This window comes from Rhinoderma darwinii, chromosome 1 (genome assembly GCF_050947455.1).
Source record: "Rhinoderma darwinii isolate aRhiDar2 chromosome 1, aRhiDar2.hap1, whole genome shotgun sequence".
NCBI classification, from domain to species: Eukaryota; Metazoa; Chordata; class Amphibia; order Anura; family Rhinodermatidae; genus Rhinoderma; species Rhinoderma darwinii.
Genome location: NC_134687.1, coordinates 548,298,116 through 548,438,076, shown reverse-complemented (window position 1 = coordinate 548,438,076; position 139,961 = coordinate 548,298,116). Strand labels below are relative to the sequence as shown.

The 139,961-nt window shown below is 43.7% G+C and overlaps 2 protein-coding genes across 2 annotated transcripts; one reads left to right on the top strand and one right to left on the bottom strand.

Annotated features, from left to right (window-relative positions):
• Nucleotides 1–18,986: 18,986 nt before the first annotated feature.
• RPS23 (ribosomal protein S23) lies at nt 18,987–32,358 on the bottom strand. Its single transcript, XM_075854859.1, has 4 exons — nt 32,251–32,358; nt 30,714–30,873; nt 22,711–22,831; nt 18,987–19,176 (listed from the first exon to the last, which is right to left on the bottom strand). The coding sequence occupies exons 1-4, from the start codon at nt 32,252–32,254 to the stop codon at nt 19,030–19,032; spliced, it is 432 nt and encodes a 143-aa protein (XP_075710974.1). The 5' UTR covers nt 32,255–32,358; the 3' UTR covers nt 18,987–19,029.
• A 12,802-nt stretch (nt 32,359–45,160) lies between these two features.
• On the top strand, nt 45,161–116,815 carry LOC142745423 (V-type proton ATPase subunit S1-like protein). Its single transcript, XM_075854858.1, has 7 exons — nt 45,161–45,380; nt 63,353–63,399; nt 63,883–63,944; nt 66,457–66,698; nt 76,450–76,500; nt 82,904–83,147; nt 116,180–116,815. The coding sequence occupies exons 1-7, from the start codon at nt 45,289–45,291 to the stop codon at nt 116,504–116,506; spliced, it is 1,065 nt and encodes a 354-aa protein (XP_075710973.1). The 5' UTR covers nt 45,161–45,288; the 3' UTR covers nt 116,507–116,815.
• The last annotated feature ends 23,146 nt before the right edge of the window (nt 116,816–139,961 follow it).

Sequence of the window (139,961 nt, the reverse complement as noted above, 5' to 3'; positions counted from 1 at the left end):
ATTGGCCAGGTCTTCAGCACTGAGATCTGTGATTGGCGTCTGCACTTTAGGACTAAGGAGGGAGTGAAAAGTATCAAAGATGCGTTTTGGATTGTTAGATAGTGTGGAGATGAGAGAAGTGAAGTAGACTTGTTTGGCGCGGTGAAGGGCAGAGTTGTAAGTTTTGAGCATATATTTGTAATGGAGGAAATCTGCATCCAAATGCGATTTTCTCCACAGTCGTTCGGCACATCTCAAGCACCGCTGAAGAAAGCGGGATTGAGGCGTGTGCCAGGGTTGTCGTCGTCTTTGTCGGGTGGTACGGAGTGTAGGGGGGGCTGCTTCATCCAATGCATTTTTGAGAGTGTTATTGTAAAGTTTGGCAGCCAGATTGGGACAGGAGAGGGAAGAGATAGGGGACAATGAGGACTGTAGAATGTCTATGAGTTTCACAGTGTTAATGGCATGTAGATTTCTGTATGTCTGATACGTAGGGATGACCTGAGGAGGCAGAGAATATTTGATAGTAAAGGAGAGAAGATTGTGGTCAGAAAGCGGGAGAGGAGAGTTAATAAAGTCAGAAACTGAGCAGAGCCGGAAGAAGACCAGGTCAAGTGAATGCCCGTCTTCATGTGTAGGAGAGTTAGTAAGTTGTGACAGACCGAGGGACGAGGTTAAAGATAGAAACTGGGAGGCAGATGAGGAGATTGGGTTATCAATGGGGATGTTGAAGTCACCCATGATGAGAGTGGGTGTTTCAGAGGATAGAAATTGTGGAAGCCAGGCAGCAAAATGATCCAGGAATTGGCGGGGTGAGCCCGGGGGGCGGTAGACAACTGCCACTCGGAGGGAAAAAGGGTGAAAGAGTCTGAGGGTGTGGACTTCAAAAGAGGGAAATGTGAGTGAGGGGACCGGGGGAATGACCTGGAAAGTGCAGTGTGGGGAAAGAAGTATACCTACTCCTCCACCCTGCCTGTTCTCAGGTCTAGGGGCATGAGAGAACTGGAGACCAGTCTTAGCATTGGGTAGTTTTTTGAGGGGCACAAAGTGGCACATCTTACTGAAGCGGTCTACTACAACCCACACCACCGACTTGCCTTGAGATGGAGGCAAATCGGTGATAAAATCCATGGTGATATGGGTCCAAGGTCTCTGGGGAATGGGCAAAGAACGTGGTAAGCCCGCTGGTTGGGACCTGAGAGTCTTGGACCTAGCACAAACCTCACAAGCGGCGATGTAGGCCTTAACGTCTTTAGGCAACCCAGGCCACCAATAGTTTCTGGCAATGAGGTGCTTGGTACCCAGGATGCCTGGATGACCAGATAGTGCGGAGTCATGATTTTCCCTAAGTACCCTTAGCCGGAATTGCAGGGGAACAAACAGCTTGATCTCAGGAAGGTTCCCGGGAGCTGAACCTTGATCAGTAGCAATTTCAGAGACTAAATCAGAATCAATAGAGGAAATGATTATACCTGGAGGCAAAATACAAGCAGGATCTTCCTCCGAAGGAGGGCTGGCCATGAAGCATCAGCCTTAATATTTTTAGACCCAGCCCTATAGGTAACCAAAAAATGTAATCTGGTAAAAAATAACGCCCATCGAGCTTGTCTCGGGTTTAGCCTCCGGGCCGATTCTAGGAAAACCAGATTCTTGTGGTCGGTAAGGACTGTTACCTGGTGCCTAGCCCCCTCCAGGAAGTGGCGCCACTTTTCAAATGCCCATTTAATGGCTAAGAGTTTGCGGTTGCCAATATCATAGTTACTCTCAGTAGGCGAAAACTTCCTGGAGAATAGGCACAGGGACGGAGATGGGTGAGGGAACTGGTACCCTGGGACAAGACAGCCCCCACTCCCACCTCGGACGCGTCAACCTCCACGATAAATGGCTCATTTGGTTGGGCTGAACCAACACCGGGGCCGAGATAAAGCACTTCTTAAGGGCCTCAAAAGCCTGAACAGCCTCAGGAGGTCAGTGGAGGAGATCAGCACCCTAGCGAGTGAGGTCCGTAAGAGGCTTAGTGATGACCGAGAAGTTAGCAATAAATCTCCTGTAATAATTAGCGAACCCCAAGAAGCACTGTAAAGCCTTCAGGGAGGCAGGTTGGACCCATTCCGCCACAGCCTGGACCTTGGCGGGGTCCATGCGGAATTCATGAGGAGTGAGGATTTGACCCAAAAATTGTATCTCCTGCACCCCAAACACACATTTTTCGGTCTTCGCAAACAGTTTGTTTTCCCGAAGGACCTGGAGCACCTTCCTGACATGCTCAATGTGGGAGGACCAGTCCTTGGAAAACACAAGTATGTCATCAAGGTACACTACAAGAAATACCCCCAGGTAATCTCTTAAAATCTCATTTATGAAATTCTGGAAGACCGCGGGAGTATTACACAACCCAAAGGGCATGACGAGGTATTCGAAATGACCCTCGGGCGTGTTAAACGCAGTCTTCCACTCATCCCCCTCTTTGATGCGGATAAGGTTATACGCCCCCCGTAGATCAAACTTAGAGAACCATTGGGCCCCCTGAACCTGATTAAAGAGATCAGGAATCAAAGGAAGGGGATACTGGTTCCTTACAGTGACCTAATTCAAGTTACGGTAGTCAATGCATGGCCTAAGACCACCATCCTTCTTCCCTACGAAGAAGAAGCCAGCACCTACCGGAGAAGTAGAGGGGCGAATGTAACCCTTGGCCAGGCATTCCTGGATATACTCTCTCATGGCTTCACGTTCGGGACAAGAGAGATTAAATATCCTACCCTTAGGGAGCTTAGCTCCTGGTACCAAATCGATAGCGCAATCGTATTCTCTATGAGGAGGTAACACTTCGGAGGCCTCCTTAGAGAAAACATCAGCGAAGTCCTGAACAAACTCAGGTAGCGTGTTCACCTCCTCACGGGGAGAAATAGAATTAACAGAAAAACATGACGTCAAGCATTCATTACCCCATTTGGTAAACTCCCCAGTATTCCAGTCAAACGTGGGATTAGGCAACTGCAACCAGGGAAGGCCTAAAACCAAATCGGACGATAATCCCTGCATCAACAGTACAGAGTACTGCTCCAAATGCATGGAGCCAACAAGGAGTTCAAAAACAGGGGTATGCTGTGTAAAATAACCATTAGCAAGAGGAGTGGAGTCGATACCCACTACCGGGACAGGTTTAGGCAAATCAATCAAAGGCATAGCTAGAGACATAGCAAATTCCACAGACATGATATTAGCAGACGACCCTGAATCCACGAAGGCACTGCCGGTAGCAGACCTACCTCCAAAAGAGACCTGAAAGGGAAGCAAGATTTTATTACGTTTCATATTTACGGGGAAATACCTGTGCGTCCAGGTGACCTCCCCGATGATCACTTAGGCGCGGAAGTTTTCCGGCTGCTTATTCTTACGCCTAGGACAGGTGTTCACTTGATGCTTGTCATCCCCACAATAGAAGCAGAGACCATTCTTCCTGCGGAACTCTCTACGTTGTCGGGGAGACACGGAGGCCCCGAGTTGCATAGGTACCTCCGAGTCTTCCGTGGAAGAGCGAAGCAACGGAACCTCGGGAGGCATCATGGGGGAGTCAGAGGAGAAAACACATAAACGTTCACGTTGTCATTCCCTGAGACGTCAGAAGAGGGATAGCTAACTAGCAGGTCTTTCAGGGCGTTCGACAGACCCAACCTTAACTGGCACCTTAAGGCAGGGTCATTCCACCGAGAATCTACGCACCACTTCCTAAAGTCAGAACAATACTCCTCAACAGGTCTCTTACCCTGACGTAAGGTCACCAGCTGACTCTCGGCAAAGGCAGTCCTGTCAGTCTCGTCATAAATGAGTCCGAGAGCAGAAAATAAAAGATCAACGGAGGAAAGTTCAGGGGCGTCAGGAACCAAGGAGAAGGCCCATTCTTGGGGCCCTTCCTGGAGCCGGGACATAATTATACCCACCCGCTGGCTCTCAGAACCTGAGGAGTGGGGCTTTAAACGAAATTAGAGCCTACAACTCTCCCGAAAGGAGAGAAAAGTCTTCCGGTCCCCTGAGAACCGGTCAGGCAACTTGAGGTGGGGTTCAAGAGGTGAGGTGAGGGGCACTACCATGGTAGCATCAGGCTGGTTGACCCTCTGAGCCAGGGCCTGGACCTGTAGGGAGAGACCCTGTATTTGCTGAACCAGGGTCTCAAGGGGGTCCATAGTGGTGTGAGGGACCAGGGTAGAGTAGGTATATGGGCTTGTGATTATGTAATGACAGGGATAGGGATACAGACAAGTGAGCCCTAATCTACCCGCCACTCAGTCCCTGCCTACTTGCAACGACCCGCCCTATGCGACGGGGTACAACTGGGCGACGGTCCCTACACTCAGTAAGTGCACGACAGACAACCAGACAAGGAAACACAGAACAAAGGGAAACGGGGCAGTTGCCCACGGCAACACCGTGAGCAACAAGAGTAGTAAACGAGCCGAGTCAAACCAGGAGAGTACGAGGTGCCAAACGCAGAGCAGGAGAGTAGTGAACAAGCCGAGTTAAACCAGGAGTGTACGAGGTACCAAACGCAGAGCAGAAGAGTAGTCAGTAAGCCATGGTCAATACGAAGCAGGGACAAGTAGTACAAGAAGCTGCAGCAGGGCCAGGAAACCAACAGAGAAGAATCACAAGCAAGGAGGAACAGGAAAGGCAGGTATAAATAGACAGAGGGCGGGAGCTAGCTCCGTCTGGCCAGGCTGTGATAGGCTCTCCCACTCCTAAGCCTGCCATCCTGAGTGGTGGAAGATGGAGTCAGTCTCACAGACATAGAAGCAGGTGCAGACTGATTACCTATGGGCGTGGATACAGAAGCTGTGCCTGGCAGATCCTTAACACTATCTCTCTCTGGTAAAATTAACCTAGCCTAAAAATTCTAGACTGTTCATGTCTTTGACAGTGGGCAAACTTACAAAATCAGCAAGGGATCAAATACTTATTTCCTTCACTGTAGTTAGCATTTAGACCCCACAGGTCTTTTTCAGAATTTATTACAATTAAGCCGTGAAAATCAATATCAACATTGTTCTCACTAAAATGTTGAATTTTTGAATTTTCACAAAGAATAAATGAGGAAAAAGCCGCCCAACAGTTGTAAAGCAATTTCTCCAGAGTACGGCAATGCTCCACATGTGGTCATAAATGCTTTTTTATTAGAAATTAATGAACCATTTCTGGACTGATCCATTTTTTGCTTTTTTATTTTAGTTTTTCACACCCTGCATTCCAAGAGCCATAACGTTTTTATTTTTCCGTCAATGGAGCGGTGTGAGGGCTCATTTCTTGCGGGACCTACTGTAGTTTTTATTGGTACTATTTTTTGTCACGTACAACTTTTGGAGCACTTTCTATTAACACTTTTTTTAGAGCTGAGGTGACCAAAAAACAGCAATTTTGTCGTTTCAATTTCTTTATTAGTTACAGTGTTCACCGTGAGTTGAATAATGGTTTATTGTAATAGTTCAGACTTTTACGGAAGCAGTGATACCAATTTTCTGTATTTTTTTTTTTTTACATTGCTTTAGTAAAAGAATTGGAAAAAGGGTTTTCTTTTGGACTTTAAATATTTATTTCATTTTTTTGACGAATAACTTTATTAACTTTTTTTTTTTTTTACACATTTTATTATTCCCCCTAGGGGACTTGAACCAGCGATCATTAGATCACTGGTACAATACACTGCAATACTAATGTATTGCAGTATATTGTCATTTTTACAAGCTCCTGTAACAGCGCGATCGCTGTTCCTGGCCGTTAGTCCTGGGTGTCAGCTGTAATACACAGCTGACACCCGCAACGTATGGCACGAGCGCAGCGCATGAGCCCACTCCATACATCCCCCCGCACACCACGACATTTTATTAAGTCGTGGTGCACGAAGGGGTTAATGTTCAACGGGTGGTGCAGAGTGAAAATTTAAATTTTCCACTGATATGCCATTTGAGTGGACAATATGTTGTGCCCAGTTTGTGTAATTGAAGACAAATACCTCATAAAATATTAATCGGGTTCTCCTGGGTATGGCGATGCCAGGTCTGTGGGTCTAAACGGCTGTTTGGGCACGCCGCTACAGGGCTCAGAAGGTATTTTGCTTTTGGAGCGCAGATTTTGCTTGGTAAGGGTATGTTCACACACACTAATTACGGACGTAATTCGGGCGTTTTTGCCCCGAATTACGTCCCAAAAATGCGGCTTGAAAGCGTTGACAAACATCTGCCCATTGAAAGCAATGGGCTGACGTTTGTCTGTTCACACGAGGCGTATATTTACGCGCCGCTGTCAAATGACGGCGCGTAAATAGACGCCTGCGGCAAAGAAGTGACCTGTCACTTCTTGGGGCGTAATTGGAGCCGTTATTCATTGACTCCAAAAGCAGCGCCAATTACGTCCGTAATGGACGCGGCGTTCAAGCGCCTGCACATGCCGTTACGGCTGAAATTACGGGGATGTTTTCTCCTGAAAACATCCCCGTAATTTCAGCCGTTACGGACGCTGTCGTGTGAACATATCCTAATAGTTCTGTTTGGCATTTTGCTGGTATTTCAGTTTATAATATGGGGCATATGTAATCTGTGCGGAGTACATCAGGGCATACTAAGAGGGTATAATAATGGGGTAAATAAATAATAATCCGCAGATATATGCCCGGTGTCGCACTGATAAATGGTGCCCGATCTTATCCGCTTTTGGAACACTCTGCATATTTTACATCGCTATATTCTGAGAGGCAGAACTTTTTTAGTTTTTCTCCACCGTAGCTGTGTGAGGGCTTATTTGTTGCGGGACAATCTGTAGTTTTCATTGGTACCATTTTGGGGTACATGTGTTCTTTTTTTATCACTTTTTATTTGATTATTTGGCAAGCAAGGTGACCAAAAACCAGCAAGTCTGACAATGGTTTTTATTCTTTTTTTTTATGGCGTTCACCGTGCGCTATAAATGACAGTTTTACTTTATTTTGCGGGTCGGTACGTTTACGGCGATACCATACGTATATATTTTTTTTTACGTTTTGCAGCGTTTGCGCAATAAAAAATTTTGTGTCACCATATTCTGAGAGCCATAACTTTTTTATTTCTCAGTCAGAAAAGCGGTGTAAGGTCTTGTTTTTTGCGGGACGGGTTGTAGTTTTTATTGGTACTATTTTGGCGTACATGCGATTTTTTGATCACTTTTTATTGTATTTTTTGGGAGGGGTGGTGACCAAAAAAGTGATTCTGCCATTGTTTTTTTTTGCGGTGTTCACCGTGCGGGAAAAATAATATTATAGTTTTATAGTTGGGGTTGTTACGAACGCGGTGATACCAAATATGTGTACTTTTAACGTGTTCATTTTTTTCCTAAAATAAAAGACTTATTATAGGGAAAAAAAGCTTTTTTTTGTTTGTCACTTCTAACTTTTATTTTTAAACTTTTATAAAACATTTTTATTATCTTTTTTTTACTTGTCCCACTAGGGGACTACGAGACTTGCAGCTCTGATCACTGCTGGAACACATTACACTACCTACATAGTGTAATGTATTTTAACTGTCATTGTGACATGACAGTCACTTTGACAGGAAGCCTACGAGGACTGGCCTTCGGCTGGTCCTCATATGCTTCTGTACATGGCAGCCCAGAAGCCATTGTCTAGCGTCCGGTTGCCATGGGTACCATCGCCAGCCCCCGTGATTTCACGTAGTGGCTGCTGATCTCCGCTAAACTCCTTAAATGCGGCGATTGCAATCAACTGCCGCATCGAAGGGGTTAACTGCCGAAATCAGCAGCGATGGGCCACTGATCGGCAAGAGGGAATGCAGGGCAGACACCCTGCACAGTTAACCGCCGCTGCGGTGTAGCGCCGCACGGCGGTTAAGTGTCAAAGTACAGACGTAACTGCAAATCAATGGTGATGGAAACGGAAACCTCTGGTTTCCGTCGGTGTCAGCTCAGGGTCCCGTTCCGACGAAAACCTCCGACAGAACATCAGAACGGGACCCCAACGCAGATATGAACAAAGCCTAAGGCTGTTCAAAAAAAAATAGCAGTGCCACCATTTTTCTTTAAACATAATGTATAAACTAAAAAAAAAATCAGATTTCACTTTACTGAACTAATAACCATTGTTTCTGAGAGCTGCTTGACATCTGTGCTGCATGGAGTCGACAATTTCTGGCACCTCTGAACAGGTATTCCAGTCCAGGAAGATTGGACGACATTCCACAGTTCTGCAGTTTTTGGGTTTTGCCTCATAAACTGCATTTTTGATGTCACCCCACAAGTTCTCTATGAGATTGAGGTCAGGGGATTGGGCAGGCCACTGCATTACCTTAATCCTGTATGTCTGTAACCAAGATATTGTTCGCTTGCTGGGGTGTTTTGGGGCATTGTCGTGTACAAACACTCATTGCAAGGGCATTTCTTCATCAGCATAGGGCAACATGATCTCAAGTATTTTGATATATTCAAACTGCTCCATGATCCCTTGTATGTGATAAATAGGTCCAACACCATCGTATGAGAAACATCCCCATATCACGATTTTTGCAGCACCATGCTTTACTGTCTTCACAGTGAACGGCGGCTTGAATTCAGTGCTCAGGGGTCGACGGACATACCCTCTGTGGCCACTAGAGCCAAAAAAACAACCCACAATTTTGCTTTCATCAGTCTACAAAATGTTGCACTATTTCTCTTTGGGCCAGTCAATGTGTTCCTTGGTAAATTTTAACCTATTCAGGACATTCCACGACGAGACTTTGTGGGGTGGGGGGGGGGGTGGGGGTTCTTACTGGTAACTTGGCATCACTTAATCGTCTTCTGATTGTAGCAGTACTCACCAGTAACTTCAGATCCACTTTGATCTTTCTGGAAGGGATCATTGGCTGAGCCTTTGCCATATTCTTCGATCCATTAGAACAGTAGTTCCCCGCTTCCTTCTACGTCTTTCAGGTTTTAGTTGCCAATTCAAGGCATTTGAGATAATTGTAACTGATCAGCCAATAATTTTCTGCACTTCTTTATGTTTTTCCCTCTCCAATAAACTTTATAATCAAAGTATGTTTTTGATCAGAACAATGTCTGGACGACCCATTTCCCCCAGTAGTTTAGAAGGAAATGCACTATAACCAACATGTGCAACATTTGCCACCCTCCTACCTTAAATGATGGAGACCCGTTACACCCCAGAACAAATGACTTCACTAATTTAACTCCTCACTATTATTTTGAACAAGCCTCTTTCAATGAATGATTCAATTACTCAGCACAAGCGGCATGCATGTCCTAATTGTTGGCTGTTTTTCTACTACACTGAGGGTATGTTCACACACAAACTCAAATGTCTGACAATACAGAGCCGTTTTCAATGGAAAACAGCTCCTGATTTTCAGAAGTTTAAGCCACTCGCGATCTTCGCTGCATTTTTTACAGCCGTTTTTGGGGCTGTTTTCTATGGAGTATGATAAATGGCTCCAAAAAACATCCCAAGAAGTGACCTGCACTTTTCTACGCCCGTTTTTCTAAAACGGCCGCGTAAAAAAAAAAAATCGGCACGTCAGAACAGAATGCCGTCTTTGCAGATGTTTGGAGGCATTCTGCTTTCGATTTTTCAGCCCGAAAATAGGCCGTGTGACCATACCCTTAGAAGTATATTATTTGCCATGTAGAAATGTCACTTCTACCAAAACCATTGATTTTTCAGGTTAATGATGGCCTGCTACTTTTTATTTTTTTTAACACTACTTTATAATGTAGAAGAATATAGGGCAGCCTCCCTGTCTGTATACTTATGGTTTCTCAGCATATTTAGGAGAATATAGAGTGATAATCAGTGTCCCCCTGCATGCAGAAATGGTATGGTCTTTAGCTGGCCATGTGATGCTGTGCTGAAGCATCCTGGGATAGCCAGCAAAGCAGAGAGGAAGAAAAAGCTAAGGCCTCATGCACACAACTGTAGCCATGTGCATGGCCGTGACTATTGGGCCACCCGTGGGTCGTGCACATAGCCACGTGCATTAATTTCTGAGCCTGGGCCACAAAACACTGCCGTAATAAGACTTGTCCGTTCTTTTTGTGGTCCTGGTGCATGGGCCCATTGAAATGAATGGGGCCGCAATTCACCCTCAGATTTGCGGGTGAATTGCAAGCGGCAAAAACACCTTCATGTGCATGGGGCCTTAGGGAAATCTAAGAATCAAGATGGAGGTTTTTTTTTTTAAAGCAGACAAGGCAGCAGTTCAGTAAGTAGGAGTATACATAAAAGAGTGTTGTATAGTCAGGTGGGAAATACAGACATGAAAACCTGTAAGGGTATGTGCACACGTAGTGACCAAAAACGTCTGAAAATACAGAGCTGTTTTCAAGGGAAAATAGCCCCTGCTTTTCAGACGTATTTTGAGCAACTCGCATTTTTCGCTGCGTTTCTTACGTCCGTTTTTGGAGCTGTTTTCATTGGAGTCTATGAGAAAACAGCTCCAAAAACGTCCAAAGAAGAGTCCTGCACTTCTTTTTACGAGGCGTAATTTTACGTGTCGTAATTGCCGTACGACGCGTAAAATTACGCGTCGTGGGAACAATACAGCGTTATACCCATAGAAAGTAATGGGCAGATGTTTGACAACGTATTTGAGACGTATTTTCAGACGTAAAACGAGGCAAAAAACGCCTCATATACGTCTGAAAATAGGTTGTGTGAACCCAGCCTTACCATTGGAGGTCTTCAAGAAACTGCTGTCGTATCACCCGAATTACCTTTACATTTCTTCCAGCTGAGGACTTTGCTCTGAGACCTACACCTATCTCCAGAATGGAGGTAACCCAACCCAACCTGTTGAAGAGGCCATCGCATCAAGGTCGAGAAACAATGGCGGTGGCCTGCACATGCTTGGACCAACATTTACGGCATATCCATAAAGGTCTTAGATGGGAATACCCTGGGACCTAGCAACACAAGTTGCTCCAATAATCTATGTCTCACAAGCAACCCAGATCCTTGAAAGGGAAGGACGACTGGTTGGAAATCTTAGCTAGTAGAGCATCTACCCTAGGAGCTCTATCCTAATTCCAAGTCCTCCTCAAAGGGTTATTTTCTTTTTAGAACTGCTGTTTCAGGAGGTCTCCATTCTCATTTTAGACTACTTAATAATTTTATGAACTGGGAACACCCTATAGCAGGGGTCTCAAGCATGCAGCCCGCATGCAGCCCCTGGGGCTGTCATCTGCGGCCCGCGGGACACAGAGCCGCTAGTATCGGCTCTGCCCCGAGACTCTGGAATTCCCTGACATCGCTGTCCACATATGAAAAGCGATGTCTGGGGCTTCCCCAGAGCCGGAGTCCCGGGCAGAGCGCTAGTACAGGCTCTGCTCCGGGACTCTGTGGAATTCCCTGACATCGCTGTCAACATATGGACAGTGTGTCAGGGTCTTCCCCAGAGTGGAGTCCCGGGCAGAGCGCTAGTATCGGCTCTGCTCCGGGACGTTGCGAAATTCCCTGACATCGCTGCCCATATACGGACAGTGTGTCAGGGTCTTCCCCAGAGTGGAGTCCCGGGCAGAGCGCTAGTACAAGCTCTGCTCTGGGACTCTGTGGAATTCCCTGACATCGCTGCCCATATATGGACAGTGTGTCACGGTCTTCCCCAGAGCGGAGTCCCGGGCAGAGCGCTAGTATTGGCTCTTCTCCGAAGCCTCTGACATCGCTGTCCATACATCGACAATGATGTCAGGGGCTTCCCCAGAGCAGGAGTCCCAGTCTACAGGGGGCACTGCTGTGGCAGCATCTACAGGGGGCACTGCTGTGGCGGCATCTACAGGGGGCACTGCTGTGGCGGAATCTACAGGGGGCACTGCTGTGGCGGCATCTACAGGGGGCACTGCTGTGGCGGCATCTACAGGGGGCACTGCTGTGGCAGCATCTACACGGGGCACTGCTGTGGCAGCATCTACAAAGGGCACTGCTGTGGCAGCATCTACACAGGGCACTGCTGTGGCAGCATCTACACAGGGCTCTGCGGCAGCATCCACCGAGGGCACTGTGGCACTATCTAAAAAGGGGCTGCCCAATCTTGACATGTTTGATAACTGAGCCGCCGGACTGCATTTAGCGACACTTAAAGGTAATGTGTCGCTAGAAAAAAAATTTATTTTTTTATTTTTTTAAGTTAAACAGTTAGTGTATAGGTGATTAAACATTGTTCTAATTTTTTCACGAGTCAGGAAATATTATAAATTAGATTCTAATTTATAATATTTCCCAGCGCTGGTCACTAGATGGAGCAATTCCCAAAATTGCAGCATTGGCATGTGGTAAAGCAACCCCATTGCTTTATGCTGCAAAATTTGAGAAAACTCACTCGCTCTAGTGAGCTCTCAGAATCCCCCCTCCTTTATCCTGGCTAGTGCCGGGAGAAACGAGGGGATTGAACGGTCAAACCTCCTACACTGTGTGTCGCCATTTTTTGAGCTAACACAGTGTAGTAGGTTTACATACAGTAGTAAACACACAGTAAAACACGTACATACACAGACCTAACTTACCTGCTCCTGCCGCTCCCTCCGGTCCGTCCGCTCCGTCTGCTACCTCCGCTCCAAGTGCACAAGTCCAGAAGCCACGACCGGAAGTAGTAATCTTACTGTCCGGCCGCGACTTCCGGTCCACAAGAAAATGGCGCCGGACGTCGCACAGTTCTATTTGGATTGTGTGGGAGCGGCGCATGCGCCGTTCCCACACAGACGGCGTACAGCATAGTGGATGGAACGGGCCCCGTTCGCATTCACTATGGGACTGTATGTGCCGTATTCCATGTCTGTATGTGTCGTTAATCGACACATACAGAGATGGAAAAAAAAATGGCAGCCCCCAATTGACAAGAAAAAGTGAAAAAATAAAAAAAAGTAAAAACACACACAAATAAAAAAATGTTTAATAGAACACTAAAAGCAAATTGGTCTAAAATTTATTTTTTTCATGACACTGGTCCTTTAAACTGGAAAGCTGGATTGTTGAAATAAGCACGTGGAGAAATCTCTCAAATTTTAAACCTAGCGGTATTATTATAGTAGTGTAGTATTATTATTATAGTAATATAGTGTTATTATTATAGTAATATAGTGTTATAGTAGTTCAAATAACTAATTGATTAACAATAATTTTGTAAATTATTTGAAAGTAATGCGGCCCGACCACTTCACATTTTTTCTATATGCGGCCCACTTATCCGGCCGAGTTTGAGACCCCTGCCCTATAGCATCTAGAACTCAGAGCCTTGAACATCTGATCAGATGCAGTTCCCTCTTTATCATCATCTAAGTTCATTGTGGCTCTAACTGCACTTCGAGCTCTTAACTTCTGCTTTGACAGTTTGTTTAACCGGTTAAGGACTAGGCTGTTTTAGGGTATGTTCACACGGCCTATTTACGGACGTAAATCGGGCGTTTTTGCCCCGAATTACGCCCGAAAATAGCGCCTCAATAGCGCTGACAAACATCTGCCCATTGAAAGCAATGGGCAGACGTTTGTCTGTTCACACGAGGCGTATATTTACGCGCCGCTGTCAAAAGACGGCGCGTAAATAGACGCCCGCGTCAAAGAAGTGACCTGTCACTTCTTTGGCCGTAATTAGAGCCGTTATTCATTGACTCCAATGAATAGCAGCGCTAATTACGGCCGTAATGGACGCGGCGTTCAAGCGCCTGCACATGCCGGTACGGCTGAAATTACGGGGATGTTTTCAGGCTGAAACATCCCCGTAATTTCAGCCGTAACGGACGCCCTCGTGTGAACATACCCTTACAGCTAAATGACCAGAGCAAATTTCAAAATTTTTCTATGCGCTTCTTTAGATGACTATAACTCTGCAGGTGAATAAAGTTCATCTTTGAATTTTACACTCTTTTTAAAGGACAGATAGGGCTTTGTTTTAGTGGCATTTGTCAGTATATATCATTTTTATTTTTTTCTCTAAAGTGGGCAAAATTGGAAAAAAATGCAAGACTTTAGCAATTGAGTCAGTTTAGGCTAGCATTTTTCACACACAGTATGGACCACGGACAAAATTAATCTCCTTTCACATTCTTCCACTTCTCCCGTGCATGGGGATACCAAATATGTGTGCCTTATTCACTGTGCGGGCATGTGCCAGGGCTTGGCATAAAAGGAGGCTTTTTGGCCTTTTCGGTCCAGGAATTTTGCATTTGATTTTATAGTCGCATACTGTTTTCTGGGGGGCCTAATGCTGCTGAAACATTAGAAACACCCCATAAATGACTTCATTCACACAAGTAGACCCCACAAGGTTTTCTTCAAGGGGTTTATCATATTTTTAGACAGTCCAGTTTTCTTCTGAAAGTTTCTTGAATAAGATGGATCAAAATAAAATTAGCAATTTTTTTAGCAATTGCGTCAGTTTATACCAGCATTTTTCACACATAGTATAGACCACGGCCAAAATTAATCTCCTTTCACATTCTGCCACTTCTCCCGTGAATGGGGATACCAAATATGTGTGCCTTATTATCACATAGAGATGTAGGAGGGCAGACGATAAGCTTTTTCTATTTCACAAATCGAGTTTCTATAACACTTCCAAAATATCTGCTCTTGAAGCAGAAATCCCAAAATATTCATCTAGGGGTATAATGGGAATTTATTTTTTGGGATTTCTAAAATAAGAAATTGCAGGTTTATGCAAATGGACTCTCCAGCAGATGAACTTTAGAAAATATGCAAACATGACATCCACCCCCCACCCATTCCCTCCCTCACCCTTGGAGTAAAATCAGGGGAAAAATAAAAACGTTATGTAGGGCAAATATATTTTCAACGAATTAACTAAAATCTAATAATTCAGAACAGTGTGGTATTTTTTAAAACATGGCTCAATGCACAGGCCTGGTTGTGAGGGACATGAAGGACAGAAATATCAGGAATCTTTGCGGTGCCCGTCTTTTCTGCAGACGCGGCACTTTTTCTGGGGGTTGCTTCTGGTTGGTGTTGGGGGAATCAGACTGATGAAGTGTCTTTCAGTCAGTCGCGTGACATCCTCAGACTGGGGGCATTCTCGGGTGTCCTGAACATCAAATATGAGGCCTTCAATAATTTTTTCCTGGAAATCCAGATATGTGTCTCTGCCTCTGTTTTTTTTGTAGAGCACAAATGAGTTGTGGATTGCCACCTGTAACAGATAAATGGCCACTTTTTTGTACCAGGTTTTAGTTTTGCGTTTTACTAAATAGGGCTGTAAAACCTGGTCGCTTAAATCCACCCCCCCCCCCATGTACTTGTTATATTCGGACACGCTCACTGGTTTGTGCTTGTCCGATGTTGCCCCTCTTTCCCTCACTGCCACTGTTCCTGCGGTATGAATCGTGCTTAGCACATACACGTCTTTGCGATCCCTGAACTTGACCGCCAGCAATTCCTCAGATGCATAAGCACAGGAGTCCCCCTTTACCATGCGCTTCCCCACTAATTGCTGTGGAAAACCAATTCGGTTTCTGCGCATGGTACCACATGCCCCAGTCCTTGCAGCATGCAAATGCCTAAACAGGGGCACACTCGAATAAAAATTATCACAGTACAGGTGGTACCCCTTGTGAAGCAGAGGCTGCATTATCTCCCACACAATCTTACTGCTGGTGGAAAGATCAGGGGGGCATCCAGGAACATTTATTGTGCGGTCCCGCCCTTCATAAATCCTGAAGGCGGTGGTATATCCTGACCCGCTTTCACACAATTTGTAAAGCTTAACGCCATATCTTGCCCTTTTGGAAGGTAGATATTGGCGAAAGCTAAGTCTGCCATGAAAGTTGAGGAGGGATTCGTCCACACTTACATTCTGCTCAGGGGTGTAGAGTTGCAGAAATAAATTCAGGGAATTTATTAGCGGTCTTATTTTGAACAACCGATCCCGATGCTTTGTCGTTGAAGTGGAGGCACCGCATTACTGCAGAATATACTGGGGTGGCTTGTGCGGGTCTTGTTGACCAGTAAGACCTAATGGAGGGCTTTTTGACAGTACCCATATTTAGGGTGAGCCCCCAAATTTTTTTTAATTCCTGCAAATTGGTGGGCGTCCAATCTCTGGCATGGGTGGATGAAGGTTTTTGCCTTATATATTGAGTGCCATATAAATTTGTTTCATGGACAATTTGATTTAGGATGTCGTCCGTTATAAATAAATGGAAGTAATCCATTTGGACAAAATTTGTATTGTCCACGGTTATGCCAGGAGTGGCAGTAAATCCGTAGATTCTAGGCCCAAAAGATGGGGCAGGTGCCCATACAAGAGCCTGGACTGGAGGGACCAGGCTGTCCCGTGCTACTTGGCCCTGCGCTTTCATGTTCTGCAGTTTCAACTACATCAGGGACAACGTCCCCTGAAGATGAACCTGAAGTGACGCTATCATCATCACTGCCTAAAACAGGTTCCATCTCGGACGCCATCTCTGATGCGGTCTCCGACTCAGACCACAGCATGGCGTATGCCTCCTCGGCGCTAAACAACTTCCTCGCCATAACACTACGAATTTTTTTTTATAAAACACACAAACTAACTGGTACATATATCTACACTACTGCTAACAAAAAAAGAAACCGCTATATATATATATATATATATATATATATATATATAATTATATACTCCCTACCTGCCTATTCTGATAGAATAAAAGAAAAAAAGGTAGATATCTATATATACAATCTATCCATCCATCTATACAGAGAATGTTTTACAGTGTAAGGGTATGTTCACACGGCGGGGGTCCGTAACGGCTGAAATTACGGGGATGTTTCAGCCTGAAAACATCCCCGTAATTTCAGCCGTACCGGCATGTGCAGGCGCTTGAACGCCGCGTCAATTACGGCCGTAATTAGCGCTGCTATTCATTGGAGTCAATGAATAGCGGCTCCAATTACGGCCAAAGAAGTGACAGGTCACTTCTTCTACGCGGGCGTCTATTTACGCGCCGCCATTTGACAGCGGCGCGTAAATATACGCCTCGTGTGAACAGACAAACGTCTGCCCATTGCTTTCAATGGGCAGATGTTTGTCAGCGCTATTGAGGCGCTATTTTCAGACGTAATTCGGGGCAAAAACGCCCGAATTACATCCGTAAATAGGCCGTGTGAACATACCCTAACACTTTTTTTTCACAGTAATCTTCTGGCAGCAATTCTCTCAAGTCTTCTCACACTGAAACAATGTTTGAGGAGAAGAGGCAGGAGATTTACTGCCAGAAAAGTAAAAATAAAACAAATGTGGTCGCTGTGTTTTCACAGCGACCACATGTTCAGGGACCATCAGATTGGTCCCTGATACTCTGCCCAGTGCCCAGAGCTGTTGGTAACAGCGTGGGCACAGGGCGGTGTGCACGCGATCGCGTGCACACTGTTTTATACGCAGAAATGCATGTGATCGCTGTGATTGGTTGTCACAGCAATCACATGTTCAGGGGCCAAAAGATTGGCCCCTGACATTCTGCCCAGTGCCCATGGCTGTTAGCAACAGCCAGGGCACAGAGCTGTGTGCACGCAATCGCGCGTGCAGTCTCTGAAGTGCAGCCGTAATTAGTCTATACGGCGGACTTCAGAGACCCTGACCGCATATATACAGCCAGTGGTCGGGAACCTGTTAAAGGGTGCCAGTTAGGTACTTTATGTCTGCCAAAACCAACAGCACCAGGTATGGGACTTAAAGAGGCTCTGTCACCAGATTTTGCAACCCCTATCTCGTATTGCAGCAGATCGGCGCTGCAATGTAGATAAGAGTAACGTTTTTTTTTTTTAAACGAGCATTTTTGGCCAAGTTATGACCATTTTTATATTTATGCAAATGAGGCTTTCTAACGTACAACTGGGCATGTTTAAAGTAAAAGTCCAACTGGGCGTGTATTATGTGCGTACATCTGGGCGTTTTCACTTCTTTTACTAGCTGGACGTTGTGAATGGGAGTGTATGATGCTGACGAATCAGCATCATCCACTTCTCTTCACAACGCCCAGCTTCTGGCAGTGCAGACACAGCGTGTTCTTGAGAGATCACGCTGTGACGTCACTCACTCACCAGGTCCTGCATCGTGTCGGACGAGCGATGACACATCGGCACCAGATGCTACATTTGATTCTGCAGCAGCATCGGCGTTTGCAGGTAAGTCGATGTAGCTACTTACCTGCAAACGCTGATGCTGCTGCAGAATCAACTGTAGCCTCTGGTGCCGATGTGTCCTCGCTCATCCGACACGATGCAGGACCTGGGGCAGGAAGTGACGTCACAGTGTGATCTCTCGAGAACACGCTGTGTGTCTGTGCACTGCCAGTAGCTGGGTGTTAACGAAGAGAAGTGGATGATGCTGATTCGTCAGCATCATACACTCCCATTCACAACGCCCAGCTAGTAAAAGAAGTAAAAACGCCCAGATGTACGCACATAATACACGCCCAGTTGTACTTTAGAAAGCCTCATTTGCATAAATATAAAAATGGTCATAACTTGGCCAAAAATGCTCGTTTTTAAAAAAAACAAAAACATTACTCTTATCTACATTGCAGCCCGATCTGCTGCAATACGAGATAGGGGTTGCAAAATCTGGTGACAGAGCCTCTTTAAACTCATGTTCAAACATCTGTGGTCACAGATAGACTTGGCATTTCAGAGAAAAACTTTGTTCGCATATGCAAATTGGGTTGGATAACGGTAATACACATGTAGCGTTTGATAGTATAGTGGAAAGCCTAGTGGTCACTCAATGTCCATTGATGAGCATCTGTCCAATGTATCTAGTGAACATGCTGCTCTGTTTAATGTACAGGGTATCTATATACAGATAACGCTGAGTATTTATACTGTTGCAGCTGACACGCCGCCAATCAGTATACAAGTATGCAGTGGAACCATACATGGTTTCAAAATCACATATGGGCAAAGTAAAACAAGTGCCATAGATAAACAGATCTAATGACCGCAAATAATCAGACACAATTACAATAAACTAGTGAATACACAAGACTGTGTGAAAGTTGTTTATTGAACAAGGGGATAGCGGAGCATGTCTATGATCTTGGTCTCTCCTTTTTGCCTTTGTACAAGGCCAACAGAGATACATTGGCTACTTTGACAACCTTGAACCGGACACCGGGAATGTCACCAACGGCATGACCAGCCCGACCAAATCCAGCAACCAAAACTTCATCGTTTTCCTAAGACATAGAAAGGGGAATTGTTAGCATCAGAGGTTCCATTGGGGGATTGTGAAAACAACAACCACTTTGTATAGGGTCAGAGATAGTGTCCCAGCATGCAAACAACAGGTCAGACTTCACCACACTGATACCCCGAAGTTTGATGGACTCACAACTTGCTGCATAATCATTTGGTGTACCCCCGTAAGGTCTGCTGTATACTATAGGATGCTGACGAAAATACAGGTGTTCACCTTTTACATTTTTTGACCTTTGAACATGATAACCAAGTGAACATCCTTTAACCCCTTAATGACCAGCCTATTTTAAACCTTAATGACCAAGCCATTATTTACGTTTTTCCATTGTTGCATTCCAAGAGCTATAACCCTTTTATTTTTGCGTCGCCATAGCTGTATAAGGTCTTGTTTTTTGCAGGACAAGTTGTATTTTTTAATAGCACCATTTTGAGGTACATATTTATTGATTAACTTTTATTAAAAAATTTGGGGTGGGGGGGGGGGGGGGGGAATAGAAAAAAACCCTGAAATTTGCCACTTTTTCGCGTCTTAAATCTATGCCGTTTACCGTGTCATATAAATAACAATAACTTTATTCAGCGGGTTCTTACGATTGCAACGATACCAAATTTGTATCATTTTTGTATGTTTTACTACTTTTACACAGTAAAAACGTTGTTTTTTTTCAAAATTATTTGTTTGTGTCTCCATATTTCAAGAGCCATAACTTGTTCCGCCGATGCAGTTGTATGAGGACTTTTTTTGCGGGAAGACTTGTCGTTTAAATTGGTACCATTTTGGAGTAGATGCGACTTTTTGATCACTCATTTTTTTAAAGTCAGGATTCACAGAAAACAGCAATTTTTCCATAGTTTTTTATTAAATTTTTTACGGCGTTCACCGTGTGGGTTAAATAATGTAATAGATTTATAGTCTGGGTCGTTACGGACGCGGCAATACCAAATATGCGCGACTTTTACTTTATTTTGTTAATAGTAAAGCAGTTTGTAAGGGGAAAAAGTGGGGTTCTCATTTTTTTTTTTAAATTAACTTTCTCAAACTTTTTTTTTTACTAGTCCCACTAGGGGACTTTAATATGCGATTATCCGATTGCTATTATAATACACTGCAATACTCCGGCATGATCTAGCAGGCATTCGCTCCAGGCAGACCTGGGGGCCTTTATTAGGCCCCCGGCTGCCATTAGAGACAGACACTCTGCGATCTTATTGTGCACCGCATCTGAGGGGTTAAACGGGTGAGATCGATACTAATATCGATCTCACCCAGCAGAGCAGGGATGACCCCAGCCCTCAGCTACCTCTGGCAGCTGAGAGCAGGGAGATTTGACGGCTCCCTGCTCTGTTTACTTTATCCTGATGCAGTTCCGTAAAAAGGCACAAGCATCAGAATAAAGCCCGTTAGTGGCCGCCGTTAAAAGGCGTATTGGCTGTCACTAACGGGTTAAAGCAAGTCTATCATGAGATTTTTTAGGCTGACAAACAGCTGACATGGCTATTTAGCGATATGGCTGGTATGTTTCTATTCCCCAACCCTAACAGTGTTAAAGATCTGACAGCTTGCACCAAGGTGGGGGGAATTTTTTATTCTGCTGCTTGTCATATGCAAATTTGGTTGGAGTTTCTGCGGAACCAGGAAGCGTCCGGTTGCAAGACCTCTAACCACTCCCCTCCGCAGTTGACTGCTCTACTGGTCTTCAGCGTCATACAAGCAGAGCTGTCAATCAACTGCAGATGGGAGGGGTTGTAGCTCAGCAAACAATCAGCATGCAGTGGAATAAAACTTTACTCTGATGCAAGCACAAAGATCTTCAACACTGGTCTGGTCCTACTCCTTTAACCTATTCCTAACTAGCAGTGTCAGACGTTTGTTAACCAAAAATCATGTGCCAATCTCCCTTTAAGTTGCAACACAAGAACCTTAGGATGTATTAACCTTGAAAATAGTTAGGCAGATTTATTAATGGTCTGAAATGGACAGCATAAAACCAGACTAGACAGGCAGAAACGGCGATAAATTCACCAGTGGCACACTGATAAATTTGGCACATCTTGGTAGATCTAGCGCATCCTCTCTCTTAGTTGGCTTACCTTACAACAATATTTTGCACCCAATATCTGGAGCACTTTTTAGCTCCTCTTAGCCACACCCCCTTTTCTAGACTATCAAAAACTACAGTGAGGCACAAAAAGTGTGTTCCCACAAATTTGGTGTATGCCATGTACACCGATGTTTTGGTTCAATTTGAGCCAGAACATTTTGCTTCATAAATCTCCATTGTGTCCGGCATTGCAGTTTTCAAATTCATTCGTTAAAGGAATTTTCTGGGAACACATTGATTGATTGATTATCCTTGAAGGGAGCGTCACCACTTTTGCACTCCATCCCCAACACCACCACCAGAAAGGGGTAGAGGAGACAAGTTCAATCATACCTATGTCAGCCATCAGGCTACCTTTATCTAGTGAGGTTTGTGGTGTGGGGGGGGGGGGGGGGGGGAGAGAAGCGGTGACAAACACTTTAAAGGGGCTGCCCAGAAAATCCACACTGGCGCACATCCATTCATGGGCTGTGCCTAGTATAGAAGTTAAGCCTCAATCAAGCGAATAAGCAAATGGGGCTGAACTGCCTGGTGCACTTTCTGGAAAAACAGATCTTGTACAATCCTTATAACAATGTAATCACAGTAAGCAGGATGTTCCCATGAACCGCTGTACTATTTCATCATTGTTATTGTGCGGGCATAGGAGCTGTACCCACCCAGTCGTTACCAGGTGGATCCGGTGTGTCAAGAGACACAGGACACGCATACCTGAAAGATTCAGGTCTTAGCGAACAATACAGCTGCTCTGTATACAGAACAGAGCAGCTGTATCTAAAAAAAAAATATTTTTTTAATAAAAACTGATTTGAAAGTTGCACCAATACACATCTATAAAAAAAAAAAAAAAAAAAAAAAAAAGTTTACATAACCTTTAACAGAGGGAGGGGGGAGGTCACAGAACAGAGAGCTAACAATGGACCCCAGGTTTGCAAAGTGCATGTGCCTAATAGGCTGTCAGTCAGTATAACACAAAGGCAACAATGATGAATGATTTTTATGTTCCCCATAACAGCCACTGGAAATACAACTCATCCCACAAAAAACAGGCTGTCATTAAAGCTACAAAATAAGGCAAAGCTGCAGTAGCAGGAACAGTCAGTTACCGACATGCCACAGTGCGTATAGGGGGAATTTCGTAAGACTGGCATGCTGCGGTCCTTTCATTCTGATTGGTGCGAGTCCCGAGGGGCAGGGAATTCATGACTTGGTCCTCTAGTACCATTTATAATATGTATTTGATTAATGAGCTATTAATTGACTACCAGATACTAGTCAATATGATCACATAAGGCTGCACCAAAATGACTCCTGATATAGTAAAGGTTTCCTTACTGCTGGTCATGAGGGAGTCTAAGTAGAACAATGTATTATAGCACTAACAAATGCGCTGTCCAAAATCATATTTACCTCAATAAAATTCAAGCAACCGTCGTTGGGTACAAAAGCAGTGATCTTCTTGCCATTCTTGATCAGTTGCACTCTGACGCATTTCCTGATGGCAGAGTTGGGCTGTTTGGCCTCAACACCACTGAAAAACAGAACCAGATATTCAATACATTTTTCCTATTGGGATACTGGTCCTATAGCAGATTAAAGGAGTTCTGAGACTTTTATATTGATGGCATATTCTTCGGATAGTTCATCAATATCAGATCGGTGGGGGTCCAACTCCCACTGTTCAGCTGACTGAAGGGGCCGCCACCTTAGTCATCGTTGCCCCTTAAGTAAGCTGATCAGCCGGGGTGTCAGGACTCCCCATTAATCGGATATTGATGACCTATCCAAAGGATATGTGATCAATATAAAAGTTCTGGAGTACCCCTTTAAGCTTTGTGACTGTAGCGTTAAATCAAATTACCCATCTGAACAAATTAAAACGTATGCATGGAACAAGTTTCTATTGGCTACAACCGATCTTAGCAAAAAACAGTTTAACATGACTCAATGAGATGAACATTAAAGGGAACCGGTCACCAGAATTCCTCTCCTCACTCCCTGCTGCTGTCAAAAGTTTATTATTAGGAGCAGTCAACCAAAAGTAAGGAGGCGGGGTTAACTCAAACACTTGAGGAACGAAGATGTGACTTATGCTCATTAGCATATGCTGTGGGAACACAAACTAAATACTGAAGGTACAGTGCCTACCTAGAAGATTCTAAACTAAAATAGTGTATTTTAATGTTGCACAACTTCGTAATTCATTTTAATGAAAAATTATTTTTATTTTCAGATACATCTATGTATCCTGGATACATAGAAGCTGTATTGTGTGCTGAAACCTGAATCCGTCAGGTCAGCGGGACTTCATAACTCAGATGTGATCAATCACAGCTGGATCCTGCGTGTCACATGCAGGACCCGCTATCATCGAACCAATCTAAGTTATGAAGTCCCGCTGACCTGACGGATTCAGGTTTCAGCACACAATACAGCTTCTATGTATCCAGGATACATAGATGTATCTGAAAGTAAAAATAATTCAATAAAAATACAATTACAAAGTTGCACAAATCACTAAAATAAAGTTTTAATAAAAACAAAAAAGCTTCAAAGGTTTACATAACATTCCCTTTAACCCCTTCCCTCTTTAGCCACTTTTGACCTTCCTGACAGAGCCTCATTTTTCAAATCTGACATGTGTCACTTTATGTGGTAATAACTCCGGAATGCTTTCACCTATCCAAGCGATTCTGAGATTGTTTTCTCGTGACACATTGGACTTTATGTTACTGGCAAAATTTGCTTGATATGTTCAGTATTTAATTGTGAAAAACACCAAAAATTAGCGAAAAATTGCAAAAATTAGCATTTTTCTCAATTTAAATGTATCTGCTTGTAAGACAGGCAGTTATACCACACAAAATTTTTGCTAATTAACATCACCCACATGTCTACTTTAGATTGGCATCGTTTTTTGAACATCCTTTTATTTTTCTATGACATCACAAGACTTAGAACTTTAGCAGCAATTTCTCACATTTTCAAGAAAATTTCAAAAGGCTATTTTTACAGGGGCCAGTTCAGTTGTGAAGTGGTTTTGAGGGCCTTATATATTAGAAACCCCAAAAAAGTCACCCCATTTTAAAAACTTCACCCCTCAAAGTATTCAAAACAGCATTTAGAAAATGTCTTAACCCTTTAAACATTTCACAGGAATTAAAGCAAAGTAGAGGTGAAATTTACAAATTTCATATTTTTCTGCAGAAATACATTTTTAATACAATTTGTTTTATAACACAGAAGGTTTTACCAGAGAAATGCAACTCAATATTTGTTGCCCAGTTTCTGCAGTTTTAGGAAATATCCCACATGTGGCCGTAGCGTGCTACTGGACTGAAACACCGGCCTCAGAAGCAAAGGAACACCTAGTGGATTTTGGGGCCTTATTTTTGTTAGAATATATTTTAGGCACCATGTCAGGTTTGAAGGGCTCTTGCGGTGCCAAAACAGTCAAAATCCCCCAAAAGTGACCCCATCTGGGAAACTAGACACCTCAAGGAAATTATCTAGGGGTGTAGTGAGCATTTTGACCGCACAGGTTTTTTACAGAAATTATTGGAAGTAGGCCGTGAAAATTAAAATCAACATTTCTTCAAAGAAAATGTAGGTTTAGCGATTTTTTTTCTCATTTCCACAAGGACTAAAGGAGAAAAAGCACCGTAAAATTTGTAAAGCAATTTCTCCCGAGTAAAACAATGCCCCACATGTGGTAATAAACGGTTGTTTGGAGACACGGCGTGGCTGAGAAGGGAAAGAGCGCTATTTGGCTTTTGGAGATCACATTTAGCAGGAATGGTTTGCGGAGGCCAGGTCACATTTACAAAGCCCCTGAGGGGACAAAACAGTGGAAACCCCCCACAAGTGACCCCATTTTGGAAACAACACCCATTGAGGAAATTATCTAGGGGTATAGTGAGCGATTTGACACCACAGTTTTTTTGCAGAAATTATTGTAAGTAGGCCCTGAAAATAATAATCTAAATTTTTTCAAAGAAAATGTAGGTTTAGCTAATTTTTTCTCATTTCCAGAAGGACTAAAGGAGAAAAAGCACCACAAAATTTGTAAAGCAATTTCTCCCGAGTAAAACAATACCCCACATGTGGTAATAAACGGCTGTTTGGACACACGGCAGGGCTTAGAAGGGAAAGAGCACTATTTGACTTTTTGAGATCACATTTAGCAGGAATGGTTTGCGGAGGCCAGGTCACATTTGCAAAGCCCCTGAGGGGACAAAACAATGAAAACGCCCAAAAAGGGACTCCATTTAGGAAACTACACCTCTTGAGGAATTCATCTAGGGGTGTAGTGAGCATTTTGACCCCACAGATGTTTCATAGAATTTATTAGAATTAGGCAGTGAAAATAAAAACAGTCCTTTTTCTTCAATAAGACGTAGCTTTAGCGCAAATTTTTTCATTTTCTCAACAAATAAAGGAAAAAAAGAACCCAACATTTGTAAAGCTATTTCTCCCGAGTACGGCAATACCCCATATGTGGTCATAAACTGCTGTTTGGGCACACGGCAGGGCTCAGAAGGGAAGGACCGCCATTTGGAGTGCAGATGTTGCTGGATTGGTTTCTGGGCACCTGTGGGCCCAAAACAGTGGAAACCCCCCAGAGGTGACCCCATTTTGTAAACTACACCCCTCAATGCATTTACCAAGGGGTGTAGTAAGCATTTTAACCCTGCAGGTGTTTTGTAGAAATTAGTGTGCGCTCAATGTTGCAGAGTGAAAATGGGATTTTTTTCCATAGATATGCCAATATGTGGTGCCCGGCTTGTGCCACCATAACAAGACAGCTCTCTAATTATTATGCGGTGTTTCCCGGTTTTAGAAACACCCTACATGTGACCCTAATCTCTTGCCTGGACAATCGACCAGGCTCAGAAGTGAAGAGTACCATGCGGAGTGGAGGCCTAATTTGGCGATTTACAAAGTATTGGTTCACAACTGCAGAGGCTCAGATGTGAAATAATAAAAAGAAACCCCTGATAAGTGACCCCATTATGGAAACTGCACCCCTCAAGGCATTAATTAAGGGGTGTAGTGAGCATTTTCACCCCACAGGTCTTTTCCATAAATGAATGCGCTGCGGATGGTGCAAATTAAAAATTTATATTTTTCCCTAGATATGCCATTCAGTGGCAAATATGTCATGCCCAGCTTATGACGCTGGAGACACACCCCAAAAATTGTTAAAAGGGTTCTCCCGGGTATGACGATGCCATATATGTTGAAGGAAACTGCTGTTTGGGGACGCTGTAGGGTTCAGGGCCGAGGGAGCACCATTTGGCTTTTGGAGAGCGGATTTTGCTTGGTACTATATTTGTTTGAGTATTGCTGGTGTTTTATAATGTGGGGGTACATGTAAGCGGGGCGGAGTATATAAGGGGCATAGTCAGGTGGTATAAAAAAATAAAAATAATCCATAGATGTGTGTTACGCTGTGAAGCAATCCTTTCTGCACAGGCCGGTGTCGCACTGATAAATGGTGTCATTTCTTATCCCCCTTTTGGTCCACACTCCGCACCTTTGTAGTTTGGGGAATTTTGCTGTGAAGTGTTGTCCTGGTATAATACGGGCACCGTCGCTTCCAGCGGATATGTTTGGGCCCTCCCCTTCCTGGTTCCCTAATTTTAGGTCCTTGATAAATCGCCTCTTCAAACAGAAGAAATGTTCCCCTTGGGCACAACTGCATATTTTTTTATTTCCTGACTTATTGGAGCCATAACTAATTTTATTTTTTATAGACGTAGCGGTATGAGGGCTGGTTTGTTGCGGGACGAGCTGTAGTTATTATTGGTACCATTTTGGGGTACATGCAACTTTTTGATCACCTTTTATCCTATTTTTTGGGATGCCAGGTAAACAAAAAAACGCAATTCTGGCACAGCTTTTTTCGTTTTTTTATACAGCGTTCACCATGCGTTATAAACTACATGTTAACTTTATTCTGCGGGTCAGTACGATTCCGGCGATACCTAATTTATAGCACTTTTTTATGTTTTACAACTTTTTGCACAATAAAATTACTTTTGTAAAAAGAATGTATTTTTTCTGTCGCCAAGTTGTGAGAACCATAACGTTTTAATTTTTTTGTCGACGGAGGTGTATGAGGGCTTGTTTTTTGCGGGACGAGCTATAGTTTTTATAGGTACCATTTTTGGATACGTGCGACTTTTTGATCACTTTTTATTGTAATATTTGTAGGGCAAAGTGACCAAAAAACAGAAACTCTGGTAACGTTTTTTACGGGTTTTTTTTACGCTGTTCACCGCGTGCAATAAATATAATATTTTGATACCTCAGGTCGTTACGGTCGCGGCGATACCAAATCCATATGGTTTATTATTATTTTTCAATAATAAAAGGACTTGATAAGAGTAAAAGGGGGATTGTGTTTTATTTGATTACTTGAAACTTTTATTGTTTTCAAACTTTTATTTTTTGCACTTTTTTTTACACTTTTTTATACTTTTTTTACACTTTTTCTCAAGTCCCACTAGGGGACTTGAAGGTCCAACGGTCAGATTTTTTTTTTTCTAATACATTGCACTACCTATGTAGTGCAATGTATTAGATCTGTCAGTCATTCACTGACAGCAAGCCGTTTAGGCTTCGCCTCCCGGCGGGGCCTAAATCGGCTTCCGTAATGGCAGAGCAGGAGACCATTGTGTCTCCTGTTGCCATAACAGCAGTCGCCAGTCCCGATTGCCTGTCAGGGCTGGCGATCTGCTTGTAACCGCTACGATGCAGCAATCGCTTTCGATTGCTGCATCGAAGGGGTTAATGGCAGGGATCGGAGCTAGCTCCGGTTCCTGCCGTTACAGGTGGATGTCAGCTGTACAGTACAGCTGACCTCCACCGCTGATGACGCCGGATCAGCTCCTGACCCGGCGCCATCTTGCCGGCAGCTACGGAAGCCGATCAGGCTCCGCCGCCGGGCGGATCTTGACCGGCTTCGGTGCTAGGCAGACCGGGAGGCCAGTATTAGGCCTCCGGTTGCCATTGCAGCCACCGGAACCCCGGCAATTTCATTGCTGGGGCTCCGATGAGCTGCAAACACCTTAAGTGCAGCGATCGCGTTTGAGCGCTGCACTTAAGGGGTTAATGGCGGGGATCGAAGCTAATTTCGGTCCCCGCCGTTACAGTCGGATGTCAGCTGTAAGATACAGCTGAGATCCGACGATGATGGCACCGACTCAGCTTCTGAGCCGGTGCCAAACGTTTGACGTACATGTACGGCAAGATGCGGGAAGTCAATGCTTTCCATGACGTACATGTACGTCAAATGTCGGGAAGGGGTTAAAGGAACAGTGTCATCACAAATAATTTTTTTATATGTTAAAGATGTTAGTGCTTTAATAAAAACGTTTATATTCATTTGTGTGTTTGTGTTTTACTGTTTCTTATTTTTACACTTTTTCTTCCCTAAGGGGGCTGCCATTTTTTGTTCCATTTCTGTGTGTGTCGATTAACGACACACACAGACATGGAATACGGCAGCCACAGTCCCATAGGGACTGCGAACGGCTCCCGTCCCATTGACTGCCGTGTACGGCGTCTGTGTGGGAACTGCGCATGCGCCGCTCCCACACAGTCCTATTCGAAATTGGCGCCGTCCGGCGCCATTTTCCTGTGGACCGGAAGTCGCGGCCGGACAGTAATATTACTACTTCCGGTCGCGGCTTCCGGACTTGTGCACATGGAACAGCGGCAGCAAACGGAGCGGACGGGCCGGAGGGAGCCGCGGCGGCAGGAGCAGGTAAGAGATTTCAATGTATGTTAGTGTTTGTGTGTGTTTACTACTGTATGTAAACCTACTACACTGTGGGTTACCTCAAAAAATGGCGACACACAGTGTAGGAGGTTAAACCTTTCAAACCCCTCGTTTATCCCGGCACTAGCCAGGATAAAGGAGGGGGGGATGCTGAGAGCTCACTAGAGCGAGGGCTTTTAACCCAATGTTGCAATTTTGGGAACTAGCTCCAGTGACCAAAAATGGGTAGTATTATAAATTAGAAATAATTTATAATATTTCCTGACTCGCGAAAAAAATAAAAAAAATTTGAACAATGTTTAATCACCCACACACTAAATGTTTCATTTTTTTAAAAAAAACATGTTTTTCTGGCAACACATTCCCTTTAAAGGCCATCAGAAAGTGACATTGTTTGAATCAAGATTTTCTGTTACACAATGAAGAATCTTTGCTGCTGTTATTACCTACATTAAAAAAAAGTGTCACTCAGGCCAGTAGACCTCACAATAGACACTTCCTGTTCTGTAGAGATCACAAAGGCCCTGTTCAGTTTTTTTTTTAGGCGTATTTGAGCGTAAACCTGGAAAAACTAGCAAAATGCCTACAAACAGCTTCCCATTGAATTCAATGGGAAATACAGTGCTTGTCACACGAGGCTTATTTTTACAATGCTGAATTAAAAAAAACATCTCGTAGAAAGCAGTATGTAACTCTTGAGGCGTCTTTGGAGCTGATCTTACACCGACACTATGAAAAACGTCATGTTCTGCTCCAAAAGACATCTTGAAATCAGAGGCTCTTTCCTTGAAAACCACGCCAGAATTTTCAGCCACTTTTTGTACGTGTGAACATACCCTTAGGGTCGCTTACCAACATGGTCTCAGCTTGTTGATCGGCGTTCATGTCTATTATGTTGGTAGCTCATCTCCCTGTTTACACATGGAGATGAGCTGCCGACAACAATAAGGCTATGTTCACACGGGGTATTTTGCAGAGTTTTTTGACGCGGAAACCGCGTCGCAAAAACGGCCCGAGAACGCCTCCCATTGATTTCAATGGGAGGCGTCGGCGTCTTTTTCCCGCGAGCAGTAAAACTGCCTCGCGGGAAAAGGAAGCGACATGCCCTATCTTCGGGCGCTTCCGCCTCTGACCTCCCATTGACTTCAATGGGAGGCAGGAGAAAGCGTATTTCTCGCTGTTTTATGCCCGCGGCGCTCAATGGCGCGATAATTGCCGCGAAAATCGGCGTGCAGGGAGAGGAATATCTGCCTCAAAGTTCCAAACGGAATTTTGAGGCAGATATTCCTCCCCCAAAATACTCCATGTGAACATAGCCTAATATTTCCTGCAGCATAAACGATCCAATCGCTGATGAACGAGCGTTTGCTCCTTTTTACGTGTACAGAGATCGGGAACGAGCATTCACATTAAAGCGAGTTTGCCTAATAATTGGCCCATGTAAAAGGGCCTTTAGCAGTCATATCATCGCAGGCAGGATTACACTGACAGGTAACACCTATATACAGATAACACAGGATCCACCATTAATAGGTAATGGACACAGTTCCCTCTTCCCAAACACATATAGGCAACATTCCCTTTAAAGGCTTATCTGGTCTGGACAACCCCTTAGTTGGGAACTTACACTTTTTCCAGGACGATTCCTTTAGCGTGGGACGCTCCTCCAAAAGGGTTAGCCTTAAGAGCAGTCCCTAAGTGGGCCTTCTTGTACTGCTTGTCATGCCATTTCTGCTCACGTCGGTGGTTACGGAGCTTTCTAGCTGTACGAAGACCACGGCACTTGCCTGAGGAAAAAAGAGAAATAAGTGAATACAAAAGTGCAGTAAAGCGAAGGCAAGTGTGATCTCTGGGCATCCTTCTACATCATGGATGTGGTGGAGACTGGCACACAAGGATCAAACAATGGGGCAAATTTACCAACAGACAGGGACAAGTACCAAGGATTCATCTTTCAGGATTAGTGCTCTTTACATAGACATTTGATCCCAATTTATTCTGGATTTCAATGGGAATTTTTTTGAACCACAAGACTCCAAGCGTTTACATCATCATTGACCGACCACCGCACTACTCAGAAACCAGTAGTGCTCAACTACTCTACAGACCGTGGGAACAGCTATATATAATAGGAGCTTTATGACTGGTCACATGATTACTGGGGCACCCTCATTTTATCAGTGCTGCTGGGCACCATTAAGGGGTAGGGCAGATTCTAATAAGTCACTCAGCTCTTGTCAAATAAGTATCTACTAATGAAATGTCTGCCGAAATTCCTCCTTTACAAGACCTGTAAATGGCACCACATGTCAGAGTGCAGGTAAACAGGCAGCTGTAATGAGGGTGGTGGTTACAGGATGCATCATGGGAACGCTGCATCCATACCTGCCGCTTACATATGTTCTTACATCAAGAAATTAAAGATTATGTAAATGTAAGCAGGGGAGCTATAGAGTGATGACGTGACATCACCACCTCCATCCCCCAGTGCCATCTGCAGATCTCAGACAGGAGGAATTACAGCAGACCATTAGTATGTGATAGAATTTGACAGGTAGCCCCTTCATCACATTGTGATCATGTCAAATTACAGAACAGTGGGGCTCCTATAGCAACGCCAGGCAATAGACTATACAAAAGATATAATGTCTCCCCCAACCTGATCAGGAGATTATATATATATATATATATATATATATATATATAATGTGTCAAAACACAGATCAACTAAGTTTTTATTGCATTTCTCCCTCTATATTATAATTACCAGAACGTATAATAACGAGGAGCATCCACAATATCAGCAGCCAGGAGTAAGATCACACTAAGCGGACATGGCAGCTGTATAATGGCCAGGCGATGACAAGGGCACTACATCCGGGCACCGTGGCGGCTATGTGATAGAGGTGCTGCGTGTACCCGCGTTATACTGTACAATGGACAGGGTAGAGGGAGGGTGGCAGCAGACCGGGCCTAACATGGCGCCTGCTCTCCACACAGCAGCCTCATGGTGTAATAACTCCCTGCGCTCACAACACTCCGAGTCACAACCACACTACAGACGAGCAGCGAGGTGAGCAGCCCGCTCCCCCGGAATGTACGGTGGCTCCCAGCCCGCTCTCTAGCTGCCCAGCGCCCTCTCCACGCCGCAGAGCCTCACTCACCCATCTTGCCTGTCCTAGGGCCGACTGCGGAAAGATCGACTCCCAGAACCCACCGAGAGACACAGGAGCTGCCAGGACCTCACTAAGGGTGCCTTCCAATGTGCCTGACCCGGAAATGCAGTGGCTATGGTCTTTATTCCCTGTTAGGTGAAACTTGGATGTGAATGATCTGACAGAAAAATAATAATATGATACGAAGATGAATTCTGAATGACTTTCTAATTAAAATACTGCAACTTAATTTGGACGCCGCAGGCAAAAAGGTGACTGAAGTATTTAGTAAACTACAAATCCCATGATGCCTGGCTTCTTAAGGGGCCTAAAACGGAACTCGCCCACGTGAAGGGCCTCTGGTTGGCTATGTGTAGTGCGGCATAACGCGTTCAGTTTTAATGTTGCTGCGCTTGATCGGGAGCAGAAATTCGGGGTTTTATACGTCATGCTTTTTAATATCGAAGTCGTTTACTTAGGCTGGTAGATCTGCAGATACATTGCTGGAATTCTTGGTGTACGCACCCTCCAATATTTGGGAAATTCACAACGTAATATAGGAAAGTTCTAATACCACTTTGAGGGCCTCAAAAATCCTGCATAAGGTCTCATGCACAAGAAAGTGTGTTAATTGGGTTGTAATGCAGTACTCAAAATATTGATTGGGGTTCGGTATCCGGGATTGATTTTTCCACCGTGGTGGTAGCGGTAGGCATATTGAAATTCACTGCCGCTTTATTTTGGATCTGGTACGAATCTCGAATGAGCTTATGTGTATGAGGCCTTGAAACTGCTGACCAAGCGATATAGGGGAGGGTAAGGCTATGGGCACACAAGTAAAAACAGCTGAAAATTACCGAGCTGTTTTCAGATAAAACAACCTCTGATTTTGAGCCATTTGTGAAGCAGAAAATGTTTTTTGAGGTGTTTTTTCTAGACTTTTTGGAGCTGTTTTAATATTGACAAAATGCAAAAACAGCTGAAGAGGTGACGTGCATGTTTTTACGTGCCGGCTTTTAAAATGGCGGCATAAGAAACACCCCGCCTGGAAAAAAAAGCTCTGGTTTTTTTTTAAGTGGTTTTGCGCCACAGGTGTTTTTTGCTGTGTTTTTTTTTTCCCCAATTCAAAAGGGAAAAACAGCGGTTTTTGCCAAAAAGACAGGTAAAAAACGCGCCAAAAAAATAGTTTACTTCTGTCTCCCAGTGATTTCAAAAGAGTTTTTGATGCCCCCAGAAAAAAAAAATGACTTGCTGTCCATGGTCGGCTTTCCAGCCTATCACGTTACAGCTGTGATTGTTGAGCCAGGCTAGGGGGAATCTGAAGCTCCTCCTGTCAGACAGGATACCTTACTTTGCGACATCACGAAGCGAAGGCTATTGGGATTTGGGTTTGATTTCCTGGCAGTGAATTTTCTTAAATTAATATTGTAGACTAGACACATATGTGACGATACGGCCAAGATCTGTAAACCTGGAAAGTTTGAGAGCAATGTGTGCCAGATCACGGAAAAGGCGCACATCTGTTGGTGAATATCTAGCACTAGTGAACAGCGGCAAGTTGTACTTATTGCAGTTTAAAAAGTGGGGAAAAAGTTTTGAAAGTCGCACCCCTTTTACGGACACGTTTTCTATGAATTAAGGCTAGGTTCACACTTTGGTTTTGTCTTCGGTTTAACATACGGCAGGAAAAGCTCTAGCAGTATACATTAAATGGAGGCTGTGAGGGATATCTAAGGGCACATTCACACGTGGTGGAATTGCTGTAGAATTCCGCTGTGGACAGTCCGAAGTGGAATTCTGCAGCAGCCATTTTTTACATTTCTTTCTATACATTTTTAGGAAACTTAGTTCAGACGTTGGAGAAAATAACTGCGGAAATCCGGCTGCGGTGCAGAATTTTCCCTCCGCAGCATGCACTTTCCATTGCGGAGAAGAAGCGGAATTTCACTGTGGATTTCATCCTTTGCAATGCAAAAACTGAAATCTGTGGCAAGTCCGCTGTGATATCTGCAACGTCTGAATTACCTGTCAAATATGCAAATGTAGGTGCAGAATTGTTGCGTAATTGCGCCGAATCTGCATCAACATTTGCAGCGGATAAATTCCGCCACGTCTGAACATGGCCTAACAGTGGCATCCGTCACCTATAGACTAATAGGATCCATTTAACCCCTTCAGGACTGAGCCTGTTTTGGCCTTCAGGACGAAGACGATTTTTCAAATCTGACATGTGTCCCTTTATGTGGCAATAACTCCGGAATGCTTTTGCCTATCCAAGCGATTCTGAGATTGTTTTCTCGTGACATGTTGTACTTTATGTTAGGAAAAAAAATTTGGTCAATAAATTCAATATTTATTTGTAAAAAACACCAAGATTTGAAGAAAATGTGCAAAAATTAGCATTTTTCTAAATTTAAATGCATCTACTTGTAAAACAGATAGTAATACCACACAAAATACTTACTATTTTATATTTCCCATATGTCTCCTTTATGTTTGCATCGTTTTTTGAACATTCTTTTATTTTTCTAGGACGTTACAAGGCTTAGAACTTTAGCAGCGATTTCTCATATTTTCAAGAAAATTTCAAGAGGCGATTTTTACAAGGACCATTTTAGTTCTGAAGTGGCTTTGAGGGCCTTATATATTAGAAAGTCCCCATAAATCACCCCATTTTGAAAACTGCACCCCTCAAAGTATCCAAAACAGCATTCAGAAAGTGTTTTAACCCTTTAGGCGTTTCACAGGAATTAAAGCAAAGTAGCGGTGAACGTTACAAATTTCTTTTTTTTTTTTTTTTACAAAATTCATTTGTAATAAAAAAAATTCTATACCACAGGAGGTTTTACGCAAGAAATGTAACTTATTATTTATTGCCCAGATTCTGCAGTTTTTAGAAATATCCCACATGTGGTCCTAGTGCGGTAATGGACTGAATACACAGGCCTCAGAAACAAAGAAGCACCTAGTGGATTTTGGGGCCTCCTTTTTTTTAGCATATATTTTAGGTACCATGTCAGGTTTGAAGAGGTCTTGTGGGGCCAAAACAATAAAGACCCCCAAAAAGTGACTTCATTTTGGAAACTACACCCCTCAGGGAATTTATCTAGGGGTATAGTTAGCATTTTGAACCCACAGTTTTTTTGCTAAATTTATTTGAATTAGTATGTGAAGATGAAAATCTACTTTTTTTTTCTGAAAAAACGTTGAAATTTTTAATTTTTTCAAGGAATAAAAGAGAAAAAACACCCCAACATATGTAAAGCAATTTCTTACGATTATAGCAATACCCCATATGTGGTAATAAACTGCTGTTTGGACCCACAGCAGGACTCAGAAGATTTTGAAATTCTGATTTTGCTGCAATAGTTTTCAGTGCCGTGTCGCGTTTGAAATGCACTGGAGGGAACAAAATAGTGGAAACCCCCGGAAAGTGACCCCATTTTGGAAACTACACTCATCAAGGAATTTTTCTAGGGGTAAAGTTAGCATTTTGACCCCACAGTTGTTTTGCTGAATTCATTGGAATTATTCTGTAAAGGTAAAAATCTACTTTTTTTTCTGAAAAAAGGTAGCCATTTTTAATTTTTACAAGGAATAAAGGAGAAAAAGCACCCCAACATTTGTAAAACAATTTCTCCCGATTACGGAAATATGCCATATGTGGTAATAAACTGCTTTGGTGCCTTGGTGACGCGCCTCTCTTGACATCTGGCCCCACCTCCCTGGATGACACGGCAGTCCATGTGACCGCTGCAGCCTGTGCTTGGCTTGTGATTGGTTGCAGCTGTCACTTGGACTGAATTGTCATCCCGGGAGGTCAGACTGGAGGAAGAAGCCGGGAGTTATCGGTAAGTCAGAACTTTTTTTTTTTTTACACGTTCACGTGTATTGGAATCGGAAGTCACTGTCCAGGGTGCTGAACCAGTTTAAACTCTTTCAGCACCCTGCACAGTGACTGTCTCCTGCCGGGTTCGATCAAAACGAGTTCGGCCGAACCCGGTAAAGTTCGGTTCGCTCATGTCTAAGACACTCCGTTAGGATGTTTGTAAACAAAAGCACGTGGTGCTTTTCTGTTTACATTCAGTTTGACAGCTCTTGCGCGAATCACGCAGTTCGCACGGAAGTGCTTCCGTGCGACCTTCGTGGTTTTCACGCACCCATTGACTTCAATGGGTGCGTGATGCGCGAAAAACGCACAATTATAAAACATGTCGTGCGTTTTACGCAACGCACTCGCGCTGCGCAAAATTCACGCATCGTCTGCACTGCCCCATAGAGTAATATAGGTGCGTACGACACGCGTGAAAAGCACGCGCGTCGCACGCGCGTATATTACGCTCGTGTAAATGAGGCCTTAAGCCGTGAAAATGAATATCGACATTTCTTCCACTAAAACGGTGCATTTTTTCAATTTCACAAAGGATAAAGGGGGAAAAAGCTGCCCAACATTTGTAAAGCAATTTCTTCCGAGTACGGCAATACCCCACATGTGGTCATAAATGGTTTTTCATTATAAAGTAATTAACCCTTTCTGGACTGATCCATTTTTTTCTTTTCCTTTTTAGTTTTCTCCTCGCCGCGTTCCAAGAGCCGCAACTTTTTTATTTTTCAGTCAATAGAGCGGTATGAGGGCTTATTTATTGAGGGCCGAGCGGTCGTTTTTATTGGTACCATTTTTTGGTACATACAACTTTTTTAGCACTTTTTATTAAATTTTTAGGTAGAGCCAAGGTGACCAAAAAAACAGCGATTTTAAATGCTTTATTTTTCACGTGAGACGCTCCATACATCACCCCCCACACTACGACATGCTATGTCGTGGTGCGTGCAGGGGTTAATGTGCAGCGGATGGTGCGGAGTGAAAATTAAAATTTTCCACTCATATGCCATTTTAGTGCACTATATGTTATACCCAGTTTGTGCCACTGAAGACAAATACCTCATAAAATATTAACCGGGTTCTCCTGGGTATGGCGATGCCATATCTATGGACGTAAACTGGTGTTTAGGCACACTGCAGGGCTCAGAAGGGAGGGAGCGGCTTTTGGCTTTTGGGGCGCAGAGTTTGCTTGGTAGTTCTGTTTGGGGTTTTACTGGTGTTTCAGTTTATAATGTGGGGGCATATGTAATCTGTGCGGAGTACATCAGGGTACATGTTATCTGTGCGGGGTACATCAGGGTATAATAAGAGGGTATAATAATGCAGTAAATAAATAATCCGCAGATATGTGGCCGGTGTTGCACTGATAAATGGCGCCCGATCTTATCTGCTTTTGGAACACTGCACATTTTGCATCGCCATATTCTGAGAGCCAGAACGGTTTTATTTTTTCTCCACCGGAGCTGTGTGTGGGTTTATTCTTTGCGGGACAATCTGTAGTTTTCATTGGTACCATTTTGGGGTACCAGAAATTTTTTGGATCACGTTTTATTCAATTTTTGGGCAAGCAAGGTGACCAAAAACCATCAATTCTGACAATGTTTTTTTATTCTTTTTTTTTTATGGCGTTCACCCTGGGCTATAAATTACCATTATATTTTATACTGCGGGTCGGTACGATTATGGCGATAACAGATGTATATAATTTTTTTATGTTTTGCAGTGTTTGTGCAATAAAATCACTTATTTATAAAATAAATTATTTTCTGTGTCACCATATTCTGAGAGCGATAACTTTTTTTATTTTTCAGTCAAAAACGCGGTGTAAGGGCTTGTTTTTTGCGGGACGGGTTGTAGTTTGTATCGGTACAATTTTGGCGTACATGCGACTTTTTGATCACGTTTTATTGTATATTTTGGGAGGGTTGGTAACCAAAAAATTGTGATTCGGGCACTGTTTTTCCGTTTATTTTTTTTGCGGTGTTCACCGTGTGGGAAAAATAATATTACAGTTTTATAGTTGGGGTCGTTACGAACGCGGTGATACCAAATATGTGTACTTTTTTTAACGTCTTAATTTTTTTCCTATAATAAAAGACTTATAGGAAAAAAAGCATTCTTTGTTTATGTCACTTCTAACTTTTATTTTTACACTTTTTAAAAACATTTTTAACATCTTTTTTTTACTTTTTTTACTTGTCCCACTAGGGGACACTTACAGCTCTGATCGCTGCTGGAACACATTACACTACACACGTAGTGTAATGTGTTCCAACTGTCATTGTGACGTAACTGTCACACTGACAGGAAGCATAGGAGGACCGGCCGGAGGCTGATTCTCCTAGGCTTCCGTACATGGCAACCCGGAGGTCATTGTCTGGCCTCTGGTTGCCGTGAGAAGGATCGCCAGCCCCCGCAAATACATGTGGGGGGCTGCCGATCCGCTGTAATCCTCTTCAATGTGGTGATCGCAATCGACCACCGCATCGAAGGGGTTAATTGCCGATTTCAGCGGCGACAGGCCGCTGATCGGCAACGGGGAGAGCAGGGCTGACACCCTGCACAGTTAACCGCCGCTGCGGTGTAGCACCGCGCGGCGGTTAAGGGTATGTTCACACGGCCTATTTACGGACGTAAATCGGGCGTTTTTGCCCCGAAATACGCCCGAAAATAGCGCCTCAATAGCGCTGACAAACATCTGCCCATTGAAAGCAATGGGCAGACGTTTGTCTGTTCACACGAGGCGTATATTTACGCGCCGCTGTCAAAAGACGGCGCGTAAATAGACGCCCGCGTCAAAGAAGTGACCTGTCACTTCTTTGGCCGTAATTAGAGCCGTTATTCATTGACTCCAATGAATAGCAGCGCTAATTACGCCCGTAATTGACGCGGCGTTCAAGCGCCTGCACATGCCGGTATGGCTGAAATTACGGGGATGTTTTCAGGCTGAAACATCCCCGTAATTTCAGCCGTAACGGACGCCCTCGTGTGAACATACCCTAACTGTCAAAGCACTGACGTTAGTGCACGTCAAGGTGCGCGAAGTGACTGCTTACATTGACGTGCATTAACGTCAAGGTGCGGGAAGGGGTTAATGAATACATTGTGAGCTTTTTTCATGACATAAAGGTTAAACAGATGCCATGGGTGATGGATGCCACTATTAGGCATCCGTTTAACATATTTGTGACCAATAGGCTGTAATGGCATCCGTTTAACGTATATGTCATGAAAATGGCTTTTAATTTTAATGGCTCTGTCTACATATAACAAAACTGGAGCACCTTTTCTTACATCTCTGCAGTTACACTATTATTCCTCTATTGCTAGTTGGTGTATCAGTACACAGTCTGACGCCCTCCGATCAGTGATGAGTCTCCGGTCCCCCCCTGCATGCGGGACAGAAATGTGCAGAAAATCTGCAGCAGATAACAGTCCCCACCACGTGGATGAGATTTGAACAAATCCCATTCACGTGCTGCAAAGCATTTTCCTCCCAGAAATCAGAGCATGCTGAGTATTTTCAAATCTGCCGCGTGCTCCTTCTGTTCTGGATGTTCACTACAGATTTCACCCTTTTCCGTGAAATCTGCACCAAAATCCACATGTAACACATGCAGACTTTACTGCGGAAAATCCTCGACAAATCCGCTATGATGCCCGCATATAGGGACATGGTTTGTCCCATCATTAAGATGGTTGTACAGGGTTAAATAAACATGGCTACTTTCTTTTAAAAACAGCAAGACATCTGTCCACAGCTTGTATGTGATATTAGAGCTCAGTCTTGACTTCAATGGATTTGAGCAGCAATACCAGACACAACCCATGGGCAGGTGTAACGCTATTTTGAAAGAAAGCATATTTTTTAAATCCTGGACAACCCATTTAAGTAATGCTGGTTTATGGCCTTGTGCGTGGACCCTGTACATCGGCTCCCTGAGTTTGATGTTATGTTACGTCACAGATGTGCAGATCTGTAATATGACACCAAACAAAAAGAAAAGTGCGGGATCCACCTGGCGCCACAAAAATGAAGGACTAGTGTAAAAGCTCAAAAGGATGATTCAATAAACGTACAACGCGTTCCAAGGTCGGTCTGACCTCTTCCTCCGGTACATACAAATGTTCACAAGCAACAAAACCGTACAGTGACGCAAATTCTTTAACAAACTGAAAAATAACATCTATAACGCTGAGTTCACACTGGTTGGATATGCTGCGTAATAGCACACAGCGTATCCGCCCTGTAAGCTGCAGAGAATTCCGTGCGGAAAACCGCACCAAACTGGTGCAGTTTTTCGCCTGGAATGTCCACTGCGGAAAACTAGCACTTAACCGACACTTAACCCGACGTTTCATCCCAGGGGACCGCTACAGCCTGTGATTGGATGCAGCGGCGATCACATGGGATGAAACGTCATCCCAGGAGACCTGACTTCAGCAAGAAGGAGAGACTTCTGGGTAAGTATGATTTTTTTTTTCCCCTGACTTGCGATTTGGAAATGGCACTATACAATTCTTTTAGCATTTTTCAGAAGGCAGGCAACAATGGACCTTACCTGAAGTACCAGAAAAAAAGTCATAAAAAACTTGGGTTGGGTTGAATATTTGGAAACCAGTGTGGGGAGACCAGGGCTACAACTTCAAGTGAGGCCAGCAGGGTGATTCCGGGACAGCATTTCCCTTCCCAAGTGCCCCCAACTGCTAAAAATGGACGTCCCCAAAATAATTCAATGGGGAAAACCCACAACAAATAAGCAGCGTTTACGCAAATACAATTGACATGCTACAGAAAAAAATTCTGCACCGCAGGTAAATTTCTGAGCGTTTTTCCCACTCAGTATTTACGCAGCGTGTGGATGAGATTTGTTTTATCTCATCCACTTTGTTGCTACTGTATTTGCTGCGAATTTTCCGCAACAAGTTCAGTTGCGTAAAATCCGCAGTATTTACTCAACGTGTGAACTGACCCTAAAACAAATTGTATAAAAAAAAGTATTAAATCAAAGATATATAATCCACTAAAAAGCAGGTGTGATGATATTATAATATGTTATATAACATACAGATGTGACTGAAAACATGTTTGAATAAAAAAATAAAAATAATAATTACAATTTATTTAAATTTATTAGTGTGTTTCAACCTCGGAAATGGATCAAAGGGAAGAAGGGAAAGAGAGGGAGGGGAGAAAGAAGGAAAGAACCTATAGGGGGAAAACATGAGATAAATAAAAAAAACAACCAGCGAGGCAAACAAAAGTGGTGCCCCTAATCAATACAGGCTTATTGATCTGTAATATGGACATCTATATTATGCCTTAGGGCCCATTCACATGAACGTGAATAACGTCCGTGTGCTGCGCATGAAAATCACGCGCAGCACACGGGCCCATTGATTTCAATGGGGCCGTTCACACATGCGTGAGTTTTCATGCAGGGAGAGTCCGCTGCGTGAAATTCACTGCATGTCCTATATGGGTACGTTTTCACGCACCTACGTGCCCATTGAAGTCAATGGGTGCGTGAAACCATGCACCGCACACGGATGCACATCTGTGTGCGGTGCGTGATTTGCGGATCAATTCAATTAAAAATAATTTTAAAAAAAGATGTGCTTTGCGAGTGCATGATTAACGTATGCCACTTGCAAAGCACACTGATGCATAACGCAACACACACACGGACCAGATTCACGCGCGTTTTTGACGCATGTGAATCTGATACACTTGTGTGAATGTAGCCTAAGGCTGGGTTCACACGACCTATTTTCAGGCGTAAACGAGGCGTATTATGCCTCGATTTACGCCTGAAAATACGGCTCCAATATGTCGGCAAACATCTGCCCAGTCATTTCAATGGGTCTTACGATGTACTGTGCCGACGACCTGTCATATTACGCGTTGCTGTCAAAAGACGACACGTAAAATGACTGCCTCGTCAAAGAAGTGCAGGACATTTCTTTGGAAAGTAATTTGAGCCGTTTTTCATTGAATCCAATGAAGAACAGCTCCAAATTACGGCCGTCAATGACTCCTCGCAAAATGCGAGTACGAGCAATTACGTCTGAAAACAGCTCCGTAATTTCATATGTAATGGTCGTTATCGTGTGCACATACCCTTAGACTACAATTAGTTGATTTAGGTTGACCGAAATGGCTGCTTTAGGCCATTTTCAGCTTTTCGTGACACTAATGAGCATGACCAACCAAAGATCTATATCTGGGCCAAGGTTGATCTGCCATGTTAGATTTTTTCGGTCATTGGCGGGTGATGTTGGGAACTTGTTCAAGCCAAATGTCAGATCTGCCTCCCATCAATGCTTGACCGCGGCATGTGATGGGTTAAACAGCCAGGATTGGAGTTGTCTCCGATCCCGGCCGTTGCAGTCAGGTGTCAGCTGTCTGCTGTCTTTTACAGCCGGCACCCACTGCTTATGGTGTGGGCTCAGGTCCTGAGCCCGCTCCATATTGTGATGGTGTACATCCAATGTAATAGTATGTTGGATGTCGCCAAGGAGTTGTCTATTTAAGAAAATCTATTTCTAGTACCTGAACTTCCATCAATAAGCTGGAGTGGAGAGCAGCTACAAAGAGCGTCTCTTTTTCTGGCATGCCCATGCATTACATAAGAAGACTATTGATTTCAGTGGGCACATGTAATGGTTTATTTCTCCACTGGTGGCGCTGCCAAGTTCCACCACAGATTAGTGGGGGGCTTAGGAGCAGAGCTGTTCCATTCATTTTCTTGTCTGCCCTGTCTGCTCCTGTTCCGTCTTTGGCACTCTGCTGTCATTCATACATACTTATTCTTTTTGGCATGAGTGCAATAGACGAGCAGATGGGTGGTTGCACATAACCTTATGCAGGTTTTTTTTTAATGCAGTTACATCTTATGGGAACTGCAAATGGGAAATTCAGCGAATGATCAATGTATCCACACATTGCAGTGATCATTTTGGGTAAGGTTTGCGTATTAAAAAACTTTTGACATATAATGACTTGTCAGAAGTTTTGATCAGTGGGGGGTCAAAGCACTGAGACCCCCACCAATCGCTGAAACGAAGCAGCAAAAGTGCTCAGGCGAGTGCTGTGCCACTACATTTCTGATTGACTTTCGTCGAAAAGCTGAGCGAGCATTGTACCTATTGATCCTGTACACCGCTCAGAGTAAAGCCGATCAGAAACTAAGCACAGCGCTCACCCGACCCTTCTGCTTCTTTTTGGGCAAGAAGATGCAGTCAAACCACATGAAAGTGCAAAGTATGAACTGGCCTTTATAGGTCTCAAATTAGAATCCTCTCTGGATTTTGGGTAAAAAAAAAAAACAACCAAAAACGTCACCAAAAGAAACAAATCTAAGCCTAGACATAGTGAAGTTTTTTAAAATATTTTAAACACCCACACATCTCCAATGTGAAAATCTGCACGTAGAATACTTTCCGTTTAGCTGTCTGCCCCATTGCAGATTTCTTGCCCTTTTCACCCATCTCTTGAAAAAAGAGATCACCGTGAATACAGCGAGCTTGCTTAAAACTGCCCATATATTTACAATAGCTGTCAGCTGAACGCTTATTCAGCCAAAAACTATTCCTCCTGACTCCCCTTTCAATAGGGAGAGGGGAAAAGGTAGCTGCCATACACTTCTTGCAGCAGCTTTTCTCTCTCCCTAACATGCCCGATTTATCTTTCCCTGACATTTGCCATTGGAAGAGTGTTGGGCCATACCCATACACATTAGATGACTGGTCCCTCTGACTTTTCTGTAATGTGTATGGGCACCGTTTCCTGGAATTGCTATGGGAACCCTACATGTAATAAAAATAACTTTTGTCTTGGTCCTTCTGGTCATTTTCATAATGCTCCAGACTCGATGTGACGTCAGTCTATGCAGTGGAAATATGTGATTTAGCACGGGTATGTGACGTTGCAGCAGACACAACCGGGAAGTATGTTCATTTTTCGGGTCAAAAACGGCCGAATAATCGGAAGTAAAACGGCTGCGTAAAAAGACGGCCGCGAAAAAGAAGTGCAGGTCACTTCTTGGGACGTTTTTGGAGCCGTTTTTCATAGACTCTATAGAAAACAGCTCCAAAAACGGCCGTAAAAAACGCTGCGAAAAACGGGGGTGGCTTAAAAAACGTCTGAAAATCAGGAGCTGTTTTTCCTTGAAAAAAGCTCAGTTTTTTCAGATGTTTTTGACTCAGCGTGTGAACATACCCTAAGACGGTCTCATCCCATCCTTGGCGCTAAATATATGGCTCTTGTAGAGCCGTAAGGACTTGTCCACACACAACGGAATTGCTGCAGAAAATTTCTGCAGCAATTCCGTTGAAAGAAGCAGACTTCCGCTATGGAAAAACGCACCATTTCCTGCGTTTTTTTTCTGCAGAAAACGGTGTGGATTTTGATGCATTTTTCTTAATGCTGGGAGATGGAGATATCTCCTGAAAACCGCAGCAATTGACTCCACTTTCCGCAGCAGGAATTGACATGCTTCGGTCTGAAAATTACGCACCGCAGATCAATTTAGTCTCTGAATTTTTACGCAGTGTGTGGATGAGATTTGTTAAATCTCATCCACTATGCTGCTACTCTATCTACTGCGTTTTTTCCGTCCGCAATTCCGGACGGAAAAAACGCATCAATTCCGCAACGTGTGGTCGAGCCCTAATACTGCCATGTGCATGAGGCGTCACACATGATCTAAAGATCTAATAATGCAATACATACAAGGGAATTCAGAATTTCCCATGTGCGAAGAGTGCCCTAACAACACTTGGTGTGATGCCTTCTTATTATAGAGTCCGCCATTAATAATAATTTGCAGTTATCTATGACATGCACAGCTCTGACAATAACGTCTGCAGCGATTGCATTTCTGAACACATACGTATGTTCCTTCTTTCGCAGTAAAGACGGTAAAACCAATTAATAATTACTACAGAGCTGAAAGCTCAGAGAATTGTGACTTCAACGTGCTAAATAAATGCTGCGAGCAAGTGTGGGGGCAGCACTAATGAGGATGGGAACTTCTGGCTTCTATTTCCTCCTATTGGCGTAAGTGCTGTCACATGTCACATGTGATTGGAAGGTCATTTCTTTCATTCTGCCACCCCAGATGAACAAATGTGCATGATCTGACAAGATCTGCGCTTTCTCAATGGAAAAGAATAGGTTCTGCTTCATTGTAATTATTATTGGCATGGGAATTGTGCACTCAAAGGAATGGGTCTCTGCAAGGCTGGAGAACAGGTGAGCGCAAAGCTTCATTTCATGATAATATTCCGTACTCGGGATCTCTTTATTACATTATCATTGATAGATCTAGAAGCAAAGGAGCCTAAAACTACCATCAGGATTCATATTAATGTCTTAATGTACCTACCCTATCATTGTAGTACATACTGATGTAGAAGTGCGGAATATGTCATTTCAATGTTTCTGTCATGTATTACGATAACTCACTCAGGACATTGCAGAATGCTTGCCCGCAGTCCTATGTAAAAACAGGTATTGTCACTGTGAGCTGTGTCAAGTGACAAACCCAGCTCTGCTCATCCTACAAAGTAGATCTAAATCATTACTATTATTTATTTTTCTTAAGAGATCAGTCATCTCAGGTATCCATCTGTCGTTGGAGTTATGATGAATATATGGCTGTGCGGTCTATGAGGTTTCCATCCGTGCTCCCATCGCTGGCTGTAGTCAGCAGGATACAGAATACGTATATATTGTTCTTCTAGTCTGTATTCTACAGATTCTATGTATTTGTATTGGAGACTGCAAATTTACTGCACGTTTACACAGGTCAAAATATCCTAGAGGTTGGAACAGCTGAGAATCCAATCTCTGGATATAGGGCAGGCTGGACATGTGGAGATTTGTTTAATCTTGTATTAAGACGACTTTGGGTCAATAACGGATAAAAGCCACAATATGTTTGCCGCTGCATATCCAGGACATTTTAATTAGCGGCCGTTTAAACCTGCTTAATAGGCCTATGAGAGCGGGAATAAGTGGCGGCTCCTGTATCAGACATACATTGGGTCTGCAGTCATGTAATCTCTTATGGATACGTAATAAAGTATATCAAAGTGACTTTTATACTTGGATTCATCTCTTAGCTTTTCATCTATTATATTTGTTCAAAAGACACTTGATATTATATAAATCTGTTGTTCCAAGTTCTTTTGTCGGTCAATTATAAAATCTTAAAGTGGCGGTACACATTTTCTAAATCCACTGTAACATATATATGAATAGTTCCCTTTACAAATGTATTTATTCCAATAGTGGGGATGCACAGCTATGAGTAAATTATAATTTGTTACGTAAATATTTTTTTTTAGATTTATCCATATACAGAATCAGTCTGTAAGTGAAGTTGCACAGGACCGAGTGCCACTCGGGCTGTTTTTCACGGCATCCGAGTGGCACCCGATAGTTTTCACTGACCCATTCACTTTAGCGGATTAATCGGGTCCATGAAAACTGCCCCAATTCTCCAATCCGTGGAAAGATAGGACATGTCCTAGCTTTCCTCGGATCACTGATGGGATCCGGCCGGCACACACTGTCGTGGGCTTGAGGCGTTAAAGATATACAGCTGACATACAAGTACATCCATTTTTTGATCCAAACATATCTATATATATATATATATATATATATATATATATATATATACATTTGGATACATCTGCCATTGACTTCCATTTTAAAGAGACGTAAACTTTAATTTTCTTTGTATTTTTAGCCCATATAATAACCTACGCTATTACCTATGCTAATAAAAAAGGTTTCCTTTACATATTTCACAAAAACATTTGACAAAATTACTTTGGCTTATTTTTTGCCCCGTAAAAAACAATGGGATGTATACATTTGAGTAGATGTTTTGTGCAAAATAATGTTTTTAAAAGTATAGTAAAAGAAAAAGGGGCGTGCAAGGCAAACAAAGGTTTGTGTAGAATTTCTGTTTGGCGTTTGGCCCTGTAGATTGTGGCCTCAGAGGTACCAGCCAATTGTGATGATGTTCTGCATATTTATAATATAAACCAGGGTCAATAGACACCAAACTAGTATTGAAATGAAGGACTAGTCATGGAGATAAGCAGGACTCTACAAGACATGCTTAGACAGTACTTAAAACTGTCACTAGGTCATAGAAAGTGAACCAGCAGTCTCACATTTCTACCGCTGTCTCCTGGACTCCAGCGGTGCCTTCATTTTATTTCTACGCTCCCCGTTCCTGAGATATGGCCCCCGGTTGTTTTTGTGCCAAATATGGTAAAGAATCGCTTACTAGCTAAGGGGCGTCAACACTAAACACTAGCGACTCTCCTGAGGTGGAGCTTCAAATAGCTATATCTCGGGCTGTGGACCACCTAGAACAGTGCTTCTGGTAGCACATAAAAAATTAGATTCTTATCTTTCATATACCACCAGGTTTGCAGTTGTGCGACAACTGGAGATTGCTTACACTCCCGACTGTGTTTTCAAACACTAATGCAAAACCAAAAGATTTATAGGCGCCACCCCGTAGTAATACGTTCAGATGAGGATCTCTCCTCCCTCAATAGCAATCCAAGGACAAACAAATGCACAATTTTTGCAGGTAAAAAACCTTTATCCAGGTCAGTACAACATTTGGCAGTACAGAGATAATGTAACGTCTGTGGTCGCTGACCACAAACTCCTTCTATCCAGTCGACGCCCTTCACTCAAGAGATGTCTGCACATACGGTCGTCCTGCTCCACTGTGACCACCAGGGTGCGCTCACGAGCTCAGTCCAGACTTAAGAAGCATGTTGGTGATTTGAGCTAATTGCTCCAGAGCACCCTGGGCTATAAGAAGGTCCCAGCCCCATCCTCCCACGCCTGAGCCTTGTTGTTGTATCCCTAGTCTGTCTTGCAAATGGCCCCCTAGTGTTTCCTGCTCCCAGTGTTTTCCTGTTTCCTGTTCCTGTATCCTGAATCTAGTGTCGTGCTTGCTGTAGCCGTGCTGTACCGTATTCTACACCTGACCTGCCTCTCCACACCTGACGTCCACCTGCTGCCAAGTTCCTGCCTAGCCTGCCTCGCTACTATCTGAGCTGCCACAGGTACCCTATACGAACTATAGACATTTACCTGCGTCCTGTTGGCCAGCTGCCATACCGCCAAGACGGTACGGCCCAGTGGGTCCACGAACCACTCGTGACAGTAGGCTCAGGCCATGGACCCCGCTGGTCAATCCAAGACCATGACGACGTCACAAGAGATGCGGGCGGATTTGCTGGATCTCCAGTCTCGACAGGACCAACTCCTCCAAGCTTTGAACGCTCTCGTTCGTCAGCAGGAAGCAAGAGCTGCTGTTCCTCCTACTATACCTCCTGGCAGTGTTGATCCTCAGACTACACCTCCTGGCAGTGTCGACCCGTGTTTTTCTTTGCCACTTCAAGACCGCTATGATGGAGACGCAGGTTCCTGTCGTGGATTTTTGAACCAGTGCCAGATCCATTTCAGCCTGTGTTCCAGGACATTTTCATCTGACAGCGCAAGGGTCGCATTCATCATTTCTCTCCTCACCGGAAAGGCTCTTGCATGGGCGAACCCTATCTGGGAGAGACAAGGACCTGAGATACGTGACTTCCAAGCCTTTCTCCGGTCCTTTCGCATGGTATTTGAGGAGCCTGGACGGGCCTCATCTGCAGCGGCTGCCTTGATTAAACTACGCCAAGGAGACACCTCTGTGAGTGAGTACGCCATCTACTTCCGCATCCTGGCGGGAGAACTGTTGTGGAACAATGAGGCTCTGGTGGCGGCATTCTGGAATGGACTGTCCCCTAAGATTAAGGACAAACTTGCCGCTCGAGACCTGCCATCTACCCTGGATGACCTCATCCTTCTGTCCGTCCGGATTGACATACGGATCCGAGAACACCTCCAAGAGGTTCGTCGGGAGGGAGACCCTCCTAGTCTGGGACCTACTTTGCAGCAACCCCTGCTGTCCTCAGATGTCGATCCTCCTAAGGAATCTGTGATGATGGACCGGGCTAAGCTATCCACCCAGGAGAGACAACGCAGACTCACTTCGGGACTTTGTCTCTATTGCGGCCTCGGTGGCCATCTTGTGCGCCTGTGTCCCCTAAAGCCTTAAAGCCTAGGTTTGCTAGGAGTGACAACCCTGGGTAAAAAAGGACTTTCATCCAAATTGTCCATACCAGCGACCATAGTGTCCGGCGAGAGAATGCATCAGGTCTCTGCGTATCTGGACTCGGGATCCAACTTGGAGCGGGGCTTCATACGCAAGTCTTCCTCCCCAGCAGGAGCCGGGTTCTTCTTCGTCAAAAAGAAGGATGGTTCTCTTCGTCCCTGTATAGACTACCGGGGACTCAACCAGATCACGGTGAAAAATAAATATCCATTGCCATTGATCTCAGAATTATTTGACCGTATACGTGGTGCCAAGATCTTTTCCAAGTTAGACCTGCGGGGGGCTTACAACCTAATCCGGATTCGCCAGGGTGACGAATGGAAGACTGCATTTAACACCCGGGACGGACACTATAAATATTTAGTAATGCCCTTCGGCCTGTGTAATGCTCCCGCGGTCTTCCAGGAGTTTGTGAATGACATTTTCCGTGACCTGCTTTATGTTTGTGTAGTAGTCTATCTTGATGACATCTTAATTTTTTCTCCAGATCCTATGACGCATCAGAAACATGTCCGTCAAGTCTTGCTGCGATTAAGGGAGAATCAACTGTACGCCAAATTGGAGAAATGCGTATTTGAGAGAGATGCTCTACCCTTCCTGGGCTACATCATTGCGATTAGAGGCCTCAAGATGGATCCTGAAAATGTAAAGTCCGTCCTGGAATGGCCACGTCCTCAAGGCTTGCGGGCCATACAGCGCTTTCTGGGATTCGCCAATTTTTACAGACAGTTCATCCGAAACTTCTCTTCATTAACATCTCCTATCTCTAACCTCACCAAGAAGGGCATGAACGCCAAGGTGTGGACTCCTGAGGCAGAGTCCGCATTCAATACCCTAAAGAGTGCCTTCACATCAGCCTCTATCCTCCATCATCCAGATGTTTCCCTACAGTTCTTGTTGGAGGTGGACGCGTCCTCTGTCGGTGCTGGTGCACTCCTGTTCCAAGGGCAAGTCAAGGGTATGTGGATATTTTTCTAAGCTCTTCTCTTCCGCAGAACGCAACTACTCGATTGGGGATCGAGAGTTGCTGGCCATCAAATTGGCCCTGGAGGAGTGGAGACATCTACTAGAGGGCGCAGCTCACCCCATCCTGATTTTTACAGACCACAAGAACCTCACCTACCTCCAGACAGCCCAACGGCTGAATCCTCGTCAGGCCAGGTGGTCACTGTTCTTTGCCAGGTTCCAGTTTGAGCTCCATTATCGCCCGGCTGAAAAGAATGTGAGGGCCGATGTCTTATCCAGGTCTTTCGAGACGGAGGACACTATGGAGATGCCCCAGAACATTATCGACCCGTCCTGTATTGTTCCAGTCAACCCACTGCAAGTTGGGGACATCCCTCCAGGGAGAACTTTTGTGCGCATGGATGACCGAAGGAGAGTCCTCCGCTGGGGACACACCTCTAGACTGGCAGGTCATGCGGGGATCCGTAAGACCCGGGATTTGATTGCCCGTCATTTCTGGTGGCCCACGCTGCCCAAAGATGTTATGGACTTTGTTTCCTCCTGCTCTGTGTGTGCAACTAACAAGGTCGCTCACTCCAGACCCGCTGGTCTGCTCCAGCCATTGCCTGTGCCCGATGCTCCCTGGCAGTATATAGCTATGGACTTTATTACGGACCAGCCCCTCTCTGCCGGATGCAGCACTGTCTGGGTGGTCGTGGATCGATTTTCAAAAATGGCCCACTTCATTCCTCTGACCGGTCTTCCGTCTGCTCCCCTACTGGCCAAACTGTTTATCCAACACATCTTCCACCTGCACGGCTTGCCACAGCATATTGTGTCTGATCAGGGGGTTCAGTTCACCTCGAGGTTCTGGAGAGCCCTCTGCGGACTTCTAGGTGTGAAGTTGGACTTTTCCTCGGCCTACCATCCTCAGTCCAATGGACAGGTCGAGAGGATCAATCAAATCTTGGAGAACTACCTGCGTCACTTCATCTCTAGGCAACATGATGACTGGGTACAGTTGCTCCCGTGGGCTGAATTCTCCTACAACAATCATACCAGCGAGTCCACAAGGAACACTCCGTTCTTCATAGTCCTTGGCCAACACCCATGAATACCTCTCCAGGTTCCTGATTCATCCAAGGTACCAGCTGCTGACGCAGCCTTCAAGGACTTTCTACAAATTTGGCGGCAGACTCGATCCTCCATCCTGCTTGCGGTGGATCGTATGAAACGGAGGGCGGACATAAGGAGAAGAGAACCACCTCAGTTTCTTCCTGGCACAAAGGTCTGGCAGTCCTCCAGGAACTTTCGACTAAGAGTACCCTCATGCAAGTTTGCTCCCAGGTTCCTCGGTCCTTTCGAGATCCTACAGCAGATCAACCCTGTCGCCTACAAGCTTCGGCTGCCTCCTACCCTCAAGATCCCCAACTCCTTCCATGTTTCTCTCTTGAAGCCAGTGGTTCTGAACCGCTTTACCAAGACTCCAAGCCCTGCTGTTGCCTCCAGCGACCGGCCCTTCAGATACCTTCGAGGTTAAAGGCATGGAATCGCCCGAAAAACATGTTTTTTTTTTAAAATTTAAACATTTAGTGTGTGGGTGATTAAACATTGTTCAAATTTTTTTTTTTTCGCGAGTCAGGAAATATTATAAATTTTTTCTAATTTATAATACTACCCATTTTTGGTCACTAGATGGAGCTAGTTCCCAAAATTGCAGCATTGCAACATTGGGTTAAAAGCTCTCGCTCTAGTGAGCTCTCAGCATCCCCCCCTCCTTTATCCTGGCTAGTGCCGGGATAAACGAGGGGTTTGAAAGGTTTAACCTCCTACACTGTGTGTCGCCATTTTTTGAGGTAACCCACAGTGTAGTAGGTTTACATACAGTAGTAAACACACACAAACACTAACATACATTGAAATCTCTTACCTGCTCCTGCCGCCGCGGCTCCCTCCGGCCCGTCCGCTCCCTTTGCTGCCGCTGTTCCATGTGCACAAGTCCGGAAGCCGCGACCGGAAGTAGTAATATTACTGTCCGGCCGCGACTTCCGGTCCACAGGAAAATGGCGCCGGACGGCGCCAATTTCGAATAGGACTGTGTGGGAGCGGCGCATGCGCAGTTCCCACACAGACGCCGTACACGGACGTGAATGGGACGGGAGCCGTTCACAGTCCCTATGGGACTGTGGCTGCCGTATTCCATGTCTGTGTGTGTCGTTAATCGACACACACAGTAATGGAAACAAAAATGGCAGCCCCCATAGAGAAGTAAATCAATTAAAAACGTAAAAAGTACAACACAGCAACATACATTAATAAAATTTATTGATCTATCACACTAAAACACATAACATATTAAAAAAAAAGTTGGTCGTGACACTGTTCCTTTAAGGATATCTTGGACATTAAAAAAGTAAGAGGAAGAACCTTTTATTTAGTAGATTGGAAGGGGTTTGGTCCAGAAGAGAGGTCCTGGGAGCCAGAAGAGAATCTCAACGCTCCTACCCTCATCAAGAAGTTTCTCTCTCGTTCTGGTCCCAAGAGGAGGGGGCGTAAGAGGGGGGATACTGTAACGTCTGTGGTCGCCGACCACGAACTCCTTCTATCCAGTCGACGCCCTTCACTCAAGAGATGTCTGCACATACGGCCGTCCTGCTCCACTGTGACCACCAGGGTGCGCTCACGAGCTCAGTCCAGACTTAAAGAGGCTCTGTCACCACATTATAAGTGCCCTGTCTCCTACATAAGGAGATCGGCGCTGTAATGTAGGTGACAGTAATGCTTTTTATTTAAAAAAACGATCTATTTTCACAAGGTTAGGAGCGATTTTGGTTTATGCTAATGAGCTTTCTTAATGCCCAAGTGGGCGTATTTTTACTTTCGACCAAGTGGGCGTTGTACAGAGGAGTGCATGACGCTGACCAATCGGCATCATGCACTCCTCTCCATTCATTTACACTGCACTAGCGATATAGTTATATCACTATGTGCAGCTACATACATAAACCCTAACATTACTACAGTATCCTGATAATGAATACACATGACTATCCAGCCTGGACGTCATGTGTACTCAGAATCCTGACACTTCTGAATCTTTTCTGTGAGATTTACAGCAACGGATACGAAATCTCGTTTACCTCGTAATCTCGCGAGATTTCGTATCCGTTGCTGGAATGTCACAGAAAAGATTCAGAAGTGTCAGGATTCTGAGTACACCTGACGCATTCAGGTCAAAGCGCATGATACCGCTGCTCTGTATAGTGAATACAAAGCAGATGTACCTCAAAAAGTAAAAAATTTTTTTTAATAAAAACTATTTATAAAGTTGCACCAATCACACTGATTGACCTTTTTTAAAAGAAAAGCCTTTTAAGGGTTTACATAGTCGTTAAGCGTTTTTATTCAAAGTGTCAGAACAACAAGCCATGTCTTAAATAGCTTATATGCATGTGGTGCAAGTATAACTAAATAGCAATAATTTCCACAATCAACAAATTTGATATATAAACCATAACTGAATTTAGGGTCCCTACATTCCCAATAGGCTGCTAGTTTGGTCAGGTGTTTTAACTGCGGAGTTAGGGTATGTTTACACGGAGGGTTTTCAGACGTTTTTCGGGGCGTAAACGGCCCGAAAAACGGCTGAAAAGTCGGAAGCAGAACGCCTCCAAACATCTGCCCATTGATTTCAATGGGAAAAAAAGCCGCGAAAAAGAAGTGAATGTCACTTCTTCAGCCGTTTTCATAGACTCTATAGAAAAACAGCTCCAAAAACAGCCGTAAATAACGCAGTGAAATTCGCGAGTGGCTTAAAAAACTTCTGAAAATCAGGAGCTTTTTTCCCTTGAAAACAGCTCCGTATTTTGAGACGTTTTTTATTTTGTGTGTGCACATACCCTAAATGCTGCGGAAGTTCCGCACAGAATTCTGTTGTGGAAATTCTGCAGCGTATACGCTATATGGGAACCCTGCCTTAGGGTGGATTCACATGTGGCAGATTTTGTTGCAAACATTTCTGCAACTGAAGAGCAGTTCTATTAGGTTATGTTCACATGCAAACTCAAAAACGTCTGAAAATACGGAGCTGTTTTCAAGGGAAAACAGCTCCTGATTTTCAGAAGTTTTTTAAGCCATTCGCGATTTTCACAGTGTTTTTTACGGCCGTTTTTGGAGTTCTCAATAGAGTCTATGAAAGACGGCTCCAAAAACGTCCCAAGAAGTGACCTGCACTTCTTTTTTTTTTTAAATGGCACGACCGAAGAGAACGCCGTTTTTTCCATTGAAATGGGCAGATGTTTGGAGGTGTTCTGCTTCCGAATTTTCGGCCGTTTTTTTGGGGTTTACGGCCCGAAATACGGCTGAAAATAGGCTGTGTGAACATACCCTTAATCTGAATGGAACTTGCAGAACTTCATGCACCTGCTGCAGATCCCATTCAGATGTATGGAACTGATTTTCAGCTGCAGAAATATCTGCAACAAAACATTTTCGACTACCCTCCCCACTGCTATTTAGAAAAAAAAGCCCAGATAAAACTGACAAAATTGGCTGTGTTGACTATGTTTATTTGAATTTAACAATATAAGCATACCTGAAGTATCTGTTCCCATATACCAAAGGTATAAAAAAAAACAATGATGAAGTACTCAGAGTGCCATGCAAACATGAAAGTCATATAAGACAAACTGTTCACAACGTGGGGGTGCATATAGGAGAGACTGCAGCGACTGAATACCAGCTTGGGGAACTGCACACAGTAGAGACCCTGGCTACTGAATACCAGCTTGGGGGCACTGCACACAGGAGAGACCTACTGAACACCAGCTGGGGGGGGGGCACATAGGAGAGACTGTGGCTACTGAACACCACTTGGGGTGGTGGTGTGCACATAGAAGACACCACATCTACTGAAAACCAGCTTTGGGTGGGTGCACATAAGGGAGAACTGCCAAACTTTACTAACTTTTTCTTTTACAAAGCGGTTACTGAACTATGTCCCGATGGCACTGGTCACCAGAAATCGAAAGCAGTGCTGCATTGTGTGCTTGCCAAGTGTTCAGCAGCGTCAAAGACGATGAAGCGCCGCTGTCTCCTTGTGATCAGCGCTGCCAAGCACACAACGGCACTGGACATCGGGAGAGGAAAGTGTGCCAGCAAATCATGCCCCGCGTAACGGCTGTGGCATCGGTGCCATAGGTTGCTGACCCATGATATATACTGTATATTGCCTAAATAAATAGTGCTGAATTGTGCTTGAATACTAATGCCATACACTCCATAATAAATAGTGTCATATTACAGTAGCTCGATAAATAATTCCTTGCTGCTTCCAGGTAATGTGCCATATACACTGAATGGCAACTTTATTAGACACCTGCCCTTTCACAATTGAAGCTTCCCTGCGTGAGAATTAGACCCCAGAGTGGAGCATGAAATCAAGCGACAAGTTTTTTGTGGATTAATTTCTGTGTGAATTCACATTAGAATGGGAAAATCAAGTGATCTGACCCACTTCAAAGTAGACATGGTCGTTAGTGCTACATTAGCCGGGGCCAGTATTTAAAAAAACTGCCAACCTTGTGGGGTTTTCTCATGCAACTGTGTCGTAAGTCGATGAACCCTTCCTGTCAGGTGTCAACAGTTCAGGCTGGTGGTGGTAGCCTAATGGTGTGGGGAAATCGTTTCTTGGCACACCCTGGGTCCTCTAAAACCTGTGGATGGACACTTGAACAGTAGAGCTTAAATAAGCATTGTGGCTTACCAAGTTCAGAAGCTGTTTAATCTATGGCAGAAGGAAACTTTAGCGAGAAGCTATCCTGTCCTCGTAGGCCAATATTCCTTCAGAACAATTTTAACACTCAGTGGAATCGATGCCAGGACAAGTTGATGTCTGTCACGGCGCAGGGTGTGGACACACAGATAAATAGTGACTACATTTCTCATGTAATGATTTAAAAAAAAACTAATAAATAGTGCAATATAGAGCCCAGATAGCTTCAAACAGTTATGAAATTCATCCCAAAAACAAATAGTGCATACAGTGGCCAGATAGTGCCATTTACGGTCCAGACGTGCCCCCAAAAACAGCCAACATCAGTTCCCCCCATAACAATGACATCCACTTCCATTCTTCTCCACTAGTGATGCTGCTCATTTCTGGTTGCATCCAAAAAAACAAGTATTAGATGAGACTGCTGGGGTGTCCTAATGGTCCTCGTAGCTCTTGGAACATTGTACCCAACATACATTTGAAAGGACAGCAGGAAATTGCCCAGAATGCAGGACTGTCTTGTCTAGTTAAAAACTCATTCCCTCACTTTTATGAAGTTTTCTTTGTTTTTATTTATACAAGGGCTACACGGCAACTTTGGATGCGACACAGGTCGCATCGCAAGTAATAAAATTGAATATGGTCGCTTTGCAACCGTCAAGTTTCCGCGAGAGTGACAACACAGTCACAAGAAGTGCAGCGTGTTTGGATTCCATTCTACTGTGGTGTTGTGGTCCAGGCAACATGCGGGTCGTCAAGCGATCACATTAACTTTCATTAGCTACAATGCTGGCAGTGCTACACGGTGATGTTTGGACGTGCGACTTGTGTCGTGGCCAAAGTCGCTGTGTGTCCCTAGCCTGAAAACATTTCCTGACTGACTGTGCTCCTATATTGATCCTCGCTTGTGCAGCGGCTGGGTTTGTTGCAACGGAAATAGATAACTGTACTAACTACTGCTTCTGCTGCTAACTTCCAAAAACACAACTACCACCATAGTTATATAAGTAACAATAGATACAATTAAAGGGTTTTTCCCATCTTAGACATTTATAGCATATCCAGAGGTTATGCCATAAATGTCTGACAGGTTCTCTGGGACCCGCACCTATAATGTGCGCGGCTAACTACTCTGTTCAACATGGCTAACATACTTTGTGCATTGACTGTCTCTTAGACCTCATACAGGTAGGCGTCTTCTATCCGGGTTTATTTGCGATGTAAATCCTGGATCCCTCGCGGTTCTACTGAACTTAACCTACAACCCGACATTTGTCTGGGTATTACGGGTGTGCTTTTAAATACAGGTACAATACTCCCATCTGAATGAGGCCTATGTATGTTGAAGTGAGTTTTCCAATTCTATCATAGAGCATTTTTCTTAAAATCCAGTAGGAACTACTTAAAAGAGGTCTGTTGTGTAACTTTTATTATTTTACCCTCTTCTGTCATCCAAACTCGTTTTGAAATAGCATGGCAGAGATTGGTCATTTATAACGTAACGGCATACCCAGGCCTCTATATGTCTCTGATTTTATAAGGGAGAATATCTCTATAATATTCCATCCAATGGAACGTGTCACTATTTTATTTCTGTTGGATTGATACAGAATCGAACAGAAAAAATATTGTGAGACACACCAGTGGATGGAACATTATGTAGGTATTTTCCCCATAATACATTGCTTCTAGTGGAGTATACCACAATAATACTGCGCCACGCGGCTCTGCCTTAGGTCTCTTTCACATGGCAGTATTTTGGCATCAGTATTTGGATTCCAAAACCAAGAGTGGGTCCAAAACATAAAAGAGGTAAAAATATTTCCATTATAGTTTTTTCTTTTTATGTTTCACTCCTGGTTTTGGCTTCCAAATACTAATAGAAACTACTGATCAAAATACTGCCATGTGAAAGCAGCTTTAGGGGGGATTCACACGAGCGTGATTTGGCAGCGTGTAGGGCGCGTGGTTTTCGCGCGGCACGCAATGCCCTATAGAAGTCTATGGGGCAGTACACACAGTCCGTGTATTTTGCGCAGCGTTTGTTCGCTGCGCAAAATACGCGACAGGTTCAATAACTCTGCGTATTTCACGCATCACGCACCCATTGAAGTCAATGGGTGCGTGAAAACCACGCATGTCGCACGGAAGCACTTCCGTGCGAACTGCGTGTTTGCGCAACAGCTGTCAAAAGGATGAATGGAAACAGAAAAGCACCACGTGCTTTTCTGTTTCCAAGCATCCAAACGGAGTGTCTTTGCGAGGAGCGAACCCCGACAACCGAAGCTAACTTCACCGGGTTCGGCCAAACTCGTTTTGGCCGAACACGGCCAAAAAATTTCCGGTCCGCGACGTCGGGAAACATTCACTGTGCATGGTGCTGAAAGAGTTAAACTGTTTCAGCACCATGGACAGTGACTTGTGATCCCAAAATACATGAACCTGTAAAAAAAAAATGAAGTTCTAACTTACCGATTACTCCTGTCTCCTTCCTGCAGTCCGACCTCCCGGGATGACACTTCAGTTCAAGTGACAGCTCCAGCCAATCACAGGCCAAGCACAGGCTGCAGCCAATCACAGGCTGCAGCGGTCACTTGGACTGCCGCGTCATCCAGGGAGGTGGGGCCCGATGTCAAGAGAGGCGCGTCACCATGGACGCGTCACCAAGGACGCGTCACCAAGGCAACGGCCGGGAAGTTCTCGGTAAGTAGGAACTTTATCTTTTTTTTTACATGTTTTTCGCTGTTGTGTTCGGCATTCACTGTCGAGGGTGCTGAAAGATTTAGCTCTTTCAGCACCTTGGACAGTGACGGGCATCGACAAGCCTCATCTCTATGATGCCGGCTGCGCGAAAATCACGCAGCCGCGCATTAGACACGCATGACACACGCAGCTGTCAAATGGTTTTTGCGCTCGCAAAACGCCGCGTTGTTTGCGTGCGCAAAAACGCAACGTTCGTGTGAATCTGCCCTTAGAAGCACGCTTTTGACAGTTTTACTAAGGCCCCATGCATACGAACGTGCTTTTGCGGCCGCAATTCCACCGATAATCCATGGGAGAATTGCGGCCCCATTCACTTCTATGGGCCCATGCACACGAACGTGGTTTCCACGGTCCGTGCATGGCCCAGGAGCCTGGACCGCAGAAAGGACGGACATGTCTTATTACGAACATGTTCTGCGATCCGGGCTCATAGATATTAATGCACGTGGCCATATGCACGGCCCACGATTTGCGGGTGGCCTGTGGGTGACACTCCGCGGCCATCCGACCCGAAATTCATGGTCGTGCACATGGCTACGGTCTTGTGCGTGAGGCCTTAGTTTTAAGTGGGACCGTATGGAATAAATGGACCAACAAGTTGGCAGAGGTGCAGTGTTTAGCAGAGCAATAGTATAGAAGGAATTATACAGATCTTGAATGTTTCATACTGGATTTGGATTACATTCTCAGTGCAGGAACAAGATTTTGTCAATTGGATTATTTAAATAAGATAAAGGGGTGAAGAGGGCAGGGTTCCTGCTTGTAGGAAGGTGAGTCACCTGTTTTACCTTGTGCTCAATCCATTCTTATCCGTCTAGTTTTATTTGCAGTCAATATAACTTCCATGTTGACACAGGTATACAAATATATATATATATATATATATATATACACGTATATATGTATATATATACATATATATTTGTATATGCGCTCAATGTGCCACAAACATTAAAAGTAATATATTCATACATATATGTATTATGTAGTCTCCTAGAAAAACACTGAATATGAAGACTTGGGAGATAGTATAGTGTCTATTACAATAAATAAAGATTTGTCTATAATATTCTAATAACTGAAAATGTTGATCTTTCGTAAGGGGTAACCTGCTTATTGGATAACGCAGCCTAATGAGCTGGACGTGATACTTAGAGGCACTAATACGCTTTCCTAACCAGATTCTGCTTAGTGATTAAGGTGATTTGGATAGAGCCCACTCTATTTCAGCTAATACACATTGTAGTTGCACCTTCTGCTGTGAGGCTCATGTTTTATAATATGATCTGTTAGTGCAGTGCCACAGGCTGATCGCCTCCATGCCACGCCGCATTGATGCACTAATTCATGCCCCGACCAAGTATTGAGGGCATATACTGTACATACTTTTCAGTAGGCCAACATTTTTGTATTAAAAATCATTTTTTAAATTGTGCATATATAATATTCAAATTTTCTGAGAGACTAAATTTGGGGGTTTTCATTAAAAGGAATGTGACGCTAGAAAAAAATGTATTTTTTTTTTTAGTTAAACAATTAGTGTGTAGGTGATTAAACATTGTTCTCATTTTTTAAATTTTTTTCACGAGTCAGGAAATATTATAAATTAGATTCTAATTTATAATATTTCCCAGTGCTGATCACTAGATGGAGCAATTCCCAAAATTGCAGCATTGCATGTGGTAAAGCAACCACATTGCTTTATGCTGCAAATTTTGAGAAAACTCACTCGCTCTTATGAGTTCTCAGAATCCCCCCCTCCTTTATCCTGGATAGTGCCGGGAGAAACGTGGGGATTGAACGGTCAAACCTCCTACACTGTGTGTCGCCCATTTTTTGAGCTAACACACAGTGTAGTAGGTTTACATACAGTAGTAAACACAAAGTAAAACACTTACATACACAGAAAAAACTTACCTGCTTCAGTCGCCGCCGCTCCCTCCGGTCCGTCCGCTCCGTCTGCTACCGCCGCTCCAAGTGCACAAGTCCGGAAGCCGCGACCGGAAGTAGTAATCTTACTGTCCGGCCGCGACTTCCGGTCTACAGGAAAATGGCGCCGGACGGCGCACAGTTCAACTTGGACTGTGTGGGAGCGGCGCATGCGCCGTTCCCACACAGACGGCGTACAGCATAGTGGATGGAACGGGCCCCGTTCGCATTCACTATGGGACTGTAGCTGCCGTATTCCATGTCTGTATGTGTCGTTAATCGACACATACAGAAATGGAAAAAAAAATGGCAGCCCCCATAGGGAAGAAAAAGTGTAAAAATAAAAAAAAGTAAAACACAAACACACAAATAAATCTAAAAGTTTTTAATAAAGCACTAAAATCAAACTGATGTAAAAAATATTTTTTTCGTGACACTGTTCCTTTAACTGTTAGGGTATGTGCACACGATGAGAGGCTTTTACGTCTGAAAAGACAGACTGTTTTCAGGAGAAAACAGCTGCGTCGTTTCAGACATAAAAGCTCCTCCTCGTATTATGCGAGGCGTCTGTGACACTCGTAAATCTTGAGCTGCTCTTCATTGACTTCAATGAAGAACGCCCAAATTACGTTGCAAAGAAGTGTCCTGCACTTCTTTGCCGAGGCAGTCAATTTACGCGTTGTCGTTTGACAGCTGTCAAACGACGACGCGTAAATTACAGGTTGTCTGCACAGTACGTCGGCAAACCCATTCAAATGAATGGGCAGATGTTTGCCGACGTATTGTAGCCCTATTTTCAGACGTAAAACGAGGCATAATACGCCTCGTTTACGTCTGAAAATAGGTTGTGTGAACCCAGCCTTGGGCTATGTTCACATGCTTAGCATAAAATGTCTGAAAATACGGAGCTATTTTCAAGGGAAATCAGCTCCTAATTTTCAGAATTTTTTAATTCAAACTAGCGTTTATTGCAGAGTTTTTAACGGCCGTTTTTTGGATCTGTTTTTCTATAGAGTCAATAAAAACGGCTTAAGAAGTGACATGCACTCCTTTTTTGTGGGCTTTTTTTTACGCGGCCGTTTTGAAAAATGGCCGCGTAATAAAACGCCCCGTCGGAACAAAACACAATTTTTCCTATTGAAATCAATGGGCAGACGTTTGGAGGTGTTCTGCTCCAGATTTTTCGGTAGTTTTTCGGCCGTTTACGGCCCGAAAAACGGCCAAAAATAAGCCGTGTGAACATACCTTTAGCCATACTCATCAACATTAAAGGAAAATAAATTCTTTAAATAGATCATTCTGTGTGTAATGAATCTATAGAATATATGAGTTTCACTTTTTGAATTGAATTACTGAAATAAATTAACTTTTTGATGATAGTCTCATTTATTGAGAAGGACTAGTATATGTAAGGTCGACTTTAAATATCAAGAATAGTGTTTGTCCTTCCTAAAGGGACCAAAGAATAAAAATTTAATCTGGTAGACCCAATGATTCTCAACCTGTTACATGGTAATGACTTTGGAACCGTATGACCCAACCACTCCTACATCAATCTCCTCTTCCGTTTCTTTCACAGCAAGTTTCTGGTTGTATGATATAGAAGAACATTGTTATACTATCACAGTGTCAATATCAGTACTTTTTTCTGTACTAGGCCAGATTCACAAATCTTGTCTTAAATGTTTTTTTTTCTAGTTTTCACTTTTCGGAATGGATCCCAGAATTAGGAGTTTTCCTTTATCCCCTCCCCTCTGGATTGTTTTTTTTTTTTGTTCTCCCTATAACAAAAATGTATGTTATGAGAGTATTTGAATATTAATATAAGTATGATTAGATTGTTTTATCATTTAAATGAAAGGACGGGGCTTGACTTTCCTCAGCACTGACCTGTCAGCACACATATTAATGCAGTTTGCAACTATTAAGGCCCCATGCACACGAACGTGCTTTTGCGGCCGCAATTCCCCTGAAAATCCACGGGAGAATTGCGGCCCCATTCATTTCTATGGGGCCATGCACACGACCGTAGTTTTTACGGTCCGTGCACGGCCCGGGAGCCCGGATCGCAGAGAGAACGGACCTGTCTTATTACGGCCGTGTTCTGCGGTCCGGGCTCATTGAAAATAATGGCCGCGGCCATGTGCATGTCCTGCGATTTGCTTGCGGCTGACAGTCCACAGCCGGCCGACCCGAAAATCACAGCCGTGCACATGGCTACAGTCGTGTGCATGAGGCCTTACACATTTCCAATATTTGTAGTAAGACTTTGATCGCACAGTGAACAAGGTTTTCACAAGGCCTGAATGAATCTATTTATATAAATAAAGATTAATCAATATATAATCAAAAGTTATGCAACTTTCAATTCCTCACCACTTTCAAAATCTCTGTCTGCTGTCAGTGAATGAAAAACTGTAAAGACCTAATAGTTTTCACAGCTAAACGGTAAATACCAGGTAATATCCAGGTAAAGGGGAATGTTCACATTCACTGGCAGTAAGCAGAGGAGATCTTGAAAATAATGTGATATTGAAACATAACAATTGTTGTAATGTAGATATCAGTAGACAATTCTTACAATGATTGCTTTGTTCTGTGTGTCTTTTATCCAAGGTATAATTTGCAAACATCTTCAGAGAAAGAATTAGCCCAGGGTTATGGTAAGTTTTTTTTTTTTTACATTCCATATAGTTTGTGATTCGAGTTATCACTATTTTACTCTGATTTTAGCCGGATTGCTTATTATGCATAACTCCTGTATGTACGTTAGGCTTGATTCATAACTGTGTTGGAGACTCTGTTAGGGATCTATGTCCCAGATCAGGTAAAAAATGCTGGTCAAAATAGTGCAGCATGCTAAACAATTTTGTTCGGTAAAACGTCTGACACTTTGTTGGAAACCCGACGAAAACCCATTAAAGTAAATGGGTTCCGTCGGGCGCCGATGGTGTCCGTCATGCAATGGATCCAGCGCTTCCAGTATTTTCGTTGTTCTGCTCCATGGAGTAGAGCAACGGAAATACCAAATGCAAATGTGAACGAAGCCTTATATAACATCAAACACAGATTGTTTTATATTAGACAAGCAAGGAGTGTTGGGAAGCTTGTATGGAATGCATTTCAATATACTGGTTTTCTTGTAGGATTTCCTAAAATGTTCAGCGCACAGGAGGATTATACATTACCTCAAACGGAGAATAACCAGGTGAGATGTGCAGAAAATAAAGAGAATGTTCCTTTGTACCATATTATAATATCAATCTGTTAAAAATCTAAAATAGTAAAATCAGACGTTTGGCAAGTAGAACGTTGTTGTGGAAAAGGCAGAGCACAGTGAGGCACATGTATGAATGCTGTAGCCTTGAAGTGAATCTCCACCTCTTATCATTATGTTGTTTTTAGTTTCAAAATTTCATGCTGGTTAATTTCTTAATCATAATCATCTAAGGCTTTTAGCGTTCTGATACAGAGCTCCAAATCCCCTGCACATACATAGATTAAAAATATAACATTCTGGCTGCCTGCAGCTACCACTAGAGGGAGCTTACTGCATACTTTCTTATTATTGATTTCAATGTATAAATAGTATTCAGTGAGCTATTAGGCCATGTTCGCACAACATAAGTTCAAGCTGAAAAATACAAGGCTGATTTTAAGAGAATACAGCCTCTGAAATCCAGGCATTTTTGGAGCTGATTTTTTAAAGTGTTTTTAATTTTACTAGTGCTTTTGAAGCTATTTTGAGGAGTATTTGTGAAGCGTCAATTTGAAAAATCAGCTTGTAAAACGCTTTAAGGGCCAGTTCACACAGAGTTTTCTGACACGTTTTTTGACTCGGAAACCACATCGGAAAATGCGCCAAAAAACTGGCAAAAATGCCTCGCTTGGTGGCCGCGGGAGAAAAAAGTGACAAACGGCGTGCAGGCAGATCAAAATCTGCCTCAAAATTCCAGACGGAATTTTGAGGCAGAATTTTCTGCCTGCAAAAAACTCTGTGTGAATACAAGGAATGACATATCATATGACATATTTACTAAAAATATTTTTTCAAGGCGTTTTTTCAAAACAGCAAGTGTAAAAATACTTGTACTTCATTGAAATGAATAAGAGGCTGTTTACAGTCGTATTTCAGAGCGTAATACAAGCATCTTACACCAGAAAATATACCATGTGAACACGACCTTAGGCTCCCTTCAAAGTTGACTGCAGACAGTCAGATAGTAATCTTTTATGTCTTTGCAGGGAATTTGGGAGTTGCGTGTGACCACTATAAAGATACAGTTGCATACGTATGCAGTTGACTCCCATTGTAAAAAAAAATATGGTATACTGTGCATATTTTTTTGGGGGGGATCCTCTTGTACTGAAAAGCTTAATCGACTATGCTTTTCAATATGGCCGATTTACTTCTGTAAGGGCTGATTCAGACGAACGTTGCGTTTTTGCGCGTGCAAAAAACGCGGCGTTTTGCGCGCACAAAAAACACTTGACAGCTGCGTGTGTCATCCTTGTATGATGCGCGGCTGCGTGATTCTCGCGCAGCCGCCATCATAGAGATGAGTCTAGTCGACGTCAGTCACTGTCCAGGGTGCTGAAAGAGTTATCTGATCGATAGTAACTCTTTCAGCACCCTCGACAGTGAATGCCGATCACAATATTGAGAAACCTGTTAAAAAAAAAGAAAAAGTTCGTACTTACCGAGAACTTCCCTCCCGGCCGTTGCCTTGGTGACGCGTCCTTGGTGACGCGCCTCTTTTGACATCTGGCCCCACCTCCCTGGATGACGCGGCAGTCCATGTGACCGCTGCAGCCTGTGCTTGGCCTGTGATTGGCTGCAGCCTGTGCTTGGCCTGTGATTGGCTGGAGCTGTCACTTGGACTGAATTGTCATCCCGGGAGGTCAGACTGGAGGAAGAAGCCGGGAGTTATCGGTAAGTCAGAACTTCTTTTTTTTTTTACACGTTCATGTATATTGTGATCGGAAGTCACTGTCCAGGGTGCTGAACCAGTTTAACTCTTTCAGAACCCTGGACAGTGACTGTCTCCTGACGTCGCGTACCGGAATTTTTTTTGCCCGGTTCGGCCAAAACTAGTTCGGCCGAACATGGTGAAGTTCGGTTCGGTTGTCCGGGTTTGCTCATCTCAAAGACACTCCGTTTGGATGTTTGGAAACAGAAAAGCACGTGGTGCTTTTCTGTTTACATTCATCCTTTTGACAGCTGGTGCGCTGTTTCAGTCGGTTCGCACGGAAGTGCTTCCGTGCGACCTGCGTGGTTTTCACGCACCCATTGACTTCAATGGGTGCGTGATGCGCGAAATACGCGGAGATATTGAGCATGTCGCGCTTTTTGCGCAGCGGACAAACGCTGCGCAAAAAGCACAGACTGTCTGTACTGCCCCATAGACTTGTATTGGTCTGTGCGTGGCGCGTGAAAACCACGCGGCCCGCACGAACCCAATACACGTTCGTGTGAATCCCCCCTAAGTATGATTTACCTGCTTGTATATCATCAAAAGCTTTAAATTAGAATTAAGAGCTGCATGACAGAAAAATCGAACTCCGACCTCTATAAGGATATATTATGAGATTATTCAGCACAGAATGGTATACTGTGTACAATGAGCAAATATGTGTTTTTTGCCATGTGTTTTAGTATAAACACTTATATATGTATTTATTATTGTGGTTATAGATCCAACATATGTGCTTTTATACAGGGTATATATTACAATATAGTAAGAAAAGAGACGATGACCAGAGAAGTGACACATGAAAGTAATTTACCTCCTCAAAGTACTGTCAATGTCACCAAAAACGGCAACACTTGTATTTTATTTGGAGTCAAGAGAATAATCATCAGATTTAAGAATCAGACTCAGCTGGACATGACAAATACAAATTTAAGCCTGTATGACAATGTGGATGCAGACAAATCCAACTGCAATGAAGAAAATTCCACGTAAGCAAGTATGAATTAATTTTCCATAAATTGTATGTATGAATTACTGGAATGGGGCACGGTCTTCGTAATGTACAATGTGCCCCACCTCCTAGGTTAGAAGAATCTAATTTGGGCAGCGTCCTCTTCTATTGTGTCTGTTTCTGTGTAAGGGTATGTGCACATGGTTTATCTTCGGACGTTTTTCATTAACTATAGAAAAACAGCCCCAAAAATGGGCGAAAAAAATGCAGCGAAAAACGCGAGTCGCTAAAAAAACCAGCTGAAAATCAGGAGCTGTTTTCCCTTGAAAATAGCTCCGTATTTTCAGACATTTTTTGCTAAGCGTGGGAACATAGCCTTACCGTCATGTGAGTGTTATAAAAGCAGTCCATATAGACTGAATAACGATTCGGTCCATAATTCAATGATATTATTATTACAGCTAGGATCTTGTGAAGATTTCCGCTACTATTTATGTCAGCTTCTGGCATAAATTATGGTAAATGTGTAGGGCCGCGAGTGGCCACGCCCATTTTGCTAGACACCACCTACTTTTTCGAGAACAGGCTAAGTGACGGAAACAGCACAAAAATCACAATTTTTGCGACTTTTCTGCCAGAAAACTAAAAGCTGTTAAATTCCCCCCTATTGTGTATAAGAAAGTTGCAGAACTTTTCATTATTCAGTAATTGAATTTTATTTAAAAGAAGTGAGAAAAATACTTTAAATCTTTAACAGACTTTTATATACAGAATTGGTCTTCTAAATCAGCGATACAGTTATCTGCTGTAGCCGGTCAGTAGAATAATCTAAAAAATGTCTTTCTATTACTTTAAAGTTAAGTGGGATACATTTTTGTACACAAACGGCAGACATGTGCATCATGAGTCTTTAGAAGCAAGCCATCCATGTCCTTATAATAGCAGTCATTTTTTGAATTATTTCTTTTTATCTACTGAAAGGTAAATTATGTACTGCTTATGTGCTGCTTATTTACTGGTAAGTTTAAGGGTATGTGCACACGATAGCAGGCTTTTACGTCTGAAAAGACAGACAGTTTTCAGGAGAAAACAGCTGCCTCGTTTCAGACGTAAAAGCTCCTCCTCGCATTTTGCGAGGCTTCTCTGACAGCCGTAAATTTTGAGATGTGCTTCATTGAGTTCAATGAAGAACGGCTCAAATTACGTCTGAAAGAAGTGTCCTGCACTTCTTTTGACGAGGCTGTATTTTTACGCGTCGTCGTTTGACAGCTGTCAAACGACGACGCGTAAATGACAGGTTGTCTGCACAGTACGTCGGCAAACCCATTCAGATGAATGGGCAGATGTTTGCCGACGTATTGTAGCCCTATTTTCAGACGTAAAACGAGGCATAATACGCCTCGTTTACGTCTGAAAATAGGTCGTGTGAACCCTGCCTAATCCTCACAGGGTTGTTAAGGATTGCAGTTTTACTTAGAGAGGTTGTTCCAGAATCGACAATTAGCACCTATCTACATGCAATAACGGTCTGATCACTGGGACCCCCACCCATCGCGAGAATGGGGTCCCAAACCCCCCATTCCTCGTCACTGCACCCTGCACAGTAAGGAGAATCTTGAATGGAGCGGCGGTCAAGCATGCTCCCGCTGCTCCATTCAATGTCAGTGGGACTGACACAAACAGTCAAGTGATGTACTTGGCTGTATTCATCATTTCCATAGACTTTATGGTAAAAAAGCAAAAATTGTTTGGGAACCAAAGCAAATAAAAAAGTTAATCCCCCACATGTGCAAATTGATAAAAAGAAAGGACCATCACTTGTCTTAAACCCTTAAGGACGCAGCCGTGTTTTGGCCTTAAGGCTCAGAGCCCTTTTTTTAAATCTGACATATTTCATTTTATGTGGTAATAACTTCAGAATGCTTTTACCTATCCAAGCGATTCTGAGATTCTTTTCTTATGACACATTGGGCTTTATGTTAGTAGTAAAATTTGGTTGATACAGTGAGTGTTTATTTGTGAAAAATATCAAAATTTAGAGAAAATTTTGTACAATTTGCATATTTTTTAATTTAAATGTATCTGCTTGTAAGGCAAATGGTTTTACCACCCAAAATAGTTACTAATTAACATTTCCCATATGTCTACTTTATGTTGGCATCATTTTTTGAACATTCTTTTATTTTTATAGGGTGTTACAAGGCTTAGAACATAACCAGCAATTTCTCATATTTCCAAGAAAGTTTCAAAAGCCTTTTTTTTTTAGGTACCAGTTCAGTTCTGAAGTGGCTTTGAGGGGCCTATGTATTAGAAACCCCTATAAAACTAGACCCCTCAAAGTATTCAAAACATCATTTAGAAAGTTTTTTTTAACCCTTTAGGCGTTTCACAGGAATTAAAGCAAAGTGGAGGTGAAATTTGCAAATTCCATTTTTCTTGCAGAAATTACATTTTAATCCATTTTTTCTGTAACACAGAAGGTTTTACCAGAACTACCAAATATGTATTGCCCAGAATCTGCAGTTTTTAAAAATACCCCACATGTGGCCCTAGTGTCCAAGTGGACTAAAACACAGGCCTCAGAAGCAAAGAAGCACCTAGTGCATTTTGGGGCCTCTTTTTTATTAGAATATATATTTTAAGAGGTCTTGTGGTGCCAAAACAGTAGGAATCCCCCGAAAACTAAATATTTTCCAATAATATGTAGTTTTTGCTCAAAATTTCTTATTTTTACAAGGAATAAAATAGCACTTTTTGTTGCCCTATTTCTCCTGAGTGCAGCAAAACCCATTTGTGGTGATAAACTGCCGTTTGGGCCCGTGGGAGGGCTCAGAAAGGAAGGAGCGCTATGTGTTCTTTGGAGTCCAGATTTTGCCTGATTGGTTTTCGGGTGCCATGTCGCATTTGCAGAGCCCCAGATGTACCAGTACAGTTGAAACCCCCGAGAAGTGACCCTATTTTAAAAACGACACCCCTTAAGACATTCTTCCAGAGGTGTAGTTAGCATTTTGACCCCACAGGTACTGTGTAAAAGATAATGCGCAGCAAATGGTGCAGAGTGAGATTTGCAATTTTCTATATATATATGCCATTTCAGTGTCCGATATATTGTACCCAGCATGTGCCAGCGTAGATTCCCCCACATAAACTGTAAAGTGGGTTCTCCCGGGTACGGCAATACCCTACATGTGGCTGTTATTAGCTGGCTGGGCACACGGCAGGGCTCAGAAGGAAGGACCACCATTTGACCTACTGGAGCTTTTCTGGTGCTAAGTCATGTATGCAGAACCACTGAGGTACCAGTACATTTTAAACCCCGAGAAGTGACCCCATTTTAAAAACTACACCCCTTAAGACATTCATCTAGAAGTGTAGTGAGCATTTTTACCCCACAGGTACTGTGTAAAAGATAATGCGCAGCAGATGGTGCAGAGTGAGATTTGCAATTATATATATATATATATATATATATATATATATATATATATATATATATATATATGACAATTCAGTAAAACATGATTACAGTACGGGACAGTTGACCAGCAGCGAGGCAGGGACTGCTAGCGTCTTACATAAGTATGATGATAGGAGCCCGGCTCCCTGCACTGTGTTCGGTCTGGTACTTGCGGCCGAAATACGTCCGTCAATTACGGACGTAATGACCTCGTGTGAACATACCCTTACTCGGCAGGTACTGGTGGAATTGAAGCCTCCCTTTAAAATGTACCAGGGACTCATCAACAGTAATGCACTTCTCGGGGATGTATGCTTGGGCCAACCGGGCACTGAAATGGTCTAATAGGGGTCTCAGTTTATAAAAACGGTCAAAACTGGTATCATCTCGGGGTGGGCACTGCTAGTATTGCCTCATAACGCATCCTGGACATGACCATGCGGTATATCGGGGTGTGGTATAACATGTCTGTACTCCAGTAGGTCCTAATGGATGGCTTTTTCAGAACCCCCATGTTCAAGAGCAGTCCCCAGAATTTGCCCTACTCTGCTGCGTCTACAGAAGTCCATCTGTGGGATTGGGCATAAAATGATGTGGGGTTCTTTGTTATATACTGTTGGGCATATGAATTTGTCTGGGACACCATAAGCTCTGTAAATTCATCCGTGAAAAAGAACTTGAAAAAGTCCATCTCACTGAGCCCTGCCGTATTAAATTTTATCCCTGGAATGCCAGTGTATTCAAGGGCTCGTAATTGTCTGGTATGGTGGTCAAAATGGGGTCACTTCGCTCGGAGGTTTCAACTGTTGCGGGGTCACTTCTCTCAGGGGTTTTAACTGTGGTGGAGGTCCTGGGGCGTCTCCTAGGGGGTCTCTCCTCTTCATCACTGGATGAGGTGGTTGATAAATAAAAGAGTCTCGCCATCTGACGAGTCTTTCTCAGAGGCAAGAAAAGCATAGGTCTCTTCGGCAGAAAATTACCTTTGGAACATATTCTATTATTTATGTGTCACACGTGTAAATTGTGTGCTTAGACACGTGCAAAATGTGTTCTCTTGCACAGGCAGAGCGTGTGTGCTTGACAAGAACAAAATAAAAGTATACTTTTATTAGTACTTTTGTTAGTACTAGTAGAAGCAATATACTGCTACCTAAAACTTTTTTATTTTGTTTTCATAGAACGATTTCCTGACACTAACATACCCTAATACTAGCTCAGATGCTGCAGGTAACCAAGTATCTAAACTTTTTTTTAAAATATATATATATATATATATATATATATATATATATATATATATATATATATATATATACACTACCGTTCAAAAGTTTGGGGTCACTTAGAAATTTCCTTATTTTTGCAAGAAAAGCACAGTTTTTTTCAATGAAGATAACATTAAATTAATCAGAAATACACTCTATACATTGCTAATGTGCTAAATGACTATTCTAGCTGCAAACGTCTGGTTTTTAATGCAATATCTACATAGGTGTATAGAGGCCCATTTCCAGCAACCATCACTCCAGTGTTCTAATGGTACATTGTGTTTGCTAACTGTGTTAGAAGGCTAATGGATGATTTGAAAACACTTGAAAACCCTTGTGCAATTATGTTAGCACCGCTGTAAACAGTTTTGCTGTTTAGAGGAGCTATAAAACTGACCTTTCTTTGAGTTAGTTGAGAATCTGGAGCATTACATTTGTGGGTTCGATTAAACTCTCAAAATGGCTAGAAAAAGAGAGCTTTCATGTGAGACTCGACAGTCTATTCTTGTTCTTAGAAATTAAGGCTATTCCATGCGAGAAATTGCCAAGAAACTGAAGATTTCCTACAACGGTGTGTACTACTCCCTTCAGAGGACAGCACAAACAGGCTCTAACCAGAGTAGTAAGAGAAGTGGGAGGCCCCGCTGCACAACTGAGCAACAAGACAAGTACATTAGAGTCTCTAGTTTGAGAAATAGACACCTCACAGGTCCTCAACTGGCAGCTTCATTAAATAGTACCCACAAAACGCCAGTGTCAACGTCTACAGTGAAGAGGCGACTCCGGGATACTGGCCTTCAGGGCAGAGTGGCAAAGAAAAAGCCATATCTGAGACTGGCTAATAAAAGGAAAAGATTAATATGGGCAAAAGCACACAGACATTGGACAGAGGAAGATTGGAAAAAAGTGTTATGGACAGCCGAATCGAAGTTTGAGGAGTTTGGATCACACAGAAGAACAGTTGTGAGACGCAGAACAACTGAAAAGATGCTGGAAGAGTGCCTGACGCCATCTGTCAAGCATGGTGGAGGTAATGTAATGGTCTGGGGTTGCTTTGGTGCTGCTAAAGTGGGAGATTTGTACAAGATAAAAGGGATTTTGAATAAGGAAGGCTATCACTCCATTTTGCAACGCCATGCCATACCCTGTGGACAGCGCTTGATTGGAGCCAATTTCATCCTACAACAGGACAATGACCCAACGCACACCTCCAAATTATGAAAGAACTATTTAGGGAAGAAGCAGGCAGCTGGTATTCTATCTGTAATGGAGTGGCCAGCGCAGTCACCAGATCTCAACCCCATAGAGCTGTTGTGGGAGCAGCTTGACCGTATGGCACGCAAGAAGTGCCCATCAAGCCAATCCAACTTGTGGGAGGGCCTTCTGGAAGCATGGGGTGAAATTTCTCCCGATTACCTCAGCAAATTAACAGCTAGAATGCCAAAGTTCTGCAATGCTGTAATTGCTGCAAATGGAGCATTCTTTGACGAAAGCAAAGTTTGAAAAAGAAAATTATTATTTCAAATAAAAATCATTATTTCTAACCTTGTCAATGTCTTGACTATATTTTCTAGTCATTTTGCAACTCATTTGATAAATATAAGTGTGAGCTTTCATGGAAAACACAAAATTGTCTGGGTGACCCCAAACTTTTGAACAGTAGTGTATATATTTTTATATATATTGCTTTTTTTGTTTTTATAGAACGAGTGGACTTCCCTGACACTAAACCTAACTAGATTTTATGTGAACTTCCCTGACACTAAACCTTACTACAGCGACTATTCCCTGACACTAAACCTAACTGGATTATTCTGAGCTTTCCTGACGCTAAACCTAACTACGGTGACGGGTGCCTGACACTAAGCCTATCTAGATTATTCCGAGCTTTCCTGACGCTAACAACTGATTTTATGTGAACTTCCGTGACGGTAAACTTAACTACAGTGATCGATCCCTAACGCTAAACTTAACTGCGGTGACGGATTCCTGACGCTAAGGGTATGTGCACACGAGAACTGTCTTTTACGTCTGAAAAGACAGACTGTTTTCAGGAGAAAACAGCTGCGTCGTTTCAGACGTGAAAGCTCCTCGCATTATGCGAGGCGTCTTTGACGCCCGTAATCTTGAGCTGTTCTTCATTGAATTCAATGAAAAACGGCTCAAATTACGTTTCAAAGAAGTGTCCTGCATATCTTCTTTGACGAGGCAGTCATTTTACGCATCGTCGTTTGACAGCTGTCAAACGACGACGCGTAAATGACTGGTCGTCGGCACAGTACGTCGGCAAACCCATTCAAATGAATGGGCAGATGTTTGCCGACGTATTGTAGCCGTATTTTCAGACATAAAACGAGGAATAATACGCCTTGTTTACGTCTGAAAATAGGTAATGTGAACCCAGCCTAAACCTAACTAAGGCATAATTTACACGAGCGTAATATACGCGCGTGCTTTCACACGTGTCGTACGCACCTATATTAGTCTATGGGGGCATGCAGACAGTCCGTGAGTTTTGCGCAGTGTGAGTCCGCTGCGTAAAACTCACGACATGTTCTATATTTCGCCATTTTTCGCGCATCATGCACCCATTGAAGTCAATGGGTGCGTGAAAACCATGCAGGTCACACGGAAGCACTTCCGTGCGAACTGCGTGATTCGCGCAACAGCTGTTAAACTCTGAATGTAATCAGAAAAGCACCACGTGCTTTTCTGTTTACAAACATCCAAATGGAGTGTCATAATGATGGCGGCTGCCTGAAAATCATGCAGCCGCGCATCATACACTGATGACACGGAGCTGTTAAGTGCATTTTGCGCACGCAAAACGCTGCGTTTTTTGCGTGTGCAAAACGCACATGCTCGTGTAAATCAGGCCTAACTGTGACTGATTCCTGACGCTAAATTCACTGACGCTATACCTAACTATGCTTTTTGACGGTTCCCTGACACTAACTAACCCTAATACTAAACTATCTGCTGACTTTCTGAACTGACTTTTTTTCTTTTTATTATATTTTATAAAGAAAAAAATAAATAAAATAATAATCCCCAGGGACAAAAATGTGGCCCTGAAGACTCAAAAGTGGTCAGTGATAGAGATCACTGACCAAAAACGTGGGTGACAAGGGGAACACAACGACAGCAGTGGGAAGTGGAAGTGGATAGAAGGTGGGAAAATTTTTCAAACTACTGCTACGCTGTTTTTCTCTAAACTAAACTGCACTGCCTCACGCCACAACCGCTCTCAACGACTCTCAAACTCCAACAGAGAGCGGGTGCGGCAGGATCTGACGTCAGAGCAGGAAATTACATATACGATCACTGCTATTGGTCCGTCGTTACTAACTAACCAATAGCAGCGATCGCGGAGGCGGGACCACTACGATTGGTCCCTGCACACTGAGCTGTGATAGCCTTCTGATGAAACGCCGGGGGAAAATGGTGATGCATTTTCCTCTGGACTTACTATTCCAGTGCTGAGCGCGAAGGATGCACTTAGCGCGACGGAGTAGTACGTCGCTGAGCGCGAAGGGGTTAAGGAGTTTTCAAGTATACATATGTTTTTTTATTTTTTTTATTTAGCCCTCTTATTCTTGAAGAATAAGGTTTATTTAGATGAACGTAAAACTCGTCCTTGTGCTGTGCGTGAAAATCACGCACAGCACACTGACCCATTGATTTCAATGAGGCCATTCACATATGCAGGAGTTTTCACGCAGCTTGTGTCCGTTGCGTGAAACTCACTCCATGTTCTATATTGATGCGTTTTTCACGCACCTACGCGCCTATTGAAGTCAATGGGTGCATGAAAATCACGCGTGATTTGCGCATCAATTCCATTGAAAAAAAAGATGTGCTTTGTGAGTGCGTGAAAAACGCATGCCACTCGCATTGCACACTGATGCATACCGCAATACACACGGACCAGATTCACGCACGTTTTTCACATGCGTCAATCTGATACACTCGTGTGAATGTAGCCTCAGAGAGCTTTTCAATTTCATATTTGTAAAAAAGTGACTGCCTGCTTCACCTATGGTACCCACAGGACTGAGCACCGCTGCATGTATACATTGCAGTGCTCAAGTCCATACAAGCCCCCCTCACTGTATGTGCAATATACAGGACAGATTTGAATTTCACAGAGAAGCTTTCCTTGTTGCAGCCGTGTCCCATATGAATCATAAAATGTACGCATATCTGCAATACGTATTGTCTTATCTCCTGTCATGTCTGTTTAGTAAATACTTGTATTCATGATAAAATAACAATTCTGGAGGATCGTGTCTGCTGGCTGTTCCTCTGTTATTCATCCTGGAAATATATAAATAAATTGACAACTGCGTGTTATAATCCCCCTTGTCAATGGGGATGTGTCCTTACACACTCTGACAGTGGCAGACTGCGTGGGAACCCTACCTATGAACAATTAGAATTTCAAGACCCACTGCATACATTTCAAGGAGGAATGGCACACAGTTCTAAGAAAAGATGCTCCAGCATTGGTATTTAATTGGCATTAAAAGTATTTCTGAAAACAGACATGTTAGGAGAGCTGACAAGTCCTCTTTAAAGTGGGTGTATGGTTTCCAAAAACCCTATTAGGGAATTCTGAGTTAATAAAGGGGTCACCTGTTCAGGACCCTCATCTGTTAGCCAGAGCAGATAAAGAGTTTGTCTTTTTGGAGGAGCTAACAGCCAATTAATTTCCATGGAACTTTTGTAATTCTTTATTTCCCCTGTGCTGGTGCTGCAGGGAAATTGAACACTTGCTGTCAGGTTCCCTCACAGATTGCTGCTGAACACTTGGGGTCCCAGCACCTAGAAGACCTCTGTTATCAGTTTATTGTCAGCGAATATAGTCAAAACAGCAAAGCAGATTATTTGCAAAGTAGCTCAACATTTGTGTAGATAATGTTGCAAATGTGTTCCTAGATTTCTGTTTCAATAATGATCATGTGAAGTGGTGCCCTCTAATTTTCAGTAATGTTGTATCGCTATTAGCTGCTGTATTACAGTTCAGTCACTTTACTGACTAACGTTTTTTCCCTCCTTGATAGACTTACATTAAGGTTTCTCAATGTTGGACAATTAAAGGGACTTGCGTTAAGGTAGGCCATGATTATGTATTCTGCCATTAAATGTACATGAATAATTACGCTGACTGTATGTAATGTCATATCTCTCTTCATTGTTACCTGTCACAATGAATTTGTTCAGCCAGAAAAGGCTATGACTTCCCCAGATATGATTGTGCAATGTTTAGATTAAAATTTGGTTTGGATTAGGCTTCATTCACACTGTGGTATTTTGGTCAGAATTGTGCATCAGTATTTGTGAGCCAAAACCAGGAATGAAACCTACACAGAGAAAAAGTGTTTCCAGGCGTATTTCGGGGGAATAAACTGTTTTTGGAGCTGTTTTTCATAGGGTCAATTAATAAACAGCTCCAAAATCGTCTAAAAACGGTTTCGGCTTCAAAAACAGCTGAAAATCAGAGGCTGTTTTCCTTCAAAAACAGCACCGTAATTTTCATCCGTTTTAATTTCTGCGTGTGAACCTAAGGGTGCAGTCACACGTTGCAGTTTTTTTTGCAGAAATTTCTGTGACTTCAGTTCTATTCTTCTAAATAGGATTGTCTTGGCAGCAGGTGCATGGATTTGTACACAATCCACACAAATGAATGGAACTGATTTTCAACATCTGCTTTGTGTGACTGCAGCCATGTGGAAAGATTTGCCCTTCCATATTTTGGACCAAATCCTGTTTTTTTTAAATAAAAACCGATGGAAAAATACTGACCAGAGTACTGCCGTGTGAAAGTAGGATGGGCTAAATCAGTGGTGGGGCCTAATTTACTCAGTTTTCCATTTTCACAATATAGGGACTTGAGGGCTTAAAGAGGCTCTGTCACCAGATTTTGCAACCCCTATCTCCTATTGCAGCAGATCGGCGCTGCAATGTAGATAAGAGTAACGTTTGTTTTTTTTAAAAACGAGCATTTTTGGCCAAGTTATGACCATTTTTATATTTATGCAAATGAGGCTTTCTAAAGTACAACTGGGCGTGTTTAAAGTAAAAGTACAACTGGGCGTGTATTATGTGCGTGCATCGGGGCGTTTTTACTAGCTGGGCGTTGTGAATGGGAGTGTATGATGCTGACGAATCAGCATCATCCACTTCTCTTCGTTAACACCCAGCTACTGGCAGTGCACAGACACAGCGTGTTCTCGAGAGATCACGCTGTGACGTCACTCACTTCCTGCCCCTGGTCCTGCATCGTGTCGGACGAGCGAGGACACATCGGCACCAGAGGCTACAGTTGATTCTGCAGCAGCATCAGCGTTTGCAGGTAAGTAGCTACATCGACTTACCTGCAAACGCTGATGCTGCTGCAGAATCAACTGTAGCCTCTGGTGCCGATGTGTCCTTGCTCGTCCGACACGATGCAGGACCTGGGGAAGTGACGTCACAGCGTGATCTCTGGAGAACACGCTGTGTGTCTGTGCACTGCCAGAAGCTGGGTGTTAACGAAGAGAAGTGGATGATGCTGATTCGTCAGCATCATACACTCCCATTCACAACGCCCAGCTAGTAAAAGAAGTAAAAACGCCCAGATGTACACACACAATACATGCCCAGTTGTACTTTAGAAAGCCTCATTTGCATAAATATAAAAATGGTCATAACTTGGCCAAAAATGCTCGTTTTAAAAAAAAACAAAAAAAAAACTTTACTCTTATCTACATTGCAGCGCCGATCTGCTGCAATACGAGATAGGGGTTTGAAAATCTGGTGACAGAGCCTCTTTAAAAGTATAGAACTATAAAGTAAACGTTATATGATGATATAATGGATCAAGACAGAAAGTAGCTCTGTATTAGGCTGGGTTCACACGTGGCGGAATTTCACTTAAATTCCGCTGCGGACACTCCGCAGCGTTAATCCGCAGCGGAGCCGTTTCTCCATTGACTTCCACTTTAATTTAGCAGTGTTCGTTTAGACGATGCGTAAAATTCCGCTGCGGAGCATAGGCTGCGGAGCGGAATTTGGTGTCCGCAGCATGCTCTGTCTGTTGCGGAGCAGTGGCGGACTCATGGCGGAATTTCTCCATTGACTTCAATGGAGATTCTAAATTCCGCAATGAAGTCCGCAGCTGTCATGCACATGTTATGTGTGCTGCGGATGCGTCTTGCTTTTTTAACTTGACATTTCTTCATTCTGGCTGGACCTATGTATTTTTAGGTCTACAGCCAGACTGAGGAAGTCAATGGGGCTCCCGTAATGACGGGAGCGTTGCTAGGAGACGTCTGTAAATAGTCACTGTCCAGGGTGCTGAAAGAGTTAAGCGATCGGCAGTAACTGTTTCTGCACCCGGGACAGTGACTACCGATCCCAATATACAGCAACCTGTAAAAAAATATAAGTTCATACTTACCGAGAACTCCCTGCTTCTGTCTCCAGTCCGGCTTCCCAGGATGACGTTTCAGTCTAAGTGACGGCTGCAGCCAATCACAGGCCAAGCACAGGCTGCAGCGGTCACATGGACTGGCGCGTCATCCAGGGAGGTCGGGCTGGATGCCGAAAGAGGGACGCGTCACCAAGACAACGGCCGGTAAGTATGAAATTCTATTACTTTCACTAGGGAAAGTGCTGTCCCTTCTCTCTATCCTGCACTGATAGGTAGAAGGGAAGCACTTTTCCCGCAGTCCGCAGCAGCTAGTCCGCATCAATTTTCTGCACATTTTGGGCAGATCCGCAGCCGTAATCCGCAACCCGGATTAGGTGCGGGATTGATGCGGACAGTTGCGGAGGAAATCCGCCACGTGTGGCCATGCCCTTATATGATTATAAGAATGCCTGATATTGTAATGATGCTTGTGTAACCCAATAAAGATTTAAGGAAGAATTGTCACATTGTAGTAAAGAAATAACATTTGTATTCCCTTTACATCTAAGTAGGATTTGCCCAGTGGTTTCTTCATTGTTAGGCCTTGTTCACACAGTGCAGATTTGATGCAGATTTTGCATGTATTTTTTTTACGCCAGGACGGAACCTAAACAGAAGAAATATATAAAGAAACTACTTAAAGTATCTCTTCTTCTGGATCCAATTCTAATTTTCGCTTAAAGGGGTTTTCCAGCTTCTGACAACTCATGACCTATCCACCGGACAGGTCATCAGTACATGATCTGCGGGGGTCCGACACCCTGGCCCCACACAGATCACCGGACGTACAAGCCGGAAGCAGTTAGCTCCGGCCACGGAATAGCAGCCGAGCTGCGGTACTGCAGCTCTGCTCCTATTCAAGTGAAGAGGAGCAGACCTGCAGTTCTGCAGCACAGCCGCTATGCTATGTACGGAGCCAACTGCTTCCGGGCTCTGTCCATAGCATTATGTTCCACAACATCCGGTGCCAGTAGGCCACCGGCGCGGCTTATCGGTGCGGGGTCCGGGTGTCGAACCCACACCGATGACATACTGAAAACATGATTACAGTACGGGACAGTTGTCCCGCAGCGAGGCAGGGACTCCTAGCGTTGTACATAACTATGATGCCAAGAGCCCGGCTCCCTGCAGTGTGTTCGGTCCGGGACTTGCGGCCGAAATACGTTCCGACCGAACATGCTCGTGTGAATCCAACCTTAGGCCGGACTTACACGCGCGTTCGTTTTGCGCGCGCAAAAAACGCGTTTTGCGCGTGCAAAAGGCACTTAATAGCTCCGTGTGTCATCACCATATGATGCGTGGCTGCGTGATTTTTGCACATCCGTCATCATTATGACACTCTGTTTGTATGTTTGTAAACAGAAAAGCAAGTGGTGCTTTTCTATTTTCAATCATACTTTTTACTGCTGTTGCGCGAATCACGCGCGTCCCACGGAAGTGCTTCCGTGTGGTGCGCGTGATTTTCACGCACCCATTGACTTCAATGGGTGCGTGATGCGCGAACAACGCACAAATATAGGACATGTCGTGCGTTTCACGCAGTGGACACACGCTGCGCGAAAATCTAGGACTGTCTGCACGACCCCATAGACTAACATAGGTCCGTGTGAGGCGCGTGAAAATCACGCGCGTTGCACGGACGTATTACACGTTTGTGTAAATCCGCCCTTAGTGTAGTTCTTGCCCTGTTGGCTAAATACATGGCATTAGCATATAGGGCGCCAGTATATTTTGGGGAGGGCAATATCTCAGAAATAGCAGGGACCCAGGAACAAAAGAAAATAAATGGGTCCGGAATCAGGGAGACAGCAGAATTCAGGTCAGATAAACAGTTTGCATTATATGAGCTAGTAACGGGTCCTCTTTAAAAAATACATGCAAAATCTGCATCAAATCTGCGCTGTGTGAACAAGGACATAGTGTGACAACTGTCTAGTGTGTTATTTTACATATAGATATTATATGTTCTGCTATGGAAAAATGCATATTCGTATTCACATAATGTGTTAGTGCACTTTACACTATTTTTTACTGTACTTTGCACTCTACATTGTGATTGTTCCAAACACACAGCCTGCTCTGTCCTTGACACTAAAGGGGTACTCTGATAAATTGTGTTTATAACATCAGTCAGGGTATACAACTAAGACCCCCACCGCAAACTATAAAAACCGAGTCTCAATGTTCCATGGAGAGATGGTTGTGAATGAGTTAGAACAGATCTGTCACATATACGTGCTGCACCCTCTGGGGGCAGTATTATAGCATGATGCCGTGCCGGTTCATATAGTTTTTATTAGGAAATCAGGGAGTGGAGTTTGTATTTGTAAACCATGAAAACCTCTGTGTAGCCATATAAATTCAGAGACATATGGCGGTCTAGCATGAGCAGCCTATGGGCTCCATTACAGATCTGTACAACACAGATCCATGTTCGGGAGACCTTGTCTCAACGTTTTAGTAAAGTTTAAGTCTTTTTTTTGTATTTGCACTTCCTTCAGGATGTGATGTTTTTATTGCCACTTCTGCCATTATCATAATAGCTTACAGTATTTTATTAATTTAATAGTATTAAAAACTAGAAATCCATGGGTTTATATGGCTGGAAAGTTTGCTTTGGAATTTTACTGCCAATGAACTTTCAAGCACTCTGGACATGTTATTTGAGAGTACCGCTCTGAGTTATAGTTATGTAATAACATTTCTTGAAAATCTGCCTATATTTTATAACAGGATTTTACATGGACGTCATGGGCATTAGTCTAGTTATTCATAGTTCTCGTTTTTCTCTCTTCTTTTGCCCACACGTCCTTCTTAATTGCTCTTTCATTTCAAATACATATATTAGATCTTATAATAAAGAACACTTGATATTTGGATAACAATGTTTTGTGTAATTAACCCTTTTATGACCAGGTGTTATGGTACTTTACCTTTTGGAATTCTGCATTTTTTTTCTTAGTCTATTCCAAGTACATAGGTTTCTTATTATTTAAAATTAGAGCTGATATCAATACATTTTTGGAAATTAATATTATTCTGGAAAAAATTATCAAAAACAGGGAAAAATATATATTTTGCTAATTTTTTCATGTTTTATTTTAAGGTCGTTTGTTCAATGAATAATATTTACCCCAAAAATAAATCCTTTATTTCTCCTGTACATGGTGATGCTGAATCTGTGTACATAGGGTAACTCATGATGTCGCTTTAGAACCGATAACTAAGTCCCCATTTTAGTTTTACATGTTTAGACATAAATGATAATCATTCAGGTACAATTTTTTTATTTATTGAAGGTGAAGAGCTGATAGGACCATGGTAGAATAGGCAAAAATTGTTGACTTGGGGTAATTATTGTATGTTTGGGGTAACCTACATTCTGCATGATATGAACGGATTAATGTCTAAGCCCTGAATCCATGTGTGTGTTACGCAGAATGTCTAATATTGATGTGTGTTCTAAGAAGTGTGCACTTTTGTATTGTGGGAGGGGGATTTATTTTAGTATCATTCTTTTTATTATTTTTTATACAATGTACTATATAAATTAATTCTTTTTTTATTTTTTTTACAATAAAGACTCAGGTTAGCAGGGAACACATGATTATTTATGTCCCCAACAGTCATTTACAGATCATTGATAACAGTGATTGAATGGTAACAGCCCATTATAAGACATTTACCAGTGATCTGTATACAGAGACATGCAGAGAAGAGGCAGATTGTGTCTTATTTGCATGCCCCTGAAACCTCTCTGCCCATGAAATCCCTGTGACATCACTGATGATGTTGAGGGGTTCCCTAACAACTGCCTGAAGCAAAAGTAGCTGAATATGAGCACTGTGTTCCTGCTTTTTAGTGACAGGGAACTGATTATTTCAGTTCCCTAAGGATAGGACATCAATGTTTAAACCCTAGAAAACCTCTTCTCTGGAATTAGGGAGTATGAATCTTCCTTAATCAATTCCAAAACGACACCTCCATTTTCCCAATGTAACTGTTTTGTATATAATTATGTATTCTGTATTTTCAGTATTTGATTTTGTTTTGTTTTGTTTTAGATTTTTATTAGTAAAAAGTTACTACAAACTATCTGTGCAGAACTGGTATAAACTGCAAAGCATACAGATTCTTCTCAACTGTTCTGTGCAAGCAACATTCAATACTTCTAGAATATTTGCTCCAATCAGCTATTCTTACCACTGTGAGCATGTCAGCAGCCTACCGAAATATGATGCTTTGTTAGTGCCCAGCTCTGCAGAAAACAGCTCCGGACTGTGGGATGTCACTTTCCAGGATTTTCAGGTAATAAAAAAAGGTTTGGATGGCAGACCTAAAAGATTTACTTTAACAAGAGCGTGAAAGTATACAGCAAATAACAAGAGGAGTAAAATAAAGAGCAGCTTATAGTATTTTGTACTTTCAACTTGAACATGCTGAAAGCCCGTGGCTTTCTAGATTAATATCACAAGTGTCAGGAGTGTCTGCCACACAGACAACTTCCCAGAATTATATTACCTTATATTACCTTGATATAGTTGTATTCTTAAAGCAATGACATGACATGAGAGGATTGTCATGAGGAACGTCTCGCTTCTATAGCTGAACACTCACATAATTTCAGTCAGTGTCTAACAAAGTTACATACAGAGTTTACTACTGGAAAATATCCAAAGGCTCTTTATGAGGGACCTTTTACATGGCCCAATATGGACCGTGAAAACGAGCGCCAATCGACGAGACAGTTCATCGATTGGTGCTTGTTTGCTCCTCTCATAAGGAGCTATAATCGGTAATTTATGAGAACAAGCTATTGCTACTACAATTGTTTGTCCTCATACATTTCCATCATGTCGACAGCAGTTTACACAGGGAGAAGTGCTACCGACAGCGATAATATTTCTTGCTGCATAAACGAGCAGATCAGCCGATGAACGAGTGTTTACTACAGCTCAGCTCCATTTACCTGAAAAGAGAGAAACTGCAGACACAGCCACACAGACATGGACATCACTGTGTCAGGTACTGCAGAGAAGGAACCAGGTAAATCTGCTGATGAGTGGTGTTTCCAGGGGTCAGACCCCCATCGATCCCACATTAATGGCCTTCGATAAGACTGTCACGATGCGGGGTGTGGACCCACTGAGTTGTACCGCGTAGCGGAAAGGCAGCTGGCCAACCAGGTACAATACAATGTCTATAGTCCAGAAAGGGTACATGTGGCAATGTAGACAGTAGCGGTGGTTCATGCTTAAGATTCGGCTCCGGAAGCAGGCAGACACCCGGTGGGTGTAAGACAGTAGATGCAGTGGAAGACACCACTCGACTTCAACTCTAGACGGCACGGTAGCACAGGGTACAGGCAGCAGAAACGGGTAACACTGGGAACTGGAAAACACTAGGAGACCATTTGCAAGACAAACTAAGGTAACACAACAACGCTCAGGCAAAGATCGAGAGGGCCCCTTTTATAGTCCAGACGCATTCTGGGCTAATAGCAGATTCACTTCAACTGGACGCATACTGGCCCTTTAAGGCTGTGCACGCGCTAGCGCCCTGCGGGAGACAGTCACTAAACTAGGAAGTGAGTGCCGGCGTCTCGCAGGAGGGAGATGCCGTTGAGAACTCACACGTCAATGGCCGCGACTGTCAGGGGGTAAGTCAGAACGGCCATAGACGTTACAGTAGCCCCCCTCTTACGCCCCTCCTCTTGGGGCCAGAGCGGGAGAGAAACTACTTCAAGAGGACAGGGGCATCGATGTTCACCTCTGGCTCCCAAGACCTCTCTTCTGGACCAAATCCTCTCCAATCCACCAAATAAAACGTCCTTCCTCTCACTTTCTTTGTGGCCAGGATCTCCCTCACTTCGAAGTCCCTGACAACCTGCTAGGAGCCACTGCGGAACTAGGAGTCCTGGAGTAGCGGTTCAGGACCACGGGCTTCAGCAGGGAGACATGGAAGGAGTTAGGAATCTTGAGGGGAGGAGACAGCCGAAGCTTATAAGACACTGGATTGATTTGCAGCAGAATCTCGAAGGGTCCGAGGAACCTGGGAGCAAATTTGCAAGATGCAACCCTCTGTCGGATATTCCTGGAAGACAGCCAGACCTTTGTACCTGGAAGAAACTGGGGAGGTTCTCGTCTTCTAGTGTCTGCCTTTCTCTTCATGCGGTCCACCGCCAGCAGAATAGAAGATCGGGTCTATTGCCATATCTGCAGAAAGTCCCTGAGGGTAGAGTCAGCTGCAGGCACCTGGGACATAGTAGAGACAGGAAGAGGTATTCGAGGATGTTGGCCGAAGACAATGAAGAACGGACTGGAGGTAGTGGACTCACGAGTATGGTTATTATAGGAGAACTCAGCCCACGGGAACAGCTGAACCCATTCATCATGTCGCCTGGAGACAAAGTGCCTGTAAAGGATCTGCCAGGCACAGCAGGGTTAACTCCCAGAACTAATCAGTCAGCACCTGAGAATACATCCCTGAGACTGACTCCTGCTTCCACCATTCAGGCTGGCAGGCTTAGGAGTGGGAGAGCCTATCGTAACCTGGCCAGACTCAGCTAGCTCCCGCCCTCGGTCTATTTAAGCCTGCACTTCCTGTCCCTCTGTGCTTGTTATTGCTTTTGTTTCTTTCCTTGTGGTTTCCTGGCCCAGCTACAGCTCCTGCTATTTTTGATCCTGCTCCATACCGACCCTGGCTTACCGACTACTCTTCTGCTTTTCGTTTTGTACCTCGCACACTCCTGGCTTGACTCGGCTCGTTCACCACTCTGGTTGCTCACGGTGTTGCCGTGGGCAACGGCCCCTTTTCCTTGCTTGTGTTCCTTGTATGTTTGTCGTGTTTGTCGTGCACTTACTGAGCGCAGGGACTGCCGCCCAGTTGTACCCCGTCGCCTAGGGCGGGTCGTTGCAAGTAGGCAGGGACAGAGTGGCGGGTAGATTAGGGCTCACTTGTCCGTCTCCCTACCCCCTGCCATTACATAATAACAAGCCCATACCTAGTCTACCCCTGGTCCCTGACACCACTATGGATCCCCGTGAGACCCTGGCTCAGCAAATGCAGGGTCTCTCCCTACAGGTCCAGGCCCTGGCTCAGAGGGTCAACCAGCCTGATGCTACCCTGGTAGTTCCCCTCACCGCACCTCTTGAACCCCACCTCAAGTTGCCCGACCGGTTCTCAGGGGACCGGAGGACTTTTCTCTCCTTTCGGGAGAGTTGTAGGCTTTACTTTCGTTTAAAGCCTCATTCCTCAGGTTCTGAGAGCCAGCGGGTGGGTATAATTATGTCCCGGCTCCAGGAAGGGCCCCAAGAGTGGGCCTTCTCCTTGGCTCCTGACGCCCCTGAACTTTCCTCCGTTGATTGTTTCTTTTCTGCTCTCGGACTTATTTATGACGAGACTGACAGGACTGCCTTTGCCGAGAGTCAGCTGGTGACCTTAAGTCAGGGTAAGAGACCTGTTGAGGAGTATTGCTCTGACTTTCGGAAGTGGTGCGTAGCTTCTCGGTGGAATGACCCTGCCTTAAGGTGCCAGTTTAGGTTGGGTCTGTCGAATGCCCTGAAAGACCTGCTAGTTAGCTATCCCTCTTCTGACTCCCTAGACCAGGTTATGGCTTTAGCGATACGACTTGACCGACGTCTCAGGGAACGACAACGTGAACGTTTATGTGTTTTCTCCTCCGACTCCCCCATGATGCCTCCCGAAGCTCCGTTGCTTCGTTCCTCCCCGAAAGATTCAGAGATACCTATGCAACTCGGGGCCTCCGTGTCCCCCCAACAACGTAGAGAATTCCGCAGGAAGAATGGTCTCTGCTTCTACTGTGGGGACGACAAGCATCAAGTGAACAACTGTCCTAAGCGTAAGGTTGCAGCCAGAGAACTTCCGCGTCTAAGTGATCATCGGGGAGGTCACTTGGGCGCACAGGTATTTACCGTAAATATGAAACGTACTAAGATCTTGCTTCCCTTTCAGGTCTCTTTTGGTGGTAGGTCTGCTACCGGCAGTGCTTTCGTGGATTCAGGGTCCTCTACTAATATCATGTCTGTGGAATTTGCTATGTCCCTTGCTATGCCTCTTATTGATTTGCCTAAACTTGTCCCGGTAGTGGGTATCGATGCCACTCCTCTTGCTAATGGTTATTTTACACAGCATACCCCTGTTTTTGAACTCCTTGTTGGCTCCATGCATTTGGAGCAATGCTCTGTACTGTTGATGCAGGGATTATCGTACGATTTGGTTCTAGGTCTTCCCTGGTTGCAGTTGCATAATCCTACGTTTGACTGGAATACTGGGGAGCTAACCAAATGGGGTAATGAATGTTGTACGTCATGTTTTTCTGTTAATTCTATTTCTCCCCCTAAGGAGGCGAATACGCTACCTGAGTTTGTTCAGGACTTCGCTGATGTTTTCTCTAGGGAGGCCTCCGAAGTGTTACCTCCTCATAGAGAATACGATTGCGCTATCGAATTGGTACCAGGAGCTAAGCTTCCTAAGGGTAGGATATTTAATCTTTCTTGTCCCGAACGTGAAGCTATGAGAGTGTATATCCAGGAATCCCTGGCCAAGGGTTACATTCGTCCCTCTTCTTCTCCGGTAGGTGCTGGCTTCTTCTTTGTGGGGAAGAAGGATGGTGGTCTTAGGCCATGCATTGACTACCGTAGCCTGAATAAGGTCACGGTAAGGAACCAGTATCCCCTTCCTTTGATTCCTGATCTCTTTAATCAGGTTCAGGGGGCCCAATGGTTTTCTAAATTGGATCTACGGGGGGCGTATAACCTTATTCGCATCAAAGAGGGGGATGAGTGGAAGACTGCGTTTAACACGCCCGAAGGCCATTTCGAATACCTCGTCATGCCCTTTGGGTTGTGTAATGCCCCTGCGGTCTTCCAGAATTTCATAAATGAGATTTTGAGAAATTACCTGGGGATTTTTCTGGTAGTGTACCTTGATGACATACTGGTGTTTTCCAAGGACTGGTCCTCCCACGTGGAGCATGTCAGGAAGGTGCTCCAGGTCCTTCGGGAAAATAAACTGTTTGCCAAAACCGAAAAATGTGTGTTTGGGGTACAGGAGATTCCATTTTTGGGTCAAATCCTCACTCCTCATGAATTCCGCATGGACCCCGCCAAGGTTCAGGCTGTGGCGGAATGGGTCCAACCTGCCTCCCTGAAGGCGTTACAGTGTTTTTTGGGGTTTGCTAATTACTACAGGAGATTTATTGCTAACTTCTCGGTCATCGCTAAGCCCCTTACGGACCTCACTCGCAAAGGTGCTCATCTCCTCCACTGGCCTCCTGAGGCTGTCCAGGTTTTGAGGTCCTTAAGAAGTGCTTTGTCTCGGCCCCGGTGCTGGTTCAGCCCAACCAAATGGAGACATTTATCGTGGAAGTTGACGCATCTGAGGTGGGAGTGGGGGCTGTCTTGTCCCAGGGTACCAGGTCCCTCACCCATCTCCGCCCCTGTGCCTACTTCTCCAGGAAGTTTTCGCCAACTGAAAGTAACTATGATATTGGCAACCGCGAACTCTTAGCCATTAAATGGGCATTTGAAGAGTGGCGCCACTTCCTGGAGGGGGCTAGGCACCAGGTAACGGTCCTTACCGACCACAAGAATCTGGTTTTCCTAGAATCTGCCCGGAGGCTAAACCCGAGACAAGCTCGATGGGCGTTATTTTTTACCAGATTCAATTTTTTGGTTACCTATAGGGCTGGGTCTAAAAATATTAAGGCTGATGCACTGTCGCGTAGCTTCATGGCCAGCCCTCCTTCGGAGGAAGATCCTGCTTGTATTTTGCCTCCAGGTATAATCATTTCCTCGATCGATTCTGATTTAGTCTCTGAAATTGCTGCTGATCAAGGTGCAGCTCCCGGGAACCTTCCTGAGAACAAGCTGTTTGTTCCCCTGCAATTCCGGCTAAGGGTACTTAGGGAAAATCATGACTCCGCACTATCTGGCCATCCAGGCATCCTGGGTACCAAACACCTCATTACCAGAAATTATTGGTGGCCTGCGTCGCCGCTTGTGAGGTTTGTGCTAGGTCCAAGACTCCCAGGTCCCGACCAGCGGGCTTACTGCGTTCGTTGCCCATTCCCCAGAGACCTTGGACACATATCTCCATGGATTTTATCACCGATTTGCCTCCATCCCAAGGCAAGTCGGTGGTGTGGGTGGTGGTGGACCGCTTCAGTAAGATGTGCCACTTTGTGCCCCTCAAGAAACTACCCAACGCCAAAACGTTGGCTACCTTGTTTGTCAAACACATCCTGCGTCTCCATGGGGTCCCTGTCAATATTGTTTCGGACAGAGGGGTACAATTTGTTTCATTGTTTTGGAGAGCCTTCTGTATGAAGTTGGGGATTGATCTGTCCTTCTCCTCTGCCTTCCATCCTGAAACCAATGGCCAAACGGAGAGGACTAATCAATCTCTAGAACAATACTTAAGGTGTTTTGTCTCTGACTGTCAATTTGATTGGGTCTCTTTCATTCCCCTCGCCGAATTTTCCCTTAATAACCGGGTCAGTAACTCGTCAGGGGTCTCTCTTTTTTTTTGTAATTTTGGGTTTAATCCACGGTTCTCCTCCGTTTCACCTGGTAGTTCCAACAATCCTGAGGTAGAGGTCGTTCATCGGGAACTGTGCACAGTCTGGGCCCAGGTTCAGAAAAATCTAGAGGTGTCCCAGAGCGTACAAAAAACTCAGGCTGATAAAAAACGTTCTGCTAACCCCCTGTTTATGGTCGGGGATCTGGTGTGGTTGTCGTCTAGGAACTTGCGTCTCAAGGTTCCGTCCAAGAAGTTTGCTCCCCGGTTTATTGGGCCGTATAAGGTCATTGAGGTCCTCAATCCTGTCTCCTTCCGGCTGGAGTTACCCCCGTCTTTTCGGATACACGACGTGTTTCATGCCTCCCTCCTCAAACGCTGCTCCCCGTCCTTGGCTCCCTCGAGGAGACCTCCTGTTCCCATCCTCACCCCGGAGGGGGTGGAATTCGAGGTGGCCAGGATTGTGGACAGCAAGATGGTCCAAGGCTCCCTCCAGTACCTGGTCCATTGGAGAGGATACGGGCCCGAGGAGAGGACTTGGGTACCCGCCCGGGATGTTCACGCTGGGGTATTGGTCAGGAGGTTCCACCTGCGTTTCCCCAGTAAGCCAGGTCCACTTAGAAAGGGTCCGGTGGCCCCTCATAAAAGGGGGGGTACTGTAAAGGATCTGCCAGGCACAGCAGGGTTAACTCCCAGAACTAATCAGTCAGCACCTGAGAATACATCCCTGAGACTGACTCCTGCTTCCACCATTCAGGCTGGCAGGCTTAGGAGTGGGAGAGCCTATCGTAACCTGGCCAGACTCAGCTAGCTCCCGCCCTCGGTCTATTTAAGCCTGCACTTCCTGTCCCTCTGTGCTTGTTATTGCTTTTGTTTCTTTCCTTGTGGTTTCCTGGCCCAGCTACAGCTCCTGCTATTTTTGATCCTGCTCCATACCGACCCTGGCTTACCGACTACTCTTCTGCTTTTCGTTTTGTACCTCGCACACTCCTGGCTTGACTCGGCTCGTTCACCACTCTGGTTGCTCACGGTGTTGCCGTGGGCAACGGCCCCTTTTCCTTGCTTGTGTTCCTTGTATGTTTGTCGTGTTTGTCGTGCACTTACTGAGCGCAGGGACTGCCGCCCAGTTGTACCCCGTCGCCTAGGGCGGGTCGTTGCAAGTAGGCAGGGACAGAGTGGCGGGTAGATTAGGGCTCACTTGTCCGTCTCCCTACCCCCTGCCATTACAGTGCCACAGATAGTTGTTTCCTGGCAGCTCCGGTTCTGATCGTCGGTTCTCGCTGCCACTGCCACCTCCTTTATATGTAGACGCAAGCGCGTGCAGGGGATTTCTTAACCAGTTCATATCCACTTCACCCTGCACGCCAGAGCATTTCCTTCAGACGGAGCCAGGATTGCCTTCATTATCTCCTTACTTGCCGGCCAGGCCCTGGCGTTGGCAAACCCAATCTAGGCACGACAGGCACCCGAGACCCAAGACTGCCAGGAGTTTGTGCGGTTATTCCATATGGTGTTCGAGGAGCCTAGACGAGTCTCGTCGGCCGCTACTGCAATGCTGAACCTTCACCAGAGGGATGCCTCCAAGGGCGAGTACACCATCCAGTTCCGGACCCTGGCAAGAGAACTGTCCTGGAACAACGAGGCATTGGTAGCTTCCTTCTGGCATGGCCTATCTCCCGAGATAAAGGACGAACTTGCTGCTCGGGATCTACCATCTACCTTGGATGTAGCAGGAGGGTCAATTGCAGGAGCTTGAACAGGAGCAGAGAAGGAAGCAGCTAGCGCCGCAAGCTGCTGTGCCATGGAATCTACTGCCACAAGAAGTTAATCCTGTCATGCTCGCAGATCCTGCAAGTCCGCCTGCATGGCTTGGGAGGGTGAGAGACCTTTGAATTGACCAGCGGGGTCCATGGCCTGAGCGTACTGTTACGATGTGGGGTGTGGACCCACTGGGCCGTACCGCGTACCAGAAAGACAGCTGGCCAACCAAGTACAATACAATGTCTATAGTCCAGAAAGGGTACATGTGGCAATGTAGAAAGTAGCGGTGATTCAGGCTTAAGAAGAGGGACCGGCAGCAGGCAGACACCTGGTGGGTGTAACACAGTAGATGCAGCGGAAGACACAACTCGACTTCAACTCTAGACGTCACGGTAGCACAGGATACAGGGTACAGGCAGCAGGAACGGGTAACACTGGGAATTGGAAAACACTAGGAGACCATTTGCAAGACAAACTAAGGTAACACAACAACGCTCAGGCAATGATCAAGAGGGGAGTGCCCTTTTTATAGTCCAGCAGCATTCTGGGCTGATTGCAGATTCACTGCAACTATACGCGTACTGGCCCTTTAAGGCTGTGCACGTGCGGGCGCGCTCGTCCTGTGGGAGACAATCACTGAACCAGGAAGTTGCAGTGTCTCTCAAGAGGGAGATTCCGCCGAGAACTCACGTCCATGGCCGCGGCCGTCAGGGTGTAAGTCAAAACGATGGTCCATGGCCATAGACGTTACAAAGACCATCTATGTTATTTCCTAAATATTTTAATATTATATTTAATAATATAATAAATATAATATAATCACTTTACTTTTGAGTGCAAACAAAGATTAAGAACAATGTTTTAGTTATTTTTTTCTTTTCACTATAAATGTTGTCCTCCATCAATATAATTTGCTTCAGCTATATAGGAGTCAGATGTAAGTTATGCAGTGAGAAACTTTAGCCTAGGAGAGGGAGGTGAGTGCAACCTGGGTCTGTCACAAAATAGGCATATTGTTGTAACTCACATTTGTGTACAGATATAATAATAAGTTTAATGAAAATATCATTGTGATAGGGTAAGTTATGGAATAGTAGGAATAGTTATGGAAGCATTCTTCAGCTGAAGGTGAGAGGCACATTTGGCATATTTTATTTTGCACCAGGGGATGTGATTGCATTACCTAGTGTAACATCTACGGCCGAGGGCCATCGTTCAGACTTACCCTCTGACGGCCTCGGCCATGGACGTCTGTGTTCTCGGCGGCATCTCCCTCCTGGGAGACGCCGGCACTCACTTCCGGGTTCTGGGACTGTTTCTCACAGGGCGCGCGCACGACCTTAAAGGGCCAGTACGCGTCCAGTTGTCTTTAATCAGTAATTAGCCCAGAATGCTGCTGGAATATAAAAAGGGCTCTGCACACTTGATCCTTGCCTGAGCGTTGTTGTCTACCTAAAGATTGTCTTTCAAATGGTCTCCTAAGTGTTTTCCAGTTCCCAGTGTTACCCTTTCCTGCTGCCTGTACCCTGTATCCCGTGCTACCGTGCCTCTGTGCCTTCTACAGTGAAAGTCAAGTCGTGTCTTCCGCTGCATCTACTGTGCCATTCACAGTGAAAGTCAAGTTGTGTCACCGCTTCTGTCTACATTGCCTCAGGTACCCATTCTGGACTATAGACATTGTTTTGTACCTAGTTGGCCAGCTGCTATCCCGCTACGCGCTACGGCCCAGTGGGTCCACACCCAAGGCCGTGACATTACGCTCAGGCCATGGACCCCGCTGGTCAATTCAAGGGCATGTCACCCTCCCAAGCCATGCAGGCGGACCTGCAGGATCTGCGAGCATGACAGGATCAACTTCTTGTGGCAGTAGTCTCCATGGCACAGCAGCTAGGGGCGCTAGCTACTTCCTTCTCTGCTCCTATTCAAGCTCCTCCGATCAACCCTCCTGCTACACCTCCTGGCAGCTCCAGTTCGGATACTCTGTTCTCGCTGCCATTGCCACCTCGGTTCCATGAAGACGCAAGTACGTGCAGGGGGTTTCTGAACCAATGCCATATCCACTTCACTCTGCACGCCCGAGCATTTCCTTCGGACGGAGCCAGGATTGCCTTCATTATATCTCTACTTGCCGGCAAGGCGTGGGCGAATCCAATCTGGGAACGGCAGGGACCCGAGACTTCAAGGGGTTCGGATATTCAGTACCGTATTCGAGGAGCCTGGACGAGTCTCATCGGCAGCCACTGCTATCTTTACCCTTCGCCAGAATACACCATCCAGTTCCGGACCCTGGCAGGAGAACTGTCCTGGAACAATAAGGCCTTGGTAGCATCCTTATGGCATGATCTACTGCCCGAGATCGAGGACGAACTTGCTGCTCGAGATCTACCAGCTGCCTTGGATGACCAGATTCTACTTGCTACTCGAGTGGACATAAGGCTCAGAGAGAGATCTCAAGAGATTCGACAGGAGAGACGGCTTCCTAGACTGGTGCCCAACTTCCAGCAACCCTTCTTGTCTTCTTCTACTGCTCCACCCGAGGTTCAGATGCAGGTGGATCGGCTTAAACTGTCCATTCAAGAGAAACAGCGCAGGCGCACCTCTGGACTCTGTTAATATTGCGGCCTCGCTGGCCATGTCGTGCGTCTGTGTCCCCAGAAGCCAAAAAACCCCAACGCCTAGGATTGGTTGGAGAGACAACCCTGGGCGATACTGCATTTAATAGAGAACTCTTCTCCAAACTGTTCATTTCTGCGACCATCATCGCTAGCGAGAAGCCCCATCCAGTCTCTGCCTACCTGGACTTTGGCTCTGCAGCCAATTTCATCTGCCAAGACCTTCTGGATCTTCTTCAGTTGCCCACTATTCTGCTGGAAAGGCCGTTGATCGTTGCCTCGATAGATGGACTGCCATTGCCTGACCCAGTTTTGTCTGTGACCAAGCCGTTAAGACTCCAAGTGGGAGTTCTTCACTCTGAACTCATCTCTCTGTTTGTCCTGCCCATGGCCGTCAACCCCGTGCTGCTGGGTTTGCCTTGGCTCCGTCTACACGCCCCAGTCCTGGATTGGAACTCTGGAGAGATTCTCCAGTGGGGCCCCAAGTGTCTCGACCGCTGTCTGGTGCATGTCCATCCGCCTCAGTCTCCTACGCATTAGTCACTGGCAGAGTTGCCTTCTTGTTGCTCTCTGTTCTCAGATGTCTTCAACAAGAAGGAAGCAGAGACATTGCCACCACATCAAGCGTATGATTGCCCTATCGACTTGGTTCCGGATTCATCCCCTCCTCATGGTAGAGTATACCCTCTCTCCTTGCCTGAGACCCAGTCTATGTCAGCCTACATTAAGGAGAATCTGGAGAGGGGCTTCATACGTAAATCCTCATCCCCGGCCGGAGCTGGGTTTTTATTTGTCAAGAAGAAAGATGGATCCCTCCGACTCTGCATTGACTACCGAGGCCTCAACCAGATCACGGTGAAGAACAGGTACCCATTGCCTTTGATTTCGGAACTGTTTGATCGCATACGGGGGGCAAAATCTTTTCTAAGCTAGACCTGCGGGGGGCTTACAATCTAATCCGGATTCATATCAGGGTGACGAGTGGAAGACTGCATTTAATACACGTGATGGACACTACGAATATCTGGTCATGCCCTTCGGCCTGTGTAACGCCCCTGTGGTGTTTCAAGAATTTGTCAATGACATTTTTCGTGATCTCCACTATGTCTGTGTTGTGGTGTATCTCGGTGACATTTTGATTTTTTCCCCAGATCTACTGACTCATTAGGGTCATGTCCGCCAGGTGTTGCTTCGATTAAGGGAGAATCATCTTTATGCCAAGCTGGATAAGTGCGTGTTTGAAAAGAAGTCTCTACCCTTCCTGGGCTATATGATCTCCGATCAGGGTCTCAAAATGGACCCTGAGAAGGTAAAGGCTGTCCTGGAATGGCCACGCCATTAAGGGCCATACAATGCTTCCTGAGATTCGCCAACTTCTACTGGCTGTTCATTCCCAACTTCTCATCATTAACAGATTACATCTCCACCCTCACTAAAAAGGGCATGAATGCCAAGGTGTGGTCTCCAGAAGCAGAAGTCGCATTTAAAACCTTAAAAAAGGCCTTCATGTCAGCCTCTATTCTTCATCACACTGATGTATCCCCACAGTTTTCATTAGAGGTGGACGCTTCCTCTGTTGGTGCCGGTGCACTTTTGTTCCAGAGAGGTTCGAAAGGCAAGACTGTGGTATGTGGCTACTATTCTAAGCTGTTTTCTCCCGCAGAGCGCAACTACTTGATTCGGGATCGGGAGTTACTGGCCATCAAGCTGGCTCTGCTGGAGTGGAGACACCTACTGGAAGGCGCAGCTCATCATATCCTGGTCTTCACAGACCACAAGAGCCTGACCTATCTACAGACGGCTCAACGGCTGAATCCTCGTCAAGCCAGGTGGTCGTTGTTCTTTGCTCGGTTCTGGTTCGAACTCTACTGCCGACAAAAATGTGAGGGCCTATGCCTTGTCAACGTCGTTTGAAACAGAAGACACTGTGGAGTCCCCACAGAATATTATTGACCCTTCCTGCAGCTATTCTGTTAACCCTCTTCAAGTTAGAGACATTCCTCCGGGAAGGACTATTGTACGTCTGGCAGACAGAGGAAGAATCCTTGGTCACAGTTCTAAGCTGGCAGGTCATGCGGGTGCCCGTAAGACCCGAGTTCTGGTGGCCCACGCTGTCCAAAGACGTCATAGACTTTGTCTCCTGCTGTACGATGTGCGCAGCAAACAAAGTTGCCCACTCCAGATCAGCGGGTCTGCTCCAACCACTACTTGTGACCGACGCCCCCTGGCAGCATGTTGCTATGTACTTTGTCACAGATCTGCCTCTCTCTGTGGGATGCAGTGTGATCTGGGTTGTGGTGGATTGATTTTCTAAAATGGCTCATTTTGTTCCCCTGACTGGCTTGCCTTCTGCTGCTCGACTGGCCGACCTCTTCGTTCAACATATCTTCTGTCTGCACGGCTTGCCTCTACATATTGTCTCAGATCGAGGGGTCCAGTTCACCTCGAGGTTCTGGAGAGCACTCTGCGGCCTCCTCGGTGTAAAGTTGGACTTCTCATCGGCTTATCATCCTCAGTCCAATGGACAAGTCGAAAGGGTTAACCAGATTATGGAGAACTATCTGCGGCACTTTGTCTCCAGACGACATGATGACTGGGTGCAGCTGCTCCCGTGGGCTGAGTTCTCCTATAATAACCATACCAGTGAGTCCACCACCTCCAGTTCGTTCTTCATCGTCTACGGCCAACATCCTCGTATACCTCTTCCTGTCTCTACTATGACACAGGTGCGTGCAGCTGACTCTACCGTCAGGGACTTTCTGCAGATTTGGCAACAGACACGATCTTCTATTCTGCTGGCGGTGGACCGCATGAAGAGAAAGGCAGACACTAGAAGACGAGAATGTCCCCAGTTTCTTCCAGGTACGAAGGTCTGGCTATAACGGTTCTCACCGGCTTGCTTGTGGATCCTCTGTGTCGTCTGGGAGATGGTGCTTGGAACCCAGGGAAACATTTGGCACAGCGGGTAGAGGCGGTCGGATGGTAAGGCAGAAGTCAGGAGAGGCAGCAGACGTCGTAACGGGTATGGAAGCAATAGGTCAAGGCAGGCGGCAGGCGTCGTAACGGGTATGGGTAGCAATGGGTCAAGGCAGACGGCAGGCAAGGATAGTCAAGTTCAGGCAGAGGTCAACAATGGGAAATCCAGACACGGCAGAAGGGATGGAAACAGAGAACCAGGGTACAGGGAAACTCACGGGGAACTTGGTTGAACAAGCATGGGTTAGAGGAAGGAGGATCCTTAAATAGAAAGTCTTTTAAAATAAGGCGCGCGCTGGCCCTTTAAGAAAGAACGAGTCAGCGCACGGGCCCCCTAGTGGCTGCAGCCTCACATCGAGGATGACGGCCGCGGAGGGAGGTAAGGGCCAGCAGAGCGTACGAATCTGGTCAGTGGAGCTCGGGATGAGCATGCGGTAATGGAGGGTGCAGGAACCGGAGCAGAGGCCGTAGGGAAGGCGGGGAACGGCGCGGCAGCCATTACAGTGCCCCCTTTACGCCCCCTCCTTTTTGGCTTACTTGGGGACCTTCGTTCAAAGTCCTTGATGAGAGCTGGGGTGTTGACATTCTCCACGGGCTCACATGGTCTCATCTCAGGACCATAATCTTTCCAGTCCACTAGGTACCATAATCTGCCCCGTGTTCGTTTGACATCCAGGATTTCTTTAATTTCAAATTTGGCATCAGCCGCTGGAACAGGATGAACAGGAATTTTTTTTGAAAATCGTTTGAGAATAGTGGGTTTCAGCAGAGAAATGTGGAAGGAATTAGAGATTTTCAGAGACTGAGGAAGGCGAAGTCTGAAAGTTACCGGATTGATTTGTTTTGTTATCTCATAAGGACCTAGAAACCGAGGAGCTAGCTTGTAACAAGGGGTCTTCAGATGTATGTACCGGGTGGACAGCCAGACTTTATCACCAGGAAAGAGCTGCGGCGGTATCCTGCGTCTTTTATCTGCGTCTCTCTTAAACCTGGCTACGGCTTTGTGGATGGAGACCTTGGCCTACTGCCATATCAGTACAAAGTCACGGTGGACCGTGTTAGCAGCTGGAACCTCAGAATGCACAGAGACTGGTAGGGGAATTCCTGGGTGCTGGCCATACACCAAGAAGAAAGGAGAACGAGTAGATTCCCCCATATGGTTGTTGTAGGCAAATTCGGCCCATGGAAGTAGACTTGCCCAGTCATCTTGTCGTGGAGACGCGAAATTCCTGAGGAAACTTTCTAGTATTTGGTGTAATGATAGGGGTAGGGAAACGGACAAGTGAGCCCTAATCTACCCGCCACTCTGTCCCTGCCTACTTGCAACGACCCGCCCTAGGCGACGGGGTACAACTGGGCGGCGGTCCCTACGCTCAGTAAGTGCACGAGACAAAACATACAAGGGAATATAAAGCAAAGGGAAAGGGGCAGTTGCCCACGGCAACACCGTGAGCAACAGAGTGGTGAACGAGCCAAGTCAAACCAGGAGAGCACGAGGTACCAAACGCAGAGCAGAAGAGTAGTCAGAAAGCCAGGGTCAGAATGGAGCAGGATCAAATTGTTAGGAGCTGCAGCTGGGCCAGGAAACCACACGGAAAGAATCACAAGCAAGGAGGAAAAGGAAAGGCAGGTATAAATAGACAGAGGGCGGGAGCTAGCTGAGTCTGGCCAGGCTGCGATAGGCTCTCCCACTCCTAAGCCTGCCAGCCTGAGTGGTGGAAGATGGAGTCAGTCTCACAGACATAGAAGCAGGTGCAGACTGATTACCTATGGGCGTAGACACATAAGCTGTGCCTGACAGATCCTTAACAGTACCCCCCCCTTTTATGAGGGGCCACCGGACCCTTTCTAGATGGACCTGGTTTATTGGGGAAACGAAGGTGGAACCTCCTCACCAATACCCCAACGTGAACATCCCGGGCGGGTACCCAAGTCCTCTCCTCAGGCCCGAATCCTCTCCAATGGACCAGGTACTGGAGGGAGCCTTGGACCATCTTGCTGTCCACAATCTTGGCCACCTCGAATTCCACCCCCTCGGGTGAGAACGGGACCAGGAGGTTTCCTCGAGGGAGCCAAGGACGGGGAGCAGCGTTTAAGGAGGGAGGCATGAAACACGTCGTGTATACGAAAAGATGGGGGTAACTCCAGCCGGAAGGAGACAGGATTGAGGACTTCAATGACCTTATACGGCCCAATAAACCGGGGAGCAAACTTCTTGGACGGGACCTTAAGACGCAAGTTCCTAGATGATAACCACACCAGATCCCCGACCATAAACAAGGGGTTAGCAGAACGTTTTCTATCAGCCTGAGTTTTTTGTACGCTCTGGGACGCCTCTAGGTTCTTCTGAACCTGGGCCCAGACTGTGCACAGTTCCCGATGAACGACCTTTACCTCGGGATTGTTGGAACTACCAGGTGAAACGGAGGAGAACCGTGGATTAAATCCAAAATTACAGAAAAAGGGGGAGACCCCTGACGAGTTACTGACCCGGTTATTAAGGGAAAATTCAGCGAGGGGAATGAATGAGACCCAATCATATTGACAGTCAGAGATAAAACACCTTAAATATTGTTCTAGAGATTGATTAGTCCTCTCAGTTTGGCCATTAGTTTCAGGATGGAAAGCAGAGGAGAAGGACAGATCAATCTCCAACTTCTTACAGAAGGCTCTCCAAAACAAAGAAACAAATTGTACCCCTCTGTCCGAAACAATATTGACAGGGACCCCATGGAGACGCAGGATGTTTTTGACAAACAAGGTAGCTAACGTCTTGGCGTTGGGTAGTTTCTTGAGGGGCACAAAGTGGCACATCTTACTGAAGCGGTCTACTAGCACCCACACCACCGACTTGCCTTGGGATGGAGGCAAATCGGTGATAAAATCCATGGAGATATGTGTCCAAGGTCTCTGGGGAATGGGCAACGCACGTAGTAAGCCCGCTGGTCGGGACCTGGGAGTCTTGGACCTAGCACAAACCTCACAAGCGGCGACGTAGGCCTTAACGTCTTTAGGCAAGCCAGGCCACCAATAGTTTCTGGCAATGAGGTGTTTGGTACCCAGGATGCCTGGATGACCAGATAGTGCGGAGTCATGATTTTCCCTAAGTACCCTTAGCCGGTATTGCAGGGGAACAAACAGCTTGTCCTCAGGAAGGTTCCCGGGGGCTGAACCTTGATCAGCTGCAATTTCAGAGACTAAATCAGAATCAATAGAAGAAATGATTATACCGGGAGGCAAAATACAAGCAGGATCTTCCTCCGAAGGAGGGCTGGCCATGAAGCTACGTGACAGTGCATCGGCCTTAATATTTTTAGACCCAGCCCTATAGGTAACCAAAAAGTTGAATCTGGTAAAAAATAGCGCCCATCGAACTTGTCTCGGGTTTAGTCTCCGGGCAGATTCTAGGAAAACCAGATTCTTGTGGTCGGTAAGGACCGTTACCTGGTGCCTAGCCCCCTCCAGGAAGTGGCGCCACTCTTCAAATGCCCATTTAATGGCTAAGAGTTTGCGGTTGCCAATATCATAGTTACTCTCAGTGGGTGAAAACTTCCTGGAGAAGTAGGCACAGGGGCGGAGATGGGTGAGGGACCTGGTACCCTGGAACAAGACAGCCCCCACTCCCACCTCGGATGCGTCAACTTCCACGATAAATGGCTCCATTTGGTTGGGCTGAACCAGCACCGGGGCCGAGATAAAGCACTTCTTAAGGACCTCAAAAGCCTGGACAGCCTCTGGAGACCAGTGGAGGAGATCAGCACCTTTGCGAGTGAGGTCCGTAAGAGGCTTAGCGATGACCGAGAAGTTAGCAATGAATCTCCTGTAATGATTAGCGAACCCCAAAAAACACTGTAACGCCTTCAGGGAGGCAGGGTGGACTCATTCTGCCACAGCCTGAACCTTGGCGGGGTCCATGCGGAATTCATGAGGAGTGAGGATTTGACCCAAAAATGGTATCTCCTGTACCCCAAACACACATTTTTCGGTTTTAGCAAACAGTTTGTTTTCCTGAAGGACCTGGAGCACCTTCCTGACATGCTCAATGTGGGAGGGCCAGTCCTTGGAAAACACCAGTATGTCATCAAGGTACACTACAAGAAATATCCCCAGGTAATCTCTCAAAATCTCATTTATGAAATTCTGGAAGACCGCCGGCGCATTACACAACCCAAAGGGCATGACGAGGTATTCGAAATGACCTTCGGGCGTGTTAAACGCAGTCTTCCACTCATCCCCCTCTTTGATGCGGATAAGGTTATACGCCCCCCGTAGATCAAACTTAGAGAACCATTGGGCCCCCTGAACCTGATTAAAGAGATCAGGAATCAAAGGAAGGGGATACTGGTTCCTTACAATGACCTTATTCAGGTTACGGTAGTCAATGCATGGCCTAAGAGCACCATCCTTCTTCCCTACGAAGAAGAAGCCAGCACCTACCGGAGAAGTAGAGGGGCGAATGTAACCCTTGGCCAGGCATTCCTGGATATACTCTCTCATGGCTTCACGTTCGGGACAAGAAAGATTAAATATCCTACCCTTAGGAAGCTTAGCTCCTGGTACCAATTCGATAGCGCAATCGTATTCTCTATGAGGAGGTAACACTTCGGAGGCCTCCTTAGAGAAAACATCAGCGAAGTCCCGAACAAACTCAGGTAGCGTGTTCACCTCCTCAGGGGGAGAAATAGAATTAACAGAAAAACATGACGTCAAACATTCATTACCCCATTTGGTAAGATCCCCAGTATTCCAGTCAAACGTGGGATTATGCAACTGCAACCAGGGAAGGCCTAAAACCACATCGGACGATAATCCCTGCATCAACAGTACAGAGCACTGCTCCAAATGCATGGAGCCAACAAGGAGTTCAAAAACAGGGGTATGCTGTGTAAAATAACCATTAGCAAGAGGAGTGGAGTCGATACCCACTACCGGGACAGGTTTAGGCAAATCAATCAAAGGCATAGCAAGAGACATAGCAAATTCCACAGACATGATATTAGCAGAGGACCCTAAATCCACGAAGGCGCTGCCGGTAGCAGACCTACCACCAAAAGAGACCTGAAAGGGAAGCAAGATCTTATTACGTTTCATATTTACGGGAAATACCTGTGCGCCCAAGTGACCTCCCCGATGATCACTTAGGCGCGGAAGTTCTCCGGCTGCATTCTTACGCTTAGGACAGTTGTTCACTTGATGCTTGTCATCCCCACAGTAGAAGCAGAGACCATTCTTCCTGCGGAAATCTCTACGTTGTTGGGGAGACACGAAGGCCCCGAGTTTCATAGGTACCTCTGAGTCTTCCGGGGAAGAACGAAGCAACGGAACCTCGGGAGGCATCATGGGGGAGTCGGAGGAGAAAACACATAAACGTTCACGTTGTCGTTCCCTGAGACGTCGGTCAAGTCGTAACGCTAAAGCCATAACCTGGTCTAGGGAGTCAGAAGAGGGATAGCTAACTAGCAGGTCTTTCAGGGCATTCGACAGACCCAACCTAAACTGGCACCTTTAAGGCAGGGTCATTCCACCGAGAAGCTACGCACCACTTCCTAAAGTCAGAACAATACGCCTCAACAGGTCTCTTACCCAGAGGTAAGGTCACCAGCTGACTCTCGGCAAAGGCAGTCTTGTCAGTCTCATCATAAATGAGTCCGAGAGCAGAAAAGAAAAGATCAACGGAGGAAAGTTCAGGGGCGTCAGGAGCCAAGGAGAAGGCCCATTCTTGGGGCCCGTCCTGGAGCCAGGACATAATTATACCCACTCGATGGCTCTCAGAACCTGAGGGGTGGGGCTTTAAGCGAAAGTAAAGCCTGCAACTCTCCCGAAAGGAGAGAAAAGCCCTCCGGTTCCCTGAGAACCGGTCGGGCAACTTGAGGTGGGGTTCAGGAGTTGAGGTGAGGGGAATCACCAAGGTAGCCTCAGGCTGGTTGACCTTCTGAGCCAGGGCCTGGACCTGTAGGGAGAGACGCTGCATTTGCTGAGCCAGGGTCTCAAGGGGGTCCATAGTAGTGTCAGGGACCAGGGTAGACTAGGTATGTGGGCTTGTGATTATGTAATGATAGGGGTAGGGAAACGGACAAGTGAGCCCTAATCTGGAGACTTTATTCTGAGAGCAGGTGGAGCAGGCTGAAACAAAGTCTTTAGTGTCTTGGGACATGGAAGGCCACCAGTACTGATGGCCAATCAAATTGAGAGTATTTTTGATGCCAGGGTGCCCAGTAACCCTGGAGGCCTGACCCCAGCGAAGAACACAATCCCTTTGTTTAGGGCGTACGTAGGTCTTTCCTCTGGGAATGTGTTCCACTTCAGCTGGAGCAGCGATCATAATACGTTTAGGATCTATAATAAACTGAGGGCTGGGCTCTTGTTCTGTGTGGTCAAAACAGTGAGATAAGGCGTCAGCCTTGGTATTCTTTCCAGCGGGTCTGTAGTGCAGCTTAAAATCAAATCTAGAGAAGAATAATGCCCACCGTGCTAGGAGAGACTTTAGGCGTTGAGCAGTTTGCAAGTATAGGAGGTTCTTATGATCTGTGTAGATGATGATAGGATGCCGTGCACCCTCAAGCAAATGTCTCCATTCCTCCAGGGCCAATTTAATAGCCAAAAGTTCTTTAACCCCTTCAGGACTGAGCCTGTTTTGGCCTTCAGGACGAAGCCGATTTTTCAAATCTGACATGTGTCACTTTATGTGGTAATAACTCCGGAATGCTTTTACCTATCCAAGCGATTCTGAGATTGTTTTCTCGTGACATATTGTACTTTATGTTAGTGAAAAAATTTGGTTGATAAATTCAATATTTATTTGTAAAAAACACCAAGATTTGGAGAAAATTTGCAAAAATTAGCATTTTTCTCAATTTAAATGTATCTGCTTGTGAAACAGATAGTAATACCACACAAAATAGTTACTAGTTAACATTTCCCATATGTCTACTTTATGTTTGCATCGTTTTTTGAACATTGTTTTATTTTTCTAGGACGTTACAAGACTTAGAACTTTAGCAGCGATTTCTCATATTTTCAAGAAAATTTCAAAAGGTGATTTTTACAAGGACCAGTTTAGTTCTGAAGTGGCTTTGAGGACCTTATATATTAGAAAGTCCCCATAAATCACCCCATTTTGAAAACTGGACCCCTCAAAGTATTCAAAACAGCATTCAGAAAGTGTATTAACCCTTTAGGCGTTTCACAAGAATTAAAGCAAAGTAGAGGTGAAAGTTACAAATTTCATTTTTTTTTTACAAAATTCATTTGTAATAAAAAAATTTCTATACCACAGGAGGTTTTACCCGAGAAATTTAAATTATTATTTATTGCCCAGATTCTGCAGTTTTTAGAAATACCCCACATGTGGCCCTAGTGTGATAATGGACTGAAACACCGGCCTCAGAAGCAAAGGAGCACCTAGAGGATTTTGGGGCCTCCTTTTTTTTAGCATATATTTTAGGTACCATGTCAGGTTTGAAGAGGTCTTGTGGGGCCAAAACAATAAAGACCCCCAAAAGTGACCTCATTTTGGAAACTACACCCCTCAGGGAATTTATCTAGGGGTATAATTAGCATTTTGAACCCACAGTTTTTTTTGCTAAATTTATTTGAATTCGTTTGTGAAGGTGAAAATCTACTTTTTTTCTGAAAAAACGTAGAAATTTGTAATTTTTTCAAGGAATAAAAGAGAAAAAACACCCCAACATATGTAAAGCAATTTCTCCTGATTATAGCAATACCCCATATGTGGTAATAAACTGCTGTTTGGACCCACAGCAGGACTCAGAAGGGAAGGAGCACCATTTGGATTTTGAAATTCTGATTTTGCTGGAATAGTTTTCAGTGCCATGTCGCGTTTGAATTGCACTGGAGGGAACAAAATAGTGGAATCCCCCGGAAAGTGACCCCATTTTGGAAACTACACTCATCAAGGAATTTTTCTAGGGGTAAAGTTAGCATTTTGACCACACGGTTGTTTTGCAGAATTCATTGGAATTATTCTGTAAAGGTAAAAATCGACTTTTTTTCTGAAAAAAGGTAGCCATTTTTAATTTTTACAAGGAATAAAGGCGAAAAAGCACCCAAACATTTCTAAAACCATTTCTCCCGATTACGTAAATACGCCATATGTGGTAATAAAGTGCTGTTTGGACCCACAGCGGGGCTTAGAAGGCAAGGAGCGCTATTTGGCTTTGGGAGCTCAAATTTAGCTGAAATGGTTTTTGGGTGCCATGTCGCATTTGCAAAGCCCCTGAGAGGCCAAAACAGTGGAAACCCACCAAAAGTGGAAATTACACCACTTAAAGAATCTATCTAGGGGTATAGTGGGCATTTAGACCCCACAAGTCTTTTGCAGGATTTATTAGAATTGGGCCATGAAAATGAATATCAACATTTCTTCCACTAAAATGTTGCATTTTTTTCAATTTTACAAAGGATAAAGGGGGTAAAAGCTGCCCAACATTTGTAAAGCAATTTCTCCCGAGTACGGCAATACCCCACGTGTGGTCATAAATGGTTTTTCATTAGAAAGTAATTAACCCTTTCTGGACTGATCCATTTTTTTCTTTTCCTTTTTAGTTTTTTCCTCCCCGTGTTCGAAGAGCCACAACTTTTTTATTTTTCAGTCAATAGAGCGGTATGAGGGCTTATTTATTGAGGGACGAGCGGTCGTTTTTATTGGTACCATTTTTTGGTACATACAACTGTTTGAGCACTTTTTATTACATTTTTAGCTAGAGCGAAGGTGACCAAAAAAATTTTGCCGTTTTAAATTCTTTATTTTTCACGTGAGACGCTCCATACATCACCCCCCACACTAAGACATGCTATGTTGTGGTGCGCGAAGGGGTTAATGCGCAGCGCATGGTGCGGAGTGAAAATTACAATTTTCCACTCATATGCCACTTTAGTGCACTATATGTTATGCCCAGTTTGTGCCACTGAAGACAAATACCTCATAAAATATTAACCGGGTTCTCCCGGGTATGGCGATGCCATATCTGTGGACGTAAACTGGTGTTTGGGCACGCTGCAGGGCTCAGAAGGGAGGGAGCGTCATTTGGCTTTTGGGGCGCAGATGTAGCTTGGTAGTTGTTCTGTTTGGGGTTTTACTGGTGTTTCAGTTTGTAATGTGGGGGCATATGTAATCTGTGCGGGGTACATCAGGGTACATGTTATCTGTGCGGGGTACATCAGGGTACATGTTATCTGTGCGGGGTACATCAGGGTATAATAAGAGGGTATAATAATGGGGTAAATAAATAATAATCCGCAGATATGTGGCCGGTGTCGCACTGGTAAATGGTGCCCGATCTTATCTGCTTTTGGAACACTCCGCACATTTTGCATCGCCATATTCTTAGAGCCAGAACGGTTTTATTTTTTCTCCACCGGAGCTGTGTGAGGGCTTATTCTTTGCGGGACAATCTGTAGTTTTCATTGGTACCATTTTGGGGTACCAGAAATTTTTTGGATCACGTTTTATTCCATTTTTTGGCAAGCAAGGTGACCAAAAACCATCAATTCTGACAATGTTTTTTATTTGTTTTTTTATGGCCTTCACCCTGAGCTATAAATGACCATTATACTTTATTCTGCGGGTCGATACGATTACAGCGATACCAGATGTATATAATTTTGTTATGTTTTGCAGCGTTTGTGCAATAAAATCACTTATTTATAAAATAAATACATTTTTGTGTCACCCTATTCTGAGAGCCATAACGTTTTTATTTTTCAGTCAAAAAAGCGATGTAAGGGCTTGTTTTTTGCGGGACGGGATGTAGTTTGTATTGGTACCATTTTGGCGTACGTGCGACTTTTTGATCACTTTTTATTGTATATTTTGGGAGGGTTGGTAACCAAAAAATTGTGATTCGGGCACTGTTTTTTGTTTATTTTTTTTGCGGTGTTCACCGTGCGGGAAAAATAATATTACAGTTTTATAGTTGGGGTCGTTACGAACGCGGCGATACCAAATATGTGTACTTTTTTTAACGTGTTAATTTTTTTCCTATAATAAAAGACTTATTATAGGAAAAAAAGCATTCTTTGTTTATGTCACTTCTAACTTTTATTTTTACACTTTTTAAAAACATTTTTATTATCTTTTTTTTACTTTTTTTACTTGTCCCACTAGGGGACACTTAGACTGGCAGCTCTGATCGCTGCTGGAACACATTACACTACACACGTAGTGTAATGTGTTCTAACTGTCATTGTGACGTAACTGTCACACTGACAGGAAGCATCGGAGGACCGGCCGGGGGCTGATCCTCCGAGGCTTCCGTACATGGCAACCCGGAGGTCATTGTCTGGCCTCTGGTTGCCATGATAAGGATCGCCAGCCCCCGCAAATACATGTGGGGGGCTGCCGATCCGCTGTAAACCTCTTCGATGTGGTGATCGCAATCGACCACCGCATCGAAGGGGTTAATTGCCGATTTCAGCGGCGACAGGCCGCTGATCGGCAACGGGGAGAGCAGGGCTGACACCCTGCACAGTTAACCGCCGCTGCGGTGTAGCGCCGCGCGGCGGTTAACTGTTAAAGCGCGGACGTAACTGTACGCCAAGGTGCGCAAAGTTACTGCTCACCTGGACGTACAGTTACGTCCAGGTGCGGGAAGGGGTTAAGTCCAAATACCATCATTTTTCTCAACGGATGTGAATGACTTGGAGAAAAAAACCACAGGCCACCAGTCTCCTTCTACAAGTCTTTTGTGAAAGAATAGCTCCGACTCCTACAGATGAAGCATCGACCTCCAGAACAAAGGGTTTGGTGGAATCTGGTCTATGTAGGACTGAAGCAGAAAAGAAGGCAATTTTAAGAGCTTGGAATGCGGCTTCAGCCTCCGTGATCCAGTCTTTGGCATTAACCCCCTTTTTGGTCAGTGCAGAAATAGGAGCTGTCATAGAGGAGAAGTTAGGAATAAACTGGCGGTAATAATTTGCGAATCCCAGCAGGCGTTGGACAGCTTTGAGTCCTTGCGGACGAGACCAGTTGAGAATTGAGGATAGCTTGGCTGGATCCATTTGAAGTCCCTGGTCGGAAATGACATACCCCAGAAAAGGCAGGCTGGTTTTCTCGAAGAGGCATTTCTCCAGTTTGGCAAACAGAGAGTTCTCTCGCAGACGCTGTAACACTTGGCGCACATGCACACGATGAGTTTTAATATTGGGAGAAAAGATCAAAATGTCATCTAGGTATACCACCACACAGCTGTACAACAGATCCCGAAAAATTTCATTAACAAACACCTGGAAAACCGCAGGAGCATTACAAAGTTCAAAAAGCATGACGAGGTATTCAAAATGCCCATCACGAGTGTTGAATGCGGTTTTCCATTCGTCTCCCTCGCGGATACGGATGAGGTTATAAGCTCCACGAAGTTCTAGTTTGGTGAAAATTCTCGCCCCCTGTACGCGGTTAAAGAGTTCAGAAATCAATGGTAACGGGTACTTGTTTTTTTAGCGTGATATTATTCAATCCACGGTAATCAATACAAGGACGCAGGGAGCCGTCTTTTTTCCCCACAAAGTAAAACCATGCGCCCGCAGGAGAGGAGGACTTACGGATGAATCCTCTCTCCAGATTTTCTTGGATATACCGAGACATGGCCTCCGTCTCGGGCAAATACAAAGGGTAGACTCTACCTCTGGGAGGCGTGGCGTTGGGGGCCAGGTCTATGGCACAGTCATATGGCCTGTGAGGAGGCAGTGATTCAGCTTGTTGTTTACAGAAAACATCAGCAAAGCTTTTGTATGGAGTAGGAAGTCCTGTTGAGTTAGGTCCTGTAGACTGAGGAATAGGTAGGCGAATAGATTGTAGACAATGTTGGTGACAGAAGTCACTCCAGTGGGTAATTTGACTTCCAGTCCAGTCAATAACAGGAGAGTGCTTCTGCAACCACGGTAGACCCAGTGGCAAAGGGTTCAGAGAGTTCCTTAAAACATAGAAGGAGATACGTTCCCGGTGCAGCGCCCCTGTTAACAAGAGAATGGGCTCGGTGATGAGATAGATAGTCTCATGTAGAAGCTTCCCATCCGCAGAAGCAATGGACAAAGGTTTGGTTAATTTTTGCACTGGAATTTGGTAGCGATTTACCAAGGACTGGCACAGAAAATTCCCAGCGGATCCGGAATCTAGGAAGGCTTGGACGCAGAAAGTGGTTCCTGCAAAGGACAGTTTTGCTGGTATGGTCATCTTTTCAGAGGAAGGTATTCCACCTAGGGTAGCCTCTCCTACTTGCCCTAGATGTTGGAGTTTTCCGGCCTCACTGGATAGTCTTTGAGGAGGTGCGTTTTTCCACCACGATATAAACACAAGTTCAACTTGCGTCTATTCTGGCGCTCCTCAGACGTGAGTTTTGTTCTCTCCAGCTGCATGGGTTCGTCCGACCGAGAGGAAGATAAGGCAAGAAGAGGCTTTTTGAAGGTTGGTGCCAACCGTGATGTCCGATTGCCTCGAGCAGATTCTTGTTGTCTCTCACTGAAACGTATGTCAATCCGATTAGCAAGAGTAATCAAGTCATCCAAGGATGATGAAAGGTCTCGGCCAGCAAGTTGATCCTTGATTCGGCCCGCCAGACCTTCCCAGAAGGTAGATACCAAAGCCTCATTGTTCCACTGGAGTTCTGTAGCCAGGGTGCGAAATTGAATGGCATATTGGCCTACCGTGGAAGTTCCTTGCCAGAGCTTGAGAAGACAGGAAGCTGCAGAAGAGAAAAAATAGAAAACATTTTTTACTAAAAGTTTCGCTCACCTCATAACCACCACGCCATGGTTGCGTTTTCCAATGCGTTTTTTATATATGAAGCTTGACTGATGCAAAAAATGAGTAATTAATCCAAACGCTGTGGGTGCTTGTAGATACTCCTAAACTGATCCTGTATCGACTGCAGGCAATTGAAGCAAAAACGGTGTGTAGAAAAGGCAGATCCAGCACTCGAATATTAAAATTCCAATTTTATTTAGGTCATTTTAAAACAAAAGATAAAGCAAAAATCCCGGGACCACGCTTACGCGTTTCAGACCACTAGGGTCCTTAATCATAGCTTGATTAAGGACCCTAGTGGTCTGAAACGCGTAAGCGTGGTCCCGGGATTTTTGTTTTCTCTTTTGTTTTAAAATGACCTAAATAAAATTTTAATATTCGAGTGCTGGATCTGCCTTTTCTACACACCGTTTAAGCTGCAGAAGAGGCCTGACCCAGTTCTTCAAACACCCTTTTAAAAGTGGAGAGAAAGTTCTCAATATTGTACATGATGGGGTCATTTCTCTCCCACAAGGGCGATGCCCAAGCCAGCTCCTCACCAGACAGCAGTGACAGGATGTAGGCCACCTAACTCGGTCTGAGGAAAAATGATGCGCCATGACTTTCGAAATGGATGGTGCATTGATTAACAAATCCCCTGCAGGTCTTGGGGTCTCCCTCATAGCGGGCAGGCGTAGGTAAATGTAGTCCTGTTCTGTAGACAGGAGCTTGCTGTGGTGGTGGTGGTATCGGAGGCGCTAGTTCGTTCAAACGAGTGGACACATTTTGCAGCAGCTGAAAAAGCTGATCTTGGCGGACTCGTTGTCTAGAAAGCTCCTGAGCCATATCAGCCGTGTCAGGCAGGGCTGTGTCAAGGGGATACATGGCTTGTTCAAACTATAATGGTTCTCACCGGTTTGCTTGTGGATCCTCTATGTCGTCTGGGAGATGGTGCTTGGAACTCAAGGCAACGCTTGGCACAGCGGGTAGAGGCGGTCGGATGGTAAGGCAGAAGTAAGGACTGGCAGCAGATATCGGAACGGGTATGGAAGCAATAGGTCAAGGCAGGCGACAGGTGTCATAACGGGTATGGGTAGCAATAGGTCAAGGCAGGCGGCAGGCAAGGATAGTCAAGTTCAGGCAGAGGTCAACAACGGGAAATCCAGACAAGGCAGAAGGGACGGAAACAGAGAACCAGGGTACAGGGAAACTCACGGGGAACTTGGTTGAACAAGCATGGGTTAGAGGAAGGAGGATCCTTAAATAGGAAGTCTTTCGAATTAAGGTGTGCGCTGGCCCTTTAAGAAAGGACGAGTCAGCGCGCGCGCCCTCTATTGGCTGCAGCCGCACATCGAGGATGCTGGCCGCGGAGGGAGGTAAGGGATGCACTTACCTGACGCCGCCAAGGGCCAGCAGAGCATCCGGATCTGGTAAGTGGAGCTCGGGATGAGCATTTTATAATGGAGGGCGCAGGAACCGGAGCAGAGGGCGTGGGGAAGGCTGGGAATGGCGCGGCAGCCGTTACACTGGCTTTCATTCAGGAATATCTGGCTGAGGGTGCCGTCTTGCAAGTTTGCTCCCAGGTTCGTTGGACCCTTCGAGATTCTGCTACAAATCAATCCTGTGTCTTACAAGCTTCGGCTGCCTCCTACCCTCAAGATCCCTAACTCCTTCCATGTCTCCTTGCTGAAGCCCGTGGTCCTGAACCGCTACTCCAGGACTCCTAGTTCCGCAGTGGCTCCTGGCGGTTCGTCAAGGACTTTTGAAGTGAGGGAGATCCTGGCCACCAAGAAAGTGGGAGGAAGGACGTTTTATTTGGTGGATTGGAGGGGATTTGGTCCAGAAGAGTGGTCTTGGGAGCCAGAGGAGAACTTCGATGCCCCTGTCCTCATGAAGAGATTTCTCTCCCACTCTGGCCCCAAGAAGTAAGAGGGGGGATACTGTAACATCTATGGCCGAGGGCCATCGTTCAGACTTACCCTGTGACGGCCTCGGCCATGGACATCTGTGTTCTCGGCAGCATCTCCCTCCTGGGAGACACCGTCACTCTCTTCCGGGTTTTGGGACTGTTTCCCGCAGGGCAAACGCACCCGCGCATGCACAGCCTTAAAGGGCCAGTTCGCGTCCAGTTGTCTTTAATCAGTAATTAGCCGAGAATGCTGCTGGACTATAAAAACTTGATCCTTGCCTGAGCGTTGTTATCTACCTAAAGTTTGTCTTGCAAATGGTCTCCTAAGTGTTTTCCAGTTCTCAGTGTTACCCGTTCCTGCTGCCTGTACCCTGTATCCCGTGCTACCGTGCCTCTGTGCCTTTTACAGTGAAAGTCAAGTCGTGTCTTCCGTTGCATCTACTGTGCCATCTACAGTGAAAGTCAAGTTGTGTCACCACTGCTGTCTACATTGCCTCAGGTAGTCGTTCTGGACTGTAGAAATTGTTTTGTACCTAGTTGGCCAGCTGCTATCCCACTATGCGGTACGGCCCAGTGGGTCCACACCCCGTGCCGTGACACCTAGACTTTGCGCATGGACTCAACACATCAATTGCAGTCCATGACAGGCAGGGCCGCACCATGCGGCGGCCTGCTCCCCATCTGAGGGGGCGGCGGCTCCACTGAAACCAACCGCCATCACCCCCCCTCCTGTACCGTAGTCGTATCTGCATCTATAGGATGCAGATACAATTACTAGAGCTGGCAGCGAAAAAAACATTCGTTCCTTGCCCTGCCATACAGGCGCAGACGGCTTGATGACGTCATTGCGCCGCTTGCGTCGTTCAGCTCCAGCAGACCTGCTCAGAAGACAGCGGTCCGACGTTGCTAGAGGACGGTGTGGGAATGAGACAAGGTGAGTATGTAAAAGTTTTTTCTTAATTAACAGTTTGTGTAGCATTATCTACAGGGGACTCTATATATAGGGAGTGCTATATACAGGGAACTCTGGGGGCACTATCTACAGGGGGCTGTTTATGGGGCAATGTCTATGGGGGATCTATGGGGCCACTATCTACAGGGGGATGTCTGTAGGGCACTATCTCTAGGAGGGTCTATGGGGGCACTATCTACAGGAGGTTCTATGGGGGACACCATCTACAGGAGGCTCTATAGGGGCACTAGGCATGGGGGCTCTATTTACAGCAGGCTATATGTAGGGCACTATCTACAGGGGGCTCTATGAGGGGCACTATCTACAGGGGGCTCTATGGGGCAATATCGATAGGGGGCTGTATTGGGGGCACTATCTACAGGGGGCACTGTGTGGGTGGGTGTGACACAGTGTATGGTGCTATTATAATCAAGGGCACAGTGTATGGTGCTATTATATTTAGGGGCATAGTGTGTGTCACCATGAGAATTTTATCTTCATTTATAGGTGCAGAAATGTTTGAAAATTAAGAAGCTGCAGACATCTGGGCTCCAAATTGCAGAAATGGACTGTGGCCGGGAGAAGTCATCATAGAGGTCTGGACTGAAAGGAGAATAAAAAAATTAAAAAATACTAGAATCTGAGATGTCACCTGTGAGTCACTCAATGTAAATATTTATTCTGCCTTTAATCAGTACTGTAGTCACTGTATGATCTGCAGCGAGATGATGGGTGGTATGATTTTTTTTTTCTGAAACAGCAACTCCCAGCATATTCTTACTATTATTCGGGCCATGCTGGGAACTGTGGTATTATGCAGCACAAACCTATAGGGCAGGGGTTAGACTGAATTTACAAATGATATCTGTACTGAGCTGTATTTGTGCTGATACTGTATATATGTACTGAGCTTGTTTCTGGTAATGTATATGTACTGAGCTTGTTTCTGGTACTGTCTATACATACTGAGCTTGGTTATGGTGCTGTATATATGTACTGAGCTTTGTTCTGATGCTGTATATATGTATTAAGCTTGGTTCTACTGCTGTATATATGTATTGTACTTGGTTCTGGTGGTGTATTTATGTACTGAGATTGGTTCTGGTGCTGTATTTATGAACTGAGCTTCATTCTGGTACTGTATATATGTACTGAGATTTGTTCTGGTGCTGTAATTATATAGGATATATTTATAATAACAAAATTGCAGGGCAGATGGAATTGTTGCAATTCATTGTATATTTAATGGGAACCTGTCAGGTAGTTTTATCTCCTTAAACCACCACCATTCATACTGCATGACCTGGCAATATTTCCAAACATTTCCCATTTTCAGATGCAGCAAAATCTATAAAATAAACTTTTAAAACGGAGCGCACTGTAAGCAAATTCCTCTATAAAGGGTCATAGGGCGGTGCCGCTATCCTGGAGAGTCACATAATCCCTACTCCAAACCCAATTTTCCATGCTTGATTTCCAACCCCCTGGCTGTTCTACATCTCGGATGCGCCATTTCATGGGCATGCACTGTGCAGCGAGGTGTACTCTGCCGGGCTTCATCGCTGCAACACGCATGCCAGGGGAGTACAAGGCAACGATACATCCGCAAGAGTTGGAGGAGGCTGGTAGTGATGTAGAGCAGACATGGGGATGTCAATCTGGGGGGTGCCAGGCAACAGAAAAGCTCGGACCTGATGACAGATTAAAAGTTATCACAGGCACATGGCATTCTTATTTTCATGATCTCATATACACACTTTGTTTAATAGGAAGCAAATAAATGTATCAGTATGTTTTTGTAGTGTGAGTGGAAACTGGAGTACCCGAAGGAAACCCTCGAAAACACGGGAAGAACATACAGACTCCATAAAGAAGTTGCCCTTAGTCAAGTCTGAATCCAGGACCCCAGTGCTAGAAGGCAACAATGCTAACCACTGAGGCCCCGTGCATGCATACTATCGTATTGAAATGCCATGGTATTCGTAGATTTTATTTTAATGAGTCCGCCTAAAAAGAGTTGCAAAATGTTCTGATACAAATCACTGCTTTCGGGCGAAAACTCAACCCATTAAATGGAACATCGCACAAAACTAAGCATCCCACACTAGTTTTCTGTAAGACAGGCCAAAATGCGCACATGTTGCGGTCATATTGTCATTTTGTGGAAAATTAGAACACAATTGGGTGAGGACCTCTGGTTTACACCATTACTTTTTTTGATCTTTTTGCACAAACTAATCTGGCCTACAAATAAGCAAACAACCATCTCTGTAGTCTGTAGAGGAGTGTATTTAATTTGCCCTTAGCAACTAAGGATCATTGTTTTTATCTCCAGAATTTTCTGAGAAAAAAATAATCCTCCCATTGGGCAGTTGCATTCTCTGCCTACAGGTGGGTTTATATTTGTAGGTTTACATATGTATTCTTTATAACAATATTTGTTTTCATGCTAATACATTTTCTGTGATCTGCATAATTGCATTTTTACATTGATGTTCTTGGTAAATTCTCAGTTAATGTTAAAGGGGATTTCTGGGTTATAAATGTAATGTTTAAATACTCTATTAGGGAATTCTGAATAAATAAATTAACCTATTAACTAGAGTAGAGATCAGCTACAAAGAGCATCGCTCTATGGATGACCTGGCAGGTCCGTGCATTACAAAGACAGCCCATTGATTTCAAAGGGTATCGTGTAATACTTCTTTTCCCCTGTGGTGGCGCTACAGGGAAATTGAACCCTCACTACCAGGTTCCCACACAGTTCACAGATGAGCACTGTGGGTCCCAGCACTCTGTAATCTGTTTATCATTGGCGATTTCCTGTGGTTTGTCACCATAGATGTCTAGATGGGTATTGATCAGCAGTATTATATCTTGTCAATGACCACCCTGTATGGAACAACCTGAAAGCTCATTGCTGATTAGATGCCGTGTTTCAGTTGTTTCTGTTCATATGTTATGTTTATCCTCATCATTTAGTGAAGTTTTAATTTTTTTTCGACATGAGACTCTTCAAAGTTCAGGGGGCTTCACTGCAACTAATATTAGTACAGGGTGGGCCATTTATATGGATACACCTAAATAAAATGGGAATGGTTGGTGATATTAACTTCCTGTTTGTGGCACATTAGTATATGGGAGGGGGGAAACTTTTCAAGCTGGGTGTTGACCATGGCGGCCATTTTGAAGTCGGCCATTTTGTATCCAACTTTTTCAATGGGAAGAGGGTCATGTGACACATCAAACTTATCGAGAATTTCACAAGAAAAACAATGGTGTGCTTGGTTTTAACGTTACTTTATTCTTTCATGAGTTATTTACAAGTTTCTGACCACTTATAAAATGTGTTCAAAGTGCTGCCCATTGTGTTGGATTGTCAATGCAACCCTCTTCTCCCACTCTTCACACACTGATAGCAACACCGCAGAAGAAATGCTAGCACAGGCTTCCAGTATCCGTAGTTTCAGTTGCTGCACATCTCGTATCTTCACAGCATAGACAATTGCCTTCAGATGACCCCAAAGATAAAAGTGTAAGGGGGGTCAGATCGGGAGGCATTTCTTCTGCGGTGTTGCTATCAGTGTGTGAAGAGTGGGAGAAGAGGGTTGCATTGACAATCCAACACAATGGGCAGCACTTTGAACACATTTTATAAGTGGTCAGAAACTTGTAAATAACTCATGAAAGAATAAAGTAACGTTAAAACCAAGCACACCATTGTTTTTCTTGTGAAATTCTCGATAAGTTTGATGTGTCACATGACCCTCTTCCCATTGAAAAAACTAAAGTTGGATACATATAAATGGCCCACCCTGTATAATTGTTTACAATGCCGCATTTGTTTTTCAGATACAGGGATTTAACATTGAAGACGGGGAGTTTGCATATGCCAAGGACTGTGCTACCTACTTTTCACCAGCAATTCTTATGGGTCTAGTTATGTCCCTTATTCTTCTACTAGTCCTGGCCTACGCACTCCACATGCTGATACATCTGAAAACAATGGACAGACATTATCAGAGGAAATGCTCTGCCACCTATTTTCCTAAAATGAAAGACAATTACCTGGAAGATGAGAGGGAGCCCCTCAGAGGCAGCGGACAGGAATACTATGAACTAAGGCAGTCGGAGTACTGTAGACTAAGCATTCAGCACTGTGCATCTGTTTCTCATTAGCTTTATAATTGACCATTGTTCCCCTTTGTGTATTTCTGTTATTCTGATTTCACATTAAAAACTGTTTCCAAGAAATGACTCCCCAGATAAAGACGTTATAAAATAAACTCTTGTGCAACACAGTAACTCTGGAGACCAAAAACCCTGGAAGACTCTTGTGAAACTACAGAGCATTTTGTCACAGGAAAGTTTTTTGCCCACAATGTATTGTTGATGTGTTAGATTGTGAATCAAGAAGAGTAAAGGTAATAATGACTGGCACAGTCCTTCTAAAAAGTCATTTATGAGCTTAATAAAAATCTAGTTGTTGGTCTGGTGAAAATGCTTTTCCTTTCCTGAAGAATGCGTCAAGCACACAAATACATATTCTTCATGTCATTTCAAGGAAAGGGTACAGTGCAGGCGAAGCGGAAAATGTCAAAAGGTACTATCTATCTATCTATCTAATCTATCTATCTATCTATCTATCTATCTATCTATCTATCTATCTATCTATCTATCTATCTATCTATCTATCTATCTATCTATCTATCTATCTATCTATCTATCTATCTGTCTATCTGTCTATCTATCTATCTGTCTATCTGTCTATCAATCTATCTATCTATCTATCTATCTATCTATCTATCTATCTATCTATCTATCTATCTATCTATCTATCTATCTATCTATCTATCTATCTATCTATCTATCTGTCTGTCTGTCTGTCTGTCTGTCTGTCTATCTTATCTATCTATCTATCTATCTATCTATCTATCTATCTATCTATCTATCTATCATCTATCTGTCTGTCTGTCTGTCTGTCTGTCTGTCTGTCTGTCTGTCTGTCTGTCTGTCTATCTAATCTATCTATCTATCTATCTATCTATCTATCTATCTATCTATCTATCTATCTATCTATCTATCTATCTATCTATCTATCTATCTATCTATCTATCCATCCATCCATCCATCCATCCATCCATCCATCCATCCATCCATCCATCCATCCAGGAATTCAAAAAATAGGCAGCACTCCACATCGTAGTATTCAAAAAAGTGAAAACGTTTTATTCACCCATATGCAAGATTGCTACGTTTCAGTCCTAGTCCGGACCTTTCTCAAGCAGGTCTGACAGTGTATAACATGTGGTTTAAATACCATGCAGCATATAATTATGTAATAACATTCATTAAGTGAATAATATTGTTAATATACATTTTTATAAAACATAGGGACATATTACATTTATCCCAAGATGCGAAAAAAAAGTGCCAAGTGCATAGTGATAAATATTGAACATACAATACAAACACTGATCCATCAATTCCTTATTGTATACATGATTAATTCATCATATTTCATACAAACACATGATACAATGTATATCCTTAATTGATTACTCACTACCCGGAAGTCAGGAACAGTCAAAGTAGGTTACGTCTCGAGGCCGAATCTGGGCGTTTCCTATCTATCTATCTATCTATCTATCTATCTATCTATCTATCTATCTATCTATCTATCTATCTATCTATCTATCTATCTATCTATCTATCTATCTATCTATCATCTAAAGAGTCCACCGCCCAGCAGCACCAGCTTGAATTTCAGGTGTGTGCACGCCCTAGGAACCTGATTCTTTGTTCCAAAGTTTCAAATATATCCAAAAATAGACAGCACTCCAATTCAAAGGTGAAAAAAATAATTGTTTTTAATGCACAAGGGCAAATAAAACCCCACTTTTTTCACCTTTGAATTGGAGTGCTGTCTATTTTTGGATCTATCTATCTATCTATCTATCTATCTATCTATCTATCTATCTATCTATCTATCTATCTATCTATCTATCTATCTATCTATCTATCTATCTATCTATTTCATATCTATCTATCTATCTATCTATCTATCTATCTATCTATCTATCTATCTATCTATCTATCTATCTATCTATCTGTCTGTCTGTCTGTCTGTCTGTCTATCTATCTAGCAGACAAAAAATGGTGACAGCACACTGCGAACACCAATTTAACCTAAACCACTAAATATAAATAAATATGCATTACTGCTAAATCTACTTACTATAGGGAGGTTCTTAGTGCACATTTTGATCAAAAAGTGTTTGCCCACCTGCCACGACAAGGCAACCTCTATAAGATGGGACCTACTCTGCACATACACCCAGAACTGGGACAAAGCCTACATATATATCTGGGGATGGTAGGAACCAGCATTAAACTAATTAAAATCCCCCAGGGCAGAATGGGAGGAGTGCAAGAACAAAATCCTATCTATCTATCTATCTATCTATCTATCTATCTATCTATCTATCTATCTATCTATCTATCTATCTATCTATCTATCTATCTATCTATCTATCTATCTATCTATCTATCTATCTATCTCATATCTATCTATCTATCTATCTATCTATCTATCTATCTATCTATCTATCTATCTATCTATCTATCTATCTATCTATCTATCTATCTATCTATCTATCTATCTATCCATCCATCCATCCATCCATCCATCCAGGAATTCAAAAAATAGGCAGCACTCCACATCGTAGTATTCAAAAAAGTGAAAACGTTTTATTCACCCATATGCAAGATTGCTACGTTTCAGTCCTAGTCCGGACCTTTCTCAAGCAGGTCTGACAGTGTATAACATGTGGTTTAAATACCATGCAGCATATAATTATGTAATGACATTCATTAAGTGAATAATATTGTTAATATACATTTTTATAAAACATAGGGACATATTACATTTATCCCAAGATGCGAAAAAAAAGTGCCAAGTGCATAGTGATAAATATTGAACATACAATACAAACACTGATCCATCAATTCCTTATTGTATACATGATTAATTCATCATATTTCATACAAACACATGATACAATGTATATCCTTAATTGATTACTCACTACCCGGAAGTCAGGAACAGTCAAAGTAGGTTACGTCTCGAGGCCGAATCTGGGCGTTTCCTATCTATCTATCTATCTATCTATCTATCTATCTATCTATCTATCTATCTATCTATCTATCTATCTATCTATCTATCTATCTATCTATCTATCCATCCATCCATCCATCCATCCATCCATCCATCCATCCATCCAGGAATTCAAAAAATAGGCAGCACTCCACATCGTAGTATTCAAAAAAGTGAAAACGTTTTATTCACCCATATGCAAGATTGCTACGTTTCAGTCCTAGTCCGGACCTTTCTCAAGCAGGTCTGACAGTGTATAACATGTGGTTTAAATACCATGCAGCATATAATTATGTAATAACATTCATTAAGTGAATAATATTGTTAATATACATTTTTATAAAACATAGGGACATATTACATTTATCCCAAGATGCGAAAAAAAAGTGCCAAGTGCATAGTGATAAATATTGAACATACAATACAAACACTGATCCATCAATTCCTTATTGTATACATGATTAATTCATCATATTTCATACAAACACATGATACAATGTATATCCTTAATTGATTACTCACTACCCGGAAGTCAGGAACAGTCAAAGTAGGTTACGTCTCGAGGCCGAATCTGGGCGTTTCCTATCTATCTATCTATCTATCTATCTATCTATCTATCTATCTATCTATCTATCTATCTATCTATCTATCTATCTATCTATCTATCTATCTATCTATCTATCTATCTATCATCTAAAGAGTCCACCGCCCAGCAGCACCAGCTTGAATTTCAGGTGTGTGCACGCCCTAGGAACCTGATTCTTTGTTCCAAAGTTTCAAATATATCCAAAAATAGACAGCACTCCAATTCAAAGGTGAAAAAAATAATTGTTTTTAATGCACAAGGGCAAATAAAACCCCACTTTTTTCACCTTTGAATTGGAGTGCTGTCTATTTTTGGATCTATCTATCTATCTATCTATCTATCTATCTATCTATCTATCTATCTATCTATCTATCTATCTATCTATCTATCTATCTATCTATCTATCTATCTATCTATTTCATATCTATCTATCTATCTATCTATCTATCTATCTATCTATCTATCTATCTATCTATCTATCTATCTATCTATCTATCTATCTATCTATCTATCTATCTGTCTGTCTGTCTGTCTATCTATCTAGCAGACAAAAAATGGTGACAGCACACTGCGAACACCAATTTAACCTAAACCACTAAATATAAATAAATATGCATTACTGCTAAATCTACTTACTATAGGGAGGTTCTTAGTGCACATTTTGATCAAAAAGTGTTTGCCCACCTGCCACGACAAGGCAACCTCTATAAGATGGGACCTACTCTGCACATACACCCAGAACTGGGACAAAGCCTACATATATATCTGGGGATGGTAGGAACCAGCATTAAACTAATTAAAATCCCCCAGGGCAGAATGGGAGGAGTGCAAGAACAAAATCCTATCTATCTATCTATCTATCTATCTATCTATCTATCTATCTATCTATCTATCTATCTATCTATCTATCTATCTATCTATCTATCTATCTATCTATCTATCTATCTATCTATCTATCTATCTATCTATCTCATATCTATCTATCTATCTATCTATCTATCTATCTATCTATCTATCTATCTATCTATCTATCTATCTATCTATCTATCTATCTATCTATCTATCTATCTATCGCCTTGTCGTGGCAGGTGGGCTTACACAATTTGATGAAAGAACCTCCTTATTGTAAGTAGATTTAGAAGTAATGCATATTTATTTATATTTAGTGGCTTAGGTGGCATTAGTATTTGCAGTGTGCTGTCGCCATTTTCTTGTGTGCTTTATAAATTTGCAGTCACAGGCGTTCTTGCACCTGTATACACGTTTTGTTTCATTTTGTTGAAATGTGCTGTTCAAATGTTTGTGTTGTTTATGTATTGCATATATGTGAGATATGTGACTGCCTCCAATTTTTGATCTTGCACTCCTCCCATTCTGCCCTGGGTGATTTTAATTAGTTTAATGCTGGTTCCTACCATCCCCAAGTATATTAATCCCAGTTCTGGGTGTATGTGCAGCGTAGGTTCCCACCTCATAGAGGTTGCTTTGTCGTGGCAGGTAGGCTTACACAATTTGATCAAAATGTGTGCTAAGAACCTCCCTATTGTAAGTAGATTTAGCAGTAATGCATATTTATTTATATTTAGTGGCTTAGGTGGCATTAGTGCTCACAGTGTGCTGTCGCCATTTTCTTGTGTGCTCTATCTATCTATCTATCTATCTATCTATCTATCTATCTATCTATCTATCTATCTATCTATCTATCTATCTATCTATCTATCTATCTATCTATCTATCTATCTATCTATCTATCTATGTATCTCATATCTATCTATCTGTCTATCTATCTAGAGAAACAAAAAAATGTTAACCGCACAGTCAGTTCATAAAGATGAGGGTGCAAGCCCGCCAGGGACACAACCAAAGTCACCCAAAATGTATATTCCAAGAGTCAGGCAGCACTCCAGAGTTGTAGCAAAAATAGAAAATGTGCTTTATTCCATCAATCATAAACAGCAACATTTCAGCTCTACCATAGAGCCTTTCTCAAGCTTGAGAAAGGCTCTATGGTAGAGCTGAAACGTTGCTGTTTTTGATTGATGGAATAAAGCACATTTTCTATTTTTGCTACAACTCTGGAGTGCTGCCTGATTATTGGAATATCTATCTATCTATCTATCTATCTATCTATCTATCTATCTATCTATCTATCTATCTATCTATCTATCTATCTATCTATCTATCTATCTATCTATCTATCTATCTATCTATCTATCTATCTCTAGAAAACATACGTGACTAGACTCTATGTGTAATACCACTTTGTTTCCCACTGGGCATCTGCTATAGAGCACTGCATATACCAATGGTCATCGTACAATTCAGTGCCACACGCTAGAGCAATGGTGGTTAAACATTTAATTGTGGACTACCAGTAGACGTCACAGTGAGAACTAGTAGATCTCGCTGTTAGGTCACCAAGCGGTTCTTTTTCTGGATTCTACACTGACATTGGACAGTGTCTAGTCTTGTGCCTGTCACCACTCTTTTCTAGTAATAGGCGAATCACACAGGCACATATGTATTGACCATTGCCATTAGCTAGTGTGTCTCACATACGTCTTGATGGCTAATATACTGTACACTGTAGGGCATGGCAGAAGGGAAGAACTAAACGACCATGTATGAAGAAGGCATAGCTGTATAACAAGTGCAATAACTACCAGGCCAGGGTGGTGTAATTTACTCAATTTTCTCAAGCAGTAGTTATGTATGTTTGATATTTATAATCCATTATTTAATATAGTAAATGTGAGCTGTGCAATCATTTCCTAAATATGATAAACTGTATGGAAATATGAGAATTCATAGGTGTGATACAGTTGTCAGCGCTGTTGCCTTAAAGACTATGTAAACCTTTGAGGGGCATTTTTTTTTTTAACCCCTTAAGGACGCAGCCTAGTTTTGGCCTTAAGGCTCAGAGCCCATTTTTCAAATCTGACATATTTCACTTTATGTGGTAATAACGTCGGAATGCTTAAACCTACCCAAGCGATTCTGAGATTGTTTTCTCGTGACACATTGGGCTTCATGTTCGTGGTAAAATTTGGTCGATATATTCAGTGTTTATTGGTGAAAAATTGCAAAATTTAGAGAAAATTTTGAAAAAATTGCATTTTTCAGAATTTAAATGCATCTGCTTGTAAAACAGACGGTTATACCACCCAAAATAGTTACTAGTTCACATTTCCCATATGTCTACTTTAGATTGGCATCGTTTTGTGAACATTCTTTTATTTTTCTTGGACGTTACAAGGCTTAGAACATAAACAGCAATTTCTCATATTTTTAAGAAAATTTCAAAAGCCTTTTTTTTAAGGTACCTCTTGAGTTCTGAAGTGGCTTTGTTGGGCCTATGTATTAGAAACCCTGATAAAACACCCCATTTTAAAAACTAGACCCCTCAAAGTATTCAAAACAGCAGTTATAAAGTTTTTTAACCCTTCAGGCATTTCACAGGAATTAAAGCAAAGTGGAGGTGAAATTTGCAAATTTCATTTTTCTTGCTGAATTTCAATTTTATTCATTTTTTTTTCTGTAACACAGAAGGTTTTACCAGAGAAACACTACTAAATATGTATTTTCCAGATTCTGCAGTTTTTAGAAATGTCCCACATGTGGCCCTACTGCGCTCGTGGACTAAAAGACAAGCCCTAGAAGCAAAGAAGCACCTAGTGCATTTGGAGTCCTCTTTTTTATTAGAATATATTTTAGGCAGCATGCCAGGTTTGAAGAGGTGTTGAGGTGTCAAAACAGTAGGAATCCCCCAATAGTGACCCCATTTTGTAAACTACACCCCTCAAGGAATTCATTTAGGGTTGTTGTTACCATTTTGACCGCACATTTTTTTCACAGCACGTATTTGAATTGGGCTCTGAAATGAAAAAAATGTCATTTTTTCCAATAAAATGTCATTTGTGATCAAAATTTCTTATTTTCACAGGGAACAAAATACCCCATTTTGTTGCCCAATTTGTCCTTAGTGTGGCAGTACCCCATTTGTGGTGATAAACTGCCGTTTGGGCCCATGGGAGGGCTCAGAAGGAAAGGAGCGCTATATGTTTGTTGGAGTCCAGATTTTGTTGGATTGGTTTTCGGGTGCCATGTCGCATTTGCAGAGCCTCAGAGGTATCAAAGCAATGGAAACCCACCAAAAGTGACCCCATTTTGGAAACTACACCCCTCAAGGAATTCAGTTATGGTTGTTGTTAGCATTTTGACCGCACAGTTTTTTCACAGCACCTATTTCAATTGGGCTGTGACATTTAAAAAATGTCATTTTTTCCAATAAGATGTAATTTTTTACCAAAATTTCTTATTTTCACAGGGACCAAAATACTCAATTTTGTTGCCCAATTTCTCCTGAGTGCATCAATACCCCATTTGTGGCAATAAACTGCCGTTTGGGCCCATGGGAGGCCTCAGAAGGGAAGGAGCGCTGTGTGTTCTTTGGAGTACAGATTTTGCTGGTTTGGTTTTCGTGTGCCATGTCGCATTTGCAGAGCCCCAGAGGTATCAAAGCAATGGAAACCCACCAGAAGTGACCCCATTTTGGAAACTACACCCCTCAAGGAATTCATTTATGGGTAATGTGACCATTTAGACCCCATAGTTTCTTCACAGAACTTATTTGAATTGGGCTGGGAATTTAAAAAATATATATTTTTTCCAATAATATGTCATTTTAGCTCAAAAATTCTTATTTTCACAAGAAATAAAATACTCAATTTTGTTGCCCAATTTGTCCTGAGTGCGGCAATACCCCATTTGTGGTGATAAACTGCCGTTTGGGCCCATGGGAGGCCTCAGAAGGGAAAGAGCGCTGTGTGTTCTTTGGAGTACAGATTTTGTTGGATTGGTTTTCGGGTGCCATGTCACATTTGCAGAGCCCCAGAGGTATCAAAGCAATGGAAACCCACCAGAAGTGACCCCATTTTGGAAACTACACCCCTCAAGGAATTCATTTATGGGTAATGTGACCATTTAGACCCCATAGTTTCTTCACAGAACTTATTTGAATTGGGCTGGGAATGAAAACAAAATTATTTTTGTCAAATAATATGTAGTTTTGGCTGAAAATTTCTTATTTTCACAAGAAACAAAATACCCCATTCTGTTGCGCAATTTGTTCTGAGTGCCGCAATACCCCATTTGTTGTGATAAACTGCCGTTTGGGCCCATGGGAGGGCTCAGAAGGAAAGGACCACCATTTGGCCTACTGGGGATTTTCTAGTGCGAAGTCATGTATGCAGAAGCCCCTGAGGTACCAGTACAGTTGAAACCCGCAAGAAGTGACCCCGTTTTAAAAACTACACCCTTAAGGCATTCATCTAGAGGTGTAGTGACCATTTTGACCGGAGACCTACACCCCATAAACTGTAATGTGGGTTCTCCCGGGTATGGCAATACCCTACATGTGGCTGTTATCAGCTGCCTGGACACACAGCAGGGCCCAGATGGGAAAGACGAGGGGGGATAAGCTGTGCGGAGTGCATCAGGGTAAGTAAAATTGGGGTAAATTATAAACCAAGGGATGTATGATAAATTTTAAAACACTTTCATACAGAGCTCTGGTTATTCGAGACACGTGTCACATTGATATATTGTGTCATCCCTTATCGCCCTCTTATAGCAGACTTTGCACCTCTTTTGACTTTTTCCCTTCTTGCCAGTTTGGGGAACTTCCCCTGGAAAGTGTTGCCGCCCTGGTACGATGCGTGTGGCCCCGCTTCCAGAAGTACTGGGTGCCCCCCCTTCTTGGTTCCTAAAGATTAGGTTCTTGATAATCACCTCTTGAAATTCCAGGAAAGTTCCCGTCTAGCCTGCACATCGACGTAGCACGTACGCATTGTACAAAGCCATCTATATGATGTTCCCGGCCAGCTTCTTATACCACACCGCATGGCGCTGTAGGGCTTCAGGGCTTGATCTTACAAGTCCATCCCTCCCATGTACCTATTGTAGTCCAGGATGCAGTCTGGTTTGGGGGTGGCCTTTCCTTCATATATCCTAAACCTGTAGGTATACCCTGATGCACTCTCACAGCTTATACATCTTCACGCCATACCTTGCCCTCTTACCCGGCAGGTACTCGCGGAATTGAACCCTCCCTTTAAAATGTACCAGGGACTCATCAATAGAAATACACTTCTTGGGGTGTATGATTGGGAAAACCGGGCACTGGAACGGTCTAATAGGGGTCTCCGTTTATACAAACGGTCAAAACTGGGGTCATCTCGGAGTGGGCATGGCTCATTATCAGTATAATGTAAGAAGCGAAGTATTGCCTCATTTATTTATTTTTTTAGGTTCCAGTTCAGTTCTGAAGTTGCTTTGAGGGGCCCATATATTAGAAACCCCTATCAAATACCCCATTTTAGAAACTAGACCCCTCAAAGTATTCACAACAGCATGTAGAAAGTTTATGAACCCTTTAGGTGTTTCACAAAAATTTTGCGCAAAGTTGAGGTGAAATTTACATTTTTTTTTGTCAGAAAATCCTCTTTATACCATTTTTTTTATAACACAAAAGGATTTATCACAGAAACGCAACTTAATACGTATTGCCCAGATTCTGCAGTTTTGAGAAATATCCCACATGTGGCCCTCGGGCGGTAATGGACTGAAGCACCGGCCTCAGAAGCAAAGGAGCACCCAGTGGATTTTGAGGCCTCTTTTTTATTAGGCACCATGTCCGGTTTGAAGAGGTCTTGTGGTGCCAAAACATTGGGAACCCCCCAAAAGTGACCCCAATTTGGAAACTAGACCCCTTGAGGAATCCATTGTAGTTTTCTTGGGGTGCATGCGGCTTTTTGATCAGTTTTTATTCTATTTTTAGGTGGCGTGGTGACTAAAAAACAGCAATTCTACTATTGTTTTTTTTTCGTTTTTTTTTTACAGCGTTCACCGTGCGCTATAAATGACATATTCACTTTATTCTGCGTGGCGATACGATTAAGGCGATACCAGATGTTTATAGTTTTTTTTTATGTCTTATGGCGTTTGCATAATAAAATAAGTTTTGTAAACAATCATTCACTTTTTGTGTTATCTTATTCTAAGAGCCATAACGTTTTTATTTTTCAATCAATAAAGCCGTGCGAGGACTTATTTTTTGCGTAACGAACTGTAGTTTCGATCAGTACCATTTTTAGGTACATGCGACTTTTTGATCTCTTTTTATTCCATTTTTTGGGAGGTGAAGTGACCAAAGAATTGTGATTGTGGTTCGGTTTATTATTATTTTATTTTACGGCGTTCACCGTGCGGGATAAATAATGAAATAATTTTGTAGTTCAGGCCGTTACGGACGCGGCGATACCAATTATGTATAGTTTATTTGTTTGTTTATATATTTTTATTAATAATAAAGGACTGATAAGGGAAAAGGGGGGATTTTTACTTTTAATACTTTTAAATCTTTTATTTTCTTATTTTTACACAACTTTTTTTAACTTTTTTTTTACTTTATTACTTTGTCCCACTAGGGGACATGAGGGCAGGAGGCTCTGATCGCTATTCTAATACACTGCACTACATGCGTAGTGCAGTGTATTAGAACTGTCAGCTACTCACTGACAGCAAGCATAGTGGGTCCTGACGTTGTCAGGACCCACTAGGCTTCCGTCTATGGCATAGCCGGACGCCATTGTTTGGTGTCCGGTTGCCATAGTCACCATCGCCGGCCGCTATCGCGTAGCAGGCCGGCGATGGCAGCTTAACCCCTAAAAAGCCGCGATCTCTATAGAACGCGGCTTTTAAGGGGTTAATCAGCGGGGACACAGCGATCGGTCCCCGCTGTAGGAGCTGTGACAGCTGCTGAACAAGACAGCAGCGTCACAGCTCCTGTATGTGTCGGGAGGACGGCCGAAACGGCCGTTACTCCCGAGACGTACTATTACGGCATGGAGCGCGAACGATACAGCTGCCATGACGTAATAGTACGTCAAGGAGCGGGAAGGGGTTAATAAACAGGTCAGTCAGTGTGTTTGGTGTAACTTTTTAATTAGCAGAAAAAGAAATGGCGACAGCACACTGCAAACACTAATGCCACCTAAGCCACTAAATATAAATAAATATGCATTACTGCTAAATCTACTTTCAAATAGGGAGGTTCTTAGTGCACATTTTGATCAAAAAATGCACTTAATTAGTCCATTTAAAAAAATAGTTTTATTTTTTAGATATAGCTACTCTGTATTCCTTATACAGAGCAGCTATATGTAGCGCTAAATCCTGTTCCCGCCAGGTCCGCGGGACTGACGGGTTCAGTGTCAGTGGGTCCTGCGTGTCTGTGACGCGTAGGATCCACATGTTATTGATTATATCTAAGTTCATAACTTAGATATGATAGATTACAGGTGGATCCTGCGTGTCAGAGACATGCAGGACCCGCTGACACTGAACCCTTCAGGTCCGTGGGACTGACGGATTCAGGTCAAATCGAAAGATACAGCTGCCTGTATTGAGAATACAGAGCAGCTGTATCTAAAAAAGTAAAACAAATTTTTAATAAAGAATAATTAAGAAGTTACACCAAACACACTGACTGACCTGTTTATTAAAAAATAAATTAAACAAACTGTCCATCAAAGGTGTACATAGCCTTTAACCCCTTCCCGCATTTTCACGTACAGTTACGTGATGGGAGATGGCCTTTTCGCGCATCTCCACGTAACTGTACGTCATGGAGATGAAGCTGGCTCAGGAGCTGAGCCAGCGACATCACCGCTGGGTGACAGCTGTATGTTACAGCTAGCACCCTGAGGTATCGGCCAGGACCGGAGCTAGCCTCCGATCCGACCGATTAACCCCTCACATGCTGCGTTCAATAGAGATCGCAGCATGTGAGGAGTTTATAGCCACCGGCGACAAAGCAACGTGATCGCTGGGTTGCCGGTGGCTGCAAATGCGATCGGAGGGGTAATACTTACCTCCCGGTCCGCCAGTAACGGAATCCTCCTATGCCCCGTCGTCGGCGGGGCCCAGGAGGCTTCCGGTACCATCGGCAAGATGGCGCCGGCTCAGCTTCCGGTTCAGAAGCTGAGCCGGCGTCATCAGCAGTGGGTGTCCGCTGTATGTTACAGCGGACACCCCGATCTATCGCCAGGAACCGGAGCTAGCTCCGATTCCTGGCATTAACCCCTTCAATGCAGCGATTCAATGCAATCGCTGCATCAAAGTGGTTTGTATGCAATCGGCAGCCTTGCCACGCGATGGCAAGGCTGGCGACTGCTACTATGGCAACAGGATGCCTAACAATGGCTTCCTATCTGCCATTACGTTAGCCGATTAGGCCCCGCCCGGAGGCGGAGCCTGATCGGCTTGCTGTCAGTGAACAACTGACAGTTCTAATAGATTGCACTACATAGGTAGTGCAATGTATTAGAACATCAATAAAACAGTTGGACCTTCAAGTCCCCTAGTGGGACTAAAGAAAAGTGTAAAAAAAAGTGTAAAAAATGTAAAAATAAAAGTTGTAAAAAATACAATAAAAGCCCTTTTTCCCTTATCAAGTCATTTATTATTGAAAAAAATAATAAAGCCATACATGTTTGGTATCGCTGCGACCGTAACGACCTGAACTATAAAATATTATGTTATTTATCCAGCGCAGTGAACGCCGTAAAAAAAAAACGAAAAAATACTGACATAATTGCTATTTTTTGGTCACTTTGTCTTCCAAAAATTGAAATAAAAAGTGATCAAAAAGTCGCATGTACCTAAAAATGGTACCAATAAAAACTATAACTCGTCTCGCTAAAAACAAGCCCTCATACAGCTCCGTCGACGAAAAATGTAAAACCGTTCTGGCTCTCACAACTTGGCGACAGAAAAAATCCATTATCTTTACAAAAGTAATTTTATTGTGCAAAAAGTTGTAAAACATAAAAAGTGCTATAAATTTGGTATCGCCAGAATCGGACTGACACGCAGAATAACGTGAACATGTAATTTATAATGCGTGGTGAACGCTGTATAAAAAGAACTAAAAAAATATGCCAGAATTGCTGCTTTTTGGTCACTTTGCCTCCCAAAAAAAAAGGATAACAAGTGATCAAAAAGTCGCATGTGCCCCAAAATAGTACAAATAAAAACTACAGCTCGTCACACACAAAAAAAAACAGCCCTCATACCACTACGTCTATGAAAAAATAAAATTAGTCAAGGCACGAATAAGCCAGGAAATAAAAATATGCAGTTGTGCCGGCCCGAGGGGAACGTTTCTTCTGTTTCAAGTGGCGAATTATCAAGGCCCCTAAAATTAGGGAACCTGGAAGGGGAGGGCCCAAACATATCTGCTGGAAGTGAGGGCGCCCGTATTATACCAGGACAACACTTTCCTGCAAAATCCCCCAAACTGCAAAGGTCCAGAGTGTGGTCCAAAAGGGGACTAAGTAAAGACCATTTATTAGTGCGACACCGGCCTGTGCAGAAAGTCACAGCATAACACACATCTATGGATTATTTTATTGTTTTTTTTTTACCCCACTATACCACCTGACTATGCCCCTTATATACTCCGCCCGTCTTACATGTACCCCCACATTATAAACGGAAACACCAGTAAGACTCAAAACAAAACTACTACAAGCAAAATCCACGCTCCAAAAGCCAAATGGCGCTACCTCCCTTCTGAACCCTACAGTTTGCCCAAACAGCAGTTTACTTCCACATATATGGCATCGCCATACCCGGGAGAACCCTTTTAACAATTTTTGGGGTGTGTGTCTCCAGTGGCACAAGCTGGGCGCCACATATTGGCATATCTATTGAAAAACCCTTTTCACTCTGCAACATCGCGTGCACACCAATTTCTGCCAATCACCTGTGGGGTTAATATGCTCACTACACCCCTAGGTGAATACTTTGACGGGTGTAGTTTCCAAAATGGGGTCACTTCTGGGGGGGATCCACTGTTTTAGTCCCACAGGGACTTTGCAAATGCGACATAGCGACCAGAAACCAATCCAGCAAAATCTGTACTCCAAAAGCCAAATGGCGCTCCTTCCCTTCTGAGCCCTACTCTGTGCCTAAACAGCAGTTTATTACCACATATGTGGTATTGCCGTACACAGGAGAAGTTGCTTTACAAGTGTTGGGGAGCTTTTTTTCATTTATTTGTTGAGAATATGAAACATTTTCAGCTAAAACTACGTCTTATTGAAGAAAAAGGATTTTTTTTATTTTCACTGCCCAATTCTAATAAAATCTATGAAACACCTGTGGGGTCAAAATGCTCACTACACCCCTAGATGGATTCCTCAAGGGGTGTAGTTTCGTGAATCGAGTGACTTTTGGGGAGTTTCCACTGTACTGGTACCTTAGGAGCTTTGCAAAAGTGACATGGTGTCAAGAAATCAATCCAGCAAAATCTGTGCTCCAAAAGCCAAACGGCACTCCTTCTCTTCTGATCCTTGCCGTATGCCCAAACAGCAGTTTATGACCACAAATGGGGTATTGCCGTACTCCAGAGAAGTTGCTTTACAAATGTTGGGGTTCTTTTATTCCTTTATTTGTTGAGAAAATGAGAAATGTTGAGCTAAAGCTACGTCTTATTGGAAAAAAAGGATTTTTTTTATCTTCACTGCCCAATTCTAATAAAATCTATGAAGCCCCTGTGGGTTCAAAATGCTCACTACACCCCTAGATGGATTCTTCAAGGGGTGTAGTTTCCTAAATGGAGTCACTTTTTTGGTGTTTTCACTGTTTTGGTCCCTTAGGGGCTTTGCAAATGCGACGTGGTCTCCGCAAACCATTCCTGCTAAATTTGAGCTCCAAAAGCCAAATGGCGCTCTTTCCCTTCTAAGCTCCGCCGTGTGTCCTAACAGCTGTTTATGACCACATGCAGGGTACTGTTTTACTCGGGAGAAATTGCTTTACAAAACTGGTGGTGCATTTTCTCCTTTTAGTCCTTGTGGAAATTAGAAAAAATAAGCTAAACCTACATTTTCTTTGAAAGAATTTAGATTTTCATTTTCACGGCCTACTTCCAATAATTTCTGCAAAAAACCTGCGGGGTCAAAATGCTCACTATACCCCTAGATAATTTCCTCAAGGGGTATAGTTTCCAAAATGGGGTCACTTTTGGGGGATTTCCACTGTTTTGGTGCCGCAAGAGCCTTTCAAACCCGACATGGTGCCTATAATATATTTTAATAAAAAGGAGGCCCCAAAATCCTCTAGGTGCTCCTTTGCTTCTGAGGCCTGTGCTTCAGTCAATAAGTGCACTAGGGCCACATGTGGGGTATTTTTAAAAACTGCAGAATCTGGGCAATAGATATTGAGTTGCGTTTCTCTGGTAAAACTTTCTGTGTTACAAAAAAAAATAGATGAAAAATGAATTTCTGCAAAAAAAAAAGAAATTTGAACATTTCACATCTACTTTGCCTTAATTCCTGTGAAACATCTAAAGGGTTAAGAAACTTTCTAAATGCTGTTTTGAATACTTTGAGGGGTGAAGTTTTTAAAATGGGGTGACTTATCGAGGGTTTCTAATATATAAGGCCCTAAAATCCACTTCACAACTGAACTGGCCCCTGTAAAAATAGCCTTTTGAAATTTTCTTGAAAATGTGAGAAATTGCTGCTAAAGTTCTAAGCCTTGTGATGTCATAGAAAAATAAAAGGATGTTCAAAAAACTATGCCAATCTAAAGTAGACATATGGGTGATGTTAATTAGCAACAATTTTGTGTGGTATTACTGCCTGTCTTACAAGCAGATACATATAAATTTAGAAAAATGCTAATTTTTGCAATTTTTCGCTAAATTTTTGTGTTTTTCACAATTAAATACTTAATGTATCGAGCAAATTTTGCCAGTATCATAAAGTCCAATGTGTCACGAGAAAACAATCTCAGAATCGCTTGGATAGGTAAAAGCATTCCGAAGTTATTACCACATAAAGTGAAACATGTCCGATTTGAAAAAATTGGCTGTGTCCTGAAGGCCAAAACAGGCTGTGTCTTGAAGGGGTTAAACCAGTGGGACTTTGGGTTCAGAGCCCAGCTTAGCACTATCTTTACAATGTTTGCTCCTTCTAAGTGTTCCCATTTTTTTTTCCTTTGGGCCAAGATTGGGAACAACTATGGGGTATAAACCTGTTAAAACACACCTGATCATGGCAATAATCTAATGTGTATGGTGGCATCCAATTTTTGATCCCTTTGTACCCCCATGATATAAGCAATACCATAGGTTTCCGGATTATCCCCTGTACATATGGTAGTAAAAATTCAATCAATGAGCTATCACCTCCTTGGTCACTTGTTAAATTTATTTAGTACAACCACGCTATCGTGGGTGTCTCCTGGCTTCCTCTTGCTGCTCAAATACAGTTCACAGGTGGAGTCTTATCATACCTATCAGTTTCATTCATGAAATATATATAACTTATGTCATCTGATCTATTGTCCCATAAGGGCCTGTTCACATCAGCGTTTGTTTCCGTTGATGGGTTCCGTCTGAGCTTTCCGTCAGGGGAACCCCTCAACAAAAAGGCAAACGGAAACCATAGCTTCCGTTTGAAACACCATTGATCTCAATGGTGACGGATACTTTGCTAATGGTTTCCGTTTGTCACAGTTGTAATAGGGTTCAGTTTTTTTGACTGAATCAATAGCGAAATTGTTTTACTTTCCATTCAGGGGTTCCCCCAAAGAAAAGCTCACATGGAAACCCTCAACGGAAACCAACGCTTATGTGAACACAGCCTAAGATGATGGATCATTATAATGTTAAGGATGGCAACATTGTTTTCAATGTTAAAATGATCTAAAGATGATGGATTGGAAAACTAATTCTGCCCAATAAACTGAATGTTGGAAAAAAATTATGTTTTTCCATCTTTTGATGGAAACAAGATAATGGAAATACTTTTGCTTTGCTATCAGTCACATCAGTTTTTAGATCTAGTCATACATTTTATTAGGGATAGTAGTGAACAGAACCTTAGATGGCTCAAGTTTTGATGTGTTGTTGTAGGTAAATTTAAAGGGGCTGGCCAGATTGGGGGCTATTTTTTATACTGATGACATATCCATATTATATATGCATTGAAACACATGCACACACACAGTCACATACTATGGAATGTAAGCCTTTTTTACATCCAATTATAGTATATACTTGTCCTCAATGAATTAGAATATCTTCAAAAAGTTAATTTATTTCAGTAATTCAATTCAAAAAGTGGAACTTATATATTATATAGATTCATTACACACAGAGGGATTTATTTCCAGTATTTTTTTCTTTTAATGTTGATGAATATGAATAACAGTTAATGAAAACCCAGAATTTAGTGTCTCAGAAAATTTAAATATTATATAAGCGCAATTTCCAAAATGATTTTTAATACTGAAATGTAGGCCTACTGAAAAGTATGTACAGTATATGCCCTCAATACTTGGTCGGGGCTCCTTTTGCATGAATTACTGCATTAATGCAGCGTGGCATGGAGGCGATCAGCCAGTGGCACTGCTGAGGTGTTATGGAAGCCCAGGTTGCTTTGATAGTGGGCTTCAGGTTGTCTGCATTGTTGGGTCTGGTGTCTCATCTTCCTCTTGACAATACCCCATAGATTCTCTATGGGGTTTAGGTCAGGCGAGTTTGCTGGCCAATCAAGCGCAGTGATACTGTGGTTATTAAACCAGGTATTGGTACTATTGGCAGTTTGGGCAGGTGCCAAGTCCTGCTGGAAAATGAAATCAGCATCTCCATAAAGCTTGTCAGCAGAGGGAAGCATGAAGTGCTCGAAAATTACCTGGTAGACGGCTGCGCTGACTCTGGACTTGATATAACACAGTGGACCAACACCAGCAGATGACATGGCTCCCCAAACCATCAGTGACTGTGGAAACTTCACACTGGACCGCCAGCAACTTGGATTGACGCCTCTCCACTCTTCCTACAGACGTCTGCCAGGAGATTTTCGAGCACTTCATGCTTCCCTCTGCTGACAAGCTTTATGCAGATGCAGAGGTCATTTTCCAGCAGGACTTGGCACCTGCCCACGCTGCCAAAAGTACCAATACCTGGTTTAATAACCACAGTATCACTGTGCTTGACTGGCCAGCAAACTCACCTGACCTAAACCCCATAGAGAATCTATAGGGAATTGTCAAGAGGAAGATGAGACACCAGACCCAACAATGCAGACGAGCTGAAGGCCGCTATCAAAGCAACCTGGGCTTCCATAACACCTCAGCAGTGCCACAGGCTGATCGCCTCCATGCCACGCCGCATTGATGCAGTAATTAATGCAAAAGGAGCCCCGACCAAGTATTGAGGGCATATACTGTACATACTTTTCAGTAAGCCTACATTTCGGTATTAAAAATCATTATTGAAATTGGGCTTATATAATATTCTAATTTTCTGAGACACTAAATTTTGGATTTTCATTAACCGTTATTCATATTTATCAACATTGAAAGAAAAAATGCTGGAAATAGATCACTCTGTGTGTAATGAATCTACTGTATATAATATATGATTTTCACTTTTTGAATTGAATTACTGAAATAAATAAACTTTTTTTTATAATATTCTAATTCATTGAGAAGGACTAGTATATGACACAATTGCCCAGGATGTAAGTTTCACTTTATATTATTATTATTATTATTATTATTATTATTATTATTATTATTATTATTATTATTATTATCACAGAATAATGTAATTTCCTTTGTCAGATTTGCATTTATGCATTTTTTTCAGTTGCTGACATATTTTCGGCTTTACACCTACAAACCACAAGATGGCAGTAGTACTCAGCAGTTTGTGTGGCCTTCCGTTTGTGAAGTGCACATTATTGCGTTATCCCACTCTCACAAATTTTATGGCAAAAGCTAAAAATATTTTATTACCAACAAACAGATTAAAGTGTTGCTACAAGACAGAACAAGGACATGTATAAAAGATGGAACCAAAAATCAAAGTTCTGTAATATTCTACTAATTTAGAAATGACCTTTGTGACAACTTTGGAGGTCTTCTATGTAATATATATACTAGTTAATAAAAAACAGGGACAAAAAAGAAGCCTATGTCACCATAGCAGGAGTGTTTCGCTAACAATGTTCATTACCACTAAAGAGAGCTGCTAATATTCATTTAACCATACTTCATCTCTTTGTTTTCAGTGTTAAAAATTATGGAAAAACAGATGTTGCCCTCAATGACTTAAATTTTGGAACAACATGACTAAAACATATAACTAAATGCTTCTAGAGATTTTTAAAGATGGAGATATAAATGGGGCAGACATTTTCATTGGACTTCCTGTCAGTGATCTTAATGAAAAACACTACAGTTTCGAATTCAACTGGCTGCTTACAGGGAACAATAAATTGGACAATTGAGACTTTTTGTCCCTTTAAATTACACTATAAGCTAATGTTTCCGATTTTCTGCAGGTCAGTCCCCATTTTCAAGCATGGAAAGGTTTGACTTTCCTAAAGTGGCTATGGTCTTGTTTTAATCATGGTGCAGTCCTGGCAGGTCATGGTCATATAAGACTAGTGCAGCTCTTATAGATAATAGATCTTTGTTCATGGCCAACAGGAACTATTCGTTCATCGTAATCCTAGGATACCGTAGTCTAAGGAAATGTTGAGCTGCATTACAATGAGATGGACTTATTACACAATACTATATCTTCAGGCTACCACAAAACCATCGAAAACTGGGTGTATCTCTTCTCTGTATAGGTACTCGGTACAGTATATGCCATATCTCGCTAACATTGTCTTTAATACCAAATTAGAGGCCAAGCATACTAGCAAAATATAAAGGGAATCAGCCACCAGCAAGGACCACCAGAAAGAAGCTTAGTGGGCGCTATTGCCGCGGGCCTATTTTTAATGCTTGCTCTATGCAAATTACCATTCCTCTTGCCTTATAGACCAAGAAGCACCACATGGCTACAACACGGCACTGGAGTAATTGGTGCTGTCATATCTTGCATAGAACACACTTTTAAAACAGGCCGGACAGATTGTCGGAAAGCCGTTTAGCTTGTGCTGTGGATAGTCATTTCCTATAGATCATCTCATAGATTCTCTTTCTTAAATAGAAACAAACTTTTCATACAATTTATGCTAATCTCATAGTGTACCTGGTATATATCAGCTTTGTAATTTACTTATTGTTAAAATTGAGTTGTTTTATTCATGCAAATTTTGTGTGAAGTTACTGCCACTAGGTGTCTCCCTTCCTGTAATCTGGCGTCCACCACCTGTTGTCAATAAAATTCTGTCCCTGATTACAGAGCCGAGGAAACGGACCGCAGAAGGTGGGCGTGTATCACTTCACTGCCTGGCTATAAAAGGCTATGGGGAGGGGAGTAGGGAGAGAGTGAGTCAGACACAGACACGCTGCCAATACAACTCTATGGAGAGGGGCGGGGAGCAGGAGCAGAGTGAGAAAAACATAGAGGTGCTCCATAACTGCTGGTAAGATTTCTATGTCACACCAGTGCTGGATTATCAGCTATACTGCTCATTACTGCTGTATAATTTCTTCCATGCTGCTGCAGCATATATATATATATATATATATATATATATATATATATATATATATATATATATATATATATATATGTATGTGTGTGTGTGTGTTTGATAGTTATAGGAGATTCTCCTTCCTATGTGTGCAGTGTATAGAAGACATGATAGCAGTTAGACTCCACCCACTAGCTCAGAGACAACTGAGAATTAGAGCCTGCAGAGGGGAAAACTGCTAAAGAATTCTATATACAAGTCATATAATGACCAGAAATAGTGTTATTCCTATACACACATATGACAGCTTATTCTGAAAAGTCACCTGAAAAGTTAGGTATGCTTTAAAGGGGTCTGTCTTGGTGACAAATTCCCTTTAACGTCATTTAGTGCAAAAATACAATAGGACAGAACACATTACATTCATGATGGAGAAAAAGGTGGGAAGTGAAGGGTAACATCATTGATCATTGCCTTCAGTGTCGCTTAGCTGCATAATATGTAGCCTAGTGTATGGCTATAGTTTGCTTTACATTCTGCTACGGTGTGCTGCCATCTTTTACAAATGTCATAGAGTCTGGATCTTGCTTCATCTATGTGTATGTTAATATATTTTTCTACATACTGTTTATCAGAAGTCCCAGGCTTAGGCCTCATGCACACGACCGTGCCCGTAATCACGGCCCGCGATTGCGGACACGGACGGCCACAGCCCACATTTTCAACTCGTTCTCCCATATAAAGTATGGGAGCACGGCCTGTAAAATACGAAAAGTAGGACATGCTCCATAATTCCTGGCACAGTTCTATGGCATGGAAAGGTGTTCACGGCCAATAGAACTAAATGGGTCCGCAATTGCGGACCGTATTATAGTCCGCAATTACGGAGATTTTTTTACGGTCGTGTGCATGGGGCCTTATAGTGTAATTAATGGAGATACGTAATGAAGGCTCCTACAGCAGAATCTGACATCTTCCTCTCTCACCTCTGATCTATGTAAGGCATCATTATGTGACTATTTATCTTGAAGAAATCATGTTGAAGAAGCTTGAGACAGAATAAAGATTCTGTTTCTTATTTTCTTGTAAAGCCTCAAAGCATCTGTGAATACAATAAATGTCTAGTAGAACTGTAGAGCAACCCACAATTTACCCTCATGTTTATGAGACTTCATTTAGTAGATACAGGAGCGTAACTATGAAAGACTGGACCCCATAGCAAACTTTTGACTAACACCCCCCCCCCTCCCCTTGGTGCCACACACAGTCCCTCCTTGTAGATAGTCCCCCCTGTAGATTATGACATACAGTCCCACCTGTAGATTGTGCCATACAGCCCCCCTGTAGATTGTGCCATACAGCCCCCCCCCCTGTAGATAGTTATAAGTTTAATGTAGATAAATGTAAAGTTATGCATCTGGGTACCAACATCCTGCATGCATCATATGTCCTACGGGGAGCTACACTGGGGGATTCACTTGTTGAGAAGGATCTGGGTGTACTTGTAAATCATAAACTAAATAACAGCATGCAGTGTCAATCAGCTGCTTCAAAGGCCAGCAAGATATTGTCGTGTATTAAAAGAGGCATGGACTCGCGAGACAGGGATGTAATATTGCCACTTTACAATGCACTAGTGAGGCCTCATCTGGAATATGCAGTTCAGTTCTGGGCTCCAGTTCATAGAAAGGATGCCCTGGAGTTGGAAAAAATACAAAGAAGAGCAACGAAGCTAATAAGGGGCATGGAGAATCTAAGTTATGAGGAAAGATTAAAAGAACTAAACCTATTTAGCCTTGAAAAAATACGACTAAGGGGGGACATGAATAACTTATATAAATATATTAATGGCACATACAAAAATTATGGTGAAATCCTGTTCCATTTAAAACCCCCTCAAAAAACAAGGGGGCACTCCCTCCGTCTGGAGAAAAAAAGGTTCAACCTGCAGAGGCGACAAGCCTTCTTTACTGTGAGAACTGTGAATCTATGGAATAGACTACCGCAGGAGCTGGTCACAGCAGGGACAGTAGATGGCTTTAAAAAAGGCTTAGATAATTTCCTAGAACAAAAAAATATCAGCTCCTATGTGTAGAAATTTTTTACTTCCCCTTTCCCATCTCTTGGTTGAACTTTATGGACGTGTCTTTTTTCAGCCGTTCTACCTATAGACTATATACAGTCCCCTGTAGACAGTGATATACAGCTCCCCCTGTAGATAGTGACATACCTCCCACCTGTAGATAGTCCCACCTTTCCCCCTGTACATAGCGCCCCCACCTCCCCCTTGTAGATTGTGCCATACAGCCTGCCCTCTAGATAGTTCCCCCACCTCCCTCTTGTGCATAGTGCCATACAGCTCCCTGTAGAAAGTGCCCCCCC

Excerpts from the sequence above, each read along its gene's own strand:
- RPS23 (XM_075854859.1), bottom strand. Across the intron at positions 22,832-30,713 it reads GGAATCGTCCTGGAAAAAGT|TGGTGTTGAGGCCAAACAGC; the intron begins GTAAGTTCCCAA and ends TCTGTTTTTCAG. Across the intron at positions 19,177-22,710 it reads GTTGCTTGAATTTTATTGAG|GAAAACGATGAAGTTTTGGT; the intron begins GTAAATATGATT and ends TCTATGTCTTAG.
- LOC142745423 (XM_075854858.1), top strand. The coding sequence starts at position 45,289 with ATGGAAAAGAATAGGTTCTGCTTCATTGTAATTATTATTGGCATGGGA. Across the intron at positions 63,400-63,882 it reads AGAATTAGCCCAGGGTTATG|GATTTCCTAAAATGTTCAGC; the intron begins GTAAGTTTTTTT and ends GTTTTCTTGTAG. Across the intron at positions 63,945-66,456 it reads CTCAAACGGAGAATAACCAG|GGTATATATTACAATATAGT; the intron begins GTGAGATGTGCA and ends GCTTTTATACAG.